A 139,238-nucleotide genomic window follows, 5' to 3' on the forward strand; every position below is an offset into this window, starting at 1 on the left:
GGGAAATGTCTCGTTGACGTCAGGGGTCAGAGGTCAGAATGGGTCGACCGGTTGGAGACGCTAGTCTGTGAGTGTACATACTGTACCTGCTCACTGGAAACTCTATTCGGTACGCAGGACTCGGGAGGTGTACCTAATAAAGTGGCCTGTGAGTGTCACTTTGTTAAGCATTTTGTACACACAACGCTACCCAAAAAATACACTCATTTTTTTTTATTTTTTTTTCCACTCAAAAATAAAATCCCTCTACCGTTGACACCAGGTGATTCACTCGTTCCCATTCGTTTTGCATATTTCCCCTGGGACTCGTGTTCACAGTGCCTTACTGAAAATCAGGCCAAATGCCGAACCTGACTAGGGATTTTCTTACGCGTTTTGCTTGCGCAGACGAAACACACACACCTCAACCACCCCCCCAAAAAAAAAGAAAAAATTTAAAAATGAAAAAATTTGGACAGCACTCAGTGAAGCAGAGACGTTCATAAAGTGGCGAGGGGGAGCCGACAGTGAGGGTCCAGGAGGGAAACGTTAGCGTGTTAGCGTGTTGGCGTGTTAGCGTGTTAGCGACGTCAGCGGGACACACAGGTGCAAGAAGAGCACGGCGACCGAATCCTCTTGTTGCCGGGCAGAAACGCATCGAGGCCCTTTAGTTCCAGCTTGGCCGGTCAGCGGCTGCGTGGGGAGAGACATCCCATCTCTCCTTTTTTTTTTTTTTTTTTTTTCCTTCTTCTTCTTCTTCATTTCTCAAAAATGTCCACGCGTCCACGAGTTTTGCTAGCGCTCGGACGTGCCGAACGCGTCTCGCTGCAGGTGCCGATCAAAGCGAGTCAGCTTTAAAGGAACAAGAGGAGGTGATCACACGCTGGCGGCGGGCAGCCGGAAAATGTAAAGCGGAGGTCAAATCGTGCGCGTAGCTGCTTGTTGCAGATTATGCAGATGCGGAACCGGTGTTTTGTGTTCGCTTTTTTTTTTTTGTTTTATTCGGTTTTGTTTTTTCGTTGTCGTTTTTTTTTTTTTTCCTCCCCGCGTCGCGCACCTCTGCTCGGTAGCGGCTCCACGCCTCAACAGCCGCATCTAGCGAGCCAGTCACGTATTTAATCACACAATTTGACACGCCGCCGTGGGCCCCCGGGTTGTGTGTTAAATTTTCCTTCCTCCCCTCACCCACCTTCATTTTCTTTTCACACGCTCACTTTATTGCGCCGTTGTCTTCGCCCCTCTTTCGCTTTTAATCCCTCCACCGAGGCGAAAAATAGAGAGAGGGAGAGAGAGGGAGAGAGAGAGAGGGAGAGGGGAGGGGAGGGGAGGGGTGGAAAAAAAAACATTTCTGAGACGGAAAAAACAAAAGCGGCGAAAAAGGGGAGAAAGCAAACGACGACGCACCGGGGGAGAAAGTGAGAAAGAGGGAGGGAGAGAAGGAGCGAGGGGGGAGAGAGAGAACTTTTATCCAAACCACTTCAGCCGTTGAGTGCGATAAGCGCACCTGAACGCATCTCGGCAGCCCAAAAAAGACGCCCGGCGCGTCACGTTGGCAGACGACGCTCACGTTGCGACGGCCAGGAGCTGCCGCCCGTCGCACTGTTTAGTCGCCGCCCGCGTTAGCTCGAGCGCGCTAGCGGCACGGCCAAGGCGCCCCCCGGGGTGGGGGGGTAAATGAGATATCCGTGTTGAGTATAGATTTAAGGCGCTTGTTTCCATCAGCGTATCGACTGCGGTGCTCGGCGTGGCGCGTGGCAACGTCCGACATGAAGAAATCAATCCGGTGGGGGGGAGGGGGGAAGAGCGCTGCTGGCGTCTCGGCCAGTAACACATAAAATGCAAACAGGTTGTGTATTTTATTTTTATTTTTTTTCCCCCTCCTCCTCCTCCTCCTCTTCCTCCCTCGTCGCCCTTTGTTTGAACGGAAACAGGCAGATTTCCTTCAGCCGGTGATGAACGATCCCCCCCCCCCCCCCCAAAAAAAACAAAATAGAAAAAAAATTAAACCGTCCTCTAACTTCCAGGTAAAAAAAAAAAGCAGGAGAGGAAGACGGTTGGAACCTTGGGCGCAATGTTTTTTTTTCTCTTTCTTTTTTTTTCCCTCGCTCCCCCTCCGCCGTGAACGAACGGCGCGTGTGAAGAAGATTCTGAGAAGTTGCCGAGACGGGAGCCGCGGCAGCGCCGCCGAGCGGAGTCGCACAAACAACTGGAGGAAGAAGGGAGGGAGGGAGGGAGGAAGGAACACCTGCTCGTCTTAATTGCTGCTGGCGCCGAGCAGGCGGCGCACTTTAAAATGCAAACGCGCCTCGCTCGGCTCACAGAAATTTATTCTCTCCTCCGTGACAACTTTGAAAATAACCTTTCCTCCCGCAAGGACGACACACACACACACACACACACACACACACACACAGGAATCTCAACCGTGCGCTCTCCTACCGTTGTGTCAATGTATTCAGAGGTTTGGACCGGAGGCCAATGCGCCGCTCGAAATGAGCAGGATGAAGTCGTTAGCGTTATTAGCGTTGTTAGCACCGTTAGCGCCAACACTCTGACTCTTTGCCAGGTTTTAGGGTTTGTTTTTTTTTTGGGGGGGGCGGGGGGGTTCTCGCCTCTCACCTCCATCCGTCAGGTGCCATCGACCGCGGTGCCGCAGGATTATCCTTTTCAACGCGGGCGTGCGTGAGAAAACGCCTGTCGTGTGAGATACGCTATCGATTAGCTTAAACCGGGAACTATTCGCTTTGGTTCGCACGCACGACTTGCGGGGGAGAAGAGAGAGATGATTGGTGTGGGGAAAGAGAGGAAACTGTGCTCCTGCAAAAAAAAAAATATATCCTCACTTTGCTTTGATTTTTTTTCTTTTCTTTCTTTTGAACCTTTTCTTCATTAAAATACATCAATTATTTAGTAGTTGCACGGTGGCGCTGTGGTTAGCGCTGCCGCCTCACAGCAAGACAGGTCGTGGGTTCGATTCCGGGCCCCGGGATTCTTTCTGTGTGGAGTTTGCATGTTCCCTCCCTGTGTCTGCGTGGGTTCTGAATGAATGAATGAATGAATGAATGATGGTTCACTCGTTGGAAGTGGAAAAAATGTGTGTGATCGGTAAGGATGCACCGATATCAGTATCACACTCGATATATTTGTATCAGCTTGTGTGTGTGTGTGTGTGTATGTATACATGATTGGTGAGTACTAAAGAGCAGAGTACTCGTACCCTGCTTGTTGCAGACCTTCTCCTTTGTCGTCCATTTCCTGCCACCATCCTAACGGCCTCCCCCCCCTGTTGGTTTTCCAGGACGGCCAGTCCAGAACAGTGAGGCAGTTCCAGTTCACCGACTGGCCGGAGCAAGGCGTGCCCAAATCCGGGGAGGGCTTCATCGACTTCATCGGCCAGGTGCATAAAACCAAGGAGCAGTTTGGACAGGACGGACCCATCTCTGTCCACTGCAGGTGAGAAGCTTACTACATGAAATTGGGTGCGCAAGGCCCCACTGTAGCCCACTGGCAAGCAAGCTCAGGAGGAGGGGAGAGAGAGAGAGAGAGAGAGAGAGAGAGAGAGAGAGAGAGAGAGAGAGAGAGAGAGAGAAAGTGTCTGCAATCTAAAGTGTAACCACTTGGTGTCGCTGTTTCTTCTCCTGGAGGAATTTATGAGGAGTTCGTACAAGGTGTGCGGATTCGCCTAAGCTCCGCCTCTCAGAGCGGCAGACGGTGCGTTGCAGAGCGCCCCCCTTGCGGTGCCGTTGCCCCCCCCCCCGTCCCCCCCCACCCCGGCAGCGCTCCACCTCGCCGGCGCCCTCCGCAGGCCTTCCTCCTCCTCCATAATTGATGAGGCCGAGACGTGGCTCCGCATGTGCAAAGAGGAGGCACATGGAATCACACGCCGGCCGTTCTTACTTTATCATTATTATTATTATTATTATTATTATTATTATTATTATTATTATTATATATATTTTTGCTTTTTACGACAGCGCCGGGATGCATTTCTCATCACACCTGCTGTCGCTGCCGAGGTTTAACCTCCGCCTTTAGCTCGGCGTGGCTCATCCACGATTCTTTCTCATACGTCTGGAACGCACAACCGGGGGCGAATAAGGAATCAGATTAAGATTCCCCTCCGCTCCGCTGTTGTCCACGCGTTGTCCACGTTCCTCCTCGCACTCAGAGGTCTCGGACTCAAGGTGAAAGATTTCGCGCTCCGCCCGCTGAGTTTTTCCTCTTTTTGCCGCCATGACATCATCAAGCGTAACATCACCCGGCCTTTCTCTTTCCCCCCCTTTTTTTTTTTTTTTTTTTTTCTCTCAAAAGCAGTGATGTCACCTGCGGTTGTATGAGCCTCGGGGGGGCTGTGAGCAGCAGTGTCAGGGAAGCTCGACCCAGGCTGAGTTATTCTCCTCGACTCGAGGGAGGGGGGACCGTGTGTGTGTGTGTGTGTGTGTGTGTGTGTGGACTGGAGAAATGGATTCAGGACAGAAGAGAAAAGACTCAGCGGCTAAATGCACTTGAGCTCTCTGAGGAACTCCTGCGATCAGAATTCTGCAGCGAGCGGCGCCCCCTGTGTGTGGTTGACAGCGTCACATTGGCGACTCGCTCTGTTTTTTTTCTGGAGGAAGTTGTTTGCCGTAATGGACTTTCTGCCGGTGAAATTAGAGAGACAACAACCGCTGCTTGTCTTTTGTTGTTGCTTTTTCTGGCGCTCCTCCCAATCCTCCTCTCCCTCCTCCTCCACCTCTTCTTCCTCCTCTCCTTCCTCCTCCACCTCTCCTTCCTCCCCTTCCTCCTTCTCCTCTCCCTTCTCCACCTCCTCCTCTCCCTCCTCGTCCTCTTCTTCACCCCCTCCTCTCCTTCTACACCTCCTCCTCTCCTTCCTCCTCCTCCTCTTCTTCACACCCTTCCTCTCCCTTCTCCACCTCCTCCTCTCCTTCCTCCTCCTCCTCTTCTTCACCCTTCCTTTCCTTCTACACCTCCTCCTCTTCCTCCCTCCTCCTCCTCCAGCTGGAGAGCTTACTCCCTCCGTTCTCTTCCACTCTTTCGTCGTCTGTCACCCTCCTCCCTCTCGTCTGCCATCCCTCTGTCTATTTCCTAATCCTCTTTCTCTCCCTTCCATCCATCCATCCAACCTACCCCCCCCCCCTCCTCCTCCTCCTCCTCAGCCACTATCTAATAGACCCACATGCTTTTGGTCATTAATTGCCTGATGACTTCCCGTGAATGGGGACACCAAATCCTCTCAGTCTGCGGCGGCTCAGCGAGCTCACAGATATTTTTTTATTTCTTTGTGTGTGTGTGTGTGTGTGTGGGGGGGGGGGGGGGGGTCGATCTTCCCGGGGATGGATGGAGTGAGTGAGTGAGTGAGGGAGTGAGGGAGGGAAGGGCTGTGAGTGCGTTTCCGAGCCCATGTGACAGCGTGCGAGCGACTCCCAGGAAGAGGCTCTGGGTGGCCCAGAGATACCAGGACCAGGACCAGGACCAGGACCAGGACGCAGCTCCTCGCTGCTGTTCCGCGTGATTAGGCTCAATGACGTCTCTGTTCACTGTGATTTAATTACGACGCTCCCCCCATCTCCCCCCCCCCCGTCGCCGCTCCAGCTTTGTCTCCCAACAGATGCGAAGTCGCCGGGCGTTTCGCCCGTAGCCGAATTTGTCTTCGGCGCCGCCGCCGCTTTTCAGCCTTCACTCAGCGAAACGGCGGACGGGAGGCAGGAAGAGGCGCCCCAATAAATCTGTTGTCATATCAATTATTGTTCCATTGCTGAAGTGGAAGTCATTTCACAGCAAAGCAGCTTAGAGAGGCAGCTCTCAAGTATTTCAGGATCTGAGTTAAGACTCGGCCTGTATTTCTGGAGAGCGGCAGCAGGAGCTCTTTCTTTTTATTTTTTTTATTTTTTTTATTTATTTTTTTTTCCTCGCTTCTTCTTCCGTGGGCGGGCGGGCGGGCGGGGCTTAATGAGAGGAAAGTGTTTGGCTGTGCGTGCGGTGCCTTTTTCATGCGTGTCCTTGAGAAGTGCCCAGTTAGTGTTTGGCGAGAGTGCGGACGCACATCAAAGTGGGCTTTTCGCAGCCTCTCCCCGCACACAGATGGCGTCCTTGGTGTCGTCACCGCTTCGTTGCCCCGCCGCGGGATTACTAGCTATCCAGGCTTTTCAAAGTGGAGGAACTGTCAGATCAAAAAAATCCACACATGTATGTATATACATATATATATATATATATATATATATATATATATATATATATATATATATATATATACATATATATATATATACGAGCAGAAGACGTAACAAGGGCAACATGAAAGCACATCAAGAGCGCTACGCTAACGCTAACGGCAGCGCCGCTAACCACCCGACTCGATGTGTTTTCCAGCGCCGGCGTGGGTCGGACCGGAGTCTTCATCACCCTCAGCATCGTCCTGGAGCGAATGCGCTACGAAGGCGTGGTGGACATCTTCCAGACGGTGAAGATGCTCCGGACACAGAGGCCAGCCATGGTCCAGACTGAGGTCAGGGGTCACCCAGGCACCAGGAGAGAACATCATGACTGTTTTCAGAGTCACGTGCTCTGATTTTGCTGAAACATTTTCATTTTTTGTTGCCCTGTTCTCTATTACTAAATGAGCATTTTTGCAAGTTTTCAGTTCTGACCAACGTACCGCTAACGCTACAACGTTAGCATGAGAGAGATAGAATGTTGCTGCTTATATTAAATATGTAATCTGCAGTCTTTAGTGACTCACAGTATCATAGCAGATTCTGCATTTGTTAGCACGTACTTCAGCAACAGCTCCCGATATCTTTTTAATAAGATAAAATAAGACAACAGCTTGCGGCCTGCCGCTGTTCTGACTCCTGTTTTGTGTTTCTCTCCCTGCAGGATGAGTACCAATTCTGCTACCACGCAGCTCTGGAGTATTTAGGAAGCTTTGATCACTATGCAACGTAAAAAAAAAAAAAAAAGCCATTTCTGCCCCCCCCTCCAATCCCCCCTCCCCAACCCCAAACCCCCCCTGTGACCCCCCCCCCGCCCCCACCCCCCAACGCCCCCTCGACAGTCTCCTGAGCCATAGAAACTTTGAAAAATTTGAAATGACGACTGCGGGCGGACATCGCCAAAAAAAACAACAACCGCCCAACAGAAAACGTGGATCCCATTGTACATCTTTAAGACGAAGACGACACCATTCGAACCGCTTCGGAGTCGCTCCAATTCGGCCGAGAGACCCCCGGTGGGGAGGAGACAGTCGGCCGTTATCCAGAGGGGGGAAAAAAAATAGCTCCTCGCTGAGGGGGTGGTGTGTGTGTGTGGGGGTGGGGCTAGGAACCAGACGGCGTGGCTGGAGCCGTGGGGCTTCTACCGATCAAAGTGTCAGACTGCTCACCTTACCTCAAGTGTTTTTTCGATGTTGGAGAACGTTGTAAACATTGGTGGACATTTCTCTTCTCGCAAACATCTTTCGCGGCGGCGACGGTGACGAGCAACAGGTGACGGAGGAGGAGGAGGAGGAGGAGGAGGAGGCAGCAGAAATCAATGGATGTAGCCAAGATGGGGTCGACGTGATGGTGTTTTGGTTTTGTTTTTTGTTTTTTATATATAATACATATATATATAAACATGCCTGGGTGTAAAAGGGAGTTCCAGTATTTCTCTCAGCACATTTTATTTGTTTTTTGTTTTTTGTTTTTCTCGATCGATGTTCAGAGGAAGGAAGGAAGGAATCGTGATCGGATCCGCTCGGCTCGGCTCGGTCGCTCCCTTTAACTCTGGGGAATATATATAAAAAAACAACCACAGTGGGAACTGGGACAGAGAACAAGAGCACTGAGTAAACCTTCCTCCGCTCCTGGAAAATCACCGCTTTTCCGATCGCGACATCCCGCCACGGTTTTTCAGAAGAGCTCCGAGAAGATCCGGGACCTCGTCTGAAGATGGGCCACTTTTCATGGACTTTGTGAACTCGTAAATGGGCGCGGCCCCGAGGAGCCGATGGGTTAGCACAGTGACGCTAACATGCTAGCACGGCGGCAAATTGGGGGAAGGAAAAGTGGCCCCACAAGTCCCGCCCCCACCCCCAAGACTCGGCCACCGGGCGGCAGTGGGGGGGTGAAGCCTCTCCGCGGACCATCGACCGTGTTCCAACGGTTTCACACAATCACTCCTCCCTCCGGGAGAACATGGGGCTCCAGGTGGTGGCCGGGGTGGTGGTGGTGGTGGTGTTTATCTCCCACACGCGGCCAACTTGATGTGGGTCTGGTGGTGGTGGTGGTGGTGGTGGTGGCTTTGTAACGCAACAACCAACCAAGGTTCGCCGCAACAACGTGAGGGCTGTTCTTGGTGTACAGTGACCAATCTTCATCCTCCTCATCGCCGCTTGGAACCTCTTTCTTTCTTTTTTCCTCTCGTCCTTTTTTTTGAAGAATTATCTTCTTTCTTCCCCCTCCCCTCGTCAAAACCAAACATGCTGCTTATCTCATGTATGCTGTTTTTTTACGCGTGACTTGGCGGAGAGAAAAAGTCGCTAGCAGCTAGCCACCAACCGCTAGCCGCTCTCGACTGCTTCGGGGCGTCGACGTGACGACAGCGTCCACCGTTCTCACCCGCCCTCGCTTGCTGTTGTGTTGGGTTGTTTTTTTTCTCTCTCTCTCCCCCTCCCCCACCCAAGCCCCCTCTATAATCACATGCTTCATTGTAAATGACACTCCAAAGTGACGGACAGCCTGGTGCAATTCCAAAAAAAAAAAAAAAAAATGTGCATTCACGCGGTTGTTGCGGGACGGAGGGGGGAAAAAAATGGCCTTTTGTTCCACTGTGTGTGCGTCCAGTGACTGATGGGTAAAGACCAGTTGTTGCTTCGTTGGGTTTTTTTTTTTTTTTGTTTTTGTTTTTATTTTTCATCATCGGTTTGATTAATGATGCGTGCGCGTGGACCAGGTAGCCATTTTTTTGGGGGGGGGATCTCGACGCCATGATGTAAGAATCCAAAAATTTCAAAGGCACGAGTGACTTGCACAGACCTTTGAGGAAAATTTCAACAAAAAAGAGGAAGAGAAACTTGAACAAGAGCTCCCACCTGCAGGACGGATTCGACACAATTCTAAGAAACAATTCTCTCCATGTGTAGTAGTATCACTAATAATCCAGCTTTTTGAAAGTGACCAGGTTTTCACGTTGAGATCAGTCTTTGGGACGCGGCCGAGTGCGTGTGCGTGCGTGTGTGTTGGAGTCTGTGTGTGACTTGGAGCGGAGCGATGAACACAACTGTGTGTAATCTTTTCTTATTTCCAAAAAAGCCTTATTGTTGTTGTAACATTATGAAATCATTATTAACGTCGTACTCGGACTGAACTTTATTTTACACTTTGCATAGGTGACTTTTTATTTTCCTCTGTTTTTGTTTTTTTTTTTTTGCTTTGGTTTGGTTTTAGTTTTTTTAACAGCCGTATCACCTTTTTTTTTTTTTTAAAGATCCTAGCAGTAAAAGAAAAAAAGACAAATGCTTATTTGTTCATATTATGTTTAAAGACATTCTATTTTTTCACTGTAGAAATCTTAAGTATAACGTGTCTGTGTGGAATGTGTGCGTATATGTACGTATGCGTGCGCACGTTCACACATTCATATATATTTAAAACGCAGATTAAAAATATATATCCAAACACTTAGAGTTTAATTCAGTTCTCTCTTTTTTTTATTTTCGTACCAGCCGGTTGTCATGTTTGAAAATGTGACTTTTTACGATTTTTTTTTTGTTTGTTTGTTTGTTTGTTTTGGGGGTTTTTTGTAATTTTTTCCTTTTCAAGGAGTCTGAGGTGATGTTAGTGCTCTTGCCTGAACTCCTCCGTGTCCACTCACCACGAACTTCTGCCCCGCCGGGTAGATCCTGTGCCGATGAGGAGATGCCAGATTTTTTTTTTTTTTTTTAAAGAAAAAAACTTCGATTCTTTTCCATTTTCATTCATTGTTTTCATTAGTTAGCGTTGTTTTAATCTTTTTTTTCGAATGAGGATAAACTCCAAAATATCTAATCAAATATGTTATTGTCTTTTTTTTTATCTTTGTCAGCCCAGTTTGACATACTGTACCTCGTACGATCTTGTACAGCTTATGTCCCTCTCCGTTTTTACATGAGAAAATGTTTTTTGTTTTTTTTTTTACATTTATTATTTTCAGACATAACGTGGTCATTTATTTAGTTAGATATCCACTATGATCTAAAATATACCTGTAAATAAACAAATATATAGATTATATGTATTTGTATCATTTGACCCTCGAAGATCACATACTTAAAAAAGTGGGAACAAAATTGACCGAGACAGCGATTCTGCTCGTCTTGACTTCCTGGTGTCTGTGAAAGCCTGTTTTCCTCTCCGACTGAAAACGTTCTCCCTCCATCCCCGCTCCCTCGTCATCGATTACCGCCTGTTTTTTTTCTCTCTCTCTCTCTCTCTCTCCCCGCCTTCTTTTAATTTCCCCTGTTAGCGGTTAAACTGGGAAATAAGTCAGCGCCTGCTCTCACAACTATCACCTCAAATCAGCGTCAGGGGGTCCTGCTGTTATCACCGAGTGACTCCGCTCCATCAGCCAGTCTTTTTCTTTGGCCGATACCCCCCTTCAGTTTAACCATCCTATCCCGAGCATTTTGAAAAATCAAATCAATCAATCTCTTTTCTTTTTGCATCCGCTCAGGTCCGGGGGGAAAAGGACGGGCGGTTTTTTCACGGCCAGCAGCCTCCTCTGTTGCTTTAAGGTTTTCTTACGAATCCTGTAGAAGTTTGCCAGCTGTTTAACTGCCTAAAATATTGAGGGTTTTTTCCCCCCATAAATATTTCATTTGGCGGATAAATAAATGCAACTGTGGTAAAGGTCATAAATAGTTCAGTTCCATCACGGCGTGCGTGCTGATTTATTTTCCCGCCTAATGCATTGGAGGAGATGTATAGAAGCCTTTGCTCATGCTTATTCATCGCAAGATGCAGCGAGACACATCGGGACGTGATGGAAAAGAGTGGCGCGATGTAATCAAGGGGAGGAACAAACAACCAAAAAAAAAAAAAAAAAAAAACAAGGAAGAAGAAGATGCATTTTTTTTTTATGATTATTATTTTCCAGCGCGTCGATTCAGGACAGTTGGGGACCTGGAGATGTTCTGTACTGAGTTTAAAATCATGAACTGAAATCTCACGGAGCTCTCTGAAAACACGGACGGGGGTTTGAGGGGGGGTGGGGGGGATGCCAAAAGTGTAACCTGTGAAAGTCTTTGGAAGCTTGTGCAATGTGTTAACCTTTTTTGACTTCATGTAATGATGCTAGATTTTTGAGGGAAAAAAAGCTCAAAATTTAAAAAAAAATTAAAATAAAATAAATAAAAAAAAATAGCCGCCAAATTTACTGAAATATCTGACTTTGAAATTTTTTTGGGTGGGACAGAGAGAAACAGGGACAGGAAAACGACACTAACAAAACATGGTATCAAAAAAAAAAACAACAAGACCTACACAGTACGTACAGTATACGGGCAAAACATAAAGGAACCCCAAACTCAGCAAAGTAGGTTTTCCTTTGTATTGCGGGCCACGAGCTATCACTTTCAAACTGTTACTTCGAACTGAAACAATAATTGGTTTAAAGCCACTGTGTATGTAGATATGTTGACTTTGTATTAAAGAAATGTTGTCTGAAAACCACTATGCTTGAAGATTTTTTTTGGTCTTGTTCTGTTTTTTTTTTTGTTTTTTTTTTTTGTTTTTTTTCTAGCCTGTCGTTCCTTCCCGTCTGACTAATCTGCCCACGTGCAGTACGTCCTCCGACCAGCTGGCTGAAATCCAGCCGGTAGAAGTCGTTGGCCTCTGAGGAAGAACTCACTTTTGCGTACGTTCACAACTCGCAGGGCAGGCAGTCAAGCGCACGGTGGTGCTTGTTGTCATTCATTGAGCGGTGGCTGCTTGGTCAGCCTGCTCCTGCGTTCGTCCACTCGCCTCTTTGCAAGGATGCCCCTGCGGGCCCAACTTGATGAGTGCGCCACGGACTCATAGGTAAACAACCGGCAAGAGTGTCGGAAATAGGAGGCAAAACAGAGTCGGTGACTGAACCAACAATGTCTCACGTTCAAGCAGACCGACCAGATTTGTTAGCCGCGTATTCTTCTCTGTCCTGGCTTCTAACTCATCAATAATCCACGGGGGGAAAAAAAGAATGGAAACGCAATTAAAGATCGTGGAAAATTTAGCAGAGACTTAGCAAATTTGAGGACACGACTGCCTTCGTTAAAAGGAATTGGTATCAGCGAGACTGGCCCTGTATTTCCTTGGTATCGGACTGATACCAAAAGCTAGTGTTGAAGCACCACTGCTCCCTCGCCAGAGCTATTGGCACTGTTAACCAGGCAAAACTGCCGTTTAGCGTGTTTTGTAAATGTGGTTTATCGTTCCAAGTTCCTGTTGTCAGAATTCGCTTACCATTTAATTTGCATCGCGTGCCTCTCAAACAGCCTCTTGTGACAACAACAACGGCGAGCTATCGAGGCGCAAAAAAAAAAACCCGCAGCCGTTTACTGAAGGGCGAACTTCGAAGGACACCGTCCAGCTTCGAGGACGACGTTACTAATTGTGCGATCGGGGGGGGGGAGAGAGGGGGGGAGCCGTGCACTCCGTTCCATTCTTCTCTAATTTTGGCGGGCACAGCAGACCGAGTGCGAGTGAGGGCAGGCAATGGAAGTGAATTAGGGCGGCGATTATGCAGTGATTCAGACAGCAGCTCATTAGGACCCAGCTAAGCAAGCAATCAACGAATCAATGTGACAGTGGACCCAAAAGCCACAGAAATTTGTAATAAATGGCAAAGCGATAAATTGGATTATCCATAGCCCCATGGCCAAGCGCTGTCTGTTGTAAATGACAAATCAATCCAATCGTGCCATGAAAGAAGAAAAAAAGGGGGGGGACAGAACCCCCCCCCAAAGAACCAGGAAGGAGGCCTCGTGTTCGAGGTTGTCCGTCCACACTGCGCCTTGTTAATGGCCTGGAATTCTGGAGGTCATTTCTGTCTTGATACCAGCGGCTTTAAAATATTCATGACACGCCATTAGGTGTTTATGACCACCCTTTATAATAAGAGATTTACAGACATTTGAGTCGCAGCCAGAATAGTAAAAAAAAAAAAAAAAAAAAAAAAAAAGGCGTCGGAGGGGCGACGGCCGCAACACATGCCTGCTGATTCACCGAGGAGGAGGCGGCAGAGGTAGCGGCGGCAGAGCCCGTCTCTGCCGGCGTAAATGAGAAAGGCGCGGCGCAGGAAATATAAATAAATAATTTAAACGCAGAAGCAACGGGAGCGGGAGCACTTCCTACCTGGGGGGGGGGGGGCGGGGTGATCGGAGCGCAACTGTCCATTAGTCAAATCACCGCGGCTGAATGTCAACAGCATGGCGTGAGAAGCAAAATGTCACAGATGCAGAAATTTGAATGTCTGATTCAGACAGACAGACAGACAGATAGATAGATAGACAGACTGTTTCTCCACTCAGCTTCCTTCTTCGCCTCCCTTGACGACAGGCGTGTTTCGCTCAAAGGGCTTTGCTGCCCTCTGCAGCATGCCACGCGATACGTCACGTGCGAAGCCAGACCGTTGCAGCCACTTCAGAGATGGTGGGGCGTTCGTATGCATCTCCTTCCCCAGAGGCGCCTTCCACCTCACCCCTGCATCGTGATAAAGTCTAATGCAGCGCTGTGGAAGCAGGGGAAATGTAGAATGTCAAATCCAAACAGCAGCTGTGCACTTGAGACGTCGCTTTGAGCGCGAGCAGTCAAAGGGCAGCGGCTGGGACCGAGAACGTTCGTTCCTCCTCCTTGTTTGAGATTCTTCGATTAAACTTCTGTGCAACATCAGTAATTGTCGAGGGAAAAGACTTGGGGTCTGGTGAAGAGTCACCCGCCATGAAGCTGAGGTGTTGCACCCCAGGCGCAGACTCATGACCATACATGGACAAGGAATGCCTCTCAGTGGGATTGATGACTGACTTGGTTCTGATGTGGAAACGCGGTCGCCCGCTCTCACAAAGAAAGAGAGCTGCGCCGAAAAAAAACATCCCCCCCCCCGCCCCCCAGTACGTTTAACGTTTAAATCACGTTCTGGAGGATTTTTTATCCCAAATATCAGCAAAGTGCCAGTGCATAATGACAGATGAGGGGGAATTATTTTTCTTTCTTTCCTTTTTTAAAGAGCAGCACCATTTGCTGTGTTTTGCTCGCAAGCAAACGTTGCAGCGACAATTCATACTCCAAATACACCAAACCATGAAAGCCTGTGCACTCTGCCAGCTGATCCATATGGGCTCAATTAAATCAAACTCCAGCAGGGTGAGGAGACGTGTCGAGGCTAATAAATACCAGCACAGTCCGCCGAACGCAGCACGTGACCTCTGACCTCTCGTCACAGAGGGTACCAGGCGGTCAAAGTTATGAAAGTGCTGCAGGATTTATGCCACACAGCGGGGGAAGGACCAGAAGACCAGCTGTGAAAAACCAGAAGGTGCAAAACTGGAAGCTTTTGCACGGCTGGTGAAGTTAAAACAAAAAAAAAAAAAAAAAAAAAAAAAAACGCAGAGGTGCAACCACACGTAATGATCGCCTCTAATCAATACATGTGGAGACCGCAAGTGCTCCCAATTAGAGCAACTGCGGTTGCTCAAAAGTAAAAGCAGGAAGTCGGCCCAAGGTGTAAGTGATCCCCCTATTGATTGCTTCGAGTTTTATGTCGTGCGCCGGGGCTCCCAGCTGCCTCCCTGACTGGTGAGTCTTCTTCTTTCAGAAAACGTGAAGGAATTTAAAGACGTCTGCTGGCAGACAGTGATGTAAAATACACAACTATGGTTTGTAGCTTGATAAAGTGCCAATAAGAAATCGTTGTTGCTGATAGTGAGCATTAGTAGTAGCAGTTCCCCCGGGAAGGAGGTGCCCACGTTGTGCCATCTTCAGTAGCTCAGGATGTTTTTAGAAATTTGAAAAAGTTAGTTGGAATCAAAGTCATCTCTGTGGAGCTGAGTTAGTGTTCCACAGAAACTGCGAGGCGGAGATGCTGAGGAAAACCCACAAGATCTGATTCATGTTTTGCTTGTGTTTAGAATGTGTGTGGGTGTGTATGTGCGTGTGTGCGCGTGTGTGCGTGCGTGTGTGTGTGTGTGTGTGACATATTGCTGATGTGCCACATTTAAGGTAGCCATATCATTGTGTAAACAGTGTGAGTTTCAAGCTACAGTCATGTACCCCTGAGCCCCAACAAGTGTTGCTCTTGTTTGTTTGTTTGTTTTTTTCAAAGTAGTGCATGAGGAAGTATCGCTGTCGCTGCTCTTGGAGTGGGAAGGCTTTGCTACAGGAACGACTGCCGCTGAGTTCAGGCAAAGTTCAGATTTGCTGTTCTGCAGGCAACATCGGTGCGACAACTATTTTCACTCATTAGAGCAAAAACTGAAAGGGTACACGCTCAGAGCCAGTGTTCTTAGCCGCATGTAGGTCAGTGGCAGAAATTGACAGACGGCTTGGAGTCGCAGCGTGTGCTTCTCACTGTTTTCTCTCTCATTTTCTGAATTTGGTGTTGCCTTTTTTTTTTTTTTTCGGTCGCTCCTAAAATTGCTGATTGACTGACTGAATCCAGCCTTGTTTTAGTTGCAAACATTCAGCCCCGGGAAATGTTTTGTCTGTGGCTAATAATCACAAATTGTCTATACTTTCTATAAAAAAAAAACAAAAACAACAACAACAACAGTGTTTTCATTCTTTTCTCTTTTTGTTCGTGCAAAAGGCTGAGCGGTGGTTGAAAAAAAATGAAATAACTTTTGACCACACCTGTTCTCACACAGCATCAGAGTGGAGGTGATCAAAGACGGTGATTGTGATGGTGTAGGAGAATTTAACTTTGTTAAGCTTTATTTACCCAATCAAGCAGTTAAGAGCATATTCTTATTTACAAACGTGGCCTGGAAAGTGCGAGAGTCAGATGGAGTTTCACTGTGGTTCTTTGATGATTATTATGGATCCTTCTCTTGCATGTGCCGGGGAAACAATGGCCAATGAGATGTGTAAATCTGCAGAGGATTCTTACTCCAATGTGTCAGGGGAGGAAATTATATGTGACAATGAAGTGAGATATATGGAAATGAAAAAAAAAAAAGGGGGGACGGTTTGACATGGTTATTTATATAAACAGACGTTGAAAGCATATTAGAATAGTCGACGGCTATCAAAATGAGCAATGTTGTGGATCAGTCCCGTGGAGAAGAACAATTCTACTATGATAGAATATTTGCACGAGTGTGTGCACGAGACGAGAGTGACGCTTCGGATATGAACAGCTGCCCGTGTTTACCTAAACACACCAAATCCATCCAATATAGGGTTTATTTGTACAATTAGGGAGGAAGTGGCGGCGTATTTGAGTGTGTCTGAGTGAAATGTGACTGCCTGAGCACTCTAATGGATGCAGAAGTGGGGGATAATGTGTATTTGTGTTTCGGCTGCACTTCGAATGTGTTTTGAGAGTTATGAGATTTGGTGCCAATTGACCCGCAATGGTCTGGCCTGATTCTGCATAATTCTGAGAAAATCACTCTGAATCCTTTTATGGCGTTAGCTGGAGTGGGATGGGGGGGGGTATAATTTATTCGGATGTGGCGTCTGAGAGTGCGTCTGGAGGTAAACGCATGCGAAGACAACGGCAGCCCGTTCACACTCTGCTGCTGCTGCGGGAGAGGTGTGCATGCAAACTAAACGGGAACGTAATAGCGTTCTCAGGCTGGTCGGTAGACATTAAACAACGGCACCAATATCCGCTGTTATGATGACTAAGACAGAGTAATAAAGTCAACTTGATGAGATCACAGGGGTTAGATTGCGAGTGCAAAAATACAAAAGCAAAGGAGCAACTGCTGCGGGAGTCTCTGATGAGTCTGCAGTTCTTCTTATAGCCGCAGATAAAAGGCCTGCACACACCGGCTGCATAGCTAATAAATGACAACCAACCATCTACTGTGTGTTATTGCTTTATCGTACAGTGTACACTGTGAAAAATATTATATGCAATCAGAAAGTCATTTTTTTTTTTCATCCAAATAAATTCCATAAAAACAGTTTTGTTGAGATATGATTGTAATTGTAGGGCTGAGTATGATAGTAATAATAAAAACCTTCTGGTACATAGTGAATTTGGACATTGTCGTATAGTCACTGTTTTTATTTGTCTTTTAATTAAAAGCATTAACTAATTGCTGTTCAGTGGGTGAGTGAGAATGTTCCTTTCCTCTACAACTCTTGTTGAAGTTCCGGATGAATTCTGTTGAGTCCATCAAAAGTGAAAATGCATACAGATTTATTTTTTTTTTTTTTTTGAATTGCTTTACAGCCTGTTTCTCACCTGTTTGACCCTGAAGTCACTACAGAGGTGCTCACAGTTTCATTGTGCCCTCTGCAAATAGAGGATTACAGCACGCTCTTTGTTTAGAGTGTGTTGTCATTGGACTGACTTGACGGATGCCTCCCTGCGAACTTGCAGACACTGTCAATATTTGGTAAACTCGCCTTCAAGTTGAAACTAGAACCTTTCACCCTTGTCCCGAAGTTAAAACTTTACTTTTGCCGGTGAATTCTCGCCACAAAAGCAAAATGGCTCTCCAAGGCACCGTCAGCTTACAATTGTTTCCAATACAACAGATCCACGCGTGTGATAGCAACAGATTAGCCGTGTTCGGTGTCTTGCTTGCCCCGACGCTATGCCTCTGATCTTGGCTTTGCGCCACACTGAGTCTTCCCTCGAAAGCTTGCACTCAAATACATAAAGCTCAAAGGAATGCTTAAGTGGAATAAATTGTGGTTATTTGGACACCCACCATTGCATTCCTTATCTTGAAGCCTTTCATCTGCCACATGGGGGAAAGATAAGAGAATATCAGTCGCTGTCTGGTGGAGGGAAAACTGGCCTAAAGCGAGGCAAATGTTTTGTTATTCAAGTGAACCACTTTGTTGGCCGCGCACGTCCTCTTAAGTCTGCTTCGCAAATAAACCGTTGATTTACCCCGAGATATTCGCAAAACGCCGACTAACGCTGCTTTTGTCCCCCCCGCGTTAATCCGCATATTCATCGATATCAAACAATGTGATTGCGTCTGATCTTGCTGCACCTGACTTTACGCGTTCGCTTCCAGTTGAGCAGCTGTATTAGTGTTCATCCGGAAAAGGTTACCTGGGAGTCAGCGGCAAAGCCTGTTCCAAGTCGAAAATCCCAATCACATCAGGTCGGGCTTTGATTTTGTGTTCGGCTTTGTATTCAGGACCCTCCTTCACCTCGGTCTTGTCACAGAGAACATCAGAGGCCCGCTGAACTTGTGAGTTCTTCAGATGTGTAAAAACGTCCCGTTGTTTCCGTTCCATTATCTGTCACTGCCTGGTCACAGGTGGCTTGAGTGAGCCATCAACTTGCGGTGGCAGCCAACAGTTTGTTCTGAACGTGCAGCAGCTCAGTGCCTCACCTAACTTTATCTGCACTCCCACAGGAACAAGAAATGCCTGTAGTGTTGTGGATTTCCACGGAAATGTGAAACTGACTGTTTAGTTTATTGCTTCCTTCATTTCTTACCACCACATATTGCAAACTGCAACATGATGACAGTCTGTTTGTCAGCTGCTTATTTAAAGTGTGTTGTTTTGCGCTGAGTTGTGCGTCATCGGCCATGTGATTTGCTCCATGTGTCTTCTTTTTGTGTTTTGTGTCGCGTCGTTGCCATGGCTAATTAACCACAGAGAAAAACATTTTTTTTTTTTTTCATCAGAACTCTTTGGATGACATTGGATCTTAACCAAAGCGTTTGGTTGATTTACTTGAGGTTGATTCTCTGGCTGACGTGCCAGCACTAACACTAAAGATGCCTTAAGATGCTATTTTTGTCATTTGTGAGGATTGCACCTGGTGTGCTCCTTCTTCCAGGCTGAAAGCTCGCAAGACCACTTATTTCTCAGATCTAATCTTGTGCCTAGTTGGCAAACCATTGCTCATAATTGCCATTGACTGCACCAAGGTCATAACTAGTATTTCTTCTGTCCTAAAATAGTATAAAAAGTCAACTGCTGCATTTGTGTGGTAGAATTCCATAGAATAAAACTGAGGGAAGGCCATGGCGTGACCAAGGTAAATTAACACTTATAAAGAATATACTGTAAAATGTCAATGGAATCAATGAACGACAGGGGATGTTTTCTATTGACATTACATTACATTGACATACAGAGGTTTACATACAGTAAACCTCTGCCTCAGTGACCATTGAGTTGGGGCAAATTCACATCGGTCGATGCGCTGTCACTCGGCATTTGGCCAGTGAGAGCTGCTTGCAAAGGAGAAGATAATGCTGTAAACTCATCATCCCAGTCAAACGGAAGAGCTAAATGTCAAATAATGAGCATCAGAGCTAAACGAATAAATGAGGCCATCTAGGTGCGGTGCTTCTCGGACCGAGTTTGTTAATGTTGCTTTGAAATTGCACACGAACAAGCTAATGTGCTGAGTGTAATAAGATGTCATCTTTACTGTCTTTGAAAAGAACAGGCCATATAACAAAATCCCATTTTCACCTCTACTTCCACAAGTACACAATGGAAGTGTGTGATTTTCACCTTTTTTTTTTTTTTTTACAACAGATTGTAGACCGTAGTTGTTTGCAGACTCACATCTCAGCAGCAAACGTGACCTGAAGCCTTTTCTAAGGTTTTGTAGGGGAGGAAATATCTAGACACAAACAGTAATATCTCCCCAATACGTATTCCGTCGTTCCGGTGTCAAGGTGAGGATTTCAAAGTAAAATACATAATAATTAATTTAATCTGACTCCATTTGATAATAATAACTTTACTTTTATATCTTGATTAACAGAGAAAGACTTGATTAACAATTAAGAATATAGACTCAATAATAATAAACTTCTCGTGATCTGACATTAGTCTTCAGTTCAAGGATAGCCTGATGTCTGGGTTGGAGTATTCAGAGGTTATTGAACATGATACCCAATCTTATCTGACCAACTCAGAGGTTAAGGGTTTGAATAATGTCCAGTGAAACTTACCATATAACTAAGGTCTTTGGGATTCTGATTAATCCCTATCTTAGTTCAGTGATGGCAGATATAGACAAAGCATTCAGTGACCTTCTTAACATAGAAGAACAGCCCAGACATCTAGGTTGAGATATTCAGAGGTTTATATCTTCCAACTCAATAGTTAGAAAAACATGACACTCAATCTTTTCTATTCAACTCAGAGGTAAAGAGTACAAGCATTACTCAAATGAATTTACCATATAACTGAAGACTAAATCAATATCTGATGTCAGATTGCTCTCCACATAGAACAAAAGTCTCAACAAGTTAATATTGAAGGGAAATGGATAACAAACCAGTTTATTGCGATGTCCAGAGTAAAAGTGCAGCAAAAATGTAACAGACCGGTTGTGTAAAAATGATGGTAAACAAATCAAGAAGGAGAGAGAGAGAGAGAGAGAGAGAGAGAGAGAGAGAGAGAGAGAGAATCAAGAAAGAGAGTGGGTTCCAGAAAAGAGAGGAAAAAGAGAGAGAGAGAGAGAGAGAGAGAGAGAGAGAGTGGGTCCCAGAAAAGGAGAGAGGAAAAAAAGAAGAGGAGAGAAAAAAGAGAGCTTCAGATTCTTGTTCCTTCCCTTAAATATCCTCCCAGAACAGAGACACTGCTAAAATGCATATTTAAAAGATTCAAATCAGATCAACTCTTCCTACTCGGGAACCTTTTGGTCATCAGGGGTAATTTTCCACAGCAACAATAGATCACCAAGACCTTCATACCTCTCGCACTGACACTCACAACATTTCAAAGGAAAGTTCTAAACAACAGGCAGAGACAGTCCCTGAATGCAAATCCAACAAACACAAGGAGATACCTTTTGGCCCTCGGGGGTTCCTTTCCCGCGACATGTAAACCATGTAAGTTAATTACAATAGGTGAGATTGATACAGTTGTAACCCCCGTCTTTGAAGAACTTCCATTGTTAGAGAAAACACTTCAGGATGTGGATTTGACTGTCTTACTGTTTGAAGAACAATTTTGACAATGCAAATATGTACGCAAGGTTTAAAAGTGGTAAAGCTGAAAGCGCAGGTCGTATTATATTCTGGTTATGTTTGCAAAGCAGCTAAAATGGGTTGAAAATAATAACAACAACAAGAATAATAATAACAATAATAATAATAATAATAATAATAATAATAATAATAATAATAATAATAATGAAATATCCAAGTCCAGTTGAGGGGTTTACTGTTTTTCTCAAGCGCTTGAGATGAAGGAGGAAAGTGAACACTGTATGATCATTCAACAAAATGTAACTATTAGTCGTAGCATTCAGGGCTTTACAAGATCAGGCATGTTCTTGCAAAGCGACAAACACTTGGGAACGGGGGCATTTTATTTCTGACCTGCAGGCAACAGAGGGTCTTCAGGTCCCCATCCCCCCTAAACCCTCTCCCACTCCCATCCCTCAGGCCTTGACTTCGGAGCTGCATAATCCAGTCTAACTTTTTGTTTTCTTGCATGTTGTGGCTGTGTTATTCCATCCATTACCTATTCATCATGCTGTGATCGTTGAGCAACATCTATATGCGCACACACAGCTGTCTGTCTGCGTAGACACACACATACGGCCCGAATTTCATAACTCAATTGTGCGCTTCAGTGCTGAGGGGGGGAAACACATCGGTAAACAGATCAGTAACGCCCACAGATGTCAGGAAAATTAAATCTGCTCTTCAGCAGCTCTGGAAAATAATGGGCAGAGATGGAATCAGACAGTTGCTTCACAACGGCATGAACGCACTGGCGTGATGCTGACATGAGGGCTTTGTTAAAGGCACAGTCGATATGAAGTCATCCCTTCAGCTTTTATTCAAATCTGGAAGCCCCACTGAGCACAAAGCTGTCATTATAATGAGGTGGAAAGCCCACCTAGGCGACACAGCAAGAGGGGATCCATCCTGGGACCTGAGGCCTTTCTGTGTGGAGTTTGCATGTTCTCCATTCGTGTGAGTGCGAGTGCGAATGGTTGTATGTCTTTCGATGTGGCCCTGCGATAACTGGCCGATTTGTTCAGGGTGTAGCCACGCCTTCCCTTGAAGGCAGCTGGGATCGGCTCCAGCAACCTCCTGCAAAACCTGAATGCAGGAAAAGCAGTGACAGAAAACACACACACGAACAAAAAGAAAACAAAAGAAAGCCCAGACGAGGTCACTCAAAAGTGGAGGCACGAGATGGAGACCAGTCTAATTTCTAAGTGCTGAGTACTTATTGCCTTTTAAGATTTTGTACATAAGGAGGGACCAGTGCATCCAGTATCTCATCTCAGTGATGAAGGAGCCCGAGGTGTAGTAATGGCCGACCGGCAGCGGTAATGAATCTCAGTGCGGAATGATGAACTAGCATCATAATGGCATCAGCACATCTCCTAATGCTAAGATTCAGTGCACATTTGATGGCCGTAAATATCCCTTTAAAGGGTGCAATCATTCCATTCTGATTGTTCCATTCTGTGAACTGTGATCATCAGACAGGGTTTTCAAGGCTCGACGGGGTCCGTTACTGATGCCGCAACATTCTTTGTTCTCTTTTGTTTTTGTGGAGATGGTGGAAGCCGGGCAAGACAGTGGTGAGACATGCGGCCGCTCAAAGTATGACAATAATGGACCACATCTGGCCTGCATGTGTCTCTCTGAGCAGCGAGGCTTACATAATTAACCACGTATGCAAGATGAGCGAAGACTAAAGTGATCGAGGCCCAACATTTAGAACAACAACAGCCCATCAACAGCGTCAGACGGGTTCCAGAGGTTACTTCTTCCACTTTGAAATCCTCATATTGACAGAACTACTACATTACTCTAGTTAGGTTAACCCCCGGTATTTATATAAGGAAATAAGTACCGTTGGGCGAATTCCGGACCCCCCCCCCCTTGCAGAACAATTGGAAATGTTGGACACACTGGAAAAAAAAACAGAATTCTAAAACTTTATTAATCCCCAAGTCAATGGTGTTCTTAATGTGGGTCATTTTTTAACAGCCACGGTCCTTAAATAGAAACTAAATCAAAATAGAAACTAAATAGAAACTGTTGAATAAAAATTATGATATGTATGCAAAACTAAACAGCACAAGTCAGTTAAATAAGGTGATAGTGATAAGAAACTGCTGATTAAACTCGTGGAAAAGAGATCTTGTACGGTGAAACAATGGCTCTGTGCATCAGTTGTCCATGGGAGCCCAACCATTCATTCATTCATTTTCCATACCCGCTTAGTCCCGAGCTCAGGGTCACGGGGGTCTGCTGGAGCCTATCCCAGCTGTCTTAGGGCGAAGGCAGGGGACACCCTGGACAAGTCGCCAGGGGAGCCCAACCACCCCCTTTTTAATTTCTCTGTAGTTTAAAACTGGCTTTTCCAAAGAACTTTCCTGTCAGCCAAAAAAAGATTCCAGATGTTGCTCCCAGGCCACTTGGATTCACAAGAAGAGTGTATCTACGTGACATGGGTCCCAACATATGGATATCTACTGTAGGAAAACATTATTATTTTTGCCTGTAGACACTTCATTTCAGGACAGATTACCAAACAAAGACATGCATTTACATGCTTGCAAGCTTAGCTTAGTAATAATGGGTGTTGGCATGTTTTTCACTGACTGGTCCCAGCAGCCTGTGGGAATTTCTGAAGTAGTTTTAGTTTAGTTTAGTTTCTTTGATTTGTCCAGCTTCTTATCACACGCTTACGCGCAAACAAAACGCCATGTGCCCCTCTCCTGCCACACAGGAGAGACTTGAGTAGGTGCCACACACCTCCTAAATCCTCCTCGGTGGTTTATGGCTTCTCTTTATTGCTCTTCCTCTCCTACACCAAGTACTCGTGCGCGGTCCTTTGAGCCCTCCCCCTTTTGTGTCCAACGCTGAGCTAAAGTCGAGTGACTGGAGGAGAAGAAGTGAGTATCAGAGGCTGAGTTGGAGAGACGGGGGAAGGGAGCGGAGACGAGCGGGCTTTATCTCTGGCTGCATGCTGTCAGAAAGACACACCAGCTGTTTTTGGGTTCAATATATGCAGAACGAAGAGTGAGGAAGAGAAGTGCAAAGAGTCAAACTCGGACTTGGAAAACTTTGAAGATGGTAAGCAGAGTTTTAATTTGTCGATAAGTTAATTTGCTTTTTGGCTCAGATGTTGACACAGAGCTATACATGAAATCCGCGCATTTGTTGCATTCGTCAAAGGGGGAAAAAATAATATCTGCCAGGTTGATGCGCCAAAAGTAAACCTCATAATTTGTGACAGTTTTACAGCATACCGTACAGATGTTATGTCATGCATTTTCTCTTGAGATTATTATAACAGATTGTGCTAATGAGTGTTTCTCCAACCAACAAGTAATGGTCCGGACTCCAGTTGTTCAAGAAGAATGCATCTTTATCTGAAGTTCACTTTCTTATGCATGCAATAGGATAGAGTGTAAGTGTCATGCAACATGCACGTTACAGTGTAAGTGACATGCAACATGCCGGAAAATTAACCCCCTGAGCGAGAAACTGAAATCTTGGTAAGGATGTTTTCCCTGCTCTCGTCAAGTTAAGGATTTTATTTTATTTTTACTTTTTTGTGACATATAAAATAGAAACAGCTTTGCATTTCAGGCAATTACCCTGCTCCCTGTGGATTTTAAAAATAAATATATCCCTTTTCAACTGAGAGAGACTAGACAAACCAAAGTGTTGGGTTTCAAAAAGCTGCCATTTGCATTAATTTGCACTTCATGTTTTGGTTTTGCATTATCTTAAATGGGAGAGCACTAATCTGTCTGGCTGGTTCATTTTGAACACAATGTAATGACATAATGGGGAATGGTAACTGGGATGCTAATGGTACACAAGAAAGGTTGCTGCCGAGCCCCTGTTAACCTTTGCCAGTATTCTCTGAGGGGGGCTGGAAGGACTTGAAAGGAGGGCTGGCTGGCGTCTCGGAGAGGTTTTCCGCCTCTTCAGAAAATCTGTCGTCGTGATGAACACGTCCAAGTCACACTGGCTGTTTTGAGTAATGCATTTGAACAGAGCGTTCAACTGGTGAAGTCATCGAACAAATAAATCTTCTCAGAAGGAACAAATAAGCCCTAACTAACTTCACCTGCTGCGAGGACCCAGCAGTGTCGTCCGTAACATTTTAGGTGCGTGTGCATGTGCGCGCGTGTGCGTGTGCGTGTGCGTGCTCAATGTCAATTTGAAGATGTAAATTTTACAGTCGGACAGGTTCAGCAATAACTCTTCCTTGTTGCTGCTGCCAACTCTTTGTTTGTCTTCTTCATGTGCGAACGGCTGCAGCGGTCGAGTGAGGGTGTGCGATGCACTGCATCCTGGCATCGTTGCAAATAAAGTTGTGTTGCGTGGCAGTAAATGTCCCACACAATTCAGATTCAACACGAAAGCGGACCCAGGCAAAAGACAACGTTTCCATGCTTTCCATGCATTCCATCCTGATGTTTCTACTATGTAATTCTAATCAGGTTCCTACATTGTCTTTGATGTCCACTTCTTAACTTGTGCCTATTACTTTCCGTGAATTCCAATTTATCAATTTGCTCCTTGTAGCAAAATGATATGGTGTCTTACAAAACGTCCCACAAAAACAACCTAACAGAAAAAGACAACTTTTACTCATTCAACTTTCTTTTGTGGCGCATCACAAAACCACAGTAAAGACCCTTTTTTTTTTTTTTTTTTTTAACCCAACGCAAACAATTACGCATGTGGTCTTGTGGGTATCCACCATTGGGGACGACTGCACTTTCTGGCTGTGACTGCGTGTGTTCACTTCCTGTTGGTGTCTCTGCCAGTGCTGCAGAATTAATGGCCAGTAGCTGCATTTCCTGCGAAGATACGCCTATTCTGTCTATTTTGGTCCCTGTACTTCATCCGTGTCCAGCTCTGCTATCATCATGTCTTTCTATGGCAAAATATTTCATGCTTGTTGTAGCTGTTACGAGGTCTTTAAGGGTTTTTGACTGTAAAATGTAGTTTTGATTTGATTGAGAATTGTAGATGCTAGTTTATTTTTAGTAAACACTGCCTCTATAAGAAGCCACACCAATGGAATTGTTTTCCTGACCCCTTTGAATTTATCTTGTGCATTCCATCCCGTCGAGAGTCTGCTGAAAGAGGCCACACTTGGCAAGCCATTGTACAAGCCATCTGTCTGTTACATTACGTTCAAGTTAGATTTGTATTAGCTACACGTGAATGCCCCCTTAGCTAGCTGCCACGAGGAGTATGACTCTTGCCAAAATCAGGACGGATGAGAAGGGAAACTTGTTCGCAGAGAAAACCCTTCAGTGCTGCTTCAAAGGCGCGCTGACGTCTCGTTGTGCCGTGACTGTGTTCTGTCCCTTGGAGAAGTCATGAGTCACTTCATGGAAAACTGAGACTTATTAGAAAATGCTCCCACTAAGAGATTGTCAAGAGGGGTGCGTGAGATTTCACAATTGAGATCTGAAGAGTTTCCAGAGTGAAGTGCAAAGTATTTGCCAGGTGAAAGGCGATTTTTGATTTTTATGTTGGTAAAATCTAAATATGTTGTGCATAAATATAAGTGTAAACATAAGTATATAATTACAGTACAATAAACGTGATTTGGTTTAGAACAGTTCTCATATATATGTATATATATGTATATATATATATATATATGTGTGTATATATATATACATATATATGAGAACTGTTCTATATATATATATACATAGTATAGATAGATAGATAGATAGATAGATAGCGCGTTTTGTATTTAGAGTGACTGCTTTTCAAAGAGACCAACGAAAAAGAAAGACGAGGTATTCAGGTTTGGGTGCGCAGGCCCCCGTAGTTCACTGCCAATGTCAGGAGGGGGAGGGGACGAGTCCTTGAGGGTATATAAGAGCTTTACTTTTTTTTTTACTTTTTTCAACATTTTTTTTAGGTTGTTCTTCAATTGTCAATTGTTTGTTTTAATAATTTTCTGGCACCATTCCGGATTTGAAATGTAATATTTGTCTTCTTTTCTGCCTTTTAAGGTGGGTGAAATTGCCGCGCCATCCCTGACTCCTTACTCAGCCTCCACACACCTGCCGACCGCCATGAACACTTCCACCATGCCACCCGTCAATAGAACTGCCCTCTGTTACTCCCACCACAAAAGTTCATTTAAGAACTCGCCCACCATCTCTCCGCTCCACTCCGCCATCTTCACCTCTCTGGGTCTCCTCTTCAACCTGGTCGCCTTCTATGTTCTTGTCAAGTCGTACCAGCGGACACAGAGCCAGTCGCGGTCCTCCTTCCTGATCTTCCTGGGGGGGCTGGTCGTCACAGATTTCATGGGTCTGCTGACCACTGGCTCCATCGTGGTCTCCTTCCATATCACAAACTTCAATTGGCAGATTGTGGACCCAAACTGCCACTTGTGCAACTTCATGGGCATTTCGATGGTCTTTTACGGATTGTGCCCGCTGCTGCTTGGAGCCGCCATGGCTGCCGAGCGTTTCATCGGCATCAACCGTCCGTTCACGCGCTACACCAGTCTCCCCAAGAATCGGTCGGTTTCCATGTTGCTGTTGGTGTGGTTGATCGCCGGCTCTGTAGCCTTGCTCCCTCTGGTGGGCGTCGGCTGCTACCACCTACAGCTTCCTGGCTCCTGGTGTTTCTTCTACATTGACTCCAAGGGGAACGACCGAGCCTTTTCCCTCATCTTCTCCCTGTTTGGGCTGCTGTGTATCGCTATGTCGTTTCTGCTGAACACAGTGAGTGTCGTGACGCTGATAAAGATGTGCTGCAGCCGGGACAAGACACGGCGGCGCCGAGATCACGAAGTGGAGATGATGGTTCAGCTCATACTCATAAATATCGTCGCTTCGATCTGCTGGTGCCCCTTACTAGTAAGTTTTACCAATTTTAAGTAGGTATTTGTTTGGGTCTGGAATAATAGAACAATGTAAATCCTCAATGAAATATAAATAATTAGGTATTACTGATGCCAAGAGAATTTCCCTAATCAGGATAACTGCATGTCACCCTTCTATATAACCATGCCATAGAGTGGCAAAGGCCTTTTTTACAAATAGAAATGGTTTGTTGATTTGGATTAGAAATTAGATTAAAGTGAGATTATTATTTTCGTGGCAAATGAATGTCAGTACCTGTCCCACATTTAGTTAACTGTTAACTTAATCATATGTGTTTTTTTGTTTTTTAAATAAGTGGTTTAGTGCAGTGGTTCTCAACTGATGGAGTCTCAGAACCCACATTTTTTCCATTATCATGAAGTCGCGACCCAAATTTATTTCACAGCACTCAAGGGAAACGGCCCATGAAGCTGCAACCCAATCAGAACAGCGCCACGACCCGCTTTTGGTTCGCAACCCACCAGTTCAGAAATGCTCATTGGACCAATCATGGATAGCTCTTTTAAAAGGCCCATACCAAGGATGGTACTGAAAGTAAAATACTGACCTGGCAGTAACAGTCGGACAGTTGACTACCAGTCATGAGTGTTTTTAACATGTCTAACAGCTCTCATCCCCGACCCTGTCAACTCTCGTTATCACCATCACCAATATTTCATGTAGGCTAAGCACTAAGAAGGTAACAGAAGTTCCTTGTTTCTTCACAACGCGCCTCAGTACTTCTCAGCAATGCAGCTTAACAACTTAATGAGGCGGGATCTCTGCTCTTTCCTTGGACCAATATATATATATATATATATATATCTTTAGATTTTGTTTACATCTATTTGTAATAATCAATCATATCTGATATCTCCAGTAATACCCGCTTCAACTTTTCTCATGCTCATGAAAAACCCAAAATATGTTGACTTCCAATCTGAAAAAGAAGATAAGCCTGTGGCCAAGAGACAGACATAAACAATACCACAGTGTCGGCAAGGAACAGAACCCTAACCAAGTATGACACATGCTTGTTTGTCTTCTGCTCCACATTGCATTCCCATAAAGCTATTTATTCCCTGTGTTGGACCGTTTGGCCAAATGGTGAAAAAGTTGGAGATTTTTAAGTGAAGGAAAAAGATTTGGGGCCATTATAAAAGTCTAGATGTGTGCTGCAGCAATTTGTATTTCAATAGTGTAAGGTCACGCGTTAGCGAGGAATATCTGTGCGAATGTCCGTCTGTTTAAACCACAGAAGATTTTACATTGGATATTTGAATCCCGTCCAACTTATTTCCATGTAACAGAGGCCTGGTTCAAAAATGACACTATTTCAAAGTTCTTTTTTACCCACTCGCACTTTCACACCACAGACCCCGTCTGAGGAAGATTGGAACCGTGGAGTTTGAACCCAGCCTAATATGGCAAAGACAATTAATCATCAAGCTACTTAAAGCTCCTTTTATGTTTAAACAACACAGGACATTTTTATGAAACCATGCCCGCGACATGCTGAGCGAGAAACAGAAACAGTGAGAGTGAGAGTGAGAGTGAGGAACAACAGGCTCCAAGCCTAAAATGTCTCTCTGCACCCCACACAGATATATGTTCTGATGAATGCGGTGGATGCTGGTGGTAAAAGCGAGGACATTGTTTTGTGCTTCATACGAATGGCCAGCTTTAATCAGATACTTGACCCCTGGATATACACCATGTGTCATGTGGCCCAACTAAGGCGAGTAACAAACAAAAAACATCTCCTTCAATGGGTGTAGCAATACCCGCTGCACACCCTGGCTATGGTTTTGCATCAGCATGTCAGAGAAATCCAAGCATCTTCTCGTTTGTACACCTCAGTCTGCGCTGCTCGTCCTGTCCATCTCACATGAAGTCGAACCTTGTCATGGAGCCATGCTTCCTTGCACTGCTGCGTTCACCTCATTCCATCCTCATCCGTTTGTCCAACATTTCATGTCAGCCCATTGTCATGTTTACTGCTTTGTGCCTGTTTCCATCTCTCGACCTGGTCATAGAAAGGTTTGTTTGAAGCAGTGCAACAGGAATCTTAATCCAACATGTGTCAAACAGGCACAATTTTGTTTGTTTGTATGTTTTTCTCAGTATATAAATTGCTCACATGATAATGTCTTTAAGATGATTGCTTGTGCTTGTCAGAATTGCACGTTGAAAAAAAAAAAAAAACTAACGCCGCTACCTGTATATAACACAGTCATTAACACAATTCATTTCAGTAATACGCAGCGCACGCAGCACAAAAACACACAGCTGCCTCTGCATGAGACAGTCGACTGCTCTGAATTGGATTTGGGTTCTCGTATGCGCTGTTTGGCCGTCAAAGCACAGCAGATCTGAATTTGAGACGACGGCAACAAGCTTGTTTTGTTTTTTTTTACATCCCAGGAAAGAGCTTGTTAGTCCCCACTAGACACTGTTTTGGCTGATACTAATTGGACGGTGTCTCACATAAAATGCTGCAGCTTAATTAAAGCGGAGGGGACGCTTCTTGTTGCCACAGCCACTGCTTCAGGGGAGCCTTTGCAGCTTAGCCTGGCGTCAACCAGCTGATTGTGTGCACTTTTATTATTCGCTGAGACCTTGAATAACGTGCTTCTCAGTTTTTTGTTTATTAATTGTCTCTTCTTTGTCCCTCTCAAATACATCCTTCTGCCCTTTCCCATCTTTTTCTCATCTATCGTTTTCCAATGTGTCCTCCATTTATTTTCTACCTCTGCCTCTGCCTCGACCTCTCCCCCACCAGGTATTTATTGCGAAAACCGTGCTGTCCGGTGGACAACTCAATGTGAAGTACCTTCTCCTCTGGATACGGTTCGTCACCTGCAACCAGCTCTTAGATCCATGGATATACATCTTGTTCCGCAGGGCAGTTATTCAAAGGCTCTTCCCCCGTTGGTCCTGGGGTTCAGTCATGAGCCGATATCCATCTTTCGGTGACACCATCCGTAGGTTCACGCTGTCATCGGCCAAAGGTTCTCGAGACCAAGTTGACAAAGAGGACAGTGAAGTGGAACAAATTGGATGAATCTGGACATCTGGCCACCGCCACCACCAATTTCAACATGATTGACGAGATCTGACTCGCGGACCAAGGCTTGGTTAGTTGATGCTTGTGGAATTATCTGCATGATTATGATCAATGGACATTAGCAACGTGTGTCCGAAAGCAATGCCAGACTTCTGTCCGTCAGTATTACTTGCAGATATACAGATCCCGATTTGTGGAAAAGGTTTCTGGATGCCTGTTAAGTGTTGCCTCAATTATTATCATGAAATATTTAGAGACCATATTTTTTTCTGTGTTTGAAACTGCATGACTCTCTCAGACAATCGGTTTTTGGACTTGAGCTGGATGTGTGGCAAGGGGCATTATTATATTGAAAAATCCAGTGCATGCGCAACAGGGATCACGAATAATACTTTGTGCAATTTATGACAAATGCATGGGTGTCCAAAACCTTTTTTTTTCCACCAGTGTATCTACAGAATTTTGAAATGCAATCGTTGTCAAAGACTTTATTTCACCAGTAGTGATCAACAGTGTTATAAAATTTATTATACACCTGTACATTGATTTCTTACTGGTAGTAGGTGACAGTTGTGGTAGTTAGGTTTTGAAAATACAAACTTGGCGCTGCTCAGGAATTTAGCAAATTGGTAAATAATTAGAAAATATTAAATGCAATTTTAAAATAAAGATTAAGAGGAATATATTTGCTGAAGTCGTTTTGCTCCTGCACTTTGTCCAGTGTTTGTACAGTAAAATCTATGTTATAGCTGCAGGGAGCTTCTGTCTATTACATGCATACATCTGCATGCACTGAAGTGGAAGTTAATCATTTAAACTCAATCCCAATTATCTAAACAGCAAAATTACATGCAAAGTGAATTGTGAATAAGATCATAACGTTAAAATTCATATGGAACTGAAAGCCGTTATATAGCGAGTAATTGTGCAGAAAATTGCTCAATTGATCTTTGCACATAACTTGTTTTAATTGCCTTATCGCCTGAGCTGCCTGTGAGAAAATTACATGAAGGTCGTCATGCTTTCATTAACGTTTTCCTCTGTGTATATAATGTCAACGTGTGGGATGTGCAGAGACTGTGTATTGTTGTACACAAATGGAAAAAAAGATTGATAAAACAGACAACAACCTTTGGGCTGTTTGACTCGTCAATGGTGAATGTTCATTTCCACATCATGACCTGTAACCGCTGATCAAGGGTCGGATTTTTAACACGTTCAATTGGTTCATATTGTGGTGACCTTTGTGAGATCATAGACAACATCGGAAGCAAGTCAACAAGTGATTCTGCTTTACTGTGTCGTTGAAGCATCAGGATTTACACTTTGCTTTTTCAGGAATAATGGCTTCGACAAAATAACAAAGAAGTGTGCAAACTGGACAAGGCTTCATTTAGACAAAACATCAGGTTGACAGCCAAGGAGGGCAGATTATACTTTGGAGTACTTATGAATTTGGAAAAACCAGTTAATCATTTCCTCACTGCATGTTTGTACATGGACAACTTGTACAATTTGAACAAATGTATGACGTATAATAGACTCCAAAACAATTTGGACATCACAACTACACAGAGGAATTTGTGGGTCCTGGTCGCACAACTGCTGACACTTTGGATTGATGGTTGGCCCAAATGAATGCTTTGGAACAAAATCTAAACAATAACTTTGTAATATATTGTTTAGCTTAATGGTTCTCGGACGTCTACTTTCTCACTCTGGGCCGGGTCAGAAATCTCTCGGTGTTCCCTTCCTGTTTTCCCTCGCCGTGTTTCACCAAAGGAAAAGGCATGATTGCTGGATGATTGTGCTGCTGCTATTTGTTTCCAGTCGGAACAGTAAGTGGTGGTGACGGACGCTGAATGTATCAACACATTTTTTTTTTTTTAATTAAGATTAAAGACTGAGAGAATGGAAGTTCACAAAGCGGGTGACTGTACAAGGTCAAGATTCTAACAAATAATGTTGATTATAATTCGACACAAATCCTCCTAAGAACAACAGCTTCATCCCTCTTTGTGTCAAATGGTCAGCGTGGGAAATGGGAGTGATCCACTGTCTGTGAGCATATCATTGACCTTTAATCAGTAAAAGCTTCTCAACTGTCTAAATCCTGCCGTTCTTGACATCGCCAATAGCTCCCCATACATCAAATAAAAACACATCAGGAAAAGCAAAATCTCCCAGAACTGAGTCCAGGGCTTCGGCAAAGTCGTCCGGGTTCTTCTTGTCTTTGCCTGCCTCCACAATGGTAGTTGCTGCAGAGGAAAGCGGTCGGGAAAAGATTTCCATCAGTTATCCTTTTAAGTCAATCTGACTCATTACCAATAATTGTGATAATGGGTTGACTAAGGAGGACTTTTTCTCCTTTCTACCTTATCAGAAACATTTCTGCATGGCCAACACAGCTTCAAAAAAAGTCCTCTTCCCCAGCTGGGATTTTTTTTGTTTGTTTGTTTTTTTGTCAATCTTTGCGTTTTGATGCTTGAATAAATCAGCAAACCAAATGAAAGAGCGAGTTTTCATGTCAGACAGATTCCCACGTGAGCGTGAAAACATCAGACTTAATGAACAACAAATTAGTTCTCACATTTATGCATAATGTATTTCAGAACGTTGCGATTAAAAGGTCAACAATGAAAGTTTTCTTGACTCAAATTGTTTTCTTTTTTTTTATTTTTAATGAAATGTGAAATTACTGTTTTCTTTCCAGGCAGAGTTAGATGAAGATAACAAATCAAATATATTTTATCTGATTTATCCGAGGGAAAGAATTCATTAATCTTTCATTTGAAGCCTAAAGAGCCATTAGTCCATTATGTTCCTATAACAGCCTTGGCTGCGGAAGTCTCAAGGGCTATTGTCCAGCTGATGGAGTTCACTCGCTCGGCCATGCATTAACTCAACGGGATGTCCTGCATAGCTGAGCCAAACCTCTTGCACGGAAAAAGAGGGGAGCCCATGAGGTTGCAGATAAAAGTACAGGAAGTAAACTGACCTCTGAGCCCTGGATTCTTTTTGCCAAACTGCCACCGTTAATTGCTTCCTGCCTGGCAGACTACTGAAAGCTCTCTCGCTCAGACATCATGTTCTGTCGTAACACTTCAAGCCACCAAGTGACATCAGTGACAACTAGAGGACACGGCGGTAGCGCACAGACAGCTCCGTGAACCTGTCGCTCTATTCACTTCAATGGTTTGCAGTGCGTTTAAAGTCGGCGGAGGGAATTTTTTTGTTTGTTTGTTTTTTTGCAGGGCTGGTTTGTCTCAGATTGCCAGACCGGCTGTGAAGAAGAGTCTGCCGTCCTGTTACAGACCCACAGTAAACACTCATCAGCGCTCTCGCATTCCTACTCAGAGGCAGCGGCTATTTTTAAAGGCGCCGAGTGCGACGTGGGCGCTCTCACCCAGCTCCAGGTCCCGGATGCCCATGTAGCTCTCCAGCAGGTCGTCCACCTTCTTGGTGGCCCGTTCCTCAAACTCACTCTGCTGGCAGGGCCGACAGGGAAATACACACAGGTGTTAGTGGAAATTTAAGAGATGTGCTTGTGTTAAACACAGAGGTGTAAACTGGAAGAGCGAGTGTGTGAGCAAACAGCCACAAATCCACTGCCTTTATTCTTTAAAGGTGCCGTGAACTCAAAGACCTGATAAACGGTTCTGACCTGGCCCACTCTTTAGAAAATGTCAGTTAAAACAGGCACAAAGAGCAGTGATAGTGTGAAATGCCCCGGTGTTTGTGGAAATGTGGGGATGTTCTTGTCGAGAACAACACCAACCAGTGCCAATGAATAATGTTTTTTATTTTGATAGCCTTGTCTCTTGGTGTTTATCCATGCTTGACAGTTTCTGTTTTACAACCTTGCTGCCTCTTGATTTCATCACCTGTGTCTCGTTGTCAGTCCTGCCCTTCATTGTTCTCACCTGTGTTCCCCTGCCGTCTTGTGTAGATAGTCCTTGTCTCCCTTTCTCTTCTCTCAATGGCGACCTGTCTTGAATTTTCAGCTCTGTTGTTTTCGTCATGATTTTCTTTTGTCCTTACTTGTATGTTTTTTCTTAAGCTCCCGTTTTGTTTTTTGTTCATTTTTCCCCCCCTCTAAGGAAACCCTGAGTTTAGTTTGGTTCGTCATTTAAAATAAACAGTTTTTCTCTCCTGCAACCTGGACCTGTCTGCATTTTGGGTCCTGTTTCCTCATCGCCTCCTCCCTGGCATGACAGAAGACCATCCTTTACTTTTTGTGGTGATGTCACAAAGGGTAGTAGTACCTCACTGATGCCCCTTCCAGGATTTGTGACAGCATCCCCCAGCATAAAAAAAAAACGGGGACTTTTAACTTGGACAAACACAAAAAGGCATCGCTGGCAAAAGCCTTTAGTGTCAGGGTGTATAATCTTATATTATCTTACATTATAATCTTATCTCTCAATAACCACTGACTCATTCAACCTCTGACCTCACAGCGAGTTCCCCAGACCTCAGAGTTGTTTTTAACACAAAGCTTCCTGTACTGACGTGTAGGAAGCCAGAATCAATTTATTTACAGAAGTCACTTCCTGCGAGGCAGAAAGTGTTGTCAGATAAGGACTACAGAACTGTGTGTGTGTGTGTGTGTGTGTGTGTGTGTGTGTGTGTGTGTGTGTGTGTGTGTGTGTGTCACACAAGGCAATCTGGACTTTATCACATGGTTGATAATGTCTTTTTAAAAACTGACCAAAAATGTGATTTAGGGGAAACTTACAGTCATCATGTCTATCAATGTTCATGGTGCTGTTCCAGTGTATCTGAATAATCGACGTTTTCCCAGCAGGCCGTGTGAAACTCACCACTTCCTGGACGGTGGCAGCTCCCTTTGAGCGAAGACGCAGCGTCTCCCTCCCGTTCACCATCTTGCCCTCGGTGGATTTTGGTGCCCTGGTTCTCATTCCAATCATGTCTGGCCAAATTCACACAGTAAATTCTTCAGATTAGACGTTGTGGAGTTTTACGTGTGTGCGTTTTGGCAAGAGTAAATGCTTTGTCACTCCATTTGTCTTCGAAACGCTTGGAAATTTGATATCAGCTTTGGACAGATAAAAAGCCTTTAAAATTATGTGTTGCTCATTTGTTTATTCAATATTCAAAATTCCATGTCTTAGCCAGAAAGAATAACCTTTCATGTCTCCCTGTTATTAAAAGGAAAATCTCATTTATTAAATTCAATCTGTTCTAAGATTACAAACGATGCTCTCATGTTTGAACATCAATAATATTTTCAATTTTGAAGAAAGTGTCTTTAGATTCCTGGAAACTGAACAGGATTTCCATAAAACCTGGTTCAGAAATTGATGTGTTTTTTCTTTCTTTTTTTTTGTTTGTATTTTTAGAAAAGTTTTGAATTTCATCCAAGGCGAATCATGAGTCTGCAATACTATGGGATCAATGTTTAATTCCCACGGTGGATTTCTTTTGTGGATGGGACGCTTGAGCTCTTCCTCTGACATGTCAAATGTCAAGGTTTTATCAGACACACACACACACACACACACACACACACACACACACGCACACACCCATGGCATCTGCAGGCCCCATCAAAATTTTGGCTCATGCACAACATGAGGAAAATAGCCATTATGCAGTAATTTCGGAAGAATCTGGAAAAAACACCCCATGGAGTGATGCGGTGCACATCGTGAGGCCAATTGGGAGCTGAGAATTCATATGAAACTCTACTCAGTCCATCATATTTGGTCATCACTGCAAAGTGTATCTTTTACTTGACTACACACACACACACACACACACACACACACACACACACACACACACACACACACACACACACACACACAGCGAAAACATAATTCTATGGGACCATCAGTCAGAAACTATTAAAAGGGCATGCTTAATACGTTGCTTACATAATTGTTACCTGGAACCTAAATCAGACAGCGCCATAATGAGATAACGATAAATTGAAAAGGCTGATTTGCTGGGAAATTGTCGAGCATTTTGCATGTGGGCACGATATCTGATGAAAATATAAGACGGCGTCACGGCTCTCTGGCCAACCAGTCTCCTGTGAGGGATGGGCTGGGCTCAGTCTGCTCCAGTCATTTCCTGCCCAGTTCTAATCTGGATGTGATAAATAAGCCGCTTATTGTACTCTTGACAGGTGAGACATTTCAGAACGTGGGAGGATCTCACGGCCAAAACCTTCCAATATAAAGGCCTAAAATTGCAGCAGCTACCTGTTTATATTCGTATCTGATATCATGTCCCTCAACTGTGAAGGAAAAGAAAAATATTGATTGCAAAGTCTCATGTCAAGCAACTTACAGGTACGAGCAATTTAACAATCGCACCACAGTCAAAGTGGCGGCGTGTTTCAGTTGCTTTTAAACTCAGCTCACATGTAACTTATTGTGCTTTTCAGGTTGTTAGGCAACGAGAGACCCACAATTGTTCATCTGGATCCAATATTTATCTTTGGCTGTTGCACGACTGCACCGGGCTGTGCATTCTCAACCCCTCAGTTAGTATTTTCATCAACTGAACCAAACAGTCTTCAGACGGTGCTCCTTCCCTCCTTCTATCCGTCTGTTCAAATAAAAAGTTACACATTAGGTTGACTGCATTTTTGATGAGGACAGGGGGCTTGTGGGCACTGTGAGTCTGTATTTTCGGGGGTTTTTTCTGCTCTGAATTTCCCCCGGTCACAAGTCCAATTCTAAACCCAGAACAAACAGAACCGTGTTGCTCTGGAAAGCCGGTCTCGCAGACGGATGTAAAATCCCTCAAAGCTTTTTAATTTTGCCTGCACATGATTGACAAGGCAGAGACAGAGGACGGGGTGGGGGGGGGGGGCGTGCCTGTGAAGTTGAATGAGAGCGTTGCTCCGCCGCATGTCAATGCTCTTTGCTGTTTTCTCGTCGAATATCGCGTTTGATCGTGTCGTTCATTCTGTTTGATCGCGCAAACAAACTCCTTTGCCTGCACCTGAGACCTTGCACTGCGCCATTAATTGCAGCCGCTAAGATTAAGATCTCTTCCAGGGTTCGTCGGAAGGCGGCCGCGGCTAGTGAAACACTTCACTCTCTTTGTCCTGTTGTTTGGCGGATGAGATACGGCGAAAGCGCGAAGCTGAAATCAATCCGATCCACCCGGGAAGGGCCAAGTGGGGTCAACAAAGGGCAGACCGCTCCAGAGCAGCTCTCCGGCTACACCCACCACTGTTCTTGAGGGGAGGTAAAACTTCAACTTTGGCAAGTAGCTTATTGCACTTGCCAATCCAACTCCAAATCATTCAATTAGTCTGGTGTGATACAGCAAGAAGGTTGAGGGTTTGATCCCAGGCCTGGCACCTCTCTGTCGTGTGTGTGTGTGTCTTCTCTGCAGGTTCTCCTGCTTCCTCCTACCGTCCAAAAACATGCGTGTGAGGAAAATTGAGAACTCTGAATTGACTGTAGGTACACTGTATGTGTGAGTGTGAATGGGTGTATGTCTTTGATTGTCTTTCTATGTGGCCCTGCGGTGAACTGGTGACTTGTCCAGGGTGTCAACCCGCCTTCATCCCATGACAGCTGGGATGGACTGGGATGGAAGCGGGTATAGAAGATGGATGGATGGAAGGATGGAAGGATGGAAGGATGGATGGATGGATGGGACCTTTCCCACTCACCAAAGGCCTTCTTGGGCCCCACCAGGCGGAGGGTAAAGGGGATGCCCCTCGGCTGCTCCTTTAGCATCTTGGCCACCTCGTAGTGGCGGCAGCCCACGATGCTCTGGTCATTGATGGCTTCAATGTGGTCGCCGACGCACACCGTCTTCAGGCGGTCAATGGTGCTGCCTTCCTTTATCCTCTGGGAAAACACACAGACAGGGTGAGGATAAGATAATTGCACGCTGTCACAACAGCTTCCGCTCACTGTGGCAAACAAACAAGGACGAGACGTGTCTGAGAATAAACAGAATGGGGAGCAGCCCTTGGCTCCTGTTCACCTTGATAAAAGCGTATCCTGCTCCGTTGTCTGTGATGGTGAGTCCCAGCGCGTCCTCCGTCTTGGTCACCTCCACCTCCTTCGTCTCCCCGCGGACGTGAGCGAAGATGAAGTCTTCCAGTCCGATCTGTCCCCCCAGAAGCTTCTGCATGTCCACCTTGTGAGAGTTGAGGGTGCAAAACAAGATCTACAAAGGGAACAGGGAGTTAACTGGAGGGGTTTATCACAGCATGATATAATGTTCTGTTTTTCAGCCGTTATTTATTTATTGGTTTGTTTGTTCGTTTGCTTGTTAATTTATTCATTACTGACCCATCCAGATATCCATTAGTCATTATGAGTTAAAAAAAAAACAAAAAAAAAAAACGGCAAATTGACTTGTGCAATTCAAAAATCTGCCCATTGATGCATTAAAAGACAAAAGCTGTGCTCACTCTCTGTTTAATTATGAATTACACAAAAACATCCAATTCATGTATCATCATATTTGTTTGTTATTTTTTGATTTTTAGCTTTTAACAGTTAACGGGACCCCTCTGAGTTCTTTTTTTTTTTTTTTTTTTTTTAACTTGTCCTTTTAAAAGATCCAACAGCAGATGGCGGTAGAGTTCCACAATATAAATTTGACTTTGTGGCCATTTTGTTACGAACCATCAAAGTAAGTGATAATTCATTAATATTTAAAGGAGGACTGGTTGCTTCTAAAGCGTCAGCACATGGTTTTTAACGTTCAAACTTGCTGAGTGAACTGCAGTTGCTGCCTATTAGTTGTGACTGTGTGTTGATCTACTGGCAAGTGAGATGATCTTGACTGCAGTCCAAGGTCTTTCTCACACTGTAACTTTATGCCCGCACTGTTGCGTCTGTTGAGCAGGAGGTCAAGGAGACTCAGCAGTATTTGTCACTATCACGCAATCACTATCAGATATAAGTCTGGCCGCAGTTCAAGGTTGTAGATGTGCAGGAAAAACTGGTCATAAAAAAAAAAAAGATGTTTTGTTTTTATTCTTTTGTTGTTTTTTTTTATCTTGATTCTTCTTTGGGATTGCGTCAGATCAAGCAAGCACACGCATGGACTGTAACTTGTCCAGGTAAGTATATAGCAGTCACGGAGCCAGCACCAAGAGTTTATCATTAATGACAATTAAAGTAGACTTGATAAGGCTTCAACCTAACAGTGTGAAGACCAGCGAAGTGATCACTCAAGTGTGTTTTGTGCGCTGGGATATCCTGCGAGTTCCGAGAAAAGGCTTGACTGTTCAAGTATTCAACTGAAGCCCAGAGAAAAGGAAAAGCACGTCGAAATAATCCCCACTGGCAGTTGCCTGACAAGTCTGTCAAGGCCAGCTTGAAATACATTTGCATATTCATCGCTTTGTCCTCAGTCCCTTCTGTCAACTTCTGTCAAGCTCAGATAGGAAATCCTTTTATGACGGTCCTCATATAACTACTGATAAATATTAGATAGGTGCCCATACTGAATGTTTACAATTATAGGCTTTTACATATTGCAGGATATTTCTCCGATATGTTTTGATGTGGTTTTTTGCCAGACCATAAACAGTGCTTTTTTAACTCGGAATGTTATGCTATGTTTTGTGGGTGTGCTCGGTGATTATCTAACCTTCATTCACAACATACCGACTCAGTAAAACATCCTGTTCAAAGTTCTGGCATCAGCTGAAGAGGTGATTGTGCATTTCCTCGTACCAATCAATAATGTCATCTTCCTGCTGCTGCAGTCTAATACATTAGAAATGTTTTTCTTTTCCTCAGGGGTTTCCTGTTCAGCAGAAAGTTTTGTGCGGTTGAGTACCTTAAGCCCTGCGTGGTCAGGCTGTATCCTGATTTTGAGTCAGAATTTCTCATGAAGTACAAGACACACTTGAAACCGACACTGAAAACTGTTGTTTCCTTCTTAGGGTTAAACAGTTCTTAAACTCATCCTGAGGGGGTCTGAATTGTCAAATTAAACATTAATCTTTCAGGTATTAGTAACTAGGCCCCTGCTGTGAGTCGTCACTTGGTTGTCAGTTCTCAATTCCAATGGCGACGCTTCAAATGTTATCTTATGATAACATGTTGTGTAAGACGTGGCGTTAAGCCACCACATTATCAGCCGTTTTGTTTCCTTTGTCGCTGCTAATCGGCGGCCAGACCAGTTCAAAGTCTGGCAGCTAGTCAACGCAGCTGATCTTCCAGGGCATCATGGAAAAACACGGAAGAACGGAAACTTAACACCTATTGGCCTGACTAGCGCTGAACCTTAATCATCTCTATGTCTATCTATTAAATGCCTGGTGATGTATTTGATGTGTTTTGTACCTCTGAGGGAGAGATGCTGAACACCTCTGCGATCTTGGCGTACAGCTCCTTGACGTTGGTGAATCCATGGATCCTGCCTGTGGGGCTCCCGTGAGCCAGCTGGGTGTGGAAGATGAGTTTGGGTCTGGGGTAGTCCGGAGGCCCGGTCGGTGGCGGCGAGGGCGGCGGCAGCGGGGGCGCCGTGGGCTCCGAGCAGCCCCGATTCTGCCTCCGTCGCATCCCCTCCTCTTCCTCGCCCACCCCGGCCGCCGCCTCCTGCGGACCCATCGTGTCAGCCCCGTCCTGCATCAGACCCTGAGTTTCAGCCGCAAAAAATATCTTCGGGGAAACCTCGACGGCGCAGCGCTCTGGGCCGAGGGAGAAGCTCCTGTCCTTCCCCCGCCGCTTGCTGAACCGACCAGCGATCCACCTGCGGCTTCAGGGTGGACAAATTGAATGAATTAGTGATGAGAGTAACCTGGTAACAGTAGCTGGAAGAGGCCGGGCCAGAACCTTCTGGCTAGAAACCCGACACCTTCTGGGTTGAGGAGTTGCGTGTGTTACACCTGGGCCGCCGGCTGCTCACGCATAGAGAACACAAGCAGAGCAGATTGGGTAAAAGTTTCTTAGTGCGCACACGGTTAAAGACTCTAATCCCCCCCCCCATATCAGTGCAGCACTGGGACTGAGTTCCCAGTGCTGCACTTCAGCGCGTGAGCGTCCCCCTGAAGTGTGATGACACGGCTTCCAGCGAGGGCCACTGTCAGCGCCTGAGCCTCCGCATCGCAGGCAATATGATATCGCAGGATATAATTGCGGCCGAGTCCCCACCCCTCCCCCCCAGTCGCACGTCTCATTGAACTGGAATTGACAGATGCTCAGGTGAATTCCCAGGTGAAGCGCTGACCTTTCCGCCCCCCACTGTCGGCCTGCTTTTACACAAGACGTCAGATAAACTGTTGACACTTGCCTTTTGTTTATTTAACGTTTTATTTCTTTTCTTTCTTTTTTCTTTTCTTTTCTTTTTTTTTACATGTATTTTTTCTCTTTTTTTTCTTTCACAGAGTCGTCAGTACTCCCTTCATGATCAGGTGCAACATCCGGAACATTTCCTGCATTCGTAGGATTTATCTTGCGTGTACATCGCGGCAAAGAGCCCAAAAGAAGCATTTATAATAAGGGAGCAAAACCGTCTGGGCTCCGATCTTGGCTTCATATTGGTGTGAGGAGCACAGTTATTCACATTTCATTGACCTGTAGTTATCCAGTGTTTAAGACCTCTCATAAAGCCAGTTGGGGACTAAAATCCAGAAAAATGATGCCTTCAGAAACCAGACAATGGTGTAATGTAAGCCTTTTTTTTTTTTTCTTTTAGGAGCACCAAACCACTGAGAGGCAATGATGTCACAGAAAATTTCCCATCTAAGGACCGCTTTGTCCCATATGTCACACCACTCGTGCAAATTAAAGGGGCTTTTATTTTGGCAGAAAAACCACCTCTATCTTCCTCTAAATGTCAAAATTCCGTCATACCTCTAATTTTAAAATGTCTGCTGTGGATGTGTCACCAGCATTGCAATGCCATTGTCATGTCTTGGAGACAAAGTCTTTCTATGGCTGAGGCGTGGATGACACGTACAATTTGACTGAATGCTTAAAACCTAAATAAAGTAAAGAAATATATATATATATATATATATATTACTGGCCAACATGTTCTTAACTGTTCAGAGACATTTAAATTATTTTTCAGATAGAATCATATACTGCAGTACGCTGATTTGTTTTGCAATGAAAATATAAGATTGTGTCAGGTAAAACCAAAAGTCTGCAAGTTTTGTGTCCTGCTTCATAAGCAGTGCCCTGCACCTGTGCTGTGACGTCCAACGGCTCCAGCTATCTCTCTGTGCGGTGGCCTTGTTTCTTCCAGGCCAAGGTATGGCAAGGCGCTCAAGGTCAGTCTTTCGTCACCGTTGGTAATGAAGATCTCTCTGCGAATGCCTCCATTCACAGCAGATAACTCGTGCTTCTTTTTTTTTTTTTTTTTTTTTGTTACATGAAATAAATGTTCAGGATTCAATGAAAGTGTCTCGGTGTGTAATACAATTTTCACGACTTCACGACAAACCGTAATGACTCAAATGCCCTCAGTGTAATATCCGCACCATACGGCAGCACATTTGTGTGGGCTTCCCTGCGCCGATCGCCTCCTACTCATTAGTGTGCCACACTGATGAATCAACAGAGAAAATCACGTCCTTGCCCACGCAGCGTCGGCGCCCCTTCACTGCGTCACGCTTCCTTTGGAGCGATTTTCCTCCTCCTCGTCTGTCTTTGCTTGCTGCCGCAGGTGGCTGGAAGGGAAGATGAGGTAGTTTGGCTGATGCTGTCTGAGGGTGATGTGTGCTCCGTGTCATCCGGCAAAAACGTGCCTGGTGGCGTGTTGGCATCTGACTGTGGCCAATGATTAAAATGTGTGTTTCAGTGTTTTGTGTGTGAAGTTAAGATATGAGTTTATTTAACACTCTTCCATTGACTAGAGGATGGATCTGAAATTTTGTTTTTGCAAAACGTCCTCCAGCTTTGACTCCAATTGTTGTAAAATGAAGAATTTCACGGCTGCAGCAAAGGTTAAAGATTTAGCAGCATCTGGGAGAAAGAAAGCTTTTTTTAAAAAAAAAAAAAAGAACTGCCCTTGTCACAATATCTTCAGTTATTAATTAATAGACTGTAATCACATTGACTGGCTGAATTACACACATTTAGGAAACCAAGTGACTTAAGTGTCATTTTAATCAAAATAAATCCATTTAGGAGACATCACACACATATCTTTTGTTATATCAGCTCCTGTATCAGCCGTCTAAAATTAATTTTATAATACTGTTGATCTCTTAAGTACTCTTAACTGTTGCCAAAAGCATTTAGTCTGGTGTCCTTCCAATGATCTTATGATGAATGATCTGATGGTCACCTCAATTAGTCACCTAATTTTCTTTGCTGCTTTAATGGAGTTCTGTAAAGTGAGCAATTTTCCCCGGGGAACAATAAAGGATTCTGATTCTGATTCTGGTTAAAATCAGGAAACACAGAGTGAATCCACAATCTGAGCTACTATAGAAGTTGTTGCACAATATACCTATAGCTGCCTCCTTATAAGTGTGACTGCTATCTAAGTAAAACTGAGTTCTAGAGAAAAAATGTTCAATAATAATTTTGTATCATTAAAACATACATATTATTATACTGTCAGATATTTATGATTTCATTTCATTTTCATAATTTATTCAAATTGGGCAAGTAAGAAAGAAAGAAAGAAAGAAAATAAGTGCTGCCATTTCCATGTTAGGTGTTTTTCATTGGGAACAAAGGCCAAGAAATTGTGCACACTGGTCAGTGTGTTTCAGTAAACATAAAAGTCATGTCTCAGAAAAGGCACTAGTAACAGCTGCAACAAAACTAGTTTAAACTTTGGACCTACAGCCTTGACCGCCTGTGTTCATCAGGTAGAAACCCTTTGTTGACCAGTTGCCACTTCTTTCGCCGCTGTGTGTGTGTGTGTGTGTGTGTGTGTGTGTGTGTGTGTGTGTGTGTGTGTGTGTGTGTGTGTATGTGCGTGTGTGTGTGTGTGTGTGCGTGCGCCTTCCCAATTTGTATGCAATAGGCTGTGGTAAAGCTGGTAAATTTAAATAGAAGAGTCCAGCTGAGCAGCTCAATAGCATTCTGAATCTCAGACTTCCTGAGGACAAGAACAAATACTCCCTGGCCTCCTTGGTCATTATTATTCAAGTGAGTTAAGTACTTCTCTCTCTTTTCCTTTTTCCCCCCTTTTATTTTAACTTGGGCGGCGACAGACGGCTGCTTTTGAATCTAATCAATGCGCTAAAGTCAGTGTCCTCTGGTAAGAACTCATACACACAAAGTTAAATTAACATTACATTACATCACATTAGCAATGTTAATGTTCAGACATCTCACTTGAACTCACACATCTGTTTTATATACATTAGCTGTGATGCCACGGGATGGTGATGCCTGCGGTGGCAAAATTAAGTATTCTCTTGCGAGTGGACCTCGTCTTTATGTAAACACAAATGTGTATTATTAGAAAAATGAATATGTTCCAGTTCTAGTATGTTGTAGTCCAAATAAATCCCCTAAATGTTATACACTGGGACTTTTAAATGCAACACGTTTAAGATCTATCTACTATTTTTATTCTCTAAGTACAAAGTATTATGTTTACCCTGTTGATTTAAATGCACATAGAGGAAACAGGCTAAGCTTCAATTAATGAAATTCCATTTTGAAGTGGTGGGTAAACAGCGTTAGCTTCTGCCCCACCCTGCTGGAACAGAACAGTCCCTTTAACCAACGCGAATTTCTCACTGTTTATGAACACGGGACACTGTGCTACCGTCCAAGGTAAAGAAACATTGCGCACCTCGTGACGGACACACGCAAATGCCAAATCCGGACGTTAATCATTGATTAAAACACTACATAAGCGTTATAATACAGCAAAACAGGACCGCTGTGAATCTGACGACGCCCCAATGCCATACATGGATATGGGCGGCCGGCAAGAGCCAGCCCCCTTTGCTCTGATTGGACGATGAATCTGACATGACCGTTTTTTCACCCAGTCATCACCGGCGGTGATTGGTCGCCAGACTTGGTCCGATTTAAGCTCATTATCCTAATCAGCCATAGATGGAGTAGGACGAGGGAGGAGAGAGAGAGAAAAAAAAGCCCAAGCCAAACAAGAACGGCGGAGTTTGGCGTGGAGCGTCGTCCTTCCGAGAGCCGACGACTCTGGCTGAGGGAAGAATGCTAGAAAACAAGAGGGAGAGGTTAAAAACCTTCCTGAGGAAGATCGACGAGAAGGCCATTGTCCGAATCAAGCACTTCATGAAGGAGAGGTGAGGCAATGAATGTGGCTAGCTGATCCGCTATCTTCTGCTGAGCATCATCAACAGGGTGGATGCTAACCGTTAGCTCTCCTGTCTCTGCTCCGTCCTTCGGGTGTTTATTTCACGCATATCGGGTGTTTGACTGCAAGGGGGAATGCGCACATTTGTTTTATTGGTTGCTTTCGAGTCGAATGTACGTGAGGAAAGAAAATGTATTTGTATGAGAGGGTAGAAAAAGCTAACTTGGTAGCCCTGTGTCTGGCCAGAGGTGATGACGTTGAACGGCATTTTTTCTTTTTTCTTTTTTTGCTAACTTGACGGTGCAAAATCCATATAAATCAAAAATTCGTTTCAGATAGTACGAGTCAGCAAAGGTTTATCTTAAAATCAACACACGGGGTTCAGATGGTGGCTGTAGCGTGATATATATCGGCATTATCTTGTCTTTTTATCAGTTGTTAAATGTGATACAGCGTTGTGTTCGACTGATTTAGCTGACGATAACGTAAACGTATGTGTGACATTTTTGGCATTGGAACTTATCGAGGCAGATTGGGGTAACCAGTTATTTTCAATGTTTAAATGGACTTTAAGATAATGGTCTTGTTGACTGTCCTCAAACATGTGTGAATAATTTGTGCACTCTTCGACACGTTCTAGTTGACCCCCCCCCCTTTCTGTTTTATGGCCCGTAGTTTACGCTGGGATGATTCAAGTCCTCTTCACAGAGACAATCCATGCCCGTCATTGCTTCCGTTAACTGCTATTGTGTTCGACCCGGTAGCGTCAACACACATGAGCAAACGCACGAAAGAAGCTGCAGTTCAACTCTGGGTTGTTCTTTAATCTCTCTTTGACTCCTTGTTTATAACCCATGACTTCATCCCTGTAGCCTATGTGGGTCAGAACCACGTCACTTTTTGTGCCACCACTCATGATCCCGGCCGGGCGATCCGGTCTTGCTCGAATGCCAGAGCCAACCAGCACTGGCGGAGATGCTTCTGTACAAACCAAATTTGCCGTCAGTCCATTAGACACGGGCACACAGGGCCTCCCTGCGAGCCCCTCGGGGAGACGCACTTGTCACACATGGGGGCAGGCAAGTCTATGTTTTCCCAGAACAGCCTATTTTTAGCTCTCATGAGTCGACCACAGGTGGCACATAGTGTTATATAAATGCCCCCACGCTTCTTGCCGACAGTTCTCTGCGTCCTCCGTGCTACGGCCATAGATAGCCATTCGCTGCAGTGTAGGTCCCCGGCAATCAGGCTCAGCCTTCGAGTTATCAGCACGGCAGTGGCGTGTCTGCTGTTTGGTATGTGGGGGTGACGGGTGGGGGGGCTGCTTATCTCTGTCCCACAACAGACGCCTGCCCAAGAACGTTGTGGAAGGTCGGGGCCGCGTTCAGCCTCGACACTTAATGGTGCAAAAGTGTCTTTTAATGTGTGCCCCCCTCCTCGAGACTGTTCTCCAAAATCCCTCCAAAGTATTCAAACCGGTTTTAACGCGGCGGATGCGCTGCGCACCTCCACGTCGAACGCCTGCTTTTCCAGCCGCATTGTCCGCCACTCTGCGCGCGTGTTTGCTCTGCACACAGCGGCGGAATTGTGAATAGCTCAGCTTTGAATGGGGAAGAACCTGGTACGGTTGAAAGCTCATTGAGATGGAGGAGCCTGGAATAGCCTGGGCGGGGCAGCCGTGCCGGCGCTCTGCCCGCTGCAGGAAGATGTTCACAGGACGGGGTTTGGTTCGCTGCTGTGGCCAGCTGCGGCCGTGCTGCCCTGAAATAAAGATGTGCTCCAGGAATAGATGGAAACAGCCCGAGTCAAGGATGAAGAACCACATACGCAGGGCTGCTAATCGATAAATAATAGGTGTGGTGCCAAATTGCCCATTATGGTTTTAAGTTCAGTGGGGCCTCTTGCCGGGGACGCGCTAATGGCAACACCTTTGCCCTTGTCACAGAGACCTGAAAAAGAGTTGTATTCTTCATGGCCGGTTCACCTTTGGCGCTCACGGAAGCCCGATAGATTCCAACCAGAGCAGTAGCTGTGGGTCGGTCTAATTTCAGACACAAGACCTGATGCAAGTCATTGTTAAGCCAGTTCTGCTTTATATAGCCTGGAAATATTTACATCACCACCAGCAGTTGTTTACATTTCATTTAAAGCCTTGTCCTGGAAAATGGGAACACAGCCTGGCCATCGCCTTGTCCAGGTAAGCTGTTTATTGAAAGCTGGGAAAGTGAGTGTGTGTGCGTGTGCTCTTCTCGGAAACTTCAGGGCTTGGCAGAGGGTTTTTTTTTTATTCTCTCTCGCTCTCTCTGTTTCGTTCTCTGTTTCGTTTTTGGAGTGGAGTATCAATTTCTACTTTCACATATACATATAGTTATTAGTCTTAATGGCCAGAATTTCTAATTTGCGCATTGGGCCTTTAATGTTTTGATATTAAATAACATATATATGTTGACAATAATAGGTTTAGACATGATATTCTACAGCTCTGAGTAGCAGGCATCATCAGAAATCTTCTCTAGCTGGACACTGTAGTAGGTAGAGTGGCCTACTTTTTGCCCACCTATCAACAACAAAAAAGTCAGGTGAGACTTGACCGCCGACGCCACACCAGCGACGGTGCTCACATGCCTGCTCGATGCTGTGGGCTGCCTGGAAGAAAGAGCCTCTGTGTCTGCCCTCTCAGCCACCGCTGAGGAAGTGAAGGAAGCTGCAGAGCACACTCAGCCACATGACTCCCCACCACCACCACCACCACCACCCGACACATGCAGTTGGATTCTGCGGGACTCGCACACAGGCAGACTCTGTGTTCCATTTGGCAGGCGCGCACAGGGCCTGGCAGGCCACCACGGGCTGCACGTTGATTTGCCATAGCCGCTGCCCTGCTTTCTTGCCCCTCCGCGCTGCTTTGTGGATGCCTGCTCTCACGTGCAGTCATAATGCTGTTGTGTCTGTCGGAAGTCGCCCCAGTTTGTTTGTTTCTTTGGTCTTGAATGAAACGGATATCTTAGCAGATGGAGATGTGGTGTTTTCAAAACTATGGCACAGCTGGATCATCATAAATTCCCCACACTAACTGTACTTTTTTTTTGTTGTCTTTTTTTAACACTCACACCATCACTGTCACATGACCCATAATTCTCAGCTTTCGTTCTGGACATAACCAGCATTTTTTTTTAAATAAGCCGTACTCATGACACATTATCCACACTTCTGCAGAAGGAGGCGCACATTTTTAACATGGACTGACACATAATCAGTTTATTCCATGTCAATGAACAGCAAATGGCAGCAAACAGACGCTGCTGCCTGCTAACAAGAACATATTAGTGGGGGAAAAAACCCTCTCGCTTGCATTATTATGGACTCTCTTTGGCTACGGTTTCCTTATATTTGCTTTATCCCTGTTTCCTCAGCACACGTTCAGTGCCTGCTGTGCTGGAGGCTACTGAGCATGTGCAGAGAGCCTGTTTGTTGTGGAGTGAAAGACGTGCAAAACAAAACCATCGTGTGGTGAAATTGAGTCCTCTAAAGACATGCACAGGACTAACTTGGTGATGTCTGGTGTAAGTCGTCAATAAACATCAGTAAAATACAGACTGGGATGAAGCAGGTGACCCAGTCACTGTCAGGAGTCATTTTTGCCATTGCTCCAACTGACATTGTGATAGTTCCCAGCATGTCCTACGTGAGCTGACGACCTGGCTGAGATTAAGGATCAGTGTAAGACGCTTTATTGTGGCTTTAAAAAAAAAAAAAAAAAAATTGCGGTGATCCTATCAATCTCACTTTTGCCCCAAACTGCCAAATCAAGGCAGCAAAGCTCCATGCAGTAACTCCAGACCATATCTGAGAAGGCTGAGCGTGTGAGATCATGGGGTCAGGTGTCAGGTTTCTCAGTGAAAATGTGTTTGGTGTCGATGAGGAAAGACAGCAGGGCTGCATTTAGACTGAGCACTGTATCTGCCTCATTGAGTTCCACTGACGGTGATGTCACCCTTCCACTGAAAGGCTCTTCATATGATGCTGAAGTCTGTGAATGAGCTGCTACATTTACTGTTCAGCGGCACCACATTCATTAATCGACTGATATTCGAGCCCCACTCAATGCGGCCCCCCCGGTCAGACTCACTTGCGATTGGCCCCTTTTACACCACCCACAAAGAGTGATAACGAAGCACTCTCATGCGTATCGCACCAGCCTTTTATTTTCTTGAAAAACCATTCTCTTAATTCACTTGTGAATAGGCTGATTGTTGGGGCCTTTGAACTGAGAATAACCTGGCAATGTTTTGGACTCCTCCACCCCCAACCCCCTCACTGTTACAGACTTTTACTTGGAAATTAGCCAAAAGCCACCAAAAGAACAAAGAGTTGGAGATGTTAATTTCAGATTCAACCCTCGGCAAGCGTTTTAATCAAATTTTATCCCTTATTGATTTAGATAAAAATGTTACAACACAAAATATTAAAGGAAGTTAAAGTTGAGGAAATGCGCAGAGTTGGCATGAAAACAGTTGTGAATTCACGTTGCTATTTCTTCTCTTAAGCGACGTCTATCAGTAACGAAGACATAATGAACGTCGTAGATTGGAATTCAATTTGAAACAAGAACACTAACAGTGCAATCTGATTCAGCGATAGGTGAAGCGTATGCAAATACAACAAAACAGAACAGAAGAGTGTACTATGTAAGGAAACATGATATTTAGGCCACCGGGGGGGGGGGGGGGGACAGAACTGTATGACTACCTGCCAGGAATCTGACGCAGTTTTATCTTTGCATGGCTCTCCATGGTCTAAAGTGTTACCTCAACTCAGACCTTTACACCCATTTCACTTCACTGTCAGTAACCAGGGTGAAGTGCAAGAGATGCAAGCGCCCATTCTCTCGTTAGCTGCCTCGGCTGCCAGTGACGGGCTTTTACAGAAGAGAGGAAACTTGGAGTGGAAACTGTGCTGGTCATGGATAGACAAAGGGTCTTGTTGAGCCAGCAAGGTGTCACTAATAAGGATCTGAGACGGTAAGACAAATATATGAAGTGTCTTTTTCTTTGAGGTGCTTGGGAGGAGGACAGGGTTTACATAAGGCAGTGTTTCTCTGTGTTTTAAGTATTACCTGTACTTTCACCTTGCTGCCTGACCCATTTTGTATGAAAAAATGTCAACGTTGGTTGACAGATTGTGAATATGAGAGAGAAAAAAAGCTTTTTATTGGTGGAAATCTTTTAGGATGTCAAACAAATATAGTTAAAAAAAAATAAAAACAAGAAAAACAAAGCCGCCAAACTGAGGTTCATCTGTCATCACAAATTGACATCACAATAATTTAGTTTGCATATTAATTGTGTTTTAGTTTTCTTTTTTCTCTGTTCTCCTTTACTGACGAGAAATTGTCCTTTGGACCGTGTCCACCACGTCAGTGTTCCCGTCTATCTCCGCGCGGGCCTCCTCTGAACCCCTGCCTGAAAGAGTACGAAATGTCAGGCACACTTGGCCAACATTGTTTTTTTCCTTCGTTATGTAGCGCGATTATTGCCTCCAACGAGGAAGTGGATCAGAGTTCAAGGTCGCTGCATGGCCATTAAACATCTCTTTACGACGGACAAGGCAGCTTGTAAAGCGCAGTCATCTCCGAGAAATGGCACTTTAATATAGCCTCTGTTTTTCCCCCCTGCAGGTTAAGTATTTTCTAGCAGTTACGTCAGGCACCTGTCTGTTCGGCTGCAAGTTTGTCCAGTTTTTTAAAATGCATTTGAATTTAAAGTCGACACCAACTTAACTGGCACACTGACTTGGGATTAATATACAATATCTGAGGAGCATCCAGCGCACAGAAACGTGTTGCCAACTCGTTATCCCCTGAAGACCTTCCGAAAATTGTCTTTACACTTCACGACTTCAACAAATACGCCAGTTTAGTGTTTGTTGATGGTGAACACACCTGTGCATGCTGCTTATTAAGTCTTGCGCACATGCATGCTGTTCAGAACCCACCTCATATGTGTTGACGCGAGTAGTGCAATTGCGATCTGAGCATTCCGTCAATCGCTCGGCCTTTGTTTTTATTGCATGAGCGTCCAGCAACATCCCAGCGACTGAAGTGCTTCACAAACAAGAACAAATGCATTTTGCCTGAGGTTTAGACTTGAAATGGCCCGGTTATTAAATGATCGTGTGGGGTTTAGCTGTACGTACCTGACAAAGACAAAATAAATGTCCGGTTCTGCTGCACTTACATCATTTGTTGAAAAAGTTGTTGATTTAAAATTTTACATTCAAGTATTTTGTAGGAGGAAAACTGGTTTGTACCAGCAACCCGTGATGGTAAGTGTAACAGGAAGTAGCGTCATCATGACCTTGTTAATGGTTCAAGTTAGTCTTTAGCAAAGAGAGGAAGTTGTTGAGAAACTCAAACAGCTCATCACCCACTGCTATATTGTCTGTATTGCCCTGGACATCTGACCTGATCTGTTTGAACACCGACACAAACGATTGGCCGCCAGGCTTCGCCTCGCTTTTACAGTAAATGTTTCACTCAAGCAGTGGATGTTTTACCAGAAGTGTAAAAACCAATCCAACGGCCAACATTGAAAGCGAGGAAGCGCTCTTCGTACGTTGAAAGTTCAATCTGATCCGACTTAATCGTCTGGAATAATTACAGCGTTGAATTTTCCGCAGCCGCTGTAGTTTGCGTTCCTTGTGCGCTGACCTTTCCTCCAGTTTCTTAAGTGGCACCTGAAGTAATAATACGGAGATGTCTGTAAAAGCGTCGCGCCCTCCTGAATGTGCAATCAGATGCCGGTGGCATTTCTGACAAATTTTCTTGGAACTCGGCCAAAGCGTTTGTTCATCTGCACAGTGTTGCAGCTCATTGAAGTTGCCCCGTTGCTCAAAAGTTGGTGCGATTGCTTCAGGCACGGTACACGATGGGGAGACGCCACTCCTACATGGAATCTTATTAAACTTTCTCACAGGCAGGCGCGGAAACATAGGACATACTTGTGCTCCGAAACAAATCTCAACAAGAACAGTTTTCTATATTGGACAATGTTTTTTCCGTTGGAGATTAATGGAACTTTCCTTTTTTCTCTCTCTCTCCTCTTAAACATGCCTGTGCCTGTGGTGTGTGTGCGTGTGTGCGTGTGTGCGTGTGTGTGTGCGTGTGTGTGTGTGTGTGTGTGTGTGTGTGTGTGTGTGTGTGTGTGTGTCCTTGTGTGTGTGTGTGTCCTTGTGTGTGTGTGTGTCCGTGTGTGTGTGTGTGTGTTTAGCTCAAAGGGGAGTGGTTGAGTTTGACGTCAGCCACTACGGAGTGTCACACCATTCTCAACTCGCAGCGGCTTCCTCTTACCCTTGCGTTTGCGCTGCACTACAGCAACACTTCTTCTCCTGCCACGATGTGGCCCGGCAGTCGGACTTGAGCGCGGCGAATAACTGGACGGCAGCCTGGTTTACAGCAAGAGGAGGCCTGAAGAAGCTCCTTTTGGGAACTTTATTGTCTTTCCATCTTTTTTTTTTTTTTTTTTTTTTGAACTCCACAGCTGTGATGGCACCCAGCTCGCAAGTGTAGCTTATATAATAGGGAGCTTGTGAGTTTGCCTTTGTGCTTCATTTTCTCTGAAGAAAGGAAATGCCTACTGTCAGTAGGTACATGAGTTTTCGTTCATCAAAGCGCTTTAAAGTCATCAGGTAAGGAGAACCTGTGTGGACTCTTTTCTCTGTAAACCACAAACAGAGACTTGACTCTTGTCCTTTGTCGTGCCTGCGTGTTACCACCGCTGGTTCACGGCGCCGCTTGTTTCCGTTCCTTTTCTCTCTTGTTGCTGAATAAACAACGTGTGTGTTCTTGGTGAAGGACAGACTTGTTTTGGCACGGCGCACCTCCATTTGCTCTTCTCAAAAGGGGGGCGGGGGAGGGGGGGGGGCATGCGCTGGCATACTTGCTAGGCACGTCTGCTCTAAAGGGCAGCAGCATCCATCAATAAACCGTATGGAGATGGCTTTTCCCAGAGACGCATTAAAGATCATCTCAGTGTCTTAGTTCCCCGGTCGTTGCTCGGCCTCTTCATGTAAAGGTAGGGTTGGAATGATTAAAAGTGACCTTGAATCTGGGAGGTTTGTGCCTGTCCAGTCGACGGTTAACTGAGTCCACCTCTAATAATCTCTGAATAGTCTGCACACAGAGCTCCAATCTATGATTAATGTCTGTGAAAAGGTTGAACAGTCGGTGAACTCATCCGGGTGTGTTGACATTTGGAAGCCTCTCGCCAGTGTACGAGAAGTGTCTTCACTGTTTTGTCAGTCTGTAGTGTCACAAATTGCACAAACTTTGTCCAGTGTGTGTCACTTTTCCTCCGAGACGAGAGGTCGGCGTCCTACGTCCCCGTCCCCCCCCCCTCTCCCTGCACCCTCACCCCCCGCTTACAGTAAACACCGCTGCATTGGGACACATCTGGACTCACATCTCCAGTGTTGCAGTTAACGCAGTTTGAATTGAAGTTGCGCGTTGTAACAGTGATGGTGGTTTTCTGTAGGGGGAAAAAACACCTCTTAAGATCTTTTAAAGTGAAAACCAAACGCCAGCCTGTTCGTGGTGTCACCAGCTGTGAGCGTGCTCTCCACACATCCACATTTCTAGGAGCATTTTGCTGTGACTGCGTGGGTGTGGATAATTGAAGGGGAAAACTTCAGTTCAGTGTTCAGTGTGGAAATACGGCCTGATTTATGATTTTTCTGCTGGTAAACGTTTAACATAGTGCCCATAAATACACAGCACAGTAAAAGTGATTTGGTTCTCCTACCCTCAGACCGGTTCTCATCCAGTGTATATAAGAATACACACGGAGCAATAAGCGTCTTGCTGCTAGTTAGCTGCCATGTTCGCTGTCAGTCGGGCTTATTAATAAATTTCACACACTGGACATTTTCTTTGAAACACAGGTCAGCCAAGCTTTGCACTTTGAAATGTCATCCCAGTGCTCACGTAGGTTTGTGCAAAAGTGGCACCCCCATATAAAATATCAAACCAGATCAGTTGATTTCCTGGTTGGTTCCACTGCTGTTGTTGTTGTTGTTGTTGTTGTGGGTGAAAATTTCGCAACATTTGAAAGCGTTCCCGGGCCTGTTAATCTCTCCCGGAAAAAAAACAACAAAAAAAAAAACCCTGTTGAACTCGTGCTCACCTTTTCCTCTTTTTCTCCTCCCTCTTTGTCCCGTGTGCAGCAACTATCCAGTGGACGGCAGCGGTGGGGGGCTGCCGGCCAAGGTGAAGAAGAGCAGGAGCAATGGCAGCCTCAAGAAGGCGGAGGCCCGGAAATCCCTGAGCCTGGAGGCGGCGCAGCTGGAGATCCAACAGCAGCAGCACAAGACCCTCAGCAGGCACGTAGTCGTCAGAAAACGGTCATGCGTGCTTGTGTTGCGTCTCGTTCTGATTGGCTGGTGTGTCCTGATGTATCGTTTGACTTGCATCATCGTGTTGTGAAGTGCTACACACTCTATGGCAACTAGATTGAAATGAATGGGGCGCCGTTGGGGGGGCTTGGCTGAGACACGACTACAAGGAAAACGGTCCGGTGTGAAATGTAGCGACAGGACCCCCCCCCCCCCCTCCCCCAACCCCCTTCGAACCTTCAGCATCGAACCCTCTTCCTCTCCCTCTTCCTCTTCATCGGCCGCAGGAAAATCCAATCGCTCCTTCTTGAAATTCCAAATGCGTCTCGCAGCGTCAGATGCAGGGGGCGGTGAGGAGGGGTGGGGGGGAGGAGCTATTCCGAATATGCATCACAAGACATGACCTGACTCTCAGCTGCTTGCTGCTGAGCCGTGACTCACACATGACCGCGCAGCCGGTGGACACACACACACACACGCACGCACGCACGCACTGGGTTTCCACATGCTTCCAATCTGTGACGTGCGCCCCCTCCGCTCGCTGACGGCCCACTCAATAGAGACGCACTGTTTCTGGAGTCCGCGGAGTTCAGCGTGACCGGCCCAGCCGCCAGGAGAGGGGAGGAGTCACCGCTGGCGTCTGACAGAAACAGTGAAAGAGCGTGAAGTGAAAACGAATGAATAGCACGAAAATCTTTGTTTTTCTTCCGCCAGATCTTCACTCGTTTCATAAATATAAATATTTCATTGCCATAATAACCCACGTCAATATTACACTTTGAGCTGCCCGTGTTGTCCCTCCGCATCTCCTTTAGCTCGTCGCTGAAACTTCCCATCGTGTAAATTCCCGTGTCCGCGTCTCTCAGCGGGGGTTCGCGTGTTCACCGCTGCCGCTCTTTGCCTCCGCAGGTCGCAGACGTTCGACGGGGACGGCAGAGGCTTCGAGAAGACCGAGGGCTCCGTGACGAACAGCGTGAGTGCCGACGATCGTCTGCGCCTCCGCTGAAAGCTGACGTTCGGCCTCCACAATGGAGCAGAGCGTCGGTTAAAAAGAACAAACGAGGTCCTGATTCTCTTTTTTTGCCTTCCCCACTTTCTCTTTGCAGAGTTTCATAAAGCACAACAAGACATTCCACCAGTTGTTTCCAGACATTCCCAAGAACGAAGACTTGATACACGGTAAGCGGCGACGCAACTGAGCAATTTCTGACCTTTTTGACCTCGAGCCGGTTGTAACGGGAGCGCCTTGTTCCTCATCCACCGCCAGCGTACGTCTGCGCCCTGCAGAAGGAAGTGCCCTACCACGGTCGGCTGTACATCACCGACACCAACGCCTGTTTCTACTCCTCGGTGCTGCTCAAGGAAACCAAGGTAGGCCTGCGGCAGCGCCCGTCCCGGCAGGCCACTGAACAGGGCCGTTATTCAATGGGGGGGGAAATGGAACTGATGGAAGTCCAGGAGCGCGTTTGTCCTGAAGAAGCGGAACTCCAGCCTGACCTCCTCTGTTCTCCTGCAGGTCGTCATTCCAGTCTCCAGCATTCACATCGTGAAGAAGCAGAACATGGCCTTGCTGGTTCCCAACGCCTTGTCCATCCGCACCACGGAGGGATTTAAGGTGAGCTTCAGGTTTCTGACTCCACTCGGTGCCTCGGTCCGCCCCGGCCTCACTCAAACTTAACGTTTCCGCTCTGTTCCCGCAGTACCTGTTTGTGTCGCTGCGGAACCGAGAGTCCTGCTTCCAGCTGCTGTGTTCGCTCAGCCCGCAGTTAGAGGTGAGCTCGCACTGCGAACACCGTCCCAAAAAAATGCATGTGGTCAAAACAAAACTATTGGACACCAACACAAACTTTTCCATCTCCTGAATGAAAGAGGGCAAAAAGAGGAATAATCAAGAACTTGAAAAACAACCACACAATGAATATCGAAAATATTCATAATAGTCACAAATAACAGTGGTAATAAAATAAAATTGCTCTCCTCCGAAGCTCCGACTCCCCCATCCTACTTTTGCTACATTTCTCTTTCATTATTCTTCAAGCAAAACAAAAAAATCTGACACGATTAGTTAAATTTCATGACAAGCCGGTACGAACGTATTCCTTCAACATGCTGGCTTTTAATGGTGAAATGATGGATTTGCTGTTATCCAAATCAAAGTTCTTGACTGAAGATCGTTTTGGCTTTGTCTTTCCCTCCAGGTGGGCAGCACGAACAGCAGCCCCATCTTCTCCTCACCTGAGATCAGCTTCGACAAGAGCAAACCGGTGGTGAGTTTTTGATGATGATGATGATGATGATGATGATGATGCTCATTATTGGGTTTTCCTGATGTAAAAAAAACAACAAAAAAAACACCCCCACCATGCTAACCCTCCCCCACCACGCTTTGTCTGACCAGAACACCAGCCTCTCCAGCCTGGACGACAGCTTCGACCAGCTGGACGGCTCCGAGTCGCAGTCCGTGCAGGACCAGCCTCTGCACAAACCGCACAGAGGTAGGAGGTCGGAGGTCACGCCGGGAACGCTCAGTCAGAAGCCGCTGCAAGGAAGCGAAGCAGCTCATACTCACAGTGTCCTCTTCTCCGCCTTCCTTCCTTCCTTCCTTCCTTCCTTCCTTCCTTCCTTCCTTTCTCAGACACCTCATCCAACGCCAACGGCTCGGCCTTCAGGGGTCTGCACATGCAGCCGAGCGACGGCTCGTCCTCAGAGGAGCTGTCAGCAACAGGTGAGACACAAGTCCAGTCTGGCCTGCTCATCATAGGAATGATACATTTTATTTGTTAGCGCCTTTCTGAGCACCCAAAGACACTTTACAGGAAACACAATGCAATAAGGCAGCCGAAATAAAGTAAAAACTACAGTGAAATGAATCGACTCAGTTGGTGGAGGAGCGTTGTTTAAACAGATGGGTGTGGAGTCTGGACTTAAATATAGGAAGAGAGCCTACGACACGGATGTTCAAGGAACTTTATTGTTATACCGGTTCATATTTACACGTGAGTGGGACGAAATTGGGAGTCGCTGTGAGCTTAAATGAGTGAATGAAATAACAGGAATGTTAATCCTGCCGCTGATAATCTGATTGAAAGAAGCAGCACGTTGAAGGCGATGTGCACCGACGTCATCACTGAGTCCTCTCTCTCCCTCTCTCTCTCTCTCCCTCATTCTTGCTCTCCCTCTCTCTCTCTCTCTCTCTCTCTCTCTCTCTCTCTCTCTCTCTCTCTCTCAGGCTCGGGCGGGTCGTGGGTGTGGAACGTGACGGAGAAGGCCAAGTCGCTGCTGGTCCAGAGGGAGTCGAGCACCCTCAACACTCTGCTCTTCATCTACTTGATTCTGTGAGTCCTCCCCCCTCTCTCCCTCCTTCCCTACCCCCCCCCCTCCTGCTGCTAATCCTCCTGGCCTTTCACTCCCTCTGTGCTGGCACCTGCCTGCCTGCCTGCCTGCCTGCCTGCCTGGCTCTCGCACCTTAAAGCTGCCACGCCCTCTGGTGGGCGGGGCTGAGAAATGTCCTACTCTCCGTTTCTCTGGAAGTGAAAGCTGAGCTCCCGGCTTGTGCAAACAATTTGGTGCCTGATTGAACTTGACTTTTACAACGTGCCAAAAACTGAGAAACGGCCAGCAGTCTCCATCTTGAAGACGTTTATTATTCTGACTGACAAGAACTGAGAAACGGCCAGCGGTGGTTGTTGTTGTTGTTGTTGTTGTTGTTGTCTCTGACAGGCGAGATTAGCACACATCTTTAAGATGGACAATTGAGTGTTGCTGGCCGTTTTTCATTTTTCCATTCCAACTGATTGGGCCTTGCACCTCCTTAGTTTTTATTACTAACTTTGTTGCCTTCTGTTCCTTTGGTATTTACCATACCATTTTTTCCCTGCTGTTTGCATTTGAAACTCCTCCTCCTCCTCTTACTCCTCTTACTCCTCTTCCTCCTCGCCTCCAAATTGCGAGCGCACGTGACTGACCTGCCCTCCGCCTCTGCCACAGGGTCGTGCTGCTGCTGCTGTCTTCCGGCTACATTGGACTGCGCATCGTGGCCCTGGAGGAGCAGCTGACGTCTCTCGGGGCGCTGTCCGACTTCAGCTTGCACAGCGGGTGAGTCGCTCGTTGTTTCAGGTTTTCATTCCGCTCGCCAGTCTTTTTTTTAGTTTGTTTGTTTGTTTTTTTAAACCGCAGACACACCTTGCCCACGGCTGCCAGAGAAAGTAAAAAAAAAAAAAAAAGTCCTCAGTTTCAGTTCTGCTCGACAACGGTGAAAAGATGTTTGTGTCGCTGTACTTACTGGAGCCTGGCGCGGTGCTGCATGAAGTCCTGACATAAGAGGCCCAAAGTGTGTAGAAAGTCTTTCTAGATGAACCTCATCAGACAAACAACCTAATGTACAAAACACACAAAATTTGGTTTTTATCTCTAAATGTGCTTTTTATGAAAGGCGGCTGTTTTGAAGAATTTAAATATAAAATGTGTTTGAGTTATTTTACACTCTCATTGTTTCCTACACGATTCCATCTGTGCTCATTGGTAGTTTTGATGCCTTCAGTGAGAAACGGCAACATCAATAGAAAAGACATTAAATTCATTGGGTGTGTCCAAACCTGACTGGTCGTGTCAGTTCCAGTTTGTGTGAGGTTGAACACTGCAACACATTTACTCATGCAGCGTTTTGTTGAGCTAATCTGCGTTTAAAGAAGCGGGGGAAGAAATCAAACTCCTTGCACCCAGTGTCCAGTCAGTCCTCACACTTCACTCTAACTTACCTACTGTCTCAAAGTGAACTTTTGACCTTTGCCAGGGTCACTGGAACCACCTCATGACACCCAACAGAATGTTGCATCACACCTACAGCCGTTGAGCGGTTCCCATTTAAAGTGTTTGAAGTCGTCGGAGCTGCGTTTCCACTCCGATGCCTCCTTTTGCTCTCCTGAGTTGGGCGGGTTCGGGATGGTTCATTCCCCCCCCCCCCCCCTCCGCGGTTGTTGTTGTTGTTGTTGTCTGGTCGCCAGGCGCGTCAATGCTCCTCTCATTGTGGGCCGCGTGTTTAATTTGCTCGCCGTGTCTCAACTCGCTCTCCCTCCCTCCTTCCTCTCCGCAGGTACAAACAGGACACATAACACCCGCCCGCCCGCCTGCCGACTTGAAGGAGAGACGGGTTTGCCCCCCCCGCCCCCACCACCACCACCGCGGCCACCCCCTTGCGTGGGGGGTGCGGCGGGGGGGATCCGGCGGCGGCGTCGCTTCAAAGCTCCCGACGCAGCGTCCTCTGCTGGCCGGAGGACGGATGGTCGGACGACCTGTGCAATTTCAGAGACTAAACTTCTGTTCACTTGAAGGGCTCCCTAGCTTCTCGTGGTGCGCTCGAGAAAGAGAGAGAGATGGAGAGAGAGAGAGAGAGAGAGAGAGGAAACAAAAAGCGGCAACGCCGCCATTCTAACACGCAGAGCCGAGCCAAATAAAAACAGAAAAGAAGCAAAAATGAAAAAAAAAAAAAAAAAACAGAAAGTATCGAGACCTGCGACGCCGCCCGGGCGCAGCGTCGCTCCTGTCGAAGCCAAAGCCTGAAAAAAAAAAAAAAAAAAAAGTCTAAACTGAAAACGGCTCCAATGTACGTGAACCACACTGGCCAAGTCGGTGGATCGCTTTCCTGACAGAAGCTGTTCCACACCTGTGACCCCTAACCCCCCTACCTGATGCCATCCTCCCTTCCCTTCCCCCTCCCCCCACCGTGAGCATGCAGTCTGAACAGGGCTACTAGCGAACAGCATTAGCCTGCTGTCGTGCTTCTTCTTCTTCTTCTTCTTTACCTCAACACCAGAGACAGAGTAGTGCTATGCATAGCCAAAGACGCACACACACACACACACACACACACACACACACACACAGGAAAAGGTGCACAAACCTTTGCATGGGTGCACGGAGACTCCTCCCCCTCCACCTCGCCATCTCGCTAAGGGTGTACAAACCTGTCTCTCTCTGTCTGTCTGTCTGTCGTTTTTCTTTTCTTTTTTCCTTTTTTTTTTTTTTTTAGATCCGCTCTCCAGTTGATTGTTGTTGTCAGGTTGCGGGTTGACATGATGATGGCTGAAATTTTCAAAGTCAGACCAACCCCCCCAGTCTCTTGCGATGGCAGTATTACTGTTCCCCCTCTGCTTTGGCGTGATTTAAACCAGTTTAATGATCAATGACCAGAGGCCGAACCTCCTGACCCCCGGAGACTCAGTTCACGTGTTTGTGTTGCTTTGTTTTTTCTGTTTTTTTATGACTTTCATTCAAACTCCCCCTGACCGTGAGGACGACCTCCTCTCACCCTCCACGCTCTCATTCCTAGTAGTAGCAGTGCCAACGCATTTCTAGGTGGAGGTCGACCTCCTCGCCCCCCCCCCCCCCCAAAAAAAAAATAAATAAATAAAAAAGGGCCAGGTCCGAATTCTCACCCAAGTGGTCCCGAGAAAGAAATTTCAAGATGCAACCATTTTTAATCAAGCATGGCGAGCTGTTCGTTTTCCTTTGTGTGGTGTTTTTTTTTTTTTTTTTTTTTTTTTTTTTTTAAATGATTCCCTTCCCGTAAACGGAACTCGGTGTTTGATAAAAGCAAAGTGCTAAGGTGGTTGAGCGAGGAGCAGCCTGAGCGATCGAGCGCACTTTAAAAAGCGGCGCGAGGTGCCTGTCGCAGTCTGAGACGCTGTGTGTGTGTAGAAGAATAAGAAACGGTAACGCTGGTCCTGTGGTTCCTGGTGGTGCTAAGACATTTCGATGATGATGATGATGATAATAATAATAATTCTGATGATGAATAATATTTTTATTTCACTCAGGGGTGGTGGGCACTACCTGCCATGTGGTTTTTGGTCGCCATCATTTCCTTCTTGTCATTTCAAAGTTTCCTGCGTCACACCGTCGGCATTACGGCCACGCTGCCTCCTCACACAGGAAGCAGGCGAACGGACGACGCTGTCTTCACCTCCTGTCAGTCTTTTTCTTTTCGGTAAACCAACCTGACGATGCATATCCACATCATGATGATTCATCACCCCCCCGCCCCCCCCTTTCTCAGAATACTTGGACATAGTGGATATTTGATTTTGCTGCATCCACTCCCAAGACGTTTCTGACATTTCTACCATCATGCCCTACTGTCAGTTCTCCTGGTTCCCCACCAGGGGGCAGCACACAACCCACCCACTGTCCTTGAATGGACTCTTTAAAAGAATCTCGATGATTAGGGCAGTATTAGTGTGGTTTTTTGCACTATTCAAAGTGTTGTAAATAATTTTGTATCGATTGTTAATGTCCTTAATTCTACCATGGTCCTATATTATATATTTATTTGCATTCTGTGTAATTCAAAGTAATCTCTGTGAGATGGCTTTGCTATTGTTCAAAAATAAAATCAAAATGTTGAAGTAAAAATAACTCTGCTGTCTGCGACTCTGCTGCTTCTACTACAGACTTGAGCAAATGACTTTTTCCGTCCTCGGGATCTTCAGGAGCCGCAAAGACGGAAACTGGATTTGACACGGCCAACATTTGCTTTACCACACCAGTTGTTTGCCCTGGATCACCAGCAGCAACAGAGACGGTTTAGTGTGGAAACTTTAAACACAATAGGACAGCACACAGTTTATGAAGTAATAATACATGGCGTGTAGGATGCCTGAAAACAACCTTGAATGTCCCATTTTGTACTTCACATCCAGACATCTAAAGCAGACAAGTAGACTTGTGCATTTCATTAGCCTTAGAAAAGAAAAGAAAAGAAAAAGTGGAATAAATGGCTCATTTAGCCCTCTGTTTACATCGTCCCTCCTATAAATACCCAGTTGAAGCTAAAATTGACTTCATTTGGCAGCTTCTGCCTGTTTGAAGAGGAGTCAGAGGGCCTCGCACAGACCGGAAATGCACGTTTACTGTCAGAAAACAGGGGGCGGGAGGAGAAGTCAGGTATGGAAATGAAGCCAGGATTTTTGGGAGTTTCTCCCGCGAGCGCCTCCTGGAAGCGAGAGTGAGAGCAGAGTGACGCCCGGGCCGCCGCCCTCAGCTCCTCACACAGGTGGTTGGCCGCCCTGCACCTTTCTGCCGCAGTTGCAAACACGGCGTCCAGTCAAACCAGCTGTGCATGTAAACGACGGAAGTCCCCAACGCTCGCGTGCATCGTCGTTCCTCATTCCTGCTCTCGCTCACATTTCCCCCGGCACGGCAGCGGAGCGCCTCGGGGGACGGGCGGGCCAAGCTCGAAGAAGCAGACAGGGTTATCAGGTCTCATCTGTGTCTCACTCACACAGACAACATATAGGAGGCTTGCGGTTCACAAGTCGACATGTGTTCCTGAGCAGAGTGTTTTCTTGAGAAGAAGAGTTGCTGGCTTTTGGCTTCCTGTCTCTGGCGGCAAACAAAAGCCACACACTCAGATGTAGGCTGTGTGGAAAGTTACTTTCAGCCTCTCGGCTGTTGACCGCCGCCTTTTTCCCCCCCCCCACCCGTTCACACCTTTCTCACCTAAGCACTTTCGTTTCCGCAGCAGCACGGTTGCACTAATTTCTCTTCTCTTTTTTTTTTTTTTTTTTTTTTTTTTTTTTTTTTTTAATCATCTAACGATCACTGGTGATGACCCAGGTTTCTCTTTTTCCCACAGTCAGTCTGCGTGAACTGGCCGCGCTCCCATGATTTCTTCTCTCTCTCGCTCTCTTAGTTTTCGATATTGACTGAGAGAGCTTTATTGGTATTGGTGGATAAACATTGACATTGGCCAAAGCACGTGAGCGAGCGAGCGAGACTACGTTGTGCTTCCGCTGTAAAGATGTGCCACGACTCTCTCTTTAGTGACGGGGGTATTTTATCGCTGCAAGCGCTGTTACGTGCTCTTTTGTAAATAGTACAGCCGCGCCATCTAGTGGAGGTTATCGTTCAGCGCATGCATGACACTGAAGCGTCTTATTCAACTCATCCCAACGTGTGTTTTTGGAAGCTTTTTAGTGGCGGGTGTTTCTATCGATAATTCAAGTACAAATCAAGTCGAACTTTTATTGTGAAAGAATGCGAATTCACACTATTTTATTGACTGAAAATGAATTGTGGGTTTTCTCCTTTTTGTGCAGGAGTTTGTGAGTCTGTCATAGTTTAACAAAAAAAAAAAAAAGAGAAGAGAAAAAAAAAAAGCCACACACGGCTCACTGAGTCATTTATTTATTCCAGGTTCTCAGAAGCAGCTGCCTTTTTATTGCAGCAGCCCTCAACCTGTTCAGGTGTCCACGTTATTTGGAGGCGCAGGTTGGGCAGTGGTCCGCTGGTAGGCACACAGCTGAAACACACCTGAAAGGAAGGTTTTACACCGTCATATATCATATGTTAGAGAACTTACCTATGCCCCCCCCCCCAGCCCCTCCCCCTGATTTTTTTTGTTTTTGAAGAGCAACTGCGATGGTTGTGGACCATGCTGCTACACCAACCTGCGGCAAAGGCCAGAATGATGGCCACCCAGCCGATGATGTAGGACCAGGAGAAGCGCCAGTCCAGGAAGCGTTTCCCAAAGAAGGTGACCGTCACTCCGGTGTAAATCGCCAAAGCCAACAGAGCGAGAAAACCTGACAACACGGGTCATCGTTAGTAGGTGTCACACATTCAAGATTCAACGATATTATTCCGTGTCGTGTAATTTCTTGTGTTTAAAAAGTGGCAACTGGCAGTTTGATATCGGTTTTTACAAAAATGCAACAATACAAACAGTGGCAAGTACAGATAAGGTTGTTTGAAGTGTTGTGCAATACTAAGCAACATAATATAACGACGAAACAAATGGACACGACACCATTATAATATATCATTTCAACAATAATTGTAATAATAATAATAATAATATCGGTAAATTAGTAGTAGTAGTAGTAATTATAAGTGCAGCATAATGAATATAAACTGTATAATCACGGAATTATTTTGCACAGGACCATTCAACATTTGGTCTCTGGTCCTCCAAAAACAAAACGTGTGATTTTTCCCCGAGCCGGTGCCGACGCTGTTACTGACTCTGTGTGTGTTTACCTGACAGGAGCAGGGCGATGCCCCCCGTGCGGACCCTCTTGTTCTTGGTGCCGTTGGTGAAGGCGCTCAGGCCGAGCACCACACCGGCGAAGCAGCTCAGCACCGCCAGCAGCATGAAGGCCCGGGTGGCGTCCCAGAAGGCTGTGTGGGGGGGGCAACAACAACTTTTAGCCGGGCTCACGTTGTTTTGGGAACCTCCTCACTTCCTCTCGCTCGGGTCTGTCTTGCTTGTGAATTTTGTCCGCCTGACTGTTTCCTGTTTGTTTTTTGTTTTTGTTTTTTTTTGCTCCACCCACTTCGCTCAGAGTGTCAGCCCAGTCTGGGCCTCCCCCCCCCCCCCCTCACCATCCACACCTGCGCTGCATCAGCAATCAGCCTCACCTGGTGTTCATCGGCTCGTTAGGACATCCTCCTTGATTGTCTGCGTGTGTGTGCCGGTGTTTTGGAAGAATTCCCCGTTTCTTTTCTTTTTTTGGTTTGGCTTGATGTTTCTGCCTGTCTCTCTGAGCAGAGAGAGCACTCTAGCTCCTTGAACCTCAGTTTGCCAGGCGGTGGTCCACTCTTATTTCATCCTTATTTGGCTGACACCGAGTAAAAGCCTTCAATCTGCTCTTTGGGTTCCTCCGCCAAAGCTGAGCAGATACCAATATCATCCAACTTTTAGCTTTCTAACACATTTGAGTGTTCTTGCCCTTCGGCTGTCCTTGAAAACTATGTGAAAAAATTCCCACATTGGATGGATGCATACATGAGTGGGTGGATGGTTGGATTGACACGCTCCTTAAACGACCCTCGCGTCCTGTAGTTAGTGTGCAGATGTTACCAGTGGAGTTTTACGAAATATCCATAGCGCTGCTGTGGCTACTGATGGCAAAGCAAAGTGCGCTGGCGAAGTTCACACACAAAACACAACATTTTCTAAGGTTACCATTTTCTCAGGCTGTGTGTGTGTGTGTGTGTGTGTGTGTGTGTGTGTGTGTAAAGTAGCATACGCAGCAAACCCTCCCCCAGTCGGTCGTGCACTCCTTTGGCATGCTCACCTACAGTGATGGTGTGGGCGTGGCACTTGTGGTTGATGCAGAACCTCCACAGGCCCTGATTGGCCGAGCTGCCAGAGTAGCGATACTGCATCCAGAAGTCGGTCGCCGTGGAAACGATGAGAAGCACGAGGGCGGCCACGCCGCAGAGCGTGCCCCCCCCCGCCAGAGAGTAGAGCATGGTGTCCGAGAGCGTCCCGCCTCAACTGTCAGCAACTGTTGAGCGAGCAGAAGACACAGTGGAGACGGAGGCGTCACCTGGCGCGACTGACTGATTGCCACATTGACCCACTCGGGGTCGTCTGGAATAAAGCAACGCTATCAAATTCATTTTTGACGATTCATTGGCTTGACACAGTGAGAACGGCTCCCCTGACTCTGAATCAGCGCCCTCGTGTGGCCAGTTAAGAAACTGCCCCCCCCCCTTCCCCTCCTAGAAGGACATTAACGGAAACATCAGCGCCTCTTTCTTGCCTGGCTCAGTTGTAACGGCTTACTGGCTTGTAATGACACATTTGTTTCAACAGAGGGCGCCAGAGAGACCAATGGAGAAATTAACGCAGGACCTGTGAAAGAGAAGATCAGTAAAGGCAATTTTCAGTGAGAGGTCGCCAGGGGGGTTCAATTCAATCTGTTAGGCGTCAGTAAACCATGCAGAAGCTTTGAATTCAAGATCGAAGAACGACATGATGTTGCTTTAAATTCAATGATTAGTTTATTTTCGAGACGCTTCTTCGTTTAAACAGCACAGACCAGTAGTAAAACAGCTCCCCGTGTGTGTCTGTCTGCTCAACACTGACTTTTAGTTCAGGCTTGGTTAATTCACCTGCTACGCGTGCACATCTTTCCAGGGGTCTGATTGCACGTTTGGTTGGTCACAAAAGAATTTGGCGTCCCCCTTGTTGTTTGCAACGACCATGGCCACCTCAGACTGTGGGTAACTATCAGCTTAAAGTTGCGACTCCCAGATTGCTGAACAGGAAAAAAAGAAATCCACCAACTCGCCTTTATTAAAGTCGGTCTGTGATCATTTTGAAGCTGACAAAATGGCCCGAATTCTCAATATTTACACCAAATGTCAGTTTGCAAAATCCAACGCCGGACACAAATCACCCCTGAGTAAATAAGAAAGTGAGCCATTCTTCTGTGATGCTGTCATATGACAGCGAAGCACTTGAGCCAAACCGCCGTGTGACAATGAGCTTGCCTATCAGGCAGTTCACGTCCATTGTTGGCCACTAATTCCTCTCTGTGTGCCACAAAACGAGCCTCCCGGCACCGAGCAACTGGCCCGTCAGCAGTGTTGCTGTCACACGGCCAGGCCGCCACCAACACCATGCCTCAAACACAACACGCATCACCTCAGTGCAGCTCTTCCACAACTCAACACAATCACATGCAAAAATTACCTGAACACCAGACTCCCAGAATTAATCAGAACCACAGGTTAATATAATGAATAAAATTTAAAAACAAATCATAAAGGTCAAGCCTGGGGTCCTCTGTGGCGTTCCACCTGCTCTCCAAAGTCACATTCAGCAATGTTTCCTCTTTAAATCCCACTGAGACACTGGTACTTCTTTCCAAAATGCGCGGTGAACCGCTGTAATTCCAAGTTTCCCTCTTTGCTGCTATACCTCTGGCTCGGCTGCCGTCCCTCCAGGGTTGCTGGCTGCTAACAGTGTGCCTATCCTTTTTAAGCCCCGCACCCCTGGCCCTCATTGTGCACCTCACAAAAGAGGGAATGATCCAGCGCAGCATGTGAGTTATGGCAACCCCCCCCCCCCAACCCCCACCCCCACCATCCACCCGTCACCTCCGTCAGTCAAAGTCTCTGAAAGTTTCATCCGTTTGTTGGCACAACTTCTTCTCATCTCTTGAGTTCTCCTCTCTTGCGCGTTGCTTTTGTTTCCCAACTGAATTCACCCCCCCAGCAGGAGGCGTAGCCGTGCGACAGGTATCAGGAAACCCTGGGTGAGCTCCAGCAGTGGGTTGACATTAGTGCACGCTGGCCTTGGCAAGTGTCAAAGATGCAGTGTTTGCATCCTAGTGTCATTTTTAAACTATATATATATATATATATATATATATATACATATATATATATATATATATATATATACACACATATATGGTCATGTAATATTATAATTATAATAATATATAATTATATTATATTATATACAAGTTAACCCTCGGAAAAGATACATATATTACAAGTAATATATATCTGAGGACGATGCGCTGCATGCACTTGAAACTGTGCACACAGAAACAACACACGCACACACTATTATTTTGTATCCTTTATTTTATTTGTCGACTTACAGCGCTGAGGTGCAACATTAACACTACCTTTGTCACCGCAACAGTTTTGCGAGGCGTCGACCCACCAGCAGCTCCGTGACTGAAGACTGCTTTGAAGCCACGCGGGTAGAAGACGACACCCAACAGTGAGCGACAGGCAGTGTAAAGTACGATAAAGGACAATCGCTCCTCTAACATTCATCCAGTTCCTGCATAGGTGCCAAGTTACATTGCGCACAAACCCCTCCCCCCCCCCCCCCCCCCACTTTGAATTTTATTTACTTCTTGTTTAAAAGCTGTGATTAAATTTGTCCTTTAGATTGTGCAGCAGATCAGTGTTTCAAACAGTAGCTTTCTTCTCTCCTCTCGTTCTCTATTTGGACTGTTACAAACTATTTTAATGCTCCTTTTTTAACCTATTTAAAAAAAAAAAAAGTGTTATGGTTTCTTTTACAGTTACAGTCTGGGTAAATGTGCTTCTAACCTGAACTCGCAAAAAAAAAAAAAAAAAAATCTCTTCCAACTTTTGCACTTTGACTGAAACACGAGCATAAAACACATTTTATTTCGACCAAACATTTACAAATGACAAACATATTAAAGCTTAACAGGACACAGTCTTCGACATAGTTGCAAAGTGCTCATCACTTGCTTCCACTTCTACATGTGAAAAAACACACACACACACACACACACACACACACACACACACACACACACACACACACACACACACACACACACACGGGTGAATTTATCCGGCTGTGCTCAAGTGTCAAGTGGGTGATTGATGCCAATTTGGTGGCGCAACAAAGACTTCAGCACAGGAAATAAAGCTAACACATATAAAGCTGCAAACAACCAGGCTTTCATTGACATCTCATCGTCCCAAAATGCATCTACTGATGACAGAAAAAAAAGGCACGTAATGATATGCAAAAACCAAACCACTTGTGGCAGCGCCCCTCTCCACCGTCTTCCCAGTTCAGGAAGAGAGATAAGGAAGTGAGCGTGCGCACGCGCTTGCGGTCAACTCCGTCATGGCTTCCACTTCCGGTCATTGTCAGTCATTTCTTGCAGCCTCGGCGTCTGTTAAACGTCACACTCTGGCTAAGGAAAAGCAGAAACGGGTGCTGGGTCTCACTATGAATGCTCAATAGTGACGATGGCAGATTGAAGTACCTGGAGTTTCCTTCAGGGCCGCTGCTACGTCTGTGTTGTCAACTTGTTTTGCTTTTATTTGAGCTCCAATTGTGGAGCCCGATAAAACCCGCACGCACGCACGCACACACACACACACCACATCCAGGGTGCCTGCGTTCCGCCACCGTCCTGTCCTTGTGCTTCCTGCCGACTCGGTGTTCAATCAGGGGCCCGGGGCCCACAGGACCACCGTGCGGTCCGCGGACGAGGAGAGGAAGGTCCGCTCGTGCGGGTGCCACCGACACTGGATCACCTTGTCCCAGTGCTCCCCGGCCAGCGTCTGGGGGAGGGGCTTGGTCAGATCACCTGGGGTCACCGGAGGAAGGGAAACGAGAGGCGTCACTCATCAGGTCACGAAAACGTTGTAGATTTGCAAACTGTAGATTTATCTTTGATGATATTATGTGAGACTTTGATCTTCTTTTCGGTTTCTTAAACAATGAAAAAGAGTGTTTTCTGATCAATTTTTCAAAATGCTACATTCACTAATGTAATTTTACCAATGTGAGGCCTCTGATTTGGAGCTGTATTTTCAGTCTATACCCTCCGCTAAGAACTAAAAGGCTGGTAAAACTCGCTTGTGTGACCCCTGGCATAGGTTTTGTGTTGCTTCTAATTGTCTGCCTTTGCCGATGCTAACGTACCGTTGACCTTTTCTTGTTTGTTTTTCTGCACTGACAGTGCAATTGTCGCAATTGTGACACTCAGCGGTAAAGTATTAAGAAAAAAAAAAAAAGAGAGAGAGAGAAATCCCGACAAAACCAAGAAAATGGCTGGGGTGAGTTGGGTACATGAACTGTCTTGAGTGCCTGCCGAGTTGCCACGTATCACCTTGCAGGTCACTGACGATGATTTTGTTGTCGTAGGAGCCGGTGAGGAGGTGATGGGCGCCCGGCGAGAAGCGCACCGAGCGGATGTCGCTGCCGTGGGGGCGGTACGTCTGGACCATGCGGCCCCCCCTGATGTCGTACAGCAGGCAGGTGCTGTCCTCCTGCCCCGTGGCCAGCAGGCGGCCGCTGGGGTCCACCGACACCGAGGCCACGGCGCTTCCTGTTTGACGCAGCCGAGGAGAAGAAGCATTTATTCATTGGCACGACGGAACCAACTGAGCCAGAGTGCCGTCTGGACGCAAGTGTCGGGGGGGGGGCGCTGTAGTAGCCGTGACTCGCCTGAGCCGTGCAGAGTGGTGCCCACCACCCGCACGCAGCTCGGCACCCGCAGGTCCCAGAAGCGAACCGTCTTGTCCTGGGAGCCCGACGCGATCATCCAGCCCCCCCACGTGTACACCGTCAGGATGTGACCTGCTCGGACAAAAGGCAAAAAGGGCGCATATTACTCACGACCGCGGACGCTCCGAATGAAGCCGCAAACAAGCACACAGTGATTCAATCCACGATCAAGTCACGGTTAGCATTATATTTGATTTGATTTTATATTTTATATCTTTTATTGTCTTATGAGATGGATGTATGCGTGTGCGTGTGTGTAAGTATAACGTATATCCTTGTGTATTTTTACCTGCACCGTTGGTTCTGCACTTAAAATTTCGTTACGTAAAGTTATTATCATTATTAGTATGTATTTAAAATACTACAGTTTTCATGTCCAGTCATATCGTTTGTTGCATTAATCCGCCACATCTTAAAGGCCGATCCCTGGAAATGTTGCCCGACATTGAACCGGTCCGCGGTGCACACAGCACAGCAGGGTCGGGGACGACGGATGGAGGTGGAGTTCCTCAGATTAGCAGCGGGACGCTAGCCGGCGGTGGCTGACGTACCGGTGTGTCCGCTGAGGGCGTGGAGGCCCTGTCCTCGCTGGCAGTCGGTGGTGTAGATGTTACAGTCCCCGGCCCCGGCGCTGATCAAGATGGAGCCCCCGCTCTCGGGGCCCTCCATGAAGGCCAGGTCCCTGATGGTGCCGTCGTGCATGCTGAACTCCAGGTCAGGACCTGCGGCAGGGCCAAAACAGAGGCAGGAGGTAGGTCGGTCATCATTTATTAGCATGAGTTTCAAGTATTCATTTCAAATTCTTAGGTGTTGACAACAGTGGGTGAGAGGCTGAGCTGGAAAGTATGGCAGTCGTCAATATAGCAACGCAGGTTCTGGATCTTACGTCACTATGTACTGTGTGTACAGAATGTCGTGTTATACTTATGTTGATTAGGATAGTATTTTGTAAATGATATGGCTGTCTATGTATACACACATATACAATTATGTGTGTGCATAATAAATATATACATTTATATATGCTAAAATGAAATATATTTTTTCATATAAAATTGAATAGTTTGTTTTTATAAAAGTAGTAGCATAAGCATGAAAGTCATTATGTAATTATTTAACCTAAGTCACTGTAAAAGCTTGTAGTTGTTAAAGTAGTTGAGAGTATACAGTTTTCCTTCTCAGTCCACTTTGGATATATTGAAAACTTCACATTTTGTTTTTTTTTTGCTTTTCTGTGCTCGTTAAACTCTGTGATTAACTCTGTTGTTTATTTTGTCTTTCTTTAAAATGCTATTTTGCAGAATAAACCATGAAACAGGAAACCCCTACCCGTGGCGTTGCAGCTGTCTGCGTTGAAAGGCAGCACCTTGATGAACTTGTCGTTGGAGCCGGTGGCCAGCAGCTGACCGCAGTGGCTCCAGGCCACGCAGTAGATGGAGCCCTTGTGGTGTTTGTTCCTCCGGAAGCGAACCGCCGGCTGCTTGACGGCGCCGCCGCTGGAAGACGCAGGAGAGGCCACGGCATGAGAAATGCAGAACGGTTCAAGTCTACGCCGAGGTCTCCCTCGGTTGCCGCCTCATCGGCCCCCGTGAACGGCTCCCACCTGGGGGTCAGTGTGTCCGGGTAGGCGCACACTCGCAGGGTTTTGGAGTTGGAGCCCACGGCGTAGAGCGCCCCAGAGGGATGGAAGGCCACGGCGCGCACGGCCTGCGTGTCCTCCAGCTGGTGCACCCTCACAAACTGGGTTTTGGATTTCCCCGTCTGGACGGAGGTCAGAGAAGTCAGCTGTTTGGAAACGGGCCTCTCGACGACCGACTGTGCGTTTTTATACACGAGAATGAACAAAAAAAACAACAAAACTCTAACCCTAATAATAATGTAAATGTATTATAATAATGTATTATAATAATGTATTATGATAATGATATCAGGATAATTTCGTGTACCCCTTGGGAGTTTCGTGCCGATGAGCCAGAATCCTCGTGCGCTGGACAGGACGCTCTGATCCTCTCAGCGCTGCCATTCAAACACACACACACACACACACACACACACACACACACACACACACACACACACACACACACACACACAGCGCAGATAACACTTTAAAGCCATTTTAAAAACCAAGGCGGTCCACAAGGTTGTGATTGGCTCCCACCTCAGACTGGCAGGGACTGGAGACTCGCTGAGGGAGGGCAAGCCGTGGTTCCCGACCTTGAACGGGGTGCTGCTGACCACCCCGCCGGTCTGGTCCCCGGACGGTGCGGCGGCTTCGGGGGTGTGGTGGTGGGCGGCTTGTGGGCCGGCGACGCTGTCGTCGGCGGGGAGTCCGTTCCACCGCTGGTCTGCTCGGTGGTCGATGCCCACGTTCATCTCCTCCAGCTTCTGGATGGACCTGCGCCACGGACGGCCTCGGCCTTAGACTTTGGGGACGAGGGGGACGGGGGGGGGGGGGGGGTGCGGTCGCGCTTATCAAACTCGCCGAATCCTAACGACTGCGTTTGGCCAAACCTGCTGAGGAAGGTTTCCGTGAGGTTGTTGTGGGCGGCGTCGTGCGGCTTCACGCCCCCCTCCAGCAGCATCTGCTGGTAGAGCTGCTTCTGCTGCTGCTTCTGCTCCATGTGCTGCCGCACACGCAGACGCTGCCTGTGATACTCCTGGATGTGCTCCGTGGAGTCGGGGCGCTGAGCAAAAACACACGCAGACACCTTCATTAGATGACAAGTGCGGCGTCGGGACTGACAGCAGGCCAGCGTGAGTTCGGTACTGCGGCCGGAGGTGCCAGTGTGGATTAGAGAGCGCGAGAGTGTAATGGATGGCAGAATATTTACGTCTGTTGTCTTTCATGCTTTGACGCTCGCTCGCTGTCACTACACACCACACACACACACACACACACGCGCACACACACGCGCACGCACACACACACACACACACACACACACATACTCAAGATTAGAATAAGTTGATAATAAACTCCAGAGAGCCGCGTCTGACAACTCCTCCACTCCCAAGGTCTCCTCCTCCATCATCCACTCTGCCATAAAAAGTTTTCAAGGACCGCATTACATCCGGCGGGTCTACAGTATTACACCCCCCCCCACCCTGAAACACACACACACACACACACACACACACACACACCACCCTGTACGTCATAAACACACACACACACACACACACACACACACCACCCTGTACGTCATAAACACACACACACACACACACACACACACACAGACATGCACATGGCCCAAAGCCGCTTTGCCATCCCAGATGGGAATCTGGGATGCATAAAGATGAGCAACGACGGAGGCAGCGGGCCATCCTGGGTGCGGCCGCACATCAGACAACATCATCTGGCAGCGGCGGCCCTGACCTCTGACCCCCTGTCACTGAGGGACAGGGCATCGGGGCCCCAGGGCCCCGTCGGACAGGTTGGCAGGAGGGATTTATGAGGCGGCGGGAGGCGAGGAGATGAGGTGGTTCGGGAGTCCGGGGCAGGGTGGTGGGGGGGGTGGTCTATTCTAAATCTCTTAAATCTGGAGCGCCGAGCGAAGGAAGGACGGTGTGAGCGGGCGGCTGTGACTTTGACTCGAGCGGCCGCACAGACAGCCGGGGCGGCTTCTTTTTACGAGGCAACGAATGAATGCAGGCAAAGGTGAAGCGTCTCACTACCTCGTTTGTTTCCGTGCCGCAGGGAGGCCCCCCGTCTCTGCCCGGGGTTAACGGGGTGCGAGCCGCGTTCTGTCCGTCCAGCCCTGGTGGGTGCTTCCTGAGGGCGGAGAAACAAACTGCTCACTTCACAACTGACCTTTTGAGCTTGACTCAACGTGGCGAAATTCAAATAAGGTAACGTTGTCAAAAAAAAAAACCAACCCAACTAGAAACATTTCAATTTAAACATGTGATTCATTGTTTGTTTTTTCTTGTGCAGATAGTGAAAGAAAACAGTTTTTATCTCAAACAGTTTCATTTAGTTAGTTAGTTAGTTAGTTAGTTAAGACTCGTTCAGTTTCAAGACCAGTTAATCAGTTTTTAAGGCCATAAACCTTTAATGTCACACTTGGAGAATATTGTGAAAAACCTGTCTTTGTTTAATAGTTTTTGGATTTTTACAGAGCGGAGCAACCTTGCCGTAAAGGTTGCACAAAGTAATTTTGTCCAGCAGGTGGAGCCAGAGGGACTCCAGCGACATGAAATCTTACAACATACAAGTACGTTGCTCAGAGAAACTCATTAACATGCCCCATGCTGACATTTTAAAAATGCAATCTGAAGATCTGTTTAATTATTTATATTGGTTATTTCCAGTCTGTAACCAGGAGCTCTGCAGAACTGTGATGACTTTTATTTCAAGATCCCAAAAGCCAAGTCCACTTCACCAATATTCCATCCAAAAATATGCCTTGCAATGAACTCCCCAGAAATAAGAAAAGTCAATATTTTTCATCTTTGTCCTCCTCCATGTCTTAGAAAGACGCACTTCTGTAAACTGGCTCTTTGTCATGTCACAAAGGGCACTGGAAGCTCAACAATACCTCTCCCTGGTTAATGTTAATGACACCTCCAGCTGAATGTTTGGTCTGCCCACTAGGAACCAACCCTAGACGTACTCGTCTCGTCTCTTTCCAACAAGCGGAAGTTCAAACAAAGCCTCTTTTGGCCGTGAATCCATCCGGAGGCCCGTCACTGACTCCTACCTTTCCGGAGAATCGTCCTGCTGGTGCACGTTGTTCTCCACCAGACTCCGGCTCAGGGCCGACTTCATGTTGGCCTCCATCCCTCTCTTGTCCTGGGCGGCCAGGCCGTGGGACAGGCCGTCCAGGACTGGGTTGAGGGAGCGGGACATGTAGGCGTCGGCCGAGTGGGGCCGGTGGCGGAAGGGCGAGGCGGGGCACGGCGACAGGCGGCTGATGAGCGGCGTGAGGAGGTCGGCGTGGCCCGCCCTGCTGGGCTTCACCAGGCGGTCCACGTGGATGCTGAGGGTCTTCTGCTGGAAGGCGCAGGAGAAGGCCCCCGGGGAGAGGTTCTGCAGCCAGGACAGCAGCGACAGGTCCACTTCGTCGCAGCCGTTCCCGCACAGCAGGTCCACGCCGAGCAGCACCTCCCCCTCCGTGATCTCCTCGCCGGTCGCTTTGCTCTGGAATGAATGAGTGAACGCTTCGTTTCAAACGTGTAAGTAAAGCAAATACAGATAAGCACAGATACCGATACCAATATCGTGCATGGTGCCGATACCAGGATTGAGTGCTCTACTCGTGCTTGTAAAAAAATATGTGCCGATACTACTTGTATATGTATATATATGTGACAATTTTGTCACATTTTTGTGTTTTTTACTCTGTGATGAACTGGCGACTTGTCCAGGGTGCAACCTGCCTTCGCCCCGGGACGGCTGGAATGGGCTCCAGCAGACTGTTCCGACTTGTCTGACGGCGCCCTCACCTGGCAGAACTCCACGCAGCACTCGTACAGGATCCCCTTGATGAGCAGCTGGAAGAGGCGGTTCCCGCTGGCCCTGAAGCCGGCCTCGCTCAGCTTCCTGTCGGCGGGGATGAACTCGGCCACCATGGCGCAGGCCTCCTCGAAGCAGTGGACGCGCGCCGTGCTCGGGTGCCAGTCCTTGAACTCGGCGTGGTGGCTGAGGCGAGGCAGCGTGAGGAGGAGGCACAGCTTGCTGTAGTCGTCCTTGGCGGGGCAGAACTCCTCCAGGCCGTGGAGGCACCTGACCGCCTCCTGCATGGTGAGCTCCAGCTGCAGGAGGAAGGGGGCGTTTCAGTTGTTTGTTTCAGATACCCACTGGGAGTCATCTGGTGCGCCGTTTTCCGTTCTGAATTGCCATGCAATTCTAATTGGGTTACGATATTTCAATCACAATGTAGAGGGGTTTAGTGGAACCCACTTTCCTCTACTGAACCCTTCCCACTTTTACGATGACACAGACGACAGAGAGCCTTCACAGACACATTCCTCCATAACGCTAGTATAACTCTGCAGATTCGGCTTCCGCTTACATTGTGAGGGTCTTCGGCAGCCGATATGGCGTTATTCACACACAGAGCCTCCAGGAACTTTTGCCTCAGAATGATGTAGCGAAACCTGGAAGCACACGCGCCAGCGCACAAGTCGCAAGGAAGGAATCAATGACACCTCGAATGCTTTCCGGGTTTATGGTCAAGTCTATTGAATAATGTTATTTATGGCACAGACATATATATGAAGGGTTGTGCTTGAACTTGAGTCAAATTAAGATTCAAGTCTGTTCAATCTTCATGGCTGACGTGACGTCTCATTATGGCGCAAGAGGTAGCAGTACTACAAAGACAAAGGGTTGTAACATCAGGAGATATTAGATTGGAAATATCCTGGCCCACCTTTTCTTATCAAACTTCTCCATTCCTTCCAGGGGCTGAATGAACTGCATCACTTCCTCCCACTGGCCATCCAGGATCAGTTGTCTGTCGAAAAGCAGAAAAAAACAAAACAAAAAAAAAACAGTTTCAGAATTCCAGGCCTTTTCCGGAGCCAAGACCGTATGTATACAAGAAGGTGTGCGTCCGCACTCATACCTGAGGAAGAGCATGTCGTCAGAGTAGAGGCCGTTGATGACGCCGCTCTCCTTCTCCAAGGCCAGCATGCTGATGTGCAGCTTCCTGGAGTTGAGGAAGTCCAGTATCAGCTTGGTCACCTCGGCCTCCTTGATGCCGATGGCCTCCTCGGCCGTCATGACTTCAGATCTTTGGCGGCGGCTCACGACTGGCTGGAAATGCAGCTGGTGAAGCCACAGAGAAAAGGAGCGAGTATGGTTACGTTTAAAATGCAAACCATACACAGACGGCAGGGAATATATGCAAATGCACACAATTAAAAGGGGAAGGCTTCCCACAGTTTCGTCATTCAAAGGTGTGAGCTGATTCGTTTGAAAATGATCCAAGATTGATTTCCGACAGACACGCAGACCTGAAAGACGACGGGTCTGCGTGATTTTCCGAGAATGATAACCAGAGGAGCTCGCCTCCCTGTGAGGCATCCTCACTTTACATCGTCTCCACGATGACAGGGTAAACATCACCGAGGTATCATCGGTTCATCGGTGCACATCGATCACACACGCTGAGAAACTGAGGGGAATGGGTGGTCGTAATCCACGGGAACCCATGCGGGCAAGGAGAGGGCGAGGGAGAGGGAGAGGGACGTGGACGACGCAGGAGGCAGAGCGACCGGTGACACCGCCCTGCACGCGCAGACACGCGCGCGCGCGCACACACACACACACACGTACACAAAGCGGCCTCGGCACTTGCTTGCAGGGGAGCAGGACACACCTCGTTCAGTCACACATGACCGCACACAAGGGGCGCGACGGCAAATAAATAAATAAATAAATAAATAAAAATAGGGGCAACATGCAAAAATAAAAAGAAATAAAATATATATATATATACATATGCGCAGATAATCAATGCTTTCGTCCGTGTGGTGGTGGCGAGGAGGGGGACGCGCTAACGCGACATCCGAAAATCCGTAACAAGCGCTCACCTGTCAGTCTGCGCCAGCGACGCACCGCCCTCAGGCCGCCCTCGGTGTCCAAGCAGCCGAGCCCCGAGCCGAGGAGGAGCCGAGGAGGAGCCGGGCACTGGCCGTGTCACTGCGGGTCTGCGAAATCCCGGCCAGTACCGCCACCAGCAGAAGCAGCAGCAGGCAGGTCACTCGTGTTTTCGCTGCTGTACACAGCTCGCGGTTGCCATGCCGCAGCCGAAAACCGCCAATCAGCGGCATCGATGACGCGCGGAGGCCACGCCCACGACTGAGCGCCGAATAAAACAAGTTTGTGCCGCGGAGCCGCGACAGTTCGCGGGCCTGATTTTCAGCCGCTAATGAATTGGTCACCGGGTCCTGTTAGCATGCTGCTTTTTGGGTTTGTGCCAAGTAATTCACGGAAAGTAACGTTGGCAGGTGAGACTCATGTAGTTGTGGTTCGCTGTTTTAATCTTTTCGTCCCCACACACTTGTGTTTTTTTTTTTTGTTTTCTAATGTGGCTAGTGAAGCTTTATCGCTTCCCGATTTCCTGTTTTATTTTGAAGGTTCTCTCCTTTTGTGTCGTTCTCCTTTAATGGTTTCCAGTCACCTTTCTGCACCTGTTTCGTTCACCTTCCTTTATCTATTTAACCGGCATTTCTGCTCGTGTGTTGTGAACCTTATGCTTTTCCGCTTTTCCAAATTAGCAATTCGGAAACCGTGTCTTCGCTTTACACCTTTAGCCTTTTGCAGTGGTGACATACAAAGTGATTACATGGTTTAATCCACAGCCTGATGTTCATATGAGCCGGAATTGTTTCTCTACTCTCCTTTGATTCTTTAATGATGTTTGATTTTGTGCCAATGATGAACATTTATACGCCCCCGTCCCCAACCGTGCCCCGTGCCGTACAAATTGTAACCTTTCAAAAATGCCTTCATGTCAAATCATCAATACATTGCCCTTTCACAAACATTTTCACCATTCAAGTAATTGCTGATGCCATGCTAAGTTTTATTAAATTCAAAACAAAACAAAACAAAAATCCCGAATTTAAACAAAACAAATCCCACAAATTTTACTACATGTTCAGCATCATGTTAAATGACAGCACAGCGTCGGACAAGCCAAAAAAAAAAAACAAAAAAAATTAAATTCAGCGTAGTGAATAGGTATGAATTCACATGAACACACTGTATTATATCATTACAGTTTAAATAGTCATAAACCTTGGCTCCACAATAGCCACATCCAAACAGACACTGCTCCTGTAGACAAGTCCTTTCGGTTGGCAACAGATCAACTCAAATGACATTTTTATGACATGTACAGACTCTTTTGGTCTTAAACAACACCCTTGATTTAAAAATAAAAAAAAAGAAAGCACTCTGTTAGAAAGTGCTTTTATTGAAAATATTTGCAAACGGTGTTGATTTAACATTCGGCAGAAAAAGGAACATGACAGTGAAACTCTGTGGCGAGTCCCTACCCGTACGCAGCGACAAGGATCTGCTCCGTTCTTTCTGCCTTGCATCAAAACTTTGTCCCTTTATTTGAAAGTAACCCAAGAAAAAAGAAAAAGAAAGTATATCACATGATCTTATCTTGATTGGGTCAACGTGTTTGTGGTATGTAACAGCTGTAGACTCTAAAACATTAAGTGTGGCAATTTCAGTATGACTTTTCTGAAGGTATCAGAGTACTTGATATTTATTTTAAATAATTGGATATCTAAACAATTTCTATGCACTACTTACTATATTTGGCCTGTAGGGAATTATTGAACCAAAAGTGCAATGTTGACTAAGGGCAGACTTGTGGAGGGATGGACTCGGTGTGGATCTGCAGAATTTACAATACTGTCAGGAAAAAAAAAACAAAAAAAAACACAATACCTTTTTAATCTTTCAATCTTAGCTAAAACTTGGGTGGTATTCAGTCATATTTCCTTACACCAGTAGTGAGGCAGCATTGCAAAGTCAAAGTGAAAAAAGTACAGAGCAGTTATATTTGAGGTTTACTTAAACATTGGTTCTCAACCATTATGGCTAAAGTTTTTTTTCCAGCAAACTTTTCCTTTTTTATACCCAGACAGGTTTTTTTTTTTTTAATGTTTTTATTGTGAGTAGGCATTTATTAGTTATTGCAATATGTCTCAAGGTGGAAACTACAAGCGTGTAATGCAAGTAAATGAATTAGAACATGTACAAGCCTTATAGCAAAATTTTTATTATTAAAAACATTTTTTTTTCCTGCTGTTGATTTTGTCTGCAGGTGTTCTGACACGCAGGTTGAGAACCAGTGTTTTACAGCAAATTACTGCGTTCCTTTATAAACACCTCAAAAAGCTAAAACCGCTGCACTTTGTACAATGTGGCTAACACCAGCTGTATGCAAGTATTTATCTATTTTTTGGCCCTTTTCTCAGTTGACGTACCTCAATATACAAACGATTTTACCCTCAGGCATGAAGACAAACATATTATTCCAAACGGAACCCCAAAATCTGTAGCTTTACAATCAACGCATTGCACTCACACGCTGAAACAAAATGCGCGTAAGGCCGCATACCAACAGGAGAACGAGAACACACACATCAATCTGTACATCAATTAAAAACATTCAGTGCTTTCAAGTGAACTGAGTAAATTGACCTGGCATTCATACTGTCTATTTTTGACATTTGGCACAAAAAAAAAAGAACTCTCACACAGAGGCTTCATAAACACACGCTCAAATGTGACCGTCTCTAAAACCACACCAATATAAAGCATTTACATCATTTCTTAACAGTGGAATACATTCCAGTTGTTCCAACTCTTTGTTCAGCCTGGTTAAGAAAGAAAGAGAAGAAGAAAGAAAGAAAGATCCAGGATGGGAATGTAATGACAGGAATAAACAAACAACATAAAGGAGACGGAGATGCATTCAATCTAACTGGCATTGCAGGTGCTTGAATCTTCATGGATATGTACAGTGAAGTGCAAATTGAAATGGGTTGGTTCCTTTTAAAGGAGATGGGAAGGAGATGGAGAGGTTTGTGGTGTTCAGGTCCATCAGGTCTGGGCAGGCACTACTTTTTTGGGTGTGGCTGGCTTCTTGGTTTGCCAGAGGTGGTTGTGAATGGTCACGGCATCCACGCTGGCCGACATGGTCTTGGCTGGTATTTGACTGAACTGCTTCTTGTCCGAGTTGTACTTGTAGAGGCCGTCGATCATCTTGCGCGTGATGCTCTTGGGCCCGATGCCCGCCAGCTTGTTAATGTCCTCCGTCTCGGGGCAGTAGGTGTAGAGAGAGCGGAACTGGCAGCCTGCGTCTCGGAACAAAACCAGGAAGTTGTTGGCCTCTGATTTCTCCATTTCCTTTTTGAGAACAACGGGAGAGGGAGCCGATCAGGGACAGCAGATTTGAGGGCGGCAACAAATGTTTGGCTTTGTTGGACCACATTTTCTTTTTGACAATTGAACACGCTCAAAAACAAAAGTCAAAACGACTTCCTCTAATTCGCAAAAACATTTGTATGCTCACTTGATGTGTTTTCTCTTGAATGAATCAGTGCACAAAATGTTTTGCTGAAACAGGTTATCACTCTTTTCTTTTCATTCATCACACATGTAATGAGATAAAACATCAGTACAGTGACAGATTAATGGTAACTTGTGTGTCTTTTTGTTACCTCGAGGATCTTGTTCTTCTGGCCCTCATTAACCTTTCCTGCCATGCAGCAGTGAGCCAGAGCGTTCTGGATGATGTGTTTGTTAGACTTGGCGCTGGGCTCCTTGTACAGCTTTGGTCCTGAGTGATAAGTGAAGCAGACAACAGAGTGACATAGGTATCAAAGGCAGCTCCCCTACTTGGTGTGTATCAGTAAAGGGCAACTTTTAGCTGCTTTTGAATCATCATTTGAAAACTTGCGCAAAATGCATAATTTGGGCTGTGAAGAGTTACCTGTATACTCTGTGTTAGATGTAACGGAGGACGTTGTGGATCCATTTTCCCAGTCCTTCTCTCCATTCCTGCTGCTGGAGCGGCTCGGGGACAGGAAGCCATCTGCTGAGTCGGGCCTACAACACAAATGCAAACACAAAATCTCATTTCCGGATCGCTATTCTGTGAATTTGCTGCTCTTAATAAAAGTACCAAATGACATTCAGCAGGATGAAATAAAACTACAGCATAATACAGCTAAGAGGACAGATACAGTATTTAAATACGCTTTTATCTGTTTTATCATACTATTATAGAGCAGAAGGTTGGTACTGTTTTGTCACAGCAGTGAGAAAGCAAAGCTCGCAGGCACAGGCAGTGGGTGCAGAGATGTTAAGCAGTCTTGCTCATGTCAGGTCAGTAAAAGAGGTCGACCAATCACAGTGCAGAACGTGGCATTTACTTGCTTTTTTTTGTAGACAGCAGTGCAATTATTTTTTTTGTCCTCTATTGGAAATTCTAAACAAGTGATCACTAAATAGAAAGGAAGAGGCCTGTTCCACAGGATAATAAGGCACTTAGGAAGCTATCAAAGCTCCTCAAGTGAGGGGAAACAACTGCATGCGTGATAAAGTAAATCTACAGTGAGAGCAACCAAAATCTAAAATGTACTGTTTTTAAATGTAAACTACACAACTGAGAAATCAATTTAGAGACGAGAAGTAAAAAAATAGAATTGGGTAAAATATTCTTGCATTTTTATCTCTCTCAAGAAAACCAGGAATGGCTTACTTTTAAATTTATAGCCAAGCTGAATTAATAAATAGATGGAAATTTTATGCGATATTTCCTCTGTGAGACTCATTTCATGTGAACGCTTAACGTCATTTGCAAGGATGAAAACGCCAGAGCAGGAGTAGATCAGCGAGGAAGGCACAGCAGAGGGGTGCAGTGGGAGGAAGGAAAAGACTGTGCTAAAAGCATAGCATTCAGGAGGTATTGTGAAGTGCTGCAGTAGGTGCGATTTGTTTCCTTAACAACAAGGAAACAAATCAATTTCCCGTTAAGTGATGGGGAGAAAAAAATCAAATCAAACAAACAAATAAGCCACAGTGTAAGATTTGGCTGAGAGCCACATCAAGCGCCTAAAGGTTTTATCACCAGGCAGAAATAAACAAACCTTCTCCGTCTCAACTTAGGAGAGCTCAGATAGTAGAAGAGGCTGCCAGAGGCTAAACTAGCGCTTCTGGTGAGTTCGGAACAGCAGGAGAGGGAGTTTTAAAAAAGGAGGATAAAAGGATACAGAAGAAGAAAGTTAAACTTGAGAACTGCAGTTAGTCTGAGGTGCAAAAGGAATGTCAGTAAATATATTTCCAAGTCTGTAAACGGTTAAGGACTTATGTTTAAAAATCACCTCAGTTTATCACTCCACGTTTTAGGTTACACAAAAAGCCAACAGCACGAGTATGATGATTGCAATTTTTTTTTTTTTTTAAATGCAACCTTACCTTGGCGATCTTTTGTCCGAGTGAACGCTGGCGCCATCGCCCAGGTTGAGCGAAGCCAGGGATAAGCTGCAGACTGACAAGACAAGTTGCAGTGAACCTGGCTGTGAGGTGCGATTTGGCAGACCACATCAATGTCACACTGACCCCAACAAGAGACACTGGTGTCTAGTCCCAAGTGAACTTTTACGTGCACAGTAAATCTTTATGAAAACACCTCGTTCAACACGGATAATTATGTACTAATGCACGTTACAGGAAGTATTATTTCACGGGCATTACCATACATCCAAAGGTAAAATGAAATGCTACATAAGCCATTAGAAAAAGGCACATATAAAAGTGATAGCAGGCCACGGACTAGACAGATGGGTGAGCTCCACCTCTGTGAAGAGGGCGGTTTCTTAGGTTACCTGTGGCAGCTCTGATGGGGGTTTTGGGCGAGTCCATGCTGTCACGATGGATGGACTTGGGGCGTCCCCGTCTCTGTTTGGCTCCAGTGGCAGGTCGAGGTTTGATGACAGTGTCCATGTCCTCCATCAGTTTGAGCTGCTTCCTCCTGAGATATTCCTGCTTGATGAATTCCTTCCTGGCCTTGTCTTCCTCCTTTCTGATGCGCTCCTCCTCTGCTTTCAAGCTAAGGGAAAACCATTGGAGAGAAGTGCCATGAGGGCTTCCACTTCAACAGCGCAATATTACAACACAGAATATTGAATGTAATGCAATTGTTTTACCAGCCTTTGTGGACAACAGTCTGTTAAATTGGATGATGTTTTGTACCTACAAAGCAGTAACATACCGAGCTTCCTCCTTCTTCTGCTCCAGCTCAGCTTCCAGTTGCATTTTCTTCTGTTGGGTTTCCTTCTCCCTCCTCATCCTCTTCTCCAGCAGTGCAGCCCTCTTCTGAGCCATGTTCTCTTCTGCCTTCCCGCCCTCCTGGATGAGGAAGTAAGACAAGGTGGTCATCTCACACTTGCGTGCAAACCAACAGAGTGATAGGCAACCCAACCCCATGTCCTTTTTAACATTTCATTTGGCGTTCAGTTGGTATATGTTCCTGCAAGTAACTTGGCAATAAATCAGAAAGAGCGAGGGAGAGTCATTGTTATTTAAAATGCTGAGGTCAGATATTATATACCCTTGGTATTCACTCTGATTTTATTGTACAGTATTTGCACACCGGGGCCTGCTTTTATTACAAATTGGTTGAATTTAATTTTATTTCATGTGAGCTTCTGTGGTTCGTCCCTCACCATGCAAACTATTCAACCCCACTCCAACCCATTTCCACAGCTGTGCTTGAATAATTCACAAGAGCCCCACTTTCATGACCTACATCTAAATCCAGACTGCAGCAACTAACAAGCCTCGTACAAACTGTATGAGGAGATCGTATCAGTCTTTTTCCAGGCAGCAAGCCTCGATGGCCATGCTTTATCTTATATAGCCAACATAATTGGCTGCACATGGTGCATTTCCCACAGCAAGATAAATAGAAGTAAACTCGCAGTCAGTTTTTGTGACATAAGGCCACAATTTTGGAACCAACAGCCTACCTTGAAGAAGAAACCTCGGCACATCTTCTGTTCATAATCTGAGTCTTCCACATTGTCCTGCTGCATCTCCAGGCCATCATCGAGTGTCAGGTCCTCCAGTGTCCTAGCGACTGAAAATGGAACCTCAATCAAGTTGCTCTTGACTTGGCCTGGAGCTTCTGACAGGGAAGGAATCTCTGTAGGCGTCACTGTAAAGGTCTCTACCACCGGATGAGCCAGAACTTCAGAGAATGTTGACTCAATGGTAGATTTAAGATCTACAACTGTCTGATTTTCCTGTCCATCCTTCTCCACGTCACTGATAATGGACTGGCTATGAATGTCTGTTTGGCATTCAGACTTTTCCTCTTTTTTGTTCTTCAGGCTGGGGCTTCCAGGTGGGGAAGGGGCTACACAAACATTGAGTGCTTTGTCTGGAGAGATGAGTGACTCTGTCTCTTTGTCTTTTTCCCCATCTGAGGCTACTGCGGCAGGGTCTGTGTTTGCTTTTTTCTCCTCCATATATACAAAGGAACACGCTAGGGGCTGGCAGGGAGAAAACCGCCTTAGCCTGGGGATGCTATCAACAGACTGAGGGGCAGTAAGGACTCGATTGTAGGGGGTGAGCTTTAGTTCATTGGGACGAGCGACTCGGGGATTGCGGGAGTGGAACGATGCTGATTTGCGTTTGATGTTGGTTGGAGAGCGATGAGTGGAGCGAGGGGAGTCGGCGGGAGAAGAGGGCCCAGAGGATCGAGTGACGCCTCCGGCTCGAGTGTGTCTCTGAGGCGAGGGGTTTTTGTGAGGAGCAGGTATGACCCACGCCTGCTGATGCTGTTGCTCCCGCATGGCCATGATCACCTCCTGTTGCTGTGCGAGTCGCTGCATCTCGGTCTGAAGGAAGGCCAGTGAGTGGTTCAGCTTCTCAATGGAACGCGTGTACTCGGTGAGATCTACCTCTGTAAGCTGAGCGGGGCCTTGCCCACCTTCTTCTCCGACACCAGGCGACTTTGCCCAACAAGAGCTTGTGCCACTTTGCTCTGCTCCGTCAGGTGTATCAGCCTTGCTTCTGCCAAATTTCACAGTTGGACTTGTGCTCGCTGCCTTGCCCTCCGCCTCGGTTTTCCCCCCTTCTTCACCACTGGCCGCGCCATCGCCTTTCCTCTTGACCACACTGAGGAATGCTGAGTGGCCCGTCTTTTGCCGATGCCTTGTAAATGCAGCCTCCACTTTCTTTTTCTGTGCTTCGATGGCTTTACGCTTTTCTTCCAGCCTCATCCTCAACTGCACCATCTCTGTGGCCATGACCTGAGCGGGATCGTCTGGTGGGAGTTGCACAGATGTTGGTGATGGTTTGGTTGTGAGGGTTGGTGTAATTTGTTGATGAATGGGGCTGTGCTCAGGGGTCGGGGCCCAGGACACAGATAATGGGAGGCCAAAGTCTGAGCCTTCAGGTGTTGTCTTGAGTGAGCTGCTGCTGCATCTTCCTGAGTCAGGAGCTGATGGATTGTGCTTCTTCATCTTCTGCTCCTTAAAGCTGGTCAGCTTGACTCCTGAGGGGGATTTGGACAAGCTGCTTGGACAAGGACTCGGAGTGTCCATTTCTAGGTCCATATTCACAGAGCAGTCCTTTAGAGAGGAATCCTCATCCAGCATGTCTTCTGTGTGGAGATGGATGCCAGTGTCCACCTCAGTGTCTGTGGTGCTGAGGGGCCCTTTGGAATCCAATTCTGACAGCGGCTCTAAGCCACCAACACCAGCGCTGTTGTCCTGGCTGTGTAAAAAGAAACCGTTGTTGATTCCTTCCAATGGAGGCCGACTTGGGCTGTGGATAATCTGTAGGGCTTCCTCCATTGAGGGAGTTGTTGCCATCACGCTTCCATGTCCATTGGGGAAGGATCTTCTTACAGTTTCCATACCAGCCAGACTGTCTGGGCAGCCTTCCTCCTCAATGCCGACACTTCGACTATTCACTGGTTGGAAGGACAGGTTACGCTTCATTCCGCGAGGCAAGTGTTGGACCTTAAAACCGGAACCGTCATCGGTACTGACGGACCTGACCATGCCACGGGTGGAGGGAAGAGCAACAGTGGTGGAATCATCTTTGTCGAAGGGGATGTCAAATGACACTCCATAAGGCCCAGACCTAAACATAAAAACGGTCACGGTAACATATGATCATAATATGGCTGGTATGCTTTGAGGACTTTATATGTTAGTGGTAAGAGTATTTAGTATGTAATTATTTTAACACAAAGTAATACTACAGACCTTTTCTCTTTGGGCCAAGTGCCAAGGTTTCCATCAACGAAAGACATAGACGTTGATCTCTTCATCTCTCCTACAGAGAAGGACAAAATAGAATGAAAATTTACGTTAAATGGTCTTGGATCAAATGTTTGCACGCTGATTATCATGCATAATGTCAACATTTTGGTATGTATTGAAAGATACCTGAGTTTCGAGGCTGAGGTCGTAGGGGCAAACTAGACAATAGCATAGACAAAATTATGTAGACTACATAATTCAATATAATTATTTAATGCTTAATGGAAAATTTTCAATTTTGACTGGTATACCTCGGTCTCTCTGGGCTTGGGTTTTTTTCCATAAAGCTCCTCTTGGTTGCCTTGGAGATGGGAATGGCTGGCATATTTTTCAACAATGATGAGGGTTCTGAGGGGACACAACATTGATCACAGTGTGCCTTTAAAATGGACAAAATCACCTTCACCATTGCTTTCTTTAAAGCCATGTACCTGTGCATTCATTGTCAAGGAGTCTTGGCTTCACAAAGGACGGCTTGACCACTTCAAACCACCAAAACAGCTCTGCCATGAACACCAGGTAGTTGTTCTGTGGACACATTTGGAAAGCAGGAATAAATAATCAGCATTACAATTTAAACACTTTGTTCAAATATATTTAGTGTGTTCTATTGTGCAAATGCTGCATGTGCTCTAATGGGATTCTATTTAAAATGCCATCTGCTCTAAAACAGCACTGTAGCTATTTGTCCAGTAGGTGTCCCTCAAACCCACGGCAGAGACATTGAAAAAAAATAAAAATAAAAAAAGATTTTTTTTTTTAATGTTCAGGCATCGTATCATCAACTTGTTTTGACAAAATATATACTATAAGAAAAAGGCTTTCCTGACAGTGCAGGTAGTATCACAGTGTTTCCTTGTGTGTAATATTGGTTAAGATGAGAGAAAAGACATTCCCTTGTTTATCATCCCCAGTCTCATGTCAGAGAAGCTTAGCTTCTATTAGAAGAATAATACCTGTAGTAGTACACAGGATATACTAAAAAGCATTAACCTAATTTGTAAAATAGAGGTCAGGTTTTTTTTTCTATGTTGAGTTGGCAGCTTGCCATCCACCCGTCAACTCAAAGTAGATCAGGTAGGGAAGGCGTTGGCAGGATTTTCTCCTGCTGTACTGTGTCCACATATGAATGAGGTTAACACAAAGCAGGAGGTCAAACTCCTGTTAAAATAGACACATTTGTTCTGTCAGAGCCACACTGTTTCAGAGTGATAAAGCCTGCAAATGTCAAATAACACAACTCAACATACCACATATTACATACAGATTAATTCAGTCCAAACAAAGCCTTAAAAAAGTCCAGGATCCTTGTCGTTGTAGAAAAAAAGGACAACTCTTCACAGTTTAGAAAAAAAAATCAGCTTGAATCCATCCCAAGTTCTGTAGAATCTGCAGTGGACAAGCAGTCATAGTCCCCAAATACACATGTGCTCGCACATGCATATGCAAAAGGGGTGCAGCAGAGCGGGGACGACCTTGAGGAAACATGCCCCCATCCCCATCCCCAGTCTGTGGTCTTCAGACAAAGACTGCCGCATGGCTCAGCTCTTCTGATGCTGGATTCAACCCCATCAGCATTTTCCTTCACCAGCAGACAGACATAAATGTAATGCTTACATCCAGCCCTGAAGTGCACCAGAATGGCCAGCGGCGCTTCATACCAGTAGCAGCAGACAGCTTCATTTTTTGGGATAATTCATCTACTATTTTGTCCACAGCTAAAATTCCAAGCTTCAGACTTCAAACTTATAGACGTGTACTTACTACATTACATCCTTAATTGTGCTGGGTTTTCAAAGCACAGTGAAAAGTGGAAAAAATGAAGTATCCAAAGAGAATATTTCATTTGTTGTTTAAATCAGAAAAACATATTTAGCCATTTCAACACACATTAGCTAAAAATGTCCGCTTTCAAAAACCGTAAACCTCAGGAAGCTTTAAAAAATATATATATATATATATATCTTTTTAAATAAATAGTCTTTTGTGAAAAGTGCAGTTTACCTTTAGGGTGTGTTCATCGTGTAAAGAATTCCTGAGTGCCTCAGAAAAACGTTGAAAAAGCAGCCAGAGAGAGACTGAAGTGAAAGAAATAGGTGCAAAAAGACAAAGATGTCCTGGAGCCGGCACAGATGAGACTGGCGGCAGAGAGCCCAGCGTGGCTGCTCCCCCCCAGTCTGTCCTCCTTACTACTACTGACACACCAGGTGTGGGTGTTGCCGCTTAAAACCACCAGTCAGCACACACACACACACACACACACACATACACACACACACAGATGCGGCACAACAGACTGCCCCTCGTTCAGACTGATTCCTGTTTTTCCTTCTGTCATTCCTGTTTGTAGGATTTACAGTCCGAGCATTTGTCTCTGTCAGGGTGAAACTAGAGACGTAATCGTTGGTGACACAAACCAAAGCTCATGGCGGAGGGTGGGGTGACTGGAGTTAATCCACTCTTCTGGGGATTGGCACAAATGCCCACCCTGCAGTTTCCACAGACGCAAAGTTAGAGCATTTAAAGGCACGGGCAATTGTAGGGCATCGGGTTTGACAGAACGAAAATGAGAAATCTCGTCGCAGCTTTTAAACTGCGTTACAACCGAGTGAGACACAATTTGTTTGGAGACTGAGCATTTAAGGGGCATTAATGTCAGCAAGTACTTGGCTAGACACTCGACTGAGGGATGTTGTTCCTGCAGACAGTCTGGTAAACCACTAAGTTGATTTATTGCCAAATCCAAGTTGCCTGTAGTAAACCCTGATCTGGGAATGCTCGACAAAAAAGTGGATTTAAGGATAATTAAAATTTTTGACATGCTTGACATTCAATGATACTGACCGGGGGGGAAAAAGCCAGTCGGTGACCAGCACAGCAGCATATTGCAAAACAGAAGCATATATACTCTTGACGGTGATTCCAAACAATGATAAGTGATCAGCAGACTTAAAGCCGTGCTAAATTAGCAGCTTAAGTGTTGCAGTGAAGTGTGTTAATTGCCTTCCTGGGGGCAAGAGCTCAGCGTGTGTGTTAGAAAAGCTCCATGTGAGGTAGATGCAAATGGCTGAACAAAAAAAAAAACTGCAGAGGGGATGAGTTTCATTTCTTCCTTCTTGGATCAATGGGTGGTTATTTATGTGTTGTAAAGTAATTAAATGAAGAGCCACTGAATGGGAGTGTGTTGACATGATTTACTAGCCTGGGGTCCATTAGGAGAGAGTAATGTGTACATGCTTGTGGTGTGGTTTGGGCTTGGGTACAGTTATAGGATGTGATGTGGCCACTCCATGAAGCCATTACTGGCTTTTAACTGATAAATACTCTGCAGGTTAATGCTGATAATTAGCTGCATTAAATGGTGGGTCCTAGTGAATAACACAAGGCTTCAGTGGTCTTCAAATCATAGAATTCTACATTCCCATCTTCCTTGTTTTAAATAAAAAAATCTTTTGAATGGTCCTGACTGCCAAAGCCATCAATTAATTGTTAACATTAGCATTGTTCTGCCTGTCTGTTTTTATCTCCTATATGGAGGAAAGGCACGTGTCTCTGTCTTATCTCCCCTCTGCTTCCCTCCTCTGCTGTTTTCATTTTCTCCCTCATCAACACTCCCTCGTTCCCTCCCCGTTAAATGTGTCAGCTTCATCTCTATTATAAGGCTTCCATTAGCATGGCGAGCCGCAGCGTACGGCACCGGTGGGCGTGTGACCGCCAGGAAACTGGGCCAAGGTGAAGGAATCTGACTGGTGTAACTCTGTGAGCGTCTCTTGCCGGGCCGTCGCTCACCGGCGGGTCGCTGCTCCGACGGGATTCAACCTTGCGGAGATCGGTGTCAGCAAAACGAAGCGCTGCCAGCAATGGGGCTGGTTCTGCCACATAGTTGAGTCTCTATTGATGCTGCGGGCTTATTGATAAGTATTTGAGCAGCTCTGAATGCAAGACCGTAGCTTCTGCATCCTTGAACTGCTTGCTTGACTGTTACTAAGACAGACGGGTGTGTCGATGGATCTTCAGAGGCTTGGCCAAATCATAAAACTAGGAGGAAACCACAGTTTTCTTACTAGAACATTAGCACCTTTATGACAAGTTGCCACAATAGATGCTGCAACGGGTCCAAAAATATTTATTCACTAACTAGGGTGAGTCCCTGGGGTGGGTTTCAGTGCGATGCAAGCCAGGCTGGCACAGAAGAGTCATTTTTTTTTCCAGTTAGCTGCGTCTAATGCCCTTGTAAAAACACATATTATCTACTAAGCTGATATAAGACACCCCAAAATATTTGATTTCTTAAAAAAACCCCACCAATGTTACAACCATTGAAACTCCACACCATTACACTGCTTTCCAACTACAGAAGGGTGCAGTTTGCAACACAACCTTTCAACCAGTTTTCTTTAAACCTGGATGTGTGAAACTTAGAAAATGGAATGCGTTTCTGGTCGATTATAAAAACACTAGACAATTTCAATGGTTTGGCTGTAGTTTAAGGCTGATGTCTTGTTCCGTCCGACTGGTCACCTAGACTCGCGGGACTCAACAGGACTGGAGTGTAGTGCACTATGACAGTCTGTCATCTCCTGTCCTCTCGCTGACCTGAGTCCAGGCTGCACTGACAGTTCTTTATGCTGAGGTTAGAGTCTGTGCCATCTAGACGCATCTGACTTGCATTGTTGTGCCGGACACAACGGGCAAACACAGCCAGAGTAAAAACCCCCCTTAACGTGCCCTCGCCATACTACATCACAAGACACACAGAGGTATTCTGTGTTAGACTTTGAGGCAAAGATTGAATTGTAGACTCGACCCATTTGAGAAAAAGAATCAGGATGACTCAGTCTACACAACACATTCACGGCTATGCACCAAACATGGGCATCTGTGTTGTGTAGTTCCTATTTTAGAGGAGCCCAAAGTAGGGCAGAAAATCAGCTAACCTCGTCCAAAAATGCTCTGACAGATGCGCTCGAGCGACATCGCAGTTTATACACCAAGATACTGCAACTCAGGGCAATTCCCATATTTTTCTCTTTCTGTCATTGTGAAGACCTCACGTCATTTTATGCCTTCTTGACCTAACCTGAAGCCACACATTACCTCTCAACTAAAGTCTTCTCCCGACAATGTAGCGTTGACGTTGTGAAGAAGAGTGAGTGACTGGCCAAATGTCCTCACACTGCTGGTGAGAAACGCGCTCCAGTCGTCACAACGCCACATTTACAAGAACAAACGCGCGCACACTGTCGCTTCTGACAGTGACTTCAGAAGACAGGTGACAGTATAAACAGATGACAGAGCAGAGCGGAGAGACAGAAAAGCTGGTGAGTCAGGGAGTAATGGAAACCGGAGGACAAGACAAGAGTAAAAGGAAAGAAAAGGATCGAAAGAGGGAAGTCGAGAAAATGTTAGAAGATGTTAGAATGGTAGAAGTGTTGCTGAAATGACCCAGACTTTCATCTCGGTCTCTGGACTTGTTGAATTTTTTTTTTCCCCCCCACTGTATGACTCACTACAACGACTGGTTGGATAACACACTGTATGCTTTTGTTATCCGATTTGTCAAAACACTTGTGAATTATTAACTTCAGAGTGCTCACTTTTTTTTTCTTTTTTTGGGGCGTAAATTTGGAAAGTACAAAATTAAACTGCCACCTAAAGAGCAACCACTTCCTGAGATTCAAGCAGCTGTGGTGAATGCATATATATCATTTCTTTCTTCTTCTGCTGGGCCATTTTTCCAAAGTGGACTGGCTTCAACAAGTCAGAACATCCTGTCTTATGTTGCTCCACCATAGGGATGTAATGGCTGTAACACGCTGACTGTGACACCAATCGACGACAGTTGCTCTGCGGACCTCCCACACGGCACAAGTTTTACAACACAAGCGTTAAGTCAGCCAAGATATTGCAGTCTTGCATATTTAGCGGGACATTTTCAGCCATCATGAAGGAGGTGAAGTCTGTGATCATGTTGAAATTAATACATAGATTATTTTCTTAAAAAAAAACAATACATTTAATTCCTCTATTTTACGAATGAATGGCATCATCAGTTCTGCACTTGTGCCATGGAACAAGCATTATTTAAACTCGCGTTTGACCTAATCGTCTCCCCCAGTACCTTGATGGTTGACGAGGCGTAGAGCATGTCCTCCAGACTGAAGTGGCAGCAGCTGCTCAGGTTTTCTTTGCAGAACTCCTGGATGAGCTGCAGGTTGTAGAGGCGGTCGGCCAGCGTCATGTTCTCCTTCAGGCAGACATCTGAGAAGGCGGAGGGAGCCATTGTGTCAAAACCGAAGGTAATAAAACTGAAGGCGCTCTCACTTTTAGCCCCGTTTATTTTTTCGGCCGTTCTGCTGATTTTTTGTTTTGCTGAAGGTCTGCGGTAGGCGGGTGTAGAGGACCGTCTGAGGTGAAGCTGCAACTGACCGACCTCCAGCAGGCCGTTGGGCGTTGGTGCATTCAAGAGCAAACGCTGTTGATTGATTGATCTTCAGACTGAGTGACGCACTCAGCTGGGCTTGAATGCACCTCTATGCAGGCATGTGTCGTAGACAAATGAGAGCGTGAAGGTTGTTGCAGACACACTTCATTAGCGGTTTGACAAGATGACATCAAGGGGCTGTTTTGTTTGTGTGTTTTTTGGCTGGTCTTCATTTTATTGATTCGAGGAACCTTTGTTACAAAATGACTCAGATCTTTTGCTTTGAGTCACTGTGGTCTGTGGCAGTCAGTCAATCAATAACATTTATTTTCTGTAAATAATCACGAAGACTGTACTCTGAATACAGATTGTTGCCATTTAAAATAGCTTTTAGGGTATTAACACATCTGTAGTTCTCTGCTTAGAACTACAGATGAGTTATTTCAGTTCTCTTTCATGGGAAGGATGGTGAGGGCAGCGACTGCTGTTTGATTGAGATAGAGGCACTGAGCTTGCTTACCGCCCAATGGCAGCAGCTGCGGACAGTAGAAGTGCAGCAGAGCCCCGAGGGCACAGCCGTCTGCGCTGTCCTTCAGCAGGTTGTCCACTGGGGGGATCCAAGGGACCAGCTGGGCGGAGGTCTGCTCCTTCCTGTAGCGGGCCTGCGTTTCAGAAGGACACATGGCTATAAACCAAAGTGCACGTTGCCTCGTCGAGCAGCGGCTGCTGTCTTAAATGGGCAGGGAAACAACTGGAAACACTAACTTAACAACTTGAAGGTTAATAATTTCAGTTTCAATGTATTGGTGCGCTGCAATGCTGGACGACTAGATCCTAGTAGCGTGTGTCCGTAAATCTCGCATATTCATTCAGTGTCAAATGAGTTTTAAGCAAACTTTTGAAAATTTGCTTAAAGATAATCAGAGAAAAGGTGCCCCGTTTCAGTGAGGTGATTTGATGCGGCTGAATGAGGTTACGGAAAGTGTGGCAGAGGTGAACACGACCACCAGTAGAATTCAGAGAGGATGTTAGGAGATGCTGTTGCAATTAGTCTTTTTGCATCAGAATTTTTTTCCAGCAAACTGTAAAACAGTTTGTGCCTGAGCCCTGATTAGTAAAAGACAAAAAAAACACTTGAAGTGAGCGTAAAAACTTTACCACCAATCAGACAAAGCTATTTTGAATGATGCATTTCGGACCGTGACTCGCTCTCTAAACTCATATACAGCTATGATGTTTAATGCAGTGCAACTGCATTAAACTGAGAGGTCCACTGAGAGGGCCTTGTTGTAACAATATTTAAAAAAAAATATAATGAACATCCCTACATTCCCACATTAAGAGGGTCTATAGTTAGAACTGGGAAGTCTTAAACAATTTCATGCCAAATGATTCCACACATCCCATTTCTGAAATTAAATTCTGCCATTTATTTACCCCCCCCCCCCCACTCTTTTATCCCCTCTAATCCCCTCAGACCTCCTCTGTGATTCACCAAGAATGTCTAATACCGCTGAATGACCTTCACGTTGGAGAAACGCGGAACGCTACAATCTGCCAGCTGCCATCGTGTCGGCGCACCGCCGATTTTTTTTGTAGCCTTTGACATTAAACCGGCTAACTGATTTATAAGCTAACTGTTGTTTGAAAAGAGTCAAGTGGACACAGCATAAGGTGCGGGGGTGGGGGCCACAGTGTCGTGCTTGGTGAAGGCACAGGATGACACATGTGCACACACACACACACACAGGCACATATGAAATGATGGCAGTCATGACAAAGGGAGGCGGAGACGGTCACTATGGAGACGTGGAGTGAACAGCGTAGCACTCATTAGTAGACTTACAGGCACAAGCTTCATGTACCACTTGGTCGGGGACTGCGACAGCATAGCGGGGCCGGGGGAGAGGATAGAGGGGGGACAACAACAATATAAAGACATACCTGTTAGAGGGATTAGTTAGTAATGCGATTAACAATGAAAACCAGAGACATGACAGCGGCGAGGAGGAGAATGTTTGCGCTGTTAGGATTGCGAAGGAAGGCCGGCGGAGGAGGCGCTGCTAGCTTAACCTGGTGCGAGAGATGCCTTGGCTGGGGATGAACGGGTATTACAAGAAACCTAATTCTGACGCCGGGGGTGTTTTCATGTGCGTCAGTGAGCAGCCTTGCACAGCGATGCGTAGCTTCATTTTTCAGGTGGGGCGCGGTTGGCGTATGTGGATGTTTCCATGGCTCCAGCAGCCAAGAGGGAGAAGAGAGTGTGTGTGTGTGTGTGTGTGTGTGTGTGTGTGTGTGTGTGTGTGTGTGTGTGTGTGTGTGTGTGTGTGTGTGTGTGTGGGGGCGGGGGGGTACGAGACACTCCACCAGAAAACAGTGAGTTTGCAAAGAGGCAACAGGTCTGCAGGTTATCACCGGTTTCAGGTTGTCAAAAATAGTTGTGTTTTTTTCCCCTTCCAATTTTTAAGTCTTTGTTTGTAAAATGGCATAAAATGAGATCTTGTGCCATTGAGTACAAGCAGAATGTCCAAAACTGTTTTTTTTTGTTTTTTTTCTTTTTAATTAAGTGGTGAGAGTTAATCAGCGTATGGCGTGCGGCCAGCTAAGATCACACGGCTGGTGTCTGTGCATGTGTTTCCATCGCTGGGATGAATGTTTCTCCTTTCTGAAGAACCGTGAGCATCATTCAAAAATGAGCCGCCGCCTCTGACAGAGAACACGCATAAAAATGTGTTTAATGAACTCTTTTTGAAGTCTAATGTGGCCCATCAAGAGGCAATGATCATCACTCGCACTGTGTTAAGACACTCACTGTGATTGAGCGTTAGCAGTGCCCCGAAACGTGTCCCCAAAAGTTCCCCTGTGATAGCCTAAAGATTGGGCCGGGAAAAAAATACACGAGATGAAACACAGTTCAAGACTAAAAGTTCCGAACCAGTTGGAGACGGGACATTAAATAATTAAAAGTCTATTATCCCGCCGAGAGTGTCGCACAAAGGGGAGGATTAAGCAAAAGAGAAGGAAGGAGTCAACAAAATGCGACGGATCAAAAGGGAGGTGGGCGGATTGCCTGGCTAAATCCTTTGTTCCCGAACTCCTGAGCAGATTATGGAAGCGCGCGTGGGTGTTCCTTTTAAGCAGCTGGCAAGTAAAACGCGTCCAACGCGAGCAGATAAAAAAAAAAAGAGACAACGGGAAGATCAGTTGGAGCTTTTCCCAGGTTTCCAGCATCACGTTAATTTCCCCTTTAAGCGCTGGGAACTGAAAGGCCTGACGTCGGCCGTACGGTTCGCCACCCGTTGGAACCCACGAGCCAGTCAGATGGGGTCGTCGCGTGTTAAAAGTTAATCGTTGACGCCTGAAACATTTCCGTATGTCTAAGTTGGTGGTTGTGCGCTCTTTGGCCCAGCATTGCGTCCTGACCTCGCCATTAATCATTGTGCGACGTGTTTGGGCAGAGTTAAGCCCTTCTTCGTCACAATTACGCTCCATCAGTCAAAAGGACGATGAACTGATGAGACGGGGGAACCTGAAAAACTGCAGTGAGCGAATGCACAAAGTCAACAGAGCCTGCGGCCAGCAAGCAGGCGCAGGGACGGAGCTTCGTTTCACTTTTGAGTTTTTTTGTTTGTGTGTGACTTTTTGGGGACGTTGAGGATTGGGAGGGGGGGGGGGGAGAAAATGCTGCGATGAGACAACTTGTCCATAAGCCAGCCCGCTGAAGGGTAAAAGTGACCTTCAGATGATTAGATGGACGGCTCCCTGCTGCGGCCGCGCTCCCAGTTTTAAAAATAGGAGGGAATGGATGTTTCTGCGGCGGGAATAATGCTCTCAGACTGCTGACTCAGCGGGGGTCAATCAGAGTCTGAAGTCAGTGCCGACCACTAATCTGACCCCTGCGGAGATGCCAGACCAGTCGCCATCTCCGAAGAAGTAAACACACGCGCGCGCGCGCACAAACTTTGCAAACAGCCGTGCCAAACCAAACTTCAATCATCGGTGATGCTTCCTCTCCTTATCAAAGTTCATCCTCGGACGTGTCTGAGCTCCGGCTCAGCTGTTTTTCTGTTGCAGATTTTAGGACTTAGTTCTTAGTCTTTTCTGTCCTGACCAGGAATTTTGCCGGCCGCGCCCCCGCTGCTGGGTGCAGTCCAGAAGGTTAAATGAAAACGCGCTCTGCAGCACCGTCCCAGGACGGCGGTGCACGGTCACCGTGACTGGCAGAGGCCACTCGCACTGCAGAGACACGCGGGAGGGAAGCTCGGCATGGGTGGAAAAAAAAACACAAACGCTTCTGTTTGGCTTCCGCTGTGCAAGAATGTGCCTCCTCCCCACCCCTTGCTCTTGGTTTAGTGATTGTTTTTGTCATCCTTAAGGTATTTATTATCTTCTTTGATGCACTGATATTTTCAAATCTTCATAGTGAACTGATTCTGGTGATTCGGGACACTCAAAAAAAGAACTTCCCTTGACATCACGAGCAGAGGCCGAGGTTTAGAGTTGCTACGGCAATAGTGAGGAGGACAACTATCTAAACACACACACACACACACACACACACACACACACACACACACACTGGGAACCAGCTGTCAGAGTCAGTGGCCCCCGAAGCAGACGTAGTAGTAAGTTACGGTGCGACCAGGTGTGTAAATAAATAAAATCAAAATAAGGAAGCACGTGACAAACAAAGCGGGACGTTATGTCACTGTTTTTTCATGCATGCAGGCGCTGCGCGTGCACACTGGCTGGTTGGGTCAGCGTCAAGTCTGCACGGCACTGGCCGGGACTGTGACTGCACACACAGTTGTGTACAGCTGTAGCCTGGGATCTTCATTTATCATTTTGGAGCTGCTCAGCTGTGAGGCCTTCTGGCGTCACCTCTGCTTGGACTGCTGTGAAGATGAGAAAATCCTTCAAGGTAGAACTGAGCGTCTCGCAGCTGCGTTTTAGCAGTGTGTTTTGGATTTAGGCTGCAGCAACTCATCCACAATAACTTTGTTTACTTTTTCATTATTGCTACGTTTTAGGGCTGTGAAAGCTCCCATGTCAAGGCCAGATACGAGTGTTTATTTTTCACTGTAATTATCCCATAAACTTGTAGTTCTCTGTAAAACAATTTATTTGGTCACAGCTTCCTGGACACTTTTTTTTTTAACCTATTGTTTCGTTTTTAGTGTATTTTATGGATGTTGAAAAGCACATAAATAAGTAAATGCATAGATAAAAAAAAAGCAATCTGACCAAGTTCAGATATGTAGTTGCATGTTATATCACACACGCACGTGCACACACACGCAGACACACACACACACACACACACACACACTCGCACGCCTGGCAGAGACCTCTGAAATCATTAGGAATGGCAGTCAGAGAGCGAGTTATATAAGAGATATGGACTGCGGGCAGGCTGTGCACATGGGTGACCCCCAAGACTGAATCACTGCTGCTCTAATTAGACCGCAGTGTGAGTGACGCTTGTTACAATAATCTGCGTAGCGATAAAACTCCACATTACGGAGGGAAAAATGTGGCCTCCTCAGTTTGTCCTTCTCATTTCCATAAACGCTGACTGAGCTTGTTGTGCGGTTCAGCTCAGACTTGTGTGAATGGGATGGTGGTGTCGGGTGGGGGGGGGGGCAGTTCAGTGATCGAGGTCTGGGACAAGTGAAAAAATGTTGCGATAAATCCATTAAAGTGTAACGGAGGATTTTCACTTAGCCTCTCTGAAACTGCCTGTCAAAGTGGCGGTGTGTGTGTGTGTGTGTGTGTGTGTGTGTGTGTGTGTGTGTGTGTGTGTGTGTGTGTGTGCAGTTTCCAGCAGAGGAGGAGAACAACACCCACCCGAGGACTCCCCGCAGGCTCCGAGCCCTGCGCCTCCTTCTTCTTCTGCTCCTGCATCGCCACCTCTTTCAGATACTCACTGACCTGTCAGAGACGACACACGGGGTTGAAAATCAATAGCAGCAGCAGCAGCAGCAGCAGCAGCAGCGTCACTCAGTCAGATTTCAATCGATTAGGATTTGTTTTTCTTTCTTCTTCAACGCAGGGGCATCCACTCAAGCGGGGCATTAGCGGCTCAATAGGCAAATAGAGGCGCAGACGCATTCACACCTGCTTTGCCATCGCCATCGCCATCGCCTGCGAGTGTGTGTTTGGTTTGCGAAGCTCAAAGCTGGCGGCAGCCCATCACTCCCCCAAACCCTCCACTCAAGAATGTAAACAGACTGTATGGAGCGACCATCTGCACAGGCATGTCCTGTAGCCAACCAATAGGAAGCCAATTGGCTGCCTGTGCAAACCAGACCACGTATTCCGATTTTTAAACGTTAATCTTTGTCTTTGTACGTAAGGAAATGAAAAATATGAAAACCTGCAATAGCTGTAATTTTTTCTGAGCTAATGAATGAGTGGATGCTTTTACTTGTGACGACTGACAGGTTTCTTCCTGTGGTGACATCGAAATGAGACGTACTAACAAGGCAGTTATAGAATATTCACAGTAGCAAATATGCAGTAAGTATTTTTCCAATTATATACCAAAAAACAACACAAATACAGAAGAAATATATCTTTCATTTTTCATTAATTTTGTCCTTCTCATTTGTTGTCATTTTATGATACAATTGTTGCTCAGTGGAGGTTTAGTAGTTGCTAAACTGGACACCACTGAGGATGTGCAGGTATTCGGTTTGTTCTGCCATGCAGCCACTAAAAACAAAACTACGACATCCCATGAACTATAAAATGACATTAGATATTGCACTTTTGTTGTAAAACTCCAATTACACTCTGACCTAACTGCAACTACTGCAGCACCCACACTGACTTATCATTTCAACTCATTTACACTTGCCAGCCTTCATTTCTTTTTCGTTGTTTTGTTAGTTGTGTTGTGCTTTCACTACATGCTGAACTCAAGACTGGAGTTTTTCAAGTTTCGCAAATTCAATTTGAGACTCAAACAGATAGAAAGCCAGGTTCTCTTAGCCTGTCCATCTTTGTTCATGTAACTCATTTTCAAGAGGTTAAAGTGGGAGAAATAAGAGCATTTTCGGCTGTAACTATTACCTCAACCTCCTTGAGTGTCACCAGTGTGACGCCGTGGAGGCGAGCGCAGGAGTTGCTCACCTTGTTGATCCAGGTGGTGGCCGCGTCCTCTGTGTCGTACGGCGTTTCCAACTCAGCGTCGCTGGGCGAATACTGATGAATGCAGGCCGTCACCTTCTCCACGCTCACCATCTCCACCGTGTACGCCATCATCAGGGTGTCAATCATGGCCAGGTGGGCACTCTGGAAGTTTGAGGAGCAGAGAGTTGCATTCCTGTTGCGCATGGCAGCCACTAATCACTGGCTATTACTTTTAGTAGTCACGTGTCACCAGCTTCAAATCAGGCAACATCGAATCCACATTTTCAAGTATGAAATACTATACGATGAAAGATGTGAAAAATGATCCGCTTTGCAGTTTCTTTTCAAGATGAACACCATTGTTCACATACTTTAAGTGGAGACAAAAGCAGGAAAAACGATACAATCTTTTTTATAAATTGTTTTTTTTTTTTTTTGCAAAATTAATTCAAAGACACATGAAACAAAATGAAAACTGTGAAGCTTCTTAATCATAATAAGGGGCAAATATTGTAATGACATTGTCCATTTTATACTCTTAAATGGCGGTTTAAAATAGCAACGTCCTCCCCAGCAGAAACTGAAGACAGCCTCTGTGATACAGTAGGTGTACAGTGAACCAGGCACAGAGGGGATGCAGCCGGGGATCCAAATCCTTCAGTCGGCTTTGCATCTTCAATCTGACGCTCCCTCGTGGCTGTTGCCCCGGAAACAAGCGCATTCATCCCTGGCTGCAAGACCCACTTCCTCAGAGCGGCTGCTCGCCTCTTGGGGGCCTGAGACCACCACACCAAAAGAAAATCACCGGGAGTCTGTTACGAACGGTCCAATCCATCATCGCTGACTAGCTTCAACTTAAAGAATTATCAATACAGAAAACAAGACATGCATGACGTGCTTTATCATGCAAACGTGTAATAGTTTGGAAACTTTTGTGTGCGTTACAGCTATTGTATTGAATATTTCGAGCTTGCTTGTCTTACTATGGCACTGGGAAAACAAAGACTTAATTACAGCCTCTCACAAAAATCTCATGCACTCAATATAGTAGATGGTTTATATTTTGGTCCAAAGATGTACATTCACTTATTCAAATTTCACGTCCGCATGCACATCAGTAGCTTTGAAACGAGCCTCCTAACATCACATTAGCTCAATGCCTAATTTCCGCTTCCTTTGTCCCGGAAACTCTGCCATGAGCCAGTTTCATTTAATAACACGCTGCAGTGATGTTTCCTGTTGCAGCCCCGCAGCCCCTATTTAGCCCGTCCAAATATTGTCCCAGACACCCAGAAAACAAATACACTCGCATCCTGTTGTCAGCGTGCAGAGCACAAAATCTGCACCTCGTTCCCACAACAAATGATGGACTCTGGGCAAGACCAATTTTCAAAAGGCCAAGGGAGCGGAGCCATTCCTCAAATGTCTCTTATGTCCGTCTGCTTCCTCCTCTCTGCTCAGCAATTTAAGGATATTGATTTGCATCTGTTGAGGTCTGAGGAGGTGAAATGGCAACAAGAGCAAATTAATCTTTTTTTTCCGACACTGGAGACGGCAGTGCAAAGCTGGGAGTTTTTTTTTTTCTTTAGCCCTGAAATAAAAAAAAATGTTTGTTTTTTTACCTTCCAGACACAAAATTTGCACTAAACATGAATGCATTTCCCCCCTACAAAAACATCCATTAAAAACAACTTGGCCATATAGCAGAAGTCCCCGTTTTAAAAGAATGATGCAACCAAAAGGCTTTTGCCAAACTTCAATATTCTTCTTCTTCTTCTTATATTAGCTTTCAGACTGTGGAGCCGCTCAGATGTGTTAGATAATTATTGACAACATTCAAACCATTTTTCTTGTGTTGTTACTTTGAATAAAATGCCTTTTTAAAAAGCGTTAATTTAAACTGTATGTTGGTATGAAGCGGAGATCGTGTGCTCAGTGGAGTCCTGGCTGAGACTCGCGGTGCGGCGAGACGTAACAAACTGAGACATGGCCCAGTGGTGAGGGATCAGCTGACCGTGCGTATATGTCAGACGGATGCTGGAGGGAAGAGAGAAAAGGCTGCAGCGGCGCGGCAGCCGGGTGCGGACGGAGGAGTTAGTGGAGAGGAAGCCGGAAAGATGGTTTGCTCTTCTGTTATGCCTCGTGATGTCATGTCCTACAACAACTTACATTCCTTCAGCTTGCTGGAGACTCAGCCGCACCCATTTATACCTTGGACTCGGAGGAAATGAAACCCTCTCCAATGCTAATATTACAACAGTGACTCTGTCACTCCTTTACTACTTAAAGATCCCCCTCATATAGTCAGTGTTGCATAAAGTTAAGATACCTAGGTTAAGCTATTCCACACTAAAATAAATGGATCGCACAGGTTTAAACCAGTTGATAATCCCTCTGTCGACAAAGAGACAAACATTTGTGCTTATTTCCCCTCCTCGCTCTCATTAAAGCTGATTAAAACCATAAATCTCGCTTGGTTCCCTCTTGAGGGGCGAAGACGTTCAATATCCCCTTTTCATTGTGGCTGCTTCAGTGCTGGCTCTCTGTATTGCCACCAGGGGAGATGAGATGGAAAAACACAGTTCATCCGCCACACAGCCGCTTGCTGAAGGAAAATTCGATGCAAAAGCCTGATTTGACTGTGCACAGTGGAAGGACAAAGGAAGCAGCGACCTCTGTGGTGATGTAGACACCACAGTGATGTGTGTTTCAACTGTGGGTCTCCGTGTTTGTGTGTCTGTTCTGTTGGTTGCTGCTAGTGCATTTAGCCATGTAGACATGGCGCAGGTGACTCTCTGCTGAAGTTCAAAGCCAGCATCAGAATGGGGAAGAAAGTGGATTACCTCGAAAATCACGGACGTTTTCAGTGATTCCACCTTTACCCGGGGATGATGTAATATTCAAATGTAGTCTGCTTTTCATGTAACTGTCCATGCCCGAAGGCTCTATGCTGGATCATGTGTCTAAAAATAAAAACTGAGTCTGTTTTGCCGCAGGTTACTTAACGCCAACTCAGCCGGACACGGAAAAGCTCTCAGCTGCATTTACAGCTATTTTAGAGGTCAGCAAAAGTGGTCAAAGTTAGAAACAAAACAAAATAGCACCTATTTAAGGAGAAGCTTATTTTTGAGAGAAATATAGTATAAACCCTTGCCCAAAGACAGCAATCTATGATTTGAGGGACGTAAAGATATAGCCTTTTATTCAAGGGCTGTTTACAAAATCTAGAAATCATGGAGTCACGTATAGATGATTATTCTTTTGTTAAAATGTTGGGAAAGCTAGTGAATACAAACTGAAAGGTAGGGGGGGGGGAAAAATCATCACAGCTTTCTCTTGACTCTTTTTGAAAACAAAGAAAATACCAACTGTGAGGTCTGGCAACATTTGTGGGAATGGAGCTTTTACGTTCGGACTACCGCCCCTCATTCATATGCTCCAAAACCCAACGTGGCAATTATATGGAAACCTCAAAGCTAACCTTAGAACACTAAATGGGGACAGGATTGTGGCTACCGGCCAGCGTTGACCTGCTCTGGGAGATATGCCGAGACTTCAAATCCTTCCATCAGCTCTGAAATAGCCCACTGAGTAGGAATGGTTGAAAGTGAGGAATTGGAGTCGTTTCATGCAAATTTCAAGAGAAATACCTCCCATTTGAGGATAAATCTGATGGGCACTTACCCAAAGTCCAATTTCTTGAGTTGGTTGCCAAGGCATTTTGCTACCACTTAAATCTGGTAACTTCTCTGCATTTTCGAAAACAGGGAAATGAAGCAGCAGAGCTGTGGAGCCATTTTTCTCCTACGTGTTCTGATTTTCTATGTGGCTGCTTGGTGACTGCACAAAACTACGACTACAACTACTACTGCAATTGCTATTACTATACTAACTACTCGTCTACACCCCCCCTCCCCCCCTTCAAATACACTAATTGGCCGAGTTCTATTATCTTGCCTGTCAAATCAGATGGGAGGTTTGATGGAGCTGCAACATAAGATCTTTGGCACAAGCAGCTCCAGTGTGATCACATGGCTACCACAATATAGAAGGTCCCCGTGTTATCATTAGTGGGGTTTTCCAACATTTTGGAATATTCATTGTTGAATCTGACAAGGACAAGACAGGATTAAATTCTATACCAGTGGTTTTATTTGCAAGAGCAATTTGTGGTGCATCTAACACTCGTGTTTGACATTTAAAGTCGCAATAGATAATATCAATTGATTCCTGGGGTTTCCCAGGGATGTGAGAAAATTGGATTGTTGTAAAGACATTAGCGCACGGCTAAATCTATAAGAATAAATCTAACCCAGATTAAGTGCTAGTGCGCTCTGTGATGGTGTTTTACAGAAAAGGCAGGTGAATAATTTCTGGGCAGGGAGAGTTTGTGTTCATTCTCTAATTCTAAATTGAAAAAAAAAAAAAAAAAAGGGGCATAATCGCAGGATATTTGTCATTTGCATAATAATGACTTGATGCTAACGCTTTTGAAAAAATCATAACGACTCCTCTCGGATGCTTCGGGCATCACATGACATCTCGTAACGCGGTTGCTGTGTATCCGACCATGCGGCACTGCTGCTGGCACCGAGGCGGCACAGCTCACTGGCTGCGAGGAGGACAGGAAGTACTTGGACGGTCTTCCCATCCACCCTGCTGCTTCAGCTCCTCTCTGACTGCAAGATCAGCGGCAGAATAAGGACAGAAGGAGGCTGGTTTGATGTTGAGTTGAAGCATCCCCCCCACCCCCCTCTGCCTGGCGCTCGGCCGAGCCCTCCGCGCTTCACCTTCTGTCCGATCCCGCGTGCACGTGTGGTGCAGGAAAGGGCCGAGAAATGCAGCCCTGCCGGTTTGCCTGAATCCGGCATTGCAGCATTCTCCTGCGTGTGCGTGATCGTGTGCACCCCCACGCCCCGCCCCCTCCACCCCACCCTGCTCTTGCACCACCTACACGCTCACACGTACGCTACGCGCACACACCCTGCCTACTGGAGTGTAACCATGGAAACGGAGCGCCTGCTGCCCAATAGGGGAGGGGAAGTGATGGAGGCGGCAGAGGAGAGGAGGAAGTGAACCTCTATTCATCCACCAGTTCATGAATCAGTCACATAAATAATTGAACTGACACTTTTTAGGAGAGAGAGAGAGACATTACATTTGAAAAGCCGGATGAACGCACTCGGAGGGTGCTTTTATTTATTATTTGTCGAAAAAAAAATTCAACGCACAATGCTTTTGTTAGTCATTTGTGTGCGGCCGTACGTGCACAGTGGTTCAGACTTTGATAGGAGCCTTCTGTGCATGTGGCCTTTTTATCTAAAAGATTTATAGCAATTTGTTATCCCACAATACTTGATGTCAGACATCATTTTTTTTTTTTAAATGACATTACATTTTACTCCTGTTTCCCCCGAGTCCCTTGAAGCAAACAAGTTCCCACAATACTGTCTAAATCCATATTTAGCTTGTAACCAGAATAAAGCTGCAACAGACTGCTATCTTCTCCAAAATACAAACTAACCCTTTTTTTCTTTTGCTCATAGCTGATAAAATACCTCTTCAAACACAACAACAGCAGGCACTTCACCTAATGGTAATTGTCCCTTTCCTGTTAGGATCCGGCCTGAAGGCGTTCTGTAGTACCGGCATGACAATAGACCTGTGAGTGTTCCATCTGTTCAGACCTCCAGGTCACCATCATGCAGCTCAGAAACCACGTCAGGCGCTTAAAGCTACTTCTCTCCCGACTCATACACCAAGCGGCTCAGGGCATGCGGCCATACAGTTTGATTCACACAGTACATCAAGACCAGCCACAGCAACATGACCTATTTACTTGCACTGTTATTATTTATTAAAGCAGTGACATTCACAGCTCGTCTGCCCTGGAGGGACGGAACATCGATCCGCACCAGGATGAACTCCAATTGATTTTCCAATATATATACAGATACTGCTCGCGTCTGATAGCCTTATCTTTTCCACAGGACTTTCACATAATCCTGCAAAGCAAAATGCTTAATAAAACAAACTGGTGGAAATATGAATTTTACTCAAAACAGAAATAAATCGTTGTCATCCAAACCAAAGTGGATAATCCTGCACGGTCGCAAAGTTAATTTGAAGCCAGGGAAACGTTGTCATTATCTCCACTGTGGTGCCTTTGAGCACAGCAATTAACCATCAGCGCTCGGCGGGGGCTGCTCCGCTAGTGGCCAGATTGCGTGGATGTGGAGTAGAGTGCCGTTGCTGAAGAGTTTCCTCTGATCCAGAGTAACATGGCGCTTGTTTGGAATGTTTTGGCACAAGGCGTGTTTCCATATCACATATATTCCTTCATTGGTCTTGGATGTTTGGAAAAAACAAAACTGTGACAACCGGCAACTAAAATCTTCTCATGACAGATTTGGGAAACGATCTTGCTCCGTCCTGCTGGCACCGGAGCAAGGCGCCTTTTCCCCTCTCCACAACATCAATCGTCCTCCACATCTCTTGCTCTGCACAGCTGGAGGAGAACGCCGGTGACACAGAGTGAACGTGGGCGGCCGGCCGGTGGGCGTGTGGCAACTCGGATGGACGTCCTCACATGTGGAGAAGCGGTCACATGGCCGGGGACAGGAGGATGAGTGGGCGCAAAGGAGACGGAGGACGTCAGCATTGTGAAAGTGCTGGTGCGTGCTCGACATGCTCGGCGATGACATGTGCGTCAGATGAAGCATCGTCAGCCCTCGACCCGTCTGCTGATCGTCCCGCCGGAGCTCAAAGTTGCTTATTCGAAGACATTCTTCCACCTTATGCAAACTGCTGACTTATTCATAAAGCCCTCAGCATAAAAAAAACGGCATGAGGCAGCGGTTAATGCCGGCAGAACTTTAATGTGGAGCAGCTTAGACTTCCACTTGCGGGTTGGTGCTTAAGTCTCATGGCGTAAAGTTGTAATCTTCCTTTTTATGGAATTATTTTTGTGCCTGGTTGCTGAGCGAGCAGATAAAGACGCCGCGAGCAGAAAAAAATGATTTTGCAAGCAGATAAATGATAATGTGCACAAATATAACGCCATAGTCCTCTTTACACACTCTGGCTTGGTGTGCGGGCGATGTGCTGCACACTCATTCAGGACTTCCTCTGCATTCTGTCCAGTCTGTCATCCCAAGCAGTCACTTCCCGCTGGAGAACAGGAGACGGCCTCTTCTTGACCGACAGTGTTTCTGGATTCCAAAATTGTAGAGTGACCTCATCTTCTGGTCCCTCGTAACGAGGCACCACTGACGGTTCAAAATTATGGACGGAGCTTCTGGTTTTGAAAATGAGGCCAACGCCAACGTGCCAGAAACCTGCATTCTATCGTTTGGCCAGCAGGAATCGACAAAGTTGGTTGCAAAAACACTAAAAATGGTTCGCTGTCGATACAGAAAGGAGCCCTAATCTCAGACCGTTACAAGCTGGTTACATTTTTTTTTTTTTATGGTCTGAATGTCTGGGAAGAAAATTCAACAAATGCTCAAGTGTCTATTCTGTTTGATTTTTTCTTTTCTGATTTCCAGTAAAAAGGAAATCAGTTGTGAGCACGGCTAGGGTTTACTGGCCAACTGTATTTAGCTTACCGACGATTGGACAGGTTATGGAGCACATGCTGTATTCACGCTCCAATCATTGCTTAATTCCGCTACAACCCACACATCCAAATATGGAATCGTCCAGTTCCAAAATGGACTGGGAGCTCAAGATAGCGCTGATTGTGAAACCTTCTGAATGGCTATCCGCAAACCAACGGGTGACATCATGATGACTCCGTCCATCTTTATGTACAGTCACTATGAGTCATAACACCACTCTATTGATTATCATGCCACCAAATGACCCCTGGAAAGAAATCAGCTGCCCTTTAAACGTCCACAAAGTTCAGCCTGTGCAGCTTCTGCTCACCTCTGTCACGGCACGACATGTCCTAAATAATAGATGCTTCCCCGTCTGAGTGGACATTCCAGTTTGCAAGTTTGCAGCTTGTAAACTGGATGAACTTTTCTCAAGTACTCCGCAAGGCCTTTATGGAAAAGAACTGGAAAGGAAAGGGCACACTTGTTTGGCCATACGATTCAAATGCAATCAAGCCAAGATAGTGCAGCTAATTACACTAATTCAATCATACAACCAATCTTGTTTCACATGATGGAAGTATTTGTGAAAACTAACTTTGTCAAGGGCCGGATGCTCCCTAAAGAATTCTTGCAAATTGAAAAAATCCCAACGAAAAAAAAATAAATCATGTCAACATCGGCTGTAGCCGAGGATTCAGTTGCATTCAACAAGGCAGGTCGGTGCATCCCGACCTTTAGGATCTTGACCTTGGATCATCTGGCAAATTATTTAGAATAATGGCTGAACAAGAGGAGATGAGGAAAGGGAAAAAAAAAAGATTGAAAGGATGAGTTTTAAATAATCATGGAGTGAGCAAATGTGAATGTTAATTAACGTGGACTGTTGAAATTGAGAGAACACTGAGAGACGAAAGAGGAGAACATCAAGAAATCATGAAAAACCATCCTGTTTAGGTAAAGGGTATAGGTAAGGTAAGACATTGGAATGAGGTGTGAGATGTGAGGACGAGGGAGGAGGTAAGAACAAAAGGACAGATGGAGGTTTCACACTCTCGCACAGCTCATTTTCACATTCATAACAACCTGCTCAGTCACATGCAGATGAATCTCTAAACAAACCGCTGAGCTGCGAGGGAATGGGAGCACAATCGGGATCTTTCTCCAGTTCGGCCGCAGACAATACAGCAGAGAGGGCTGAGAGGAGCCCGTCAGTAATCCGGACAGCTTAAACGTACTGGACTCGGCGAGATTCACGGCGCAGGCTTGTGGTTAAACCCGCGATGCGACGCCAGCTACATCGCCTTGGATGTGCCTTGGAACATGTGTCGTCTTCACGGGGCAAAGGACTGGAAATGTAAAAACCCCCACTGAAGTTAAATAAGTCTTGAATTAGCATGGAAGGCAAATTAAAAACAGCGAGCGCTCTACACACAGACTGCAGGCAAACTGTGCACTAATTGTGTCTCAATTGCATTTCACCCAGCCGATGAGCTCTCCTAGTGAGACTCTGCCCAAATAACGAGGGCCTGAATAATTCCCACTCAACAGGACGCCTGCAAACTCATCTGTGCAATGAGCCACCGACGCGTAGACACACGAGCTGCGAGGACAGGCGGAGGCGACAGATGCACACAGCGATGCCTGGAGGTGCGTCTGCTTGTGCCGCTGTGTCTTTTGGTGGTTTGATTCAACGCAAAAAACTATTTGCAGTCTGGTGCAGAGTCAGTGAAACTCCGTGTGACTTCGCCTGTAGCTGTTGATGTTTGCATTCAGAGCCATTTAACGGCATGAAAAATTCACAATCGGGTCAACTGAGTGGTACGCCCTGTAAACAGCTGCTAAATCCAATATGAATCTCTTGCAGGTATAAGTGGTACTTTCAAAATAAAAGCATTGGTTAAACAATAGAATGCCGACCAGGGTGGACAAATATCAAAGTGAGTTGAAATACTTGAGAAAGTGCAATGCTTTTTTTCAAGCTTTATTCCTGGTGAACAGGAAATTAAAGTTCCTTAACGCTGGGACAAAGAATTGAGCCATTATGATCAATGATGTTGTTTCAGATTACGCTGTTTCCCATAAAGCTTCTAGTGCAAATTTCTTCTCATGTGCATGAAGGTGTTTTACCGAGCCGCACTAATAGGAGCATCTCCCCAGTAAGAACTAGATAACCACGTTTTGGTGTCCACCATTTAAAACCCATTTCAACAAAGATTTCAGCAGTGAAGATAAATTAATTGAAAGAAAAACAATAAAAATCTCCCTCACCATTTGCAGAGGCCTTTTTCGAAGGTCCCTCTCGGTGACCAGCCTCTCCTGGTCGGTGACGTAGAGGCTGCGCTGAGCCAGCGCCTGGATGACGCCGTCGTGGCCCAGCAGCGGCTTGGCAGAGTCGCTCTTCAGGATGAGGCTGCTGGCCCTGCAGTACAGGTCTGCAGACAGTAGGAGGCTGGTCACCGGAGGCTTCAGGTGCTCCTGCTCGTACTGGTCCGTGTAGAAGGGGTCCTTCAGGTCTGCTGGGACGCAGTCTGTACCACCGGGTGGACAAAAGAATGACTTGAGTGTGAAAGTCTGCATTTCATTTTGAAAAAAATATGCAAGTATGGGACAGCAAAGGGAGGCAATGATGAATATCAGCTGATATCATGCTGTTGGAACAGGTCCATGGAGCATCAACCTTTTACTATACTCAGTATTTTTAATTTTGTCCAAAGGGGGAAAAAAAAAGCATTTTGAAAAGTAGTGCATTTAAATTGCATTATGACTCATGGCCACGCAACACTAAAAGCAAGTCTTGGTCTTTGATGTAATTACACAGAAGTAATGTGCTGATGTTACTGTCCAGCGACCAAAGTACACAAAAGCAAGCAAACTATTGTTTAATCAACATAAAATATATTCTGCTTTCACTGAGATTGCAGATGAGATGTTAAAATAACTGCAGTGGAGACAAACAAACAAAACAGTTGTGCGCTTCAAGTGATTTTAAATCGATTCGGCCAACAGCCGCGCAATGAAAACTAATAAGGTTGCACTTTGAGGATTTCCAGAATAAATGATCAAATCATCCAAGTGTTTTTGTCTGTAACAGAGTTCCGTCTGCACGACTTTCCTACCCGGGAGTCCTCCTCCTCTTTTATTATTGCCTTGCTTTAAAAATACACTGACGTGGGTCTGTGTAGATAGACCTCTGTGTTGCCATGGCAACTGCCAGAGTGCAATCTGATCGATTCATCTCGCATGTACCTCCACAGCTTCCAGCTCCCCGGGAACACCCCTCTCACTGCCTAACTCATCAAAGAGAGTGTGTGTGTGTGTGTGTGTGTGTGTGTGTGTGTGTGTGTGTGTGTGTGTGTGTGTGTGTGTGTGTGCGCACACCACCTCAAGCAAGTCCACTGCACTGGGGATGGTCTATCTTTCCTTTTTTTTCAAAAATGTTCTTTTCTTTGTTGCTTTGTCTCATAAGAGAGGATTTTTTTTTTTTTTTTTTTTTTTGTCCGTTTCTTTGAGAAAACAGAAAGCACCCGGACAGGCACAAGGCAGTGGATTTGGATTTTGGTTGCACGCAAATGTGCAACCAAAATCCTTATGAAGTGTTTTTTAAACCAGGGGCCATAAGCAAGGGGGTGGTCGCCGCCCCCCCGCAGCAGATCGTAGATTGTAATAACTGTCTGAGTGGATGCAGGAGGAGGTTGCAACATGTGTGGCACTCCAAACTGGTTTGCAACGACGCGGTATTCTGGCCAACTAACAAGTTTATACAAAACTGTGGCGGTTCTCATCTGGAGGGGAATTGCAGAATAATTGTGAATAATTGCCTTAGTACGATTAAGCTCTGCATGTAAACGCCATGAGTAACCCCAACCCACACACACACACACACACACACACACACACACACATACCAGTCGGTGAATCACCTGCTTGGACCGCTCGCTATCAACAAGGTCTTCTCTCCTGGAGCAGAACTGCGGACAGTCGCAGTGGCAGCTAGAAGGTTTTGTACTAAATTTGGATTACTACATTATTGATCCCAATCTCTATATTTAAGTCAGAGGTCAGCAACTACCACCGCCCCCTGTCCCTGGTCTGAGGAAACTGCACCAGTTAGATCAATAGGCAGGAAAAGTCAATGTGCAGCCATTCAATCATCAGTTTTCCACCAAGTCTGATTTATCTCATGTCTTATAGCAAATGACATTTGTTGCCATTCCTTCAGTTTTCATTGAAAAAGGAACAGTTTGTGAAACCTCGATCAACTTTTTTCCCCCCAATAACGTCACCCTTGCTGAACCACTGCTGTTTGATAAAAGGGTTTACTAAGAATCCAGCGAACTGCATGTCCCCGACGCTCTCCAGCTACGGTCAAATGAAGCAGATGCATGAGGAGTAGTCAGAACAGCGTAGGCAGGCTTCTGGAGAGAAGCCTGTCCCCCTTCAATACCCCCACCTCTCACTCTCTCTCTCTCTCTCTCTCTCTCTCTCTCTCTCTGTCCCTCTCTGGAGGGCTGTATTTTTGGAATCAGCTCGCTTCTATCAGACCCGATTCAAAATATTCACAGAAGGAACTGGGGAGTCACGTCTTTTTCTGGGCTTCTGCAACATGGCGCAAGAGATAATGAGGATCCGAGGCTGCCTTCAGGGGCTGCGTGGTGACGAGTGACATGCGCGCAGGACGATGAACTCCATAAGCAGGTGTCATAGTAATGTGGGGGTAATTGAGCATCAGAATTCAGCCTTACTTTGAGGCCTTTGACTTGTTTTTTTATGTGCTGTTAGGTTTGTTCACATGCACTAATTTGTCTATTACCTGCATCAACCATACTTTTTCAAGGCATAGTTCTCTTAAAAATTGAGATTTTTGCCAATCACCGAAACAAGGACTCAGGCACTGGCTACGTAGCCCACAATGCACATAGAATTTGTGTCCCACAACTACATTCGATTGTTTTTACAAGAGCAGAGTCTTTTGAAAGGAGGAGATGCACCAGTAAATAATCCCAAAATATCCAAGATTATTATTATTATTATATTTTTTTCAAGTTTGATGAAAGTTTTGAACAAAGGCTCTTCTATGTGGTTTTAAGTATGGTTTTTAATTGATGGAGTAATGTGGCTTTCTTATTATGTTAAGGAGTGACTACATTGATGCAATTTTATAGTAACAAGCAGGCCTTTGAGGTATCACATGGAAAGCACAAGTTTGACAACCACAAACAGAACGTGGATGCTTATCTGTGCAGAGGCACTACAGGCTGCCACACGTCCTCAATTGAATGCATTTAAATAGTCCGACGAAAAGCCCAAGCTTTTTTTACTTACACTGGTCTACTAAAATGTACTGCGTTCACACACTGCTCAACATCATACATTCTAGACAATTCAAAAGCTGCTGTCATTGCACTCTAAGTATTTCCCCTATGACGGCGCTGTGCAGACTGGTCTGACAGAAACAACCAGATCTGCTGATAAGAAAGATAAAACAGCTCTGGGAAACTAAAAGGACAAACAGGTGCTTTTCCGGCACCCAAGCTGATCCTCTGCAAGGTGCACATGAACCACAGTGGTGTAAAATTGAAAGGATGAAGCAAGTGCATGTGTGTATGTGTGCGTGTGTGTGTGTGTGTGTGTGTGTGTGTGTCCACACAGGCCTTGACGATCAGGCTGCATTTCCATTTTGTTTTCACTGCACTGCTGGAAAGTGTGGGTGGTGATTCAGAGGTGCAGAACAATTCTCCATCCATTCTCGCTCTGCATTGACACACCTCCTCATGATATAACCACATGATGTTTTTTTTTTTTTTTTAGGGTTGAGAAAACCCTGTTTTTTTTTTTCTTCTCTTTAAAATTTGTAATATAGCTTCTGCAAAGGCGAACGTTTGGAGTCGAGAACATCCTTCAGTCACATTTGGAAAGCTTTACTATCGTGTCATAGAATTTAAGGCCGGTTAATACAGTAATGTTAGTTTAGTAAAAGCTTGCAAATCTTTATCATTCTTCACATTAATCCATTCAGCTCATTTGAATTCATCACAATAATGCTGGTGTATTTTAGAATCCTTCATTCATCTCTCTCTCTCTCTCTCTCTCTCTCTCTCTCTCTCTCTCTCTCTCTCTCTCTGTGAGTGTGTCGAATAATAAATTAGTCAGTGGAATCCAGTACAAAAACCTTGCAAGTGCACCCAGTCGGAACAGACAGAAACCAAAGACCATTGACTTCAATGGAACATCACTGTTGTTCTGCATTAAATGCCAATCCAGATCAGAGCCCCGGGGCGATCAATGAGAGAACAGCGACTCTCTGCAGAACAACAGGGATCGTGTTGCGTTCAGAGCATAAACGACTCTATTACACCTTTATTGCGCTGGAACTCGAGGTTAAAAGGATGACGCTGAGGGACAGGCATGCATTAGGCTGATTGACGTTCACTCATCATGCAGGTCGTCTCGCCCCTCACGGTGCGGATCTTACCTGACCCGTAAGCTTTGGCCACCAGCCATGTGAGGCTGCAACAGATTTTGGCTCTGGGGAAGTCGTAGTGCTCGAAAGACTTTATTGCTGGAGCAACGAACGCCTTCTTGGCGTCCCGGGTGTCTTGAACTTCACCCATATTTCCACTCTGAACTGTGATTCCTTAAACCCTACGCGGCAGCAAAAGGAGCACAACAGGAAAGCATCCCAACACCGGGCTTTTTTTTTTTTTTTTTTTTTTTTCTGTGTGTGAGACAATTAACGGCAGGGTTCTCTGAGCCTACTCGCAGCTTTTTTCAGTCATGAAATATCAGACAGCCGTCCGTGTTGTTCAGCCTCTTCGACACAACGAGCCGTCGCTAGTCCCGCTGTTTTCCATCCATCCCGCTGTCTAACTGGAAATTGGCTCCGTCGGACGTGGCTGGAGAGGTTTCCACGGATTTCACAGAGAAAAACTGCTCTCGAGCTTCGGCGAAAACAGAAATATGTCCATGGTTTGGTCTCTCGGGGGGTAACGCGGCTCTCTGGTTTTATGTCCATACACCCGTTAAGAATAACCTATGTGTTTGCCATTCTTTCGGGCTCCTGGTGCCGTCGTGCGGTTTTCCTGCCGCACTGTTCTCCACAAGCCCCGCACCTTTGTTGCCCGGTGCGCATGCGCGTACGGTGCATTCACTTGTTTTCGGACACTCCGGTACGTCATAAAACAGACCGCATACGCACAATGTGATACACAAGTGTCTGGTCAATATTACAGGGTGCCTCTTCACACTGACCCGTTCCTCTTCTCGCTGAAGGTCGGCGGTAATAACTTGTCCTTATTAAATATTCTATTCCAATATGGATACCGTCTCGGATTTTCAACGAACGTTTGAATGTATTAACGGCTTTCTTAAATGCTAAAAACTACACCTGGACACACATTAAGCTCTCTAAAGCTTCAGAAACACTCATGCTATGTGATTCCTTATAAAGTCAGGCAATTTAGATATTTAAAATAAATGAAGGGTTCACGAAATTTCACGAATCCCTTTGTGGAAGTGTCAGTGAAGATAAGAGCTGAGAACTACATTTACCAGCATGCAACACGATAACTACGTCACTCATCTGCGTCGCAGTTTGTTATGAGCCGCGGAAGATGTTCCGTGGAGGTAAGCGAAATGACTGTGAATAGCTCTAATACATTAGGTTAACTTGTCAACTGCGGACGTGTATATGCCCTTAATGCCATTAACATATTTTTAAAATGCCAATTCTTTAATCTAAAAACGATTAATCTCTCAAAATCTCTACACAAAATTGTTCGAAAATTCTGGTTTTAGTGATTTGGAATGTCCTACAAGAGACTTGACCTTGTCTATTTAGAAAATACTTTAGTAATATACTTTTATAATGGAAAAGGGCTGGCTGAAACTGTTTGGGTACACAGCTTTTCAATGTACATGACTTCTTATTATCTTTCACAGGTTTCTAAGCTCCAAACATGTTCATGCCCAGAGCTCTCAAAGTGAAAAGACCAGACCAGGGCTCGGGTCGCGTTGTGAATAAGAAAATCAAGAGCAGTCCAGAAGTGGGGAAGGATGAGAGTGATTCAGTGACATCCGTTCAAACGGAGGAAACATGTCAAAGCATCCAGACTGAAGATGAGAGTCCAGCATGTAATGAAACACAGAATGAGGCAGCAGGAGCATCTGGACACTCACAAGATGCACCCAAATCTGCATCAGGTGGTTCTGCAGGAGAGGAGCCAGATGATGAAGATGAGGACGAGGAACCAGTTAAATCTTTCAAGAAGAACCAGAGATGGCCACAGCCGGGAGAGCCCGTCTGTGTGATGTGTGGTCGATATGGCGAGTACATCTGTGACAGCACTGACAATGACGTCTGCAGCCTTGAGTGCAAGGCCAAACATTTGTTTCAAATGGGACTGGGGACTGGTGCAGATGTGTTTCACCGTAAAGACGAAGATGATAGAACTCAATTACAACAGCCAGCGGCCAAAACCGATGAAGTGGGTTTAAGTGAGCCCATTTATTCCTACCGGGAGGATCGCTTCATATCTGGCCTTGCAGATGAGCAGGTGCAGAGGATTAAACAAGAGCTGGGCATTGAAACCCAAGGGAGTGACGTCAGGAGGCCCATCATCGAGTTTGAACACTGCAGCTTCCCTGCCACGCTGAGTGGCAATCTGAAGAAGGCCGGCTACAAGTTGCCCACGCCGGTGCAGATGCAGATGGTGCCTGTTGGGCTGTCTGGCAGGGATGTGATCGCCAGTGCTGACACAGGCTCAGGGAAGACTGTGGCTTTTCTGCTGCCGGTGGTAGTCAGGGCATTAGAGGTACGGTAATCCAGCTAATGTCAGAAACACTTAAACATTTGCTTTTGTTAATAAGAAAATGTTTTTATCTGTTTTTTTTTTAAAAAAAAATGATTATTAGTATCATTATTTTTAGTTGGAAAAAAAAGACAATATTTGCTCAGAACTGGCTGACCATTAATTCTGATGTGACCTTTTACGGTGACTCGGATCATTTTGATTTCCGTTCTACAATCTCCCTCATCCATCGTCCCTCCCAAAAGTAGTCGTATTGGTCAGTTTGAATTTAAATACCAATCAATTTCTGAGCAAGGCAGCAATGACATTCTAACAAAGTCGTAAGGTCTTTCAATAAAAACTTGACAAATGTACAATTATTAATTTACTGTCAGAATGTGAGTTGACTAAATTGAATTTGTCCCTTAAAGGAGCTTGTGACATTTCAAGCATACTTTATTTATTATCTATACTGAAAACTTTACAAATCTTGTTGGAATTTGGCTGCCGTTTTAGAAACTGTTTGTTTCCATCTTTCAGGATCCAACACGCAGCATTAGAAGTCCCATGGCTCTCATCCTGACACCCACCAGGGAGTTGGCTATTCAGATCGAGAGACAGGCCAAAGAGCTTGTGTTGGGCCTCCCCAACATGAGAACTGCACTGCTGGTTGGTGGCATGCCGCTCCCGCCGCAACTCCACCGCCTCAAGAGCAGTATCAAGGTACGAGCCGTGTTCTTTTGCAGCAGTTTCACTCTCGTATTTATTCAGTAATTGTTTCTGTTGTCCTTAACATTCCTTGTCATCACCTTCCTCCTGTTTTGTACCCATTAGATCATCATAGCCACCCCTGGGCGGCTCATTGAGATCTTGAACCAGAAAGCAGTGCAGCTGGACCAAGTGAAGGTTGTGGTGATTGACGAGGTAAAACAGGCACCGCGATGAAGAATTGCCAGACATTCAGCGGAGTATTTGATACACCCAGACCTTTTACGTGCTCTTTTTCTCTTCCCCAATACTCAGATGATTTCTTTTCCCATCTAGTGTGTAAAATTCACTGCCTTTTAAACAAAACTGTACCAAATTGGAGCAAAAAATGTCTGCATGTATACATTTTTATTTTGTTTTTAAAATCTATCTGAAGGTTTTGCAAAATAATATGGTTCGTAATTTCCAAATGGTTTGACTTCATAGTATGCATGCAATATTTTAGCAATTAAAAGTTTCCACTTTCAAGCCTACACCAACAGACATTCTAAATGGCACTAATAATATTTTTGATTTGAGGGGGAAAAAAAGAACGTTTTAGAGAAAATGAATTATGCATGGAGTGTATCAGGTAGTCTCTTAATGTTTCCACTTTTGCTGAGCGCTCTCCTCTTGCTGTTGTGCTGTGTAGGTGGACACCATGTTAAAGATGGGCTTCCAACAGCAAGTCCTGGAGGTGTTGGAGCAGGTCCCAGAAGAGCGGCAGACCCTGCTTGTGTCGGCGACCATCCCTAAAGGGACAGAAGGGCTGGCCGCCCGGCTGGTTCGTGACCCCGTCCACATCACCATCGGGGAGAAGAACCAGCCCTCCTCCAACCTGCGGCAGATCTTGCTTTGGGTAGAGGAGCCCTCCAAGAAGAAGAAGCTGTTTGAAATTCTTAATGTAGGTCAATGGCGCTTTATTCAAAAAACAAATCATGCAATATTCTTTCCAATAATTTGGTTCCCATTTCAGTATTTTAGGTTGCGTTTCACTGTAAGATCACATCCACCACCTAAAAAGGTTTATTATAGCGGTCGAGCTGTATTCCTTTTTTTGGTAGAACCAGCTGTATTGTATGCTAGAGATTATGGTCGGGATGTTGGCAGAGGGGGATCATTATCTTTGTTAGTTCTTGGTTGATTTACGACTTGATATGCACTGGTGCTAGTTTGGCGGTCTTTCAACTGGCTTTTCAAAGTGTGTTATTCCTTTAGCTTTAAAGACCAGCCTTTCCACTGCGCCATATTTAGACCACCATGGCTGCAGCTCTTGCCCTGGTCTGCAGGAACTGGGTGGGCCCTAAGCCATGGCCCTGCTCCAGGAATACCAGCAATGGACTGCACCATTTATCAAGGGCAGCGCAGGGGAGTCTGCCCCAGTAAACTTGGGGAAAACTTGACCAGTTTGAGTTGAAAAAACAAAACAAAAACAACCCAAAACAAAATCTAAAAGCAGCTGCATTCTGTGCCAAAGATTGTTTGAATTGTTAAATTTCCACGTTCATTTTAGGGGGAAAAGAAGTCTATTAATGAAACACCATGATCACTTTTGCTTTCTACCCAGTGTGATGAGGGAGTGCCTAGTTTTGGGAGTCAGGAAGTGATGCAGCTTCCTGCCATTCAAAAGTCCTTCAAGCTCCCCCTGCTGTGTGCTGCTGTACACATCAAGAGTAGTGTAGAACTGCGTGAAAACTGCATTTTTTTCCTCATCTGGTTCCATGTGTTACAGCCAAATGACAAAATAGAGCCTAGTAGGAGGTCTGAATAATACCATTACTGCCCTCTGTTGGTGGAATGACTCCTTCAACTCTCTTCAGAACTCAAGAAACCATCTTTTAGTCACCAGAGAGATTTTTTTAGATGATTTAACATTTTAACATAATGAGCTGCAAAGCACATTGCTTTATTAAAATATCTGCTGTGTGTTGAAACATTGCATCAATGCTACATGTGAAAGAAACGTTGACACAATTATGATTTTTCCAGGACAATAAACTGTACCAGCCTCCAGTGGTTGTGTTTGTGGACTGTAAACTGGGTGCAGATCTGCTGTGCGAGGCGGTCGCCAAGGTGACGGAGCTCAGTACTGTGGCAATCCACTCTGATAAGAGCCAGTGGGAACGCAACCGCATCCTCAGGGTGAGTCCACAGGGAGGCAGCACGCCCACTGTTTTATTCATTTTAATTACATGTTGAAATTAGCATTTTTGTCGTTTTGGACTTTGTCCTTGTTTACTTAAAGATGTGTCATCAATAAGGCTTCTTTTGGATGAAAGGTCAGTGCCTTCAAGTAAACAAGAACAAAGTCCAGTCAGCAAACATCTGGCACTAAAATGCATACATTACAAATAAACTGTGCAATGAAATAGATACATACTGTATCTCCACATTGGATGTTTTTCCATTACAATGTAAAATAGTAGATTCAGAGTCCGGTTAGATTGTTGTGTTGGTTCAATGGCCCAAGAAATATTTCTCACTTCTAATATCTTAAAAATATTACAGCTCAAATATTGTGATGAGCTGATCGGTACCAATATTGTTCAAACAGATTCAGAATATTGTGATATTTATGCAGACTAATAAACGTCTGACGTATTTGCCAGTCACTTTTAGGGCTGCCGGATTTCTGAGATTTCTGGTCAGAATTTTTGAAGACTGCAAAATTCCACCAAGTGTGTCAAGTTTTAACTGTGTGATTTCCTTTGTTGTGTCCGCAGGGTCTTCTGGATGGAGACTTTGACGTGGTGATCAGTACAGGTGTACTAGGCAGAGGACTGGACCTTGTCAATGTCAGGGTGGTGGTGAATTTTGACATGCCAAACACAATGGATGAGTACGTCCATCAGGTTAGTAGAAAGAAGAATGTCTTCTTATAAAATGGTTGAGTTCAATTTTCGTTTATGCTACATTAATATAAAAGATGTCCAGTGCAATTTAATCACAATACTCGGTTGCCAGGTTTGACCACTTATCAAGTACCTATTTATTCCCTCAATGTAGGTTGGCAGGGCGGGGCGGCTCGGACACAGAGGAACGGCGATCACCTTTCTCAATAACAACAACAAGCGACTGTTCCTCGAGGTTGTAAACAGGGTGAAGCCCACCGGCTCCATTCTGCCCCCGCAGCTCCTCAACTCGCCACACCTCCACGAACAGCAGAGGAGGCAAAGACAGAGAGCCAGGCAGGGTCCGGAGTCGGACGAGGCGCTGGTCACCAAAGACAATCTGCTGGACATCATAAAGAAACATGACCGACGCAAAAAGTAGTGTAGTGGCAAAAAGTGTTGACTTTGTATGTTTTTATTAATGTTTTTTTTTTTTTTTAATAAATATTTTTGGCAGCCCGAGTCAGTGCCTTATGTTGTTAATTCAAACCTGAATCTACTATTATGTATTTGGGTATCTTGACATGTAAGGAATTTGTTCGCCCAAATATTGAATAACCGAGGGCAAAAAGTCAACCTATAACCCAAGAGAGACGTATTAAAACTGGTGGAGTTTCAACTTAGTGACTCAGCAAACATGACTCGAAGTAAAATAACGTGCCTTTGAATTTCAAACGTAGTGACAAACGTCACTTGTAACGGCTGTCACAGCCGAGGAGGGACAACGTGACACTGTTCTCCCAAAAAGAAGCGGGCGAAGCGATTTGCAGTACAACACTGCCACCTACTGTCAGTCACCAGTTTTACACGCTTGGTCTATGACGTGCTGCAACGTTAGCCAGGAAGTCAGCCAATCAGCTGCCACTGTCAGACTTGGTTTGAAATCCAAGCGGGCAAAAGCGGAAGAGAGAGGGAGAGAGAAGGAAACAATAACAAACATCGTAGGGATACTTCCAATATTTTATCAGAATGGATTGATTGGGTAATTTCAATGCACCTCTTGAACAGCGCAGCAGTCTGTTTTATACTATATACCCGAGTAGTTTAGTAAGTTTTTTTTGTTTTTGTTTTTTTATATGGCGCAAATAACCGCCACTAACAGTCTGCTTTGAGCTACTTAGCACCGCTGAACTTTTCTCTTCTTAACATTCGCTTTCACCGGCCGATTAAAAAAAAAAAAAAAAAATGTCGCTATTTAGTGTTCAAGCGCGGAAGCATACGACGTACTACGACCATCTGGTGTCAACATCCCGGACGCCGGGCAGAGAGCGCCCGGCCGACCGAAAGGCAGCGGAGGGCACGGCGCAGGGCAAAGGCGAGAGAACGTCCGGGGAGTCGGTGTGCGACGACAGCAGGTCGTCCGATAAAAGCCACGCCATAAACAGGACGTATGTCATCTCCGCTATGTCAAAAAGCGGCGGCGGCGGCGGGCCACACACTCCTTACCGGGGCCGACTCACCCTGCAGAGGAGGTCAAGGCGGAAGACCGGGGCCGAAGCGGCGGACAAGACGGTAAGCGACAGCAGCCAGAACTGCACGCCGGCGGCTCCGGAGAAGAGACTCACCCTGCAGCGCAGAACCAGGACTCCCTCCATGGGTAAAGGGGTGGGCAGGCAGCGGGAGGTCATCGGAACCGACCCGCAACAGACGCCGAAGGTCCTCAGCGAGCCGAACGGCAGAACACCCGTTTTAATCCGGTCCATGAGTTTAAAAAGCGAGTCGAGGGGTAAGGACAAGGACGCCAGCTCTCTGGGGAAACCAGCGAGATGCAAGACGCCGTCCCGCTGTCCGTCCACGGCCCAGGCACGGCAGCTGCTGGACGAGCAGGCCCAAACGTTCAAAACCCCCACCAAAAAGACCCCGTTTGAGAGAATCGCGGCCAAGCGGGACGTGTTCGAGAGGCTGGCGAAGAAAGAAGCTCCCAGGCCGGCTGTGGTTCGATCAGCGAGCCTGCAAAGAGGTGCGAAACCCCGGTTACAGCAAGAGGACAAGACGCCCGTCCCCGTCCCTCGCACCAACAAGGCGGCGTGCGCAGGTGTGCAGAGGCCCCAGGTGGCGAAGACCTCCACCTCCACCTCCTCCGGCCTCAAGGTAGAAGCCACCCAGGCCTCCAGCAGGACCTCCAACCAGGGTCCACCTCATACCGAGCAGCAGTCGACCAGAGCCACCGAGGCCCTGAAGCTGCACGACTCGTTCAAGATGGAGAACAGCGCCGTGACGGTCGCAGTGCGAGTCCGGCCCTTCAACGCCAGGTTGGTCACTACCACTGGGTTTGGTTGTGTTGCTAGCGAGTTAAGATGTTGTTGTTGTTGATACGACTCTTTCTCAACATTGTAGACGCGTCTCTGCTTTTAGTTTATTTTCTAAGTTAAACACTTTCATTAATCATATCAGCAGGTTTGCAGCAGGTTTGACACGTTTACATTCAAATGGAAGTTCATTCATTTATCACCAGTCTATACTTGTTTGATTTAAAATGCACGTTACTAAATACAAAGCTTGATTGTTGATATTTAGTGAACAAATCAGGTATTCACTCGTGTGTGTGAATAATAAAATCCTCCTCAGATGTTATGTTTGGTATTCTTTGTGTGTTTTCATCATATTTCTCCTCATTAAATGTGCTGGATGTCTGTCAGTTTTGTGGCATTGGGAAGACTAAAATGGGAGCTTACTCTTTTGGGCTTTTTAGATATTGTTGTTTTCAAGGACTTGATGAATTAAGTAAATCAAATAATGGTAAATTAATCTTGAATAAATAAATGAGTTCATAGCAACCTACACTGGAACTTTCTTCGGTACAGGAATGAACTGAAAGTAATCTCAAGAAAGCTCTTGAATTCATAAGTATTATGAAATTGTTTTTGCTTCAGTTGATGTCTAAAATCAGTTTTGTTTCTTTTCTCCTGAAGGGAGAAGGGAGAGAAAGCACTGCAAGTCATCTTCATGAACGGCCAGGAGACTGTAGTCCAGCATCCAGACTCCAAACAGAGCTACTCCTTCACGTACGACTACTCCTTCTGCTCGGTGGACGAATCCGACCCGTCCTTCGCCAGCCAGCAGACGGTATATGGGACGCTGGCCAAACCTCTGCTGCTAAGGGCCTTCGAAGGATTTAACACCTGCTTGTTTGCTTACGGCCAGACTGGCTCTGGGAAGTCGTACACGTAAGTGGAGGACACATAGGGGAGTGCGTGTTGAGTTGTGTGCTGACAGGAAACTAAAACCTGTTTAATTTGACTGGGATCGTTCCTATTCAAGGATGATGGGCTTTGGAGAAGAGGAGGGTGTGATCCCACGCTTCTGTGATGAGCTGTTTTCCAGATTGGCCTCCATGAAAAATGAACAGGTAAACTTACTGCAGTTCTATCTTTAAAATCAAAATAAACTACACATAGAGTCTGAAATGTTGTAATGTCTGCTAAAAAAAAAAAAAAAAAAACGACTTGTTTTTTTCACTGTTTCACACATTTTGGTATTCATGCGATTGGTGCTTTTTAGGTCAAGTGTCACGTGGAAATGAGCTACTTTGAGGTGTACAATGAGAAAATTCATGACCTGCTGGTGGCCCGAGATGAGCCCAATCAACGGAGGATGCCTGTAAGCGTTTTTCTAATTCCCTTATAAACCTTTAACATAGACATTTTACATGTGCTGATTTTGATTTGAAAAGCTTTTAGAAGGTTGAACTTGATAATTTGATCTCTGGCGAACAGGACATTTTTTGTTTTTCTGTCACATTTTACCAAAACAGGTTTTAGCATTCTTACATAGTTCCAGACTAACGAGTACAACTGACAGGTTTAAAGCCAGTTTTCATAATAGACCAATAGATATTGAAGATGTAATTTTTTTGGACAGTCAAAATTAAACCCCTTTGCTTTGTATTTTCAGCTGAGGGTGAGGGAGCATCCAGTCCATGGCCCGTATGTCGAGGATCTCTCAGCGTAAGAGAACGTCTCATCATGTCTGTTGTTGAATCACCCTTCAAAAAGGACCAAGAAATTCATTCTAATTCTAATTTGTTTCATCTCACATACTCATGTGTTTATTTTCTTCATAGGAATATCGTGAGGTCTTACGGTGATATTCAGGTATGCATTTTGCATTTCTTTTCTTCTTTATGAATACTCTGACTTTAGCTGGGACTCTGAAGGAGGCCTTTAAGGGAGAAGTCATGGCTCTGACAAGTGATGATGTAAAGGCATTATTTTGACCCATGATGATGATTTCTTAAAAACAAAAGCTTTTATACAATGGAAATGACGACGTGGCATCAAATATTGATTTAGCGTGCAGAGAAGCGGGACGCTTGAGAGATACAGTGTGTTTCTTATGAAGGGCTGGCTGAACCTTGGCAACAAGCAGCGTGCCACAGCTGCTACTGGGATGAATGACAAGAGCTCCAGATCTCACTCCGTCTTCACTCTCGTGATGACCCAGACACAGGTATGTTTTCCTTTTTTTTTGCTTATTTTTTCCCCTTTTGTGTAGCAGTCTTTGTTTGGTCTTTGTATTTTGAAACACAAATCAATAAACAGTAAATGTGCACTTTGATAATTGGCATTTTTATTTTCCCCTTTGATTTTGCCCAGTCTGAGTTCGTGGAGGGAGAGGAGCACGAGCACAGCATCACCAGCAAGATCAACCTGGTGGACCTTGCCGGCAGCGAGCGCTGTAACTCCGCCATGACGAGCGGGGACCGACTCAGGGTACGCGCACCGAATCAGCAAAACGTGTTGGATCGGAAACATTTTGTCATTCAGTTCACTCCGGGTCCTGCAAGAATTGATTTCCATTTTTCATCGTGACATTTTGAAATTTAAACAATACCTTGAAAAATGAGCCGCACGGATCAATAGTCATCAATGAATGATTCAGTTGTGCCGTCGAAAGCAGTCGTCTGTCTTCAACACAACTGTGTCTCTTTTCAATTTGGCTACTTGGATTAAAGGTAAACATGGCCTTATTTACAAACGGGATTTTATTTTCTGAATGCAAATTGTTACAGGAGGGAGCAAGCATCAACAAATCCTTACTGACCCTTGGGAAGGTCATCTCTGCCCTGGCAGAGCAAGCGCTATCCCGGAAGAAGGTCTTCACTCCGTACAGAGAATCCGTCCTGACATGGTGAGAGATCACAGGGGTTTAGCATAAGGCTAACAAGAACTATACTCCATTATTATCCAAAAGTTAAAATGATGTTTGTGTTATGCAATCAAAAAAGATTGTTTATATAATTTTCAGCTGTCTGATAAAGTCTACAGTTAAAAATGACTCAATCCAGTTAATTATTTAAAGGAGAAGAATGGCAATAGCTGATTTGTATTGCTGAGTAAAGGGGCTTGAAATATCCTCCCGGCGACGACCCTGACGTCTCTTTGTCTGTGCTGGCGTAGGCTGCTGAGAGAAAGCCTCGGCGGGAACTCCAAGACGGCCATGATCGCCACGCTCAGCCCAGCGGGCAGCAACGTGGAGGAGAGCCTCAGCACACTGCGCTACGCCCAGCAAGCGCGGACCATCATTAACGTGGCAAAGGTCAACGAGGACACCAGCGCCAAGCTCATCCGAGGTCAGAGGCCCGTCCCAGCGTCTTTGTCTCGTCTAAATTGCACCCGAGAGCTTTCACACTAAAGAGTCTTCAGCCCTCTCGATTCCGCAGTGAGGCAGTTGATATTTCACAACTGTCCCACGACTCTTTTCATTCCCCTCCCACACGTGGCCCTTTTGTGAGTTTCTCTGTCTTTGAACGTGGATGTCTGCGCCTCTGACTTTTTCTGTCTCGCTCTTGATCCTCTCTGCTCTCCGTCACTCCCACATAGCCTCCTGTCCGTCTATCCATCCATCACCACCTTATTCACCACCCAGTTCAATTAAGGCCTGGCCCTAACCTTGCCTCCGGGCCATATTTATGCACTGTCAGTCGCACATGGCAGCTAACTGTCTTGCAAGTATTATTCTTCATGGGGCGATTGTGCTGCTGTTTGATGTTTTTAGCAGTAAGGGGAGCTCTTGCTGTGGGTTTCTGCCCACATCACTTGTCGTATACAATACAAAAAGTATTATAATTGGGTTCAGCGGTGCTCAGTAGGCTGTCTTCACTTGTTGAGTAAATATGACAAACCTGTGATACTGCTGTAGTTACAAATGTATCTATAATAAAAAAGAAAAGATACCCCCCCCCCCACACACACACACACACACTAATTTCATTGATTTCATAGTTACTGGTGTTAATTTGATGAGAGACACCTCTGTGTGCATATGAGTGTATTTCTAATATAAATTATACAAATATTTAGTGTCTTCTATTATTGCACCGTAGACCTCAAGGCTGAGGTCGAGAAGCTGCGAGCAGCCCAGATGAGCTCTCAGGGCGTCGAACCAGAGAGGGTCCGACTGTTTCAGCAGGAGATTTCTGCCCTGAGAAGCAAACTGTGCCAGCAAGAGAGAGAAATGCTGGAGGCCAACCGGTTAGTATCGCAGTTCTTCCTGCTCTTCCTGGTCCGGTATTTTATATCACAGAGATAGTGGAATGGATAAAGTTGATCGATTTGCAACTGAGATTTTTTTTTTGTTTGTTTTTAATTGGAGTCGTACTATACATTACCTGTAATTAATCCTTCAAATTAATAGTTGCTCAATAATTTTAGATTTTTTTTTAAGAATTCTTGTCTCATATTATGGGGTTTATTTTTTTTCTTCCTTCTGCAGAGCATGGAGGGAAAAGTTGGAGAAAGCTGAGATCCGTAAACTTGAGGAGACGAAAGACTTGCAGGTTGTTGTTGTTGTTGTTTTTTTTTTAGCACCAAATTCATTTTTATTTGTAAATATATATTTTTATAACCTGTCATTTTAAAAAGGTGACCTAAATGGGAAGAGCAATGTTTTAAACTGTCTTTTCAGAAAGTGGGTGTGACATTCAAAGTGGACAATCGCCTTCCCAACCTGGTGAACCTGAACGAGGACCCCCAGCTCTCCGAGATGCTCCTGTACATGATCAAAGAGGGCCGGACGACGGTGGGCAAACTCAAGAGTGACTCCAGCCACGACATCCAGCTGACTGGCGCCCTCATTGGGGACCAGCACTGGTAGGGAGCCCAGCACTGTAGACCTACAGTGTCCATTTAGTGGATACATGTTTGTATGTTAGTGGTGATTGACAAATGTAGTGATAGTGCAAATAATTTTATTGCTTTAAGATGCATTTCTCTCTCTCTCTTTTTTTTTTTTTAGTGTTATAACCAACATTCAGAATACAGTCAGCGTCACTCCTTTGGAAAATGCCAAAACCTTCGTCAACGGTGTCCTTATATCTGAATCCACTGTTCTTCACCATGTGAGTATGAAGTGAAGTTATGAGTGTTGTCTCAATATTTAAATTGAAAGTCAATGACTTAATAATTGTGGGTGTCTGATATACATTTTGTCATAACGCTACAACAATACTGAGTTTACTGTGCATCATATTCAAATTAAATATGGCCCTTGATAATTATTCTGCACATGGAATCACTGTCATTCTGTTTCTTAACCTTTGCCTTTCTTTACCTTCCAGGGTGACAGGGTGATTCTAGGCGGCGACCACTACTTCCGCTTTAACCATCCAGCAGAGGTGCAGTCTGGGAAGCGAGTGTCGTGTTGGACTCAAGCGGGCGATGGCCACAAAGACTTTGAATTTGCCAAAAATGAACTGCTGGCGGCACAGAGAGCTCAGTGAGTGCCCCAGACAAGATTAGACTGATGGATTACAATAATGCCACATTTATCAGTTCACCATTGGCAAGGCTCCATCTATTAACTTGGAATATTTCAATAATAATTGTCTCAGGTTGGAGGCAGAAATTGAAGAAGCGCATTTGAAGGCAAAAGAGGAGATGATGCAGGGAATCCAAATGGCCAAAGAAGTGGCCCAGAAGGAGCTGTCGGACCAGAGGACTCGCTATGAGGAAAGGATCCAAGCCTTGGAGAAAGAACTGGTACATGAAAACTCCCTCCATTTTTTTTTTAAACCACAACTTAAAAAAAGACTTTACTAATTTGTTACAAACTTTTTTTTTTTAACCTCCATTTACTTTGATTTAAGGTAATAGATGCTGAAATTACCAAAACATAGCTCTGACCAATTCTTGTCTTTTGTATTCTACAATATCTTTTATGCATTTTCTGTTCTCACAAGTAAGTTCTTTTTCTCATATGTGATGTGTCTATTAATGTCATTGATATATTTTTTTTTTCCAGAATGGGGAGGCTGAGCGGAAGCATCAGCAGCAATTAGACCAGAAAAAGGTGGCCAATCAGATGGCAGAGCTGAAAATGGCCAAGCGTGAGCTGGAGCAGGAAGTCGACACCCACAAGACGCGTCTCCGTCTGCACATGGAGGCCCAGGTCCGACTGACCGGGCACGAGTCTGCCTCTCTTGAGCTCCAACTACCCTTTGTTTCCCGTGTGATAGCCAGTAGACCACCTTCTGCATGTGCCTTTGAAATTCTAACTGGCTGCGCTCTCGTAATATTCAGAATTGGTGGTTCCATTCATCTCAGATTATCCGATTAGCCAATTTCAGATGTGTTTGAGGGCAGGTGGAGTTTGGCCCGCGTGGCTCTGAACACTCTGTTATTGTGAATCACTGACAGGCGATGGAGGAACACCGGGTGCGTCAGGCGAGGATCGTGGATGCCCTGGAGGAGGAGAAGAAAAAGATCAGCAGGGAGCTCGAGGAAATGCAGAGGAAGAGAGCCTTAAGAGAAAACCAAACTCCACGACATGGTGAGAGTTTGACAGTCACAACTGTTCCTTCATCTCCCAGAGACTACAGATTAAAGTCAATGTCAGATTTAGCATCTTTTTATGTCTACTTCCAACAAGGAAATCCTACTTTGAGCTGTGCAGACCTTAGAATACGAGTGTTTCTCTCACTCTGCCTTTTCATTATTGGGCCACTTTAACTCTCAGCTATATTACATGCCTTTCAAACTGACCTCTGACGGCAGCATCACCTCTGATATTCTCGTATCAAGCCGAAATATAACTGACTCATCATCATTTTTCTTTTGCCAATGTCTTTATGTCCTGTGGAACAGTTTCGCCACAGTGGGATGCCATGAAGTTGTCCCTGATGATTGAGGAAGCCAACAAGATCAGTGCTAAACTGAGGAAAAACACAGTCTTCAGCAGGTGTGTATAAGTCTTAAATAATCTTTAAGGTGTCACTCATTTGTTATCATTATGTGATTATTGTCTGAAATCTTAACATTAGCAGCAAAGACAACTATCAGATTAAATTTACTTCACATGTGCCAATGCCTTCTGTTGTAGACACGGCAGCTCTGACTCTGACAACCAGGAGCGGGGGGGTGAGCTGCAGGTGCGGGTTCAGAACACAAAGTTGGGAATCTCCACATTCTGGAGCTTGGACAAGTTCCAGAACAACATTGCCGCCATGAGGGAACTGGAGCAGGTTTGTGTTTGATGCATTTGTCACTGTGTTAAATGTTGTTGTTTGGTTGACTTGAAGAGGCAACAGCAACATCCCCCTCCAGGCCCGAGCCTCCGTGGTCTTTAGAGCAATGCAAAAGATTTGCATCGACCTCTGCGGCACTTCAAATTAAAGAAATGTAATTCTCACATCTATACCACAATGTATACTCTATCATTGATAGATATATGGATGGATGGATAGATAGATAGCTAGGTAGATAGATACTTCCGAAATAACTTGTTTCCCAACTGTTGGGTTGCAACCCAAAAGTGGGTCACGGAGCTGTTTTGATAGGGTTGTGGCTTCGTGGGCAGTTTCCCTTTTTTTTGAAGGGGATTTTAATGTATATATATATATGTATATATATATATTTATATTTATATTTATTTATATAGAAATTTAAGGGGCTTGTGCTTTTACTTCGCATTTTTATTTGTCACTGTAGCCCTTCTAAACCGACACACGGTGTGATCGGTGCGATGCATATTCAGTCCCACGTCCCATCTCTTCCCCAACTCCGCATGACATCACCTCAAGTGCATGCAGCCAATTTCCCAGATGTTTGGCCTTATTTATAGTCCGGAATGGGTTGTTTTATGCCGCGATAGAGGGCCGCCGCCGCACTTTGCTGTGCTTTTCTCATTAACCCGAGTAAATAAGAGCGGGCATTGTCAGCAGTAGTTCATGCTCCACAGGGGGACCATGCCTCTAAAGATGACGATGTGTTTTACGACCCCGATGATGAGTGGGAGCAAGATATATCGGCCTCCTCCGCCGCCTCCTCCTTCTCACGCCGAAGGTAATTATCCACCTCATCCTTTCCCATCCATCACGCCCTCCTTCCAGCTTCTGACATTTGCATCACATCTCAGAGACTTAATTGGTATTCTCGTCCAGCGGCTCGTGGAGGTAGGCAGGTCTTTGCAAAAGTGCCAAAAAGTGCTGTGAGTCCAGCTCGGAGGAGGGGCCGGAGCTTTCGCCGCGCTGCCACTGCAACTGAAGTCACACCCACGCTCCTTTTTGCAAACTTTTTTTTTTTTTTTTTTTTTAATTTGAACCACATGTCAGTTCCGTGGATGTAAATGGAAAGTTAAAAGTACGGCGATGGAACAGTGAGAAGTTGAAAGATCTCTTGTCTTCCCTTCAGGCCTCATAGTTTCCACCAATATGGTTTACGAGCCGGCCCCTTTACCTCACACATCCAGAAGTTTCTTCCCACAAAGACCTCCACCTTTGTTCTTTTTAATTTATTATTTTACGTCTTTCTCTTTATGATTTTGCTCTCATAAAAGTAAGGCCATAGTGTTTACACACACACTCACACACACACACACACGCACACACGCACACACACGCACACACCGTACAATGGTACGTTCAGGGCACCAAGTATTTCATGCCCAGAACATTTTTACTAATTTCAAAAGCATTTTTACAGTTCCTCCAGCCTCAACCGCCAGAGGACGACGCCAAATGTAACATGGCACATGTTCCCCGCTGTGGTTCCTTCATCCCTTCCCTTTCCATTTAACCCCCTGGCCTCATGGCCACAGTCATAACCGTTTACTGACTTTTCCTACTCAGGCTGTTCGCTCACTTTTCGGTTCTCTGGGTTTTTTTTCTTCGTAGACATTGACATAGACATACAAATATTCAAATAGACTTTATTGATTGTTTTTCAAAGCACACTTTGTTTTTGTTAAGGATAGGCTACTACAGATACATTAACCTTGTCGTTGTTGCACCTAATTTTCTTTTCTTAAAAAACAGTGTAATTTCATAGCAATAATTGCTGTACAAATATATTTATTTTCTTTTTCATCCAGGAGCCGAAGCTTGTTGAAGAGCAGAAGAATCTCTGGGCGTCTTTATGAGATTCGGGTCCATCCGATCCAGAGCCTCCACAGCAGCTCCTCACAGTCTGCCGGTAAGGCAACTAACGAATACATTCATTCTCTCTGAATTCATTCTCTGAAGCCCCACAGCATTTGGCTCTTTGTTGAAATGACCCTTTAAACACTTTAAACACTTTATAACTTACTGAATATTAATATAATTTCTTCAAGCTTAACAGGCCGTATATGGCCCCCGCGCCATAGTTAGCCCATGACTGGACTATGCTGTAATATATTGTACTGTACTGTACTCTACTATGCTGCGCTATAACACAATAAAAGCTACATAAATTAAACTTGATGGTGAAGTGTTGCTCCTCCTCAGAGAGGTCTGGCCAGAGAAACTGTATTTTTTTCCGACTCCGAAGAGTGAGATGCTCTGAGATCATTCGTTCGCACCCAATGCAGTAACTCACTGTGTTGGTCTCAGGCCTAATGGGAGCGGTCAATCCACCCTCTGCGAAGTCCACCAGTGCCGACTCGGCCGCACCTGGCATCTGCAAGGAGCTGATTGGCCAGTCGGTGTCCCGGCTGCGGGGCTTCAACAGCGGGACGGATGAGAGCGTGGCAGACAGACTGGCCTCTGATCTCTACCTCATGTATGAGGCCGTCCAGGCCATATCTGACCTGTACGACGGCCTGGATGATGACAGCCAGGAAAATGGTGAGTCAACTAAACAAGCTTTTCTATTTTAAACGACTTAAATCCAATTTAGGGGAAAGAAAAACAACAATATTAAACATTTTGTGAGCTTTACTTGCAAACGTGTTCAAATGGTGCCTCTCTCATCTTGCCTATGCCTTTTTTCCTGTCCTGCAGTGTTTGTGTGTAACTCGGTGGCCCAGACTCAGCTGATCAGAGCCACAGCAGCCATCGACAGTGCGGTGTTCGCTACCATGCAGTGGTTGGCCAGCGTTAAACCCTCCTCCGGCTGTCTGTACACCCTCGCCGAGGAGCTCAAGAGCCAAGTGAAAAAGATGGGAGGATTCTTCCAGCTGCTTATTCAGGTAGACGCAAAAAAAAAGACAGACCACAACATTTTTAAGGCCTTCCACGGACTTAGATTGTGCTTCACCTGCACGGCCTTAGCTGCAGGTATAATTTGAGGCCAAATTTCAAAACATTTGGACTGTGTGTGTGTGTGTGTGTGTGTGTGTGTGTGTGTGTGTGTGTGTGTGTGTGTGTGTGTGTGTGTGTGTGTGTGTGTGTGTGTGTGTGTGTGTTTTTTTTACTTGTTGAGTTTGGTTTTGACAGGCGGTGGCTGATCAAAATGCTCGGCACTAATTGACGTGTCTTAGCTCTGAGCTGTTTGAGCTCTGTCTATGGAAATGACCAAGCAGAGGGATTTCTCAACCTTGAGCCCCAAACAGAACATGAATATATGGAAAATAAATCTAATTCCTTCCCAGCCTTTGCACCTAAACGCGCACTTTTCCCTCGCTCTTGATTTTTTTTTCCTCCTTTTTTTCCTCATTCTCTCCCATTTTAATTTATTTACTGACCCTCCAGACTGTGCCGGTCATTCTTTCACCCCCTCGCCCCCCGCTTTCTACATTGATTTAGTGTTCAATTAATTTTAAACCAGCTTGTTTTGGTTGACTTGGTTAAGTAACTTGAAATTTGGAACATTTTGCCGCCCACCGTCCAGGGTTGTGAATCCGAGATCACGTCGATGGTAACGGAGGCCAGGAGAAAGAGCAGCAAGTGCCTGGATGCTGCAATGCTTGCGCTCGGCCACCTGGCGGCAATAACCGGCACGCCGCTGAACGCGATGGAGCGAGGTGTCCAGGCCACCGGCAAGGTAACGCCTGCATTAATATCTCAGCTGCTACTATCCGTGCCAAAGCCCTGGGGTCTCCTGTAATCAAGCCTCCATCCCCATTACTGGAGAATGGAATATTACCTGTGTGGCAGAAATTAGTGTGAAATTATTGACTAGAGCAGGGATGTAACGTGTTTGATTTGTTGATGTGTGTGTGGGCAGAGGCAAATGTAAAACAGCTTTCAAGTTGCACAGCCACATATTTCAGAAAACATTTTATGCACATCAAGCTCGAATTGTTGTTAAAGTTATTAAGTTAGATGAATAATTATATTTAACTTCTTTACATTTAGTTGTTGGCATGTGCCAAAAATACCTATGCACATATTGTAAACGCATCAATGCGCAGTGAGTTCATGTCACTCTTAGTCGTGGACGAGTTGCGTCTTTCTCAGCTGTAGCGACGGCTAGCTACTCTCAGTGACATTTCATATTGATATTGTTGTTGTTGTTGTTATTTGCTTCCATCCGATGTTTGAAATCCAAAACCGTCCCCCACACTGCTTCCTAAATCAGAGACGATAGCTACGATTTATGCATGGGCTTATTGTGCTCATGTATATTGAGTTGCTGCTGCGAAACTCAGTTGTTCATTTGTAAGCAGGTCATATAAAAAAAAAAAAAAAAACTGTTTTGTTTCCTCATGAGTAAATAAGGGACCAAGATGAGATTTAAAAATGGTAGGGAACACATTCATAAACATAAAACACACACTTGAATTTTTTTTAATATTGATTCCGAATTTTTATTTTATTTGAGTTTTTCCCATCCTCTGATTATATTCAACTCCCAACCAGAACTTTATTGGAGAAGGTGTATGGGAAAAAATGTGGTTGTTGGCTGGAGACAATTGTTCTAACATTTACTGCAGTACCAATGGACTGTTACGATGTTCTGCCATGTCATGTTTAATGCAATAAACAAATTGGTTAATAAGAAATCCTGCACAGTGAGTGGTTCCAGAGCAGCTTCACAATCTGCCTTGGTTCTTTTCTGGGCAGCTACTGAGTCTAGTTGTATTTTTATTGAAATCCTTTGCATTTGTATTTTGTATCAATGTTTTTTGACGCAGGTTTCGTGTTTTGTTGCTATGTTTCGGGGACTGATCCGAGAATTCCCAGCTTGCTTGTTTCTAAATTCACATCTTTGCAGACATCCGTCGTCTTGTGCCTGCTGAAGGGGGCCAGCAATGGCATCCAGTCTCTGTTAGAGGAGAGCCTCGTCACCGCCAGAGAGATGCTAAGAGAGGCTCAGCTCGCCTACCCCAGGAGTCCAGTAAGAGATCTAAACCTTGCCATGTCTTTTCTGTTGTTGGTGACATTTTGTGTCACCTTCTTTTTTTTTTTTTTTTGGTGAGGATCTCAAAATAAGTATTCTGACTTTCCATTCTCTGTGCGCAGTTCCTGCAGAGCCTGAAATCCAAGATGCTTGACTTGGCCCGTGCGCTGCAGAACTACATGCATTGCCATATTACGGTGAGTTTCAGCAGGAGGACCTCCTAAAGACCTGTGACCACATTTCCATTTGTGCAATGGGAAAAATCAAAGACTTTTAGAAAGTAAAAAAAAAAAAAAAAACATGCAAAGCTCAAACTAAATGTGTCACTTTGTCAGTGTCAATTTAGTAATGTTCTGTACTAGAACTGTCCTTTTGAAGGAACAAAGTTATTAAATGAAGTACTACTTAACTTGAACTAATGTCAGTTGGAGTTATACTAAGCTTTGCTTTGCAGGAAGAAATAAGCTTTTTTTTTTCATGTACAAAACTACGCCATGCTGCATATTGAATATTGGTATTATTGGAATATATTATTTAACATAAAGCGCTTTGGGTGCCTTTTAAAAAGCACTGTATAAATCCAATCCATCCGTCCATCCCTTTTCAATACCTGCTTATTCCTGAGCTTGGGAATCAAACCTGTGTGACCTTTCTGTTGTGAGGTGCCAGTGCTAACCACTGCACCGGCCCACAGAGAGCCACAGCTGAAGTTACGGCAATCTCCGATCAGCAGCGGTCTCTCTCCTGGCACATTTGTCTGACATGACACCGGCTTCAATGGTATTTAATGCCAGCACCCACAGCAGCCTCAGTAAAGATGTCACTCAGCCCACGCTCCCCCCTTTAAAGCTGAGTGTTCTGTGGGCTTATCTCCCCTCAGTCGTCCCACTACGATCATTTTGAGTAATGAACGTGTTGAATGTGGCAGCGTCAGTCACAGCTAATGGGCCCGCTGGTCGCTACCTTTAGCGCTACCACAAATAACGTTTTTGTTGGAGCTAATCGTGCATGGGCGCAGGGGTGTCCCGCTTCCGCTGGGATATTATGGTCAACAAAGCTCAGGCAGTAACTGTCTGAGGCTGTAACTCCCTCCTAACACTCGGTTGCAAATATCCGCAGTGCAGAACGTAAATGTCACAGACGGTTTTAAAGGGGCGAGCGGTAAAAGATTTCCTTCTCCATCAGTCGGATTTGTTTGCTGCCGGGTTTACTGCTGGCGTCTTCTTCCGTAACTAAAGTCAGCCAACGTTTTGCGTTCCTGCTTCTGTCACAACTCGGGACAAAAGGGCCTTGACTGTCGTGATACTGAGACGGACTAAAAATGCTTTCTCTTGGAGCTTTGCAAGCGTGAGCTGCAGGGCTGCAGTAATCCAGCTGCACTGAGAGGCCGGTTTAACTGCATGTTTTGAACTCAAGGTTGTTCTGTATGATTTGGTTGTTGTTTTTTTCAATAGGAGAGGGATGCTGAATCAGAGCCCGAGGAGTCCTCGGCTTTGCACCTGCAGCAGTTGAGGACCACGTCAACCAAGCTGTTCCACCTCAACCGTGCTGTGAGGCAGCTGACTTCCTGTCTTACTGCTGCCCTGCGAGGTGAAGCTTTTGACAAGATCATATAGTGGATGTTTAGCAGAAAACAACTCGGTGCTGAAGAAAGCCCAAATAATGTATTTGAAGACGATAAATAAACTTATCGTGATTAACGGTGGATTAAAAATTCACATAATGGCTTCTTGAAGGTGTTATGCTCGTTCTAGGCTTCACCTTTGCAACCTGCCGTCTCTCTTGTAGGAAAAGACAAGGACGGCAGCTGCGGAGAGCAGATCTCCTCCTCCGCCAGAGCCGTGGACGAGCTGATCGCAGGGATGTCCAAGAACGGATCTCTGTCGCTCGCTCTGCGGCTCCCGTGCCTTCAGAGCGTCTTGGCCGCGCGAGACGAGCTCCAGGCCGCCCTGCAGTGCCTCCACTCTTGGAACCAACAGGCAGGCGGGTCGAGTCGAAGCTCAGCTGCTTCAGAAAGGAGCACAGATGAAGAAAACGTGAGCACTCACATTGCTGTTGCAAGCAAAGTTGTGAGTAAGGTTTACACTCTCCCTGTTAGTGAGATCTCCAATGGCAACACGCACTGGGTGTAATGGACAATGCTTTGTGTAGTGGGGTTGTTCTTTAAGGTGTGCTCACATGGGGTAAAGAAAGAACCGCTAATATCTAAAATGCATTTGGGTGTCCTGGGTTTTGCGAAAAACACTCCACTGACCTGATCTGTTGACAGAACATCTGACAGGTTTGTTCTTCTCACATGCAGCCAGTTACTGTTTCCAAAAGATCTATGTATTTTTCTATAAATTAACCATTTTTGACTTTGGAAGAAAATTATTCATGCAGGGAACTGAGTAACTGTGGACGTAGCAACAATTTTGGTGTCCAATAAGTTGTCCACTTAACCTACATTGCTACATAGAACTTTTAGTTCTATGGAAATTTAGATTAAAGTTTATGTAACTTATCTGTAAGCGCTGAGACGGGAGCTGTAGTTGGCTGCATGGAGAATGCTATAGCAGTTCATCGCTATAATCATTTTTTAGCAGCCACAAAATAATTTTGTTGCACTTTTTTTCCCACCGGCCTACATCATGTTTTGTAAAAGAGAACGACAGGCTTCTTGGTTTTTTTTTTCTGTCTCTTTTTTGTACGAGTATAAATTCTGCTTTGATTTTCAAGTAAACTGTGGTTCTAATGTAATCCAACACATTTGCACTTTTATATTATTTCTGATCATAGATTTTCTTTCACTAGGCTTTGATTTGTCTCTCACAGTGTTTGTATAACTTGGCAAAGATTTGTTGCTTCAAAACAATATAGGAACTTTTTCCTCTGTAATGAATGTGTGGCTTGGTTATT

The 139,238-nt window shown here is 45.6% G+C and overlaps 9 protein-coding genes and 1 long non-coding RNA gene across 24 annotated transcripts in view; 6 read left to right on the plus strand and 4 right to left on the minus strand.

Annotated features, from left to right (window-relative positions):
- Positions 1 to 7,235, plus strand: part of ptprsa (protein tyrosine phosphatase receptor type Sa) — a 209,083-nt gene extending 201,848 nt beyond the window's left edge. For all 10 annotated transcript variants that reach the window (XM_076040592.1, XM_076040593.1, XM_076040590.1 and 7 more), the window contains 3 exons: positions 3,278 to 3,432; positions 6,352 to 6,487; positions 6,859 to 7,235. In XM_076040592.1, the coding sequence (XP_075896707.1) occupies positions 3,278 to 3,432; positions 6,352 to 6,487; positions 6,859 to 6,927 (360 nt within the window). In that variant the 3' untranslated portion in view covers positions 6,928 to 7,235. The remainder of the gene's footprint in view (positions 1 to 3,277; positions 3,433 to 6,351; positions 6,488 to 6,858) is intronic.
- Positions 7,236 to 24,003: 16,768 nt separating this feature from the next.
- Positions 24,004 to 33,687, plus strand: tbxa2r (thromboxane A2 receptor). 2 transcript variants are annotated; one of them, XM_076040610.1, is made up of 3 exons: positions 24,004 to 24,190; positions 27,115 to 27,972; positions 29,583 to 30,698. In XM_076040610.1, exons 1-3 carry the CDS (start codon positions 24,188 to 24,190, stop codon positions 29,754 to 29,756), a joined length of 1,035 nt encoding a protein of 344 aa, XP_075896725.1. In that variant the 5' UTR covers positions 24,004 to 24,187; the 3' UTR covers positions 29,757 to 30,698. The 2 variants fall into 2 exon arrangements, with proteins under 2 accessions (XP_075896725.1, XP_075896724.1); XM_076040609.1 differs by lacking the exon at positions 29,583 to 30,698 and adding an exon at positions 30,761 to 33,687 and having other exon boundaries at positions 24,005 to 24,190.
- gipc3 (GIPC PDZ domain containing family, member 3) lies at positions 32,323 to 41,865 on the minus strand. Of its 2 annotated transcripts, none has more exons than XM_076040612.1 (6): positions 41,350 to 41,865; positions 39,026 to 39,211; positions 38,706 to 38,886; positions 35,869 to 35,978; positions 34,452 to 34,530; positions 32,323 to 33,303 (listed from the first exon to the last, which is right to left on the minus strand). In XM_076040612.1, the coding sequence occupies exons 1-6, from the start codon at positions 41,635 to 41,637 to the stop codon at positions 33,152 to 33,154; spliced, it is 996 nt and encodes a 331-aa protein (XP_075896727.1). In that variant the 5' UTR covers positions 41,638 to 41,865; the 3' UTR covers positions 32,323 to 33,151. The 2 variants fall into 2 exon arrangements, with proteins under 2 accessions (XP_075896727.1, XP_075896726.1); XM_076040611.1 differs by having other exon boundaries at positions 34,452 to 34,533; positions 41,350 to 41,858.
- Positions 41,866 to 41,959: 94 nt separating this feature from the next.
- Positions 41,960 to 43,007, plus strand: LOC142897953 (uncharacterized). Its single transcript, XR_012928512.1, has 2 exons — positions 41,960 to 42,210; positions 42,393 to 43,007. It is a non-coding gene; the product is annotated as an uncharacterized LOC142897953 (long non-coding RNA).
- Positions 43,008 to 46,042: 3,035 nt separating this feature from the next.
- Positions 46,043 to 63,061, plus strand: LOC142897954 (GRAM domain-containing protein 2B). Its single transcript, XM_076040613.1, has 13 exons — positions 46,043 to 46,250; positions 55,481 to 55,657; positions 56,558 to 56,621; positions 56,755 to 56,827; positions 56,916 to 57,019; positions 57,165 to 57,263; positions 57,349 to 57,420; positions 57,847 to 57,915; positions 58,047 to 58,143; positions 58,284 to 58,373; positions 58,878 to 58,983; positions 59,636 to 59,743; positions 60,741 to 63,061. Exons 1-13 carry the CDS (start codon positions 46,159 to 46,161, stop codon positions 60,757 to 60,759), a joined length of 1,170 nt encoding a protein of 389 aa, XP_075896728.1. The 5' UTR covers positions 46,043 to 46,158; the 3' UTR covers positions 60,760 to 63,061.
- Positions 63,062 to 64,815: 1,754 nt separating this feature from the next.
- lim2.2 (lens intrinsic membrane protein 2.2) lies at positions 64,816 to 68,492 on the minus strand. Its single transcript, XM_076040627.1, has 5 exons — positions 68,358 to 68,492; positions 66,724 to 66,936; positions 65,684 to 65,824; positions 65,095 to 65,229; positions 64,816 to 64,957 (listed from the first exon to the last, which is right to left on the minus strand). The coding sequence occupies exons 2-5, from the start codon at positions 66,899 to 66,901 to the stop codon at positions 64,887 to 64,889; spliced, it is 525 nt and encodes a 174-aa protein (XP_075896742.1). The 5' UTR covers positions 66,902 to 66,936; positions 68,358 to 68,492; the 3' UTR covers positions 64,816 to 64,886.
- A 1,067-nt stretch (positions 68,493 to 69,559) lies between these two features.
- Positions 69,560 to 78,207, minus strand: LOC142897980 (WD repeat-containing protein 47-like). Of its 2 annotated transcripts, none has more exons than XM_076040667.1 (15): positions 78,035 to 78,207; positions 77,840 to 77,923; positions 77,480 to 77,564; positions 76,911 to 77,219; positions 76,166 to 76,605; positions 75,141 to 75,237; positions 73,974 to 74,146; positions 73,621 to 73,857; positions 73,406 to 73,475; positions 73,063 to 73,220; positions 72,789 to 72,955; positions 72,011 to 72,181; positions 71,400 to 71,531; positions 71,062 to 71,280; positions 69,560 to 70,536 (listed from the first exon to the last, which is right to left on the minus strand). In XM_076040667.1, the coding sequence occupies exons 1-15, from the start codon at positions 78,190 to 78,192 to the stop codon at positions 70,394 to 70,396; spliced, it is 2,643 nt and encodes an 880-aa protein (XP_075896782.1). In that variant the 5' UTR covers positions 78,193 to 78,207; the 3' UTR covers positions 69,560 to 70,393. The 2 variants fall into 2 exon arrangements, with proteins under 2 accessions (XP_075896782.1, XP_075896783.1); XM_076040668.1 differs by having other exon boundaries at positions 71,062 to 71,276; positions 71,396 to 71,531.
- A 2,891-nt stretch (positions 78,208 to 81,098) lies between these two features.
- Positions 81,099 to 116,132, minus strand: camsap2a (calmodulin regulated spectrin-associated protein family, member 2a). Of its 3 annotated transcripts, none has more exons than XM_076040664.1 (18): positions 115,912 to 116,132; positions 111,708 to 111,967; positions 101,839 to 102,000; positions 100,552 to 100,635; positions 96,551 to 96,583; positions 95,225 to 95,366; positions 94,402 to 94,541; positions 88,712 to 88,808; positions 88,532 to 88,598; positions 88,407 to 88,438; positions 88,224 to 88,293; positions 85,974 to 88,098; positions 85,217 to 85,353; positions 84,831 to 85,054; positions 84,421 to 84,493; positions 82,934 to 83,049; positions 82,662 to 82,780; positions 81,099 to 82,347 (listed from the first exon to the last, which is right to left on the minus strand). In XM_076040664.1, the coding sequence occupies exons 1-18, from the start codon at positions 116,048 to 116,050 to the stop codon at positions 82,042 to 82,044; spliced, it is 4,326 nt and encodes a 1,441-aa protein (XP_075896779.1). In that variant the 5' UTR covers positions 116,051 to 116,132; the 3' UTR covers positions 81,099 to 82,041. The 3 variants fall into 3 exon arrangements, with proteins under 3 accessions (XP_075896779.1, XP_075896778.1, XP_075896780.1); XM_076040663.1 differs by having other exon boundaries at positions 88,532 to 88,628; XM_076040665.1 differs by lacking the exon at positions 96,551 to 96,583 and having other exon boundaries at positions 88,532 to 88,628.
- Positions 116,133 to 116,970: 838 nt separating this feature from the next.
- On the plus strand, positions 116,971 to 122,538 carry ddx59 (DEAD (Asp-Glu-Ala-Asp) box polypeptide 59). The gene is made up of 8 exons (XM_076040669.1): positions 116,971 to 117,062; positions 117,378 to 118,249; positions 118,766 to 118,948; positions 119,060 to 119,149; positions 119,625 to 119,876; positions 120,962 to 121,114; positions 121,696 to 121,824; positions 121,979 to 122,538. Exons 2-8 carry the CDS (start codon positions 117,395 to 117,397, stop codon positions 122,243 to 122,245), a joined length of 1,929 nt encoding a protein of 642 aa, XP_075896784.1. The 5' UTR covers positions 116,971 to 117,062; positions 117,378 to 117,394; the 3' UTR covers positions 122,246 to 122,538.
- Positions 122,539 to 122,740: 202 nt separating this feature from the next.
- On the plus strand, positions 122,741 to 139,217 carry kif14 (kinesin family member 14). Its single transcript, XM_076040670.1, has 29 exons — positions 122,741 to 124,115; positions 124,776 to 125,030; positions 125,125 to 125,212; positions 125,365 to 125,463; positions 125,758 to 125,810; positions 125,927 to 125,957; positions 126,205 to 126,312; positions 126,459 to 126,575; positions 126,875 to 126,993; positions 127,263 to 127,435; positions 128,189 to 128,336; positions 128,578 to 128,641; positions 128,770 to 128,954; positions 129,100 to 129,202; positions 129,422 to 129,579; positions 129,695 to 129,842; positions 130,105 to 130,251; positions 130,500 to 130,632; positions 130,947 to 131,040; positions 131,182 to 131,323; positions 132,040 to 132,143; positions 133,171 to 133,271; positions 133,670 to 133,903; positions 134,060 to 134,247; positions 134,889 to 135,041; positions 136,215 to 136,337; positions 136,463 to 136,537; positions 137,795 to 137,930; positions 138,129 to 139,217. Exons 1-29 carry the CDS (start codon positions 123,049 to 123,051, stop codon positions 138,470 to 138,472), a joined length of 4,890 nt encoding a protein of 1,629 aa, XP_075896785.1. The 5' UTR covers positions 122,741 to 123,048; the 3' UTR covers positions 138,473 to 139,217.
- Positions 139,218 to 139,238: the final 21 nt, after the last annotated feature.

The sequence above is a fragment of the Nelusetta ayraudi genome, unplaced genomic scaffold (genome assembly GCF_046127955.1).
Source record: "Nelusetta ayraudi isolate G7.1 ecotype Tasmania unplaced genomic scaffold, CSIRO-AGI_Nayr_v1 ptg000062l, whole genome shotgun sequence".
NCBI classification, from domain to species: Eukaryota; Metazoa; Chordata; class Actinopteri; order Tetraodontiformes; family Monacanthidae; genus Nelusetta; species Nelusetta ayraudi.

Bases quoted from the DNA above. Each gene is read 5' to 3' on its own strand.
- kif14 (XM_076040670.1), top strand. From the start codon at position 123,049: ATGTCGCTATTTAGTGTTCAAGCGCGGAAGCATACGACGTACTACGAC. The intron at 129,580-129,694 runs GTGAGTGCCCCA...TAATTGTCTCAG, and splicing joins CTGGCGGCACAGAGAGCTCA to GTTGGAGGCAGAAATTGAAG. The intron at 136,338-136,462 runs GTAAGAGATCTA...CTCTGTGCGCAG, and splicing joins TCGCCTACCCCAGGAGTCCA to TTCCTGCAGAGCCTGAAATC.
- camsap2a (XM_076040663.1), bottom strand. From the start codon at position 116,050: ATGGGTGAAGTTCAAGACACCCGGGACGCCAAGAAGGCGTTCGTTGCT. The intron at 84,494-84,830 runs GTAACCTAAGAA...TTGTCTTGTCAG, and splicing joins CCCCATCAGAGCTGCCACAG to TCTGCAGCTTATCCCTGGCT. The intron at 82,781-82,933 runs GTAACTCTTCAC...CTTATCACTCAG, and splicing joins ATCTAACACAGAGTATACAG to GACCAAAGCTGTACAAGGAG.
- LOC142897980 (XM_076040667.1), bottom strand. From the start codon at position 78,192: ATGACGGCCGAGGAGGCCATCGGCATCAAGGAGGCCGAGGTGACCAAG. The intron at 77,924-78,034 runs GTATGAGTGCGG...GCTTTTCGACAG, and splicing joins GACGACATGCTCTTCCTCAG to ACAACTGATCCTGGATGGCC. The intron at 74,147-75,140 runs GTAGTGAGACGC...GTTTTTGCTCAG, and splicing joins GCGGCACGGAAACAAACGAG to CGCCCCGACTCCACGGAGCA.
- tbxa2r (XM_076040609.1), top strand. The intron at 27,973-30,760 runs GTAAGTTTTACC...CTCCCCCACCAG, and splicing joins TCTGCTGGTGCCCCTTACTA to GTATTTATTGCGAAAACCGT.
- lim2.2 (XM_076040627.1), bottom strand. From the start codon at position 66,901: ATGCTCTACTCTCTGGCGGGGGGGGGCACGCTCTGCGGCGTGGCCGCC. The intron at 65,825-66,723 runs GTGAGCATGCCA...CCCCCCACACAG, and splicing joins CGCCCACACCATCACTGTAG to CCTTCTGGGACGCCACCCGG. The intron at 65,230-65,683 runs GTAAACACACAC...CCGTGTTGTCAG, and splicing joins CATCGCCCTGCTCCTGTCAG to GTTTTCTCGCTCTGTTGGCT.
- gipc3 (XM_076040611.1), bottom strand. From the start codon at position 41,637: ATGCAGGACGGGGCTGACACGATGGGTCCGCAGGAGGCGGCGGCCGGG. The intron at 39,212-41,349 runs GTACAAAACACA...TTCCCTTTGTAG, and splicing joins TCAGCATCTCTCCCTCAGAG to ATCTTGTTTTGCACCCTCAA. The intron at 35,979-38,705 runs GTGAGTGGGAAA...GAATTTGGCCAG, and splicing joins GGGGCCCAAGAAGGCCTTTG to ACATGATTGGAATGAGAACC.
- LOC142897954 (XM_076040613.1), top strand. From the start codon at position 46,159: ATGCTAGAAAACAAGAGGGAGAGGTTAAAAACCTTCCTGAGGAAGATC. The intron at 46,251-55,480 runs GTGAGGCAATGA...TCCCGTGTGCAG, and splicing joins AAGCACTTCATGAAGGAGAG to CAACTATCCAGTGGACGGCA. The intron at 57,020-57,164 runs GTAGGCCTGCGG...GTTCTCCTGCAG, and splicing joins TGCTGCTCAAGGAAACCAAG to GTCGTCATTCCAGTCTCCAG.
- ddx59 (XM_076040669.1), top strand. From the start codon at position 117,395: ATGTTCATGCCCAGAGCTCTCAAAGTGAAAAGACCAGACCAGGGCTCG. The intron at 118,250-118,765 runs GTACGGTAATCC...TCCATCTTTCAG, and splicing joins TGGTAGTCAGGGCATTAGAG to GATCCAACACGCAGCATTAG. The intron at 119,877-120,961 runs GTAGGTCAATGG...TGATTTTTCCAG, and splicing joins AGCTGTTTGAAATTCTTAAT to GACAATAAACTGTACCAGCC.